This window comes from Eretmochelys imbricata, chromosome 3, assembly GCF_965152235.1.
Source record: "Eretmochelys imbricata isolate rEreImb1 chromosome 3, rEreImb1.hap1, whole genome shotgun sequence".
Lineage (NCBI taxonomy): Eukaryota > Metazoa > Chordata > Testudines > Cheloniidae > Eretmochelys > Eretmochelys imbricata.
Genome location: NC_135574.1, coordinates 129776238 through 129882913, shown reverse-complemented (window position 1 = coordinate 129882913; position 106676 = coordinate 129776238). Strand labels below are relative to the sequence as shown.

The window sequence follows — 106676 nt, the reverse complement described above, 5'->3', positions numbered from 1 at the left end:
GAATATAAGGAAATGTTAAGACAGTATTGGTCAGCCCACCAGTAACCAAGTTGTCAAGCTTTTTGTAGGCATCACAACAGAGAAGTGTTTTAAAGAGGGATTTGAAGGATATGGACGTCGCTTTGCAGACGTTTTATGGGGAGTTCCTCCTAGGCATGAGGGACAGTATAAGAGAAAGCACAAAGGTATCTTCCTAGCCAGCCAGCCCACCCTAGTATGTTTCCCCCTTCTGCCTAAATGATACAATCATAGGAAAACTTAAAATCTGGAAGGAAAGATGTCTTATGGCTATTATAAAGCCCGTCCTGAGATCTGTGTTCTATTCCTGACAACTGCAAAGCTGCTTTACCTCCATTTTTCCACCTGGCTAAAGACAATTACTTTTATCACAGAGATATTCTATTTATTATTGTTTGTAAAAAGTTTGAGATCCTTAGATAGAAGGTACAATAGAAATGGGTAGTACTTATTTATAGGAAGATGTCCAAGCAGGAGGGTGAACAAGATAAGACTCCAAGATCACAATTTGGCTGCAAATTACTGTAACAGTTCCCATCTCTCATTTCTCTTATGGGGAACACCACACTTATTTTAGGCTTTTAAACGTACTCCCTTTTGATCATAAGACTTTGAAGAGAATGATCATTAGCACTAGTTAGAGCCAGACAGTGGAGGAAGGCTGTGTGCAATTTTTCCCATAATACAAGCTTGGTCAATGGACCTAGGGTCTGCACTTTTAACTTCTGCTGCTGTTCCGTCACATGCTTCCCTCTCTTGAGCAAGTAATGCCAATCATCCCAAATGCTGTGACAATTTTGTGAGTTAGACAAATACTCCCTAGTAAATATACCATACACCAAATTTCCATGAGATATTTTTCCATTATTCTAGACTTCCTGGGGGATTCTAGAGTTTAGGGTGCTAAAGTTCAGTACTCTAAAGTCACATTTATTGGTCCCAAAAATTGTTTTATAGAAATAAGCTCCCTCAAGTGAACTCTGCTCTTTCAATATCCAACTCAGAAATGTTCCTGTTGCACATACGCAGGGGTGGGTAGAGAGCATGGCTTTAAGGAAAACTTCCTGTACCCCAACCCCTGCTCATAACTGTCTGCTTTTCTGACCTTTGGGCAAGGTCTGTCCATTTCTGCAGCATAGCAGGAGGAAAAACAAAAATAATTGGGGAAGGGAGGTGAAAGGAATAATCAGTATACTTCCTGCTGAACCACTGTTACTAGTGTAACTCTTGGCTGGGCGAAGTCACAGAACTTTCCAGTCAGACATGACTGACTATTCTTGCAGCCCTGGGTCTGCTTGCATACGAGGTCTTCAAGCACTGTCTGGACCTAGTCACCCAACAGATATTAAACATGTTGTCTGGTGAGTGCATGTACACCAATAATGTACCAAGATTCAAACAGCTTTAAAATCTAATCCTAACTTAAATAAGCTCTTCTCTCCAAAGGACCACTCTTGCTGCACTTGCAGCTCCATTATCATTAAATGGGAGTTACAAATGCACAATGGAAAAAAATATTCTAACAGCACTTGCATTACACAGGGGGGTAGCTAATGTGGAACCAAGTATGATTTGTTTCAGTGATGTATGGGAGGAGTAAGAGATAAGTGGAAGGAGATGGATGTTTTCACTACCCTTCTCATGTAGCTTTGGTGTGCACTATGAACTATAATGTTCAAAGCAAACAGGGGCTCCAACCACATCCATTTTTTGAGGTTACATTGAAGTCTCTCTCCCCCCAAAGAAATGGGCAAGAGATGCTTTTCATACAAGTGAAAGTTTAGGTCTCCAGTTATCAAGTGATGTCCTTTTTTAAGGTGGCTTGAGCCAATGATCCTAGTTAACAACTGAAATGGGGTTGTAAATCCACAAAAATTTTAGTGTAGTCTCTATATCAGTGGTTATCAATCTTTCCAGACTACTGTATCCATTCAGAAATCTGATTTGTCTTGTGTACCCCAAGTTTCACCTCACTTAAACACTACTTGCTTATAAAATCAGACATAAAAATACAAGTAAGTGTCACAGCACACTATTACTGAAAAATTGCTTACTTTCTTATTTTTACCATATAATTATAAAATAAATCAATTGGAATATAAATTACATACATTTATGTATTTACATTTCAGTGTGATACTTGAGGCTGTTTTTCACTTGTGAGCATTGTCTGAAGCCCAAGCCCCACCGCCCAGAGCTGAAGCATGTAACATAGCTTCATAGGGCCCCTTGTGGTGTGGGGTCCTGGGCAATTGCCATGCTTGCCACCCCTAATGCTGGCCCTGTACTTGCGACCCCCCTAAACCCATGCTGTGACCCCCCCAAGGTTGAGAAACACTGATCTAGATGAGTTGAATACCCCCCTGGAAGACGTCTGGTACCCCCAGGAGTACACATACCCCTGATTGAGAACCTCTACTCTAGATCTGCTGAGGGACCCCCATAAACTAAGTTTTGATTTCTCTCGTTTTCTGTTCTTTGCTATAGTGACTTTTTTAGAAAACTAAACCTTTTGTACACTATCTTTAGGATTTCAAATTAGGAACCCTCCTGTTCAGGTAACTTCAAACTTTGTTGAAAGATTTTGTCACAGCCCCAGATCTAACTTACTGATTTGAAACCAGTGTGACTGGATTTTAGGGACAGGGGAACACTGAGCTTAGAATGGAAACTGAAATGCAACTTTAAATATGGATTCAGAGTAACAGCCGTGTTAGTCTGTATTCGCAAAAAGAAATGGAGTACTTGTGGCACCTTAGAGACTAACCAATTTATTTGAGCATGAGCTTTCGTGAGCTACAGCTCACTTCTCACTTCTACAGCTCACGAAAGCTCATGCTCAAATAAATTGGTTAGTCTCTAAGGTGCCACAAGTACTCCATTTCTTTTTAAATATGGAGTGATGGCAGTCACTCTGTAATATAGTCTACAGGTGACAGCACAGTATTGTTTTTTAATACTTAACTCCTCTTCAGGGGTGCAATGTTTAAACTCTCCTTCCTATCCTAACTCCACTGCACCACAAATTACATTCTCAGAGGCCCCTCCTTTCAGTCACATAGACATGGGCATTCTTGGTTCTTTGCCACTTTCTTTAGGGGGACATTATTTATTCCTCATGTACATCCTCAAAAATTCAAAAAGCCACCTCTTGTGGCAGTAGGGTGTTAGAGAGGGGAAGCTGGGTGTATCCTGAGTAGCTAGAGTTCATCAGGGAGCTGCAACACCCACTGCCTGGAGGAGGAAGGGTTACGTAAAGACGTGTATCTATTTTCTTCTGGGCAGTGTCTGCTAATCAGGGTGTTAGGGATTGCCTGCCCCCTGCTGCTAAATGATCTCTCTGCACCTGTCACATTCAAGCTCCAAATGGTTGCAGGTATATCATTTTTACATCCCTTGCAAAGAAGTTGCTCCCTCAGATATTTCTCACACTTGCTCTGATTAGGGGACAGCCTTGCAGTGGCCCACGTAACCCTGAGCTCTGGAAAAGTCAGAGTACATAAAACAAAGGACATAGTTAACGGAGACTAGCAGAGGGAATACTGTGCTCACAAAGTGCTTGTGACAACAAAGAGTGAATTTTGTAGAGTGATATTGTAAAAAAAGACTTCTGAAAGTCATGATCCTAGAAACAGAAGTGGGGTTTTTTTGTTTACTGTTTTTGAGGTGCAGGAGAACATTAAAGACCAAAAAACTAGTCAGATTAAGTAATTGAGAAAATGGACACATTGAGGGAAAAAAACATCTAACCCACCGTAGTCTACTGGAGATTTTGTGGCTGAAACGACCTACTTCACAAAAGCTGCCAAGATCACTCAGGAGACAGAATCTGCATAGGCTACATCGGTCCCCATGATTCTGAAGATAAGCCACAATTTACTGGGACTCCCTGCAAATGGTGGTGGTCACTTTTGTTGCTGCCTGAAAGAAAATCCACCTCTTTCAATAGAATACAGTTTGTAGTGTCACCCTCACTGCCTGAGTTGAGCCAGGACAGCCTGATGGGCTACCAACTAGCTCTGAGTTTCCCCAGGATGCTGTCCCTCCCTACCACCATCTGACAAACCAGCCTCAGTACCATTCCAGGTGGCTCTCCCAGTACATTCACAATCTATTGGTGCCCTCCCCATCAAGAAACCCAACAGCAGCATGCCAGCCTCGCTTGCAAGTAACAACGCCCACCAGTATAAGTCTGTCATTTGCTCACCAGAAAAGGCCCATTTTAAGCATATCATTTGTTTATTTTTATTTCCAAAGTTTGTTTTCCTGAAACCAATTTCTTTACAAGTGTTCCTGACATTATTTGTCAAACAGGTATTTGAAACACTTCTTCAGAGGACAACATTATGTAACGTGTGTATTTATGCATTATACACATAAGTATGGTTCATAAAGTTTTCACAGTTAAATTTTTTGTTTTGAAGAACCTGAAGACATATAACTGAAAGACGGAGCAGATATGGGATTTTCAAAGTGCATTAAGGAAAACATTCTTTAAGAACAAAATCCATATCTGCAGCAGGTTCGAAATAGTTCCCATTCAATTATATCACCCTTAGGTTTGGTCACTGAAATAAATTTTCTATTTGGAAAGCAGTGGCATGGAAACATTCATCATATATTTTCAATCAAACAAAGATTTTCCTGTTTGTTTAGAGCCCCTAAGGTAAAGAAAATGGTTCAAGCATTACATTTATCAAAAATTGTATCAAAAGTAACAAAGGACCCAGTTTATTCATAATTTTTCCTTTTCAAAAATAATTTACAAAACAAGAGGTCTTGGCCCTTTATTTGTATAAATTACACAGCAACTATAGTTCTTTTAAGACAACGAGAAGAATCTGCATTTAGCACCTCAATCATTGTTCTTAATGTTGGAAAACTCTCTGATACTGACGGAAGACTCTTGTAAGAAGGAGAAATACTGAAAAAGAGAACAAAATTAAACGGCAATAGAGTTTAAAAATTTACTTCAAGGACAAAGTTTCAGTCTGTACTGATTTAGGGCCCAATCTTGGTCAGGAGTTTGCTGCTCAGATCTTTTGCTCACCATGACTCACACCTCAGCAAGTAGCCTCAGCATGGAGAATGAGCTAATCACAACATAAAGGAGCCTTCTGGGATTGCAATAATTAGGATGAACTATGATTTACTTCTCTAACAACCATTATTCATTTTGTAAAATAACCACTCCAAACTGATATACCATTGCATTACTCTTCATAGTGAAGGTGGTGTCAACACTTGTTTTAATACTTTAATAATACATTAATGAAATGTGTGAGAGATTAAAAATTGCAAAATGAACATTTACAGTTTGCACATGAGTATTAATTTTAATACCATAATATGTATACAAGACGATAAAGTCAAAGTTTGTGTGGTTTCAATTAAAAAAATACAACAAAATATGGTCTGCTTCAATGTTGCATCAATGCGGTATATTTAATGTATTCCTTTCCTTTATATAGTGTTGTTTATATAAGGAAACTGAAATTGTTTGACTTACAAGTACATTTATTATCTGAAAGTGCAATCAGTCTCAGATTCAAATTAATGTACCTGAATGTTTATGCTTTCCTTCATTTAAATAGAATATAGTTCTTGTGAAAGTTAGCAGGTTGACAAGTGCTATATGGTATTTAGCTGGTGGCAATTTTTTAAAAAAATCTGTATTAAGTTACAGTTTAAACAATTTAACAATTCTCATATCCTGCTGATAACCAACGGTGAAATTCACCGCAGTACAGAGGGTCTATGCAAGGCTATATGTACCACATTAACCTTTAGCATAGGCATTAAGTGGATTTTCATGGGTACATATGGCCTTGTGCATGCCCTGTGCACTAGAATGAATTTTATCATGACAGGCTGTAGTACAATAAACTGGCTCAGAGGAAGCATGATCATCTTAACATTTTCCACGGTATGTATCTGATGAAGTGAGCTGTAGCTCACGAAAGCTCATGCTCAAATAAATTGGTTAGTCTCTAAGGTGCCACAAGTACTCCTTTTCTTTTAACATTTATGGTTTACTAAGGACTATCACAGGTCATATTTGTTTTACATACACGTATACATTTTGTTTAAGTCTGCATATAAGAATTTTGAATTTTTTTTCTTTGACAAGACATTTACCTTTGGAGATTCATCCAGCTTCTGGCTATTTTGCTAAAGGCCTCAGAACCAGGTGCTGTCATGGCTTCAAAATCAACCAACTGAAACAAAACAGATCATCAACAAATAATTACAAAGGAGTAAGAAAGTATAGCATTTTGAAAAGTGCTAACTTATTGTTAGTACATCCATGAGAATGACCAGTGCCTTTCCTAATCTATTAAAAAAGACTAAACCCATGGAATTAGAGACGTACCTGTGTTGTCACCAACGTTCTCATCCTTTTGCAGTGGAATCTAGCATATCTTCTGATGTCTTAATCAGAATTAATGGACACAAGTGATTAAATGCCATAACATTATGAAATCAAGGGTGGTTTTAAAACAATAGATTGCATTCCCCATTAATAAATAAAAATTGGAAGGCTGGATGTTTGTTCTGTAGTATTAGTGGATGGCCTACTGAAGAAATTCAGTAATGCCAGAAATCTGGGATAATATTGGGCTTTTCTAGCATTTTGTATCAATCTAATTCTTCCCATTATGTATTTCTGAACGCCAGTTTAGCATTAGTAAGAACTATGATTTAAGGGTGGGTTTTTTCGTAATTTTGACATGTATACTACTAAACATAGCCAAGACATCTGGGCAACATCAGTAAAAGCCAGTCAAAGTGCAACACCCTATTTCAGTGGTGGGCAACCTGCGGGCCGCACACAGCCCATCAGGGTAATCTGCTGGTGGGCAGTGAGACAGTTTGTTTACATTGACTGTCGGCAGGCACGGCCGCCTGCAGCTCCCAGTGGCCACAGTTCACCGTTCCCGGCCAATGGGAGCTGCAGGAAGTGGCAGCCAGCATGTCCCTGTGGCCCACGCAGCTTCCCGAAACTCCCATTGGCCGGGAACGGCAAACCGCAGCCACTGGAAGCTGCGGGCGGCTGTGCCTGTGGACTTATATGTAAACAAGTGTCTTGCAGCCGGCCAGCGGATTACCCTGATGGGCTGCGTGAGGCCCACGGGCCGCAGGTTGTCCACCATGGCCCTATTTCATCTCATAAAGGTCAATCAAAAAACTATTCAGAAAAATACATTTGGCACTCTGCCCTGCCAAATTCATGCTCCGGCGGATTGCTGGAAAGAACAGGTTAGTAATTGGCCCTCCACTGACAAAAACTTGCTCCTGGACATGGAAAATTCAAAGTGCAGTTCACTTTGAAGTGACTAGAATTGGCAGTGAGATTCTATTAGAATTCTTTGAGGGTGTCAAGCATGTGGACAAGGGTAATCCAGCTGATACAGTATACTTGGATTTTCAGAAAGCCTTTGACAAGGTCCCTCACCAAAGGCTCTTTAGCAAACTAAGGAGTCAGGGATAAGAGGGAAGGTCCTCTCATGGATAAGTAAAAGATAGGAAACAAAGGGTAGAAATGAATGGTCAGTTTGCACAGTGGAGAGAGGTAAATAGCAAGGTCCCCCAAGACTCTGTACTGGGACCTATGCTGTTCAATATGTTCATAAATGATCTGGAAAAGGAGATGATCAGTGAGGTGGCAAAATCTAAAGACAATACAAAGTGACTCAAGACAGTTAAGTCCAAAGCTGATTGCGAAAGTTACAAAGGGATCACAGTAAACTGGATGACTGGGTGACAAAATGGCAGATGAAATTCAGCGTTGGTAAGTGTAAAGAAATGCACACTTGAAAACCTAATCCCAACTATACATACAAAATGACGGGGTCTAAATTAGCTGTTACTACTCCAGAAAGAGATCTTGGAGTCATTGTGGATAATTTTCTGAAAACATCTGCTCAATGTGAGGCAGCAATCAAAAAAAGCTAACAAAGTTATGAACCATTAGGAAAGCGATAGATAACAGAAAATATCAAAATGCCAATATATAAACCCATGGTATGCCCACACCTTGAATACTGTGTGCAATTCTGGTCACCCATCTGAAAAGGGATATATTAGAATTGGAAAAGGTACAGAGAAGGGATATGGAACAGTTTCTATATGAGGAGAGATTAATAAGACTGGGACCTTTTAGCTTGGAAAAGAGACGGCTAAGAGGGGATATGGCAGGTCTATAAAAACATGAATGGTGTGGAGAAAGTGTTATTTACCCCTTCACATAAACACAATACTTAGGGGTCACCCAGTGAAATTAATAGGCAGTAGGTTTAAAACAACATAAGGAAGTACTTCTTCACACAACGCAAAATCAACCTGTGGAACTTGTTGCCATGGCACATTATGGCCACAAGTATAATTGGGGGTTCAAAAGATGGTCAAGGATGCAACCCCTTGCTCCAGGTGTCCCTAAACTGTGAACTGCCAAAAGCTGGGACTGGATGAAAAGATATGGATTGCTCAAAATTGCCCTGTTCTGTTCACTCCCTCTGAAGCATCTGGCACAGGCCACCATAAGAAGACAGGATACTGGGCTAGATGGAACACTGGTCTGACACAGCATGGCCATTCTTATTTGTTCTCTACTTATTGTCTTAATTTTCAATATTGAATTAGCTCAATTTTTTCTTGCTATCAGCCTTCTAAACTCATCAATAGTGAAGAGAGAAGCTAGGTTCTGTACTTCCTTTTTCATGCTTCATCGCCAGTAAAGGGTATTGCAAGCCAAACTCTTATCGGTTACACCTGCATAATATTTTCTTCAATGTTTTTTTTAACTCATTGGAGCTTGGTCAACAATTCTGTTGGTGAGCCATAAGGAGGAACAGAAACCAGCTCATTCTCCCTTAGCTGAATTGGTTCTGCAGTGCTAACAGTAAAAAAAGAGGTTACACAACTTGTGCAGTAACTGCAGTTTGTTCAAGATGTGTCCCCGTATGGTGCTCAATTTCCATTGCGCATGCACCTCTCGAGTCCTTGATTAGAGATTTGTACACTAGCAGTGCCCCTTCAGCCTGCACACATGCCCTATGCCTCCTCATGCTGGACACCGAGGCAACGTAGGGAGAAGTGGACAAACCACCCTCAGTTCCTTCTCCACACAAATGTGTCTACAGAGAACAATCCAAAGCAGAGGTGAAGGAAGCGCTGGTAGCGGAGCATCTATAGAGATATACATCTCAAAAAACTACAGTTATGGCACAAGGTGAGTAACCTCTTCCTCTCCTTCGAGTAGTGTCTCAGAGTGCTCCACTTCAGGTGACTTCCAGAGGGATGAGTGAGCTTTGGAACTGAGCTCAGAACTGAAGATAGTACTGCAGCAGCCAGAGCTGCATTGGATTTGATGACATGGATTAAAGAGTAGAGCTTCCAAAATGTATGTACTGAAACCCACGCAGCAGCCCTACACATCTCAGACACTGGTATGTTCTTAAGCAAAGCAGTGGATGTTGCTTGTGACCTGGTAGAATGTGCTGTCATCCTTTGAAGAGGATGAAAGCCTGCAGTCTCATAACATGTGATATATCCAGATATCCATCCTGATAGTCTCTGAGCAGAAATCATGGATCCCTTGGATCTATTTGTGAAGGAGATGAACAGCCTGGGTAACCTTCAAAATTGCTTTATCCTATCCAAGTAGAAGGCCACAGCCATTCTAAGACCCAGGGTATTAAAAGAGGCCCCTGCAGAGAGTTGTGTGGCTCTGGGAAAAAACACTGGTAAAATGAACAGATTGGCAAAGAAGGAACCTCCAAGAGAACCTTAGATAAGAATTTAGGATGTATATGTAAAGAAACCTTATCCTTGAAGAATACTGTAAAGGGAGGATCTGCCATCAAGGCACCAATCTCCCCAACTCTACAGGCCATGGCTACTAAACATGATGGCTACTAAAAAGGCCATCTTCATAGATAAATGGAACAGAGAACAGGCTGCCATAGGTTCGAATGGATGTTTCATAAGGTACAACAGAATCTCAGAGTTCTGAACACCAGAGTTTCGAACTGACCAGTCAACCACACACCTCATTTGGAACCAGAAGTATGCAATCAGGCAACAGCAGAGACCTCCCACCTCCCCCAAAAAGCAAGTACAGTACTGTGTTAAACGTAAACTACTAAAAAAAGGGAAAGTTTAAAAAAAAAGATTTGACAAGGTAAGGAAACTGTTTCTGTGCTCGTTTCATTTAAATGAAGATGGTTAAAAGCAGCATTTTTCTTCTGCATAGTAAAGTTTCAAAGCTGTATTAAGTAAATGTTCAGTTGTAAATTTTGGAAAGAACAACCATAATGTTTTGTTCGGAGTTACAAACATTTCAGAGTTACGAACAACCCCCATTCCTGAGGTTTTCGTAACTCTGAGGTTCTACTGTAATTGAGTACCAGATTGAGGGCCTAGGCACTGCTAGTGGAAAAATCTCAGATCAAAGCCTCGAGAGGTGCATGTGCACCTGGAGTGTGGCCCCTTAGAGATACTCCTCAAAGAAACAGCTTATTTTTGTCAGTAAAGTCAGCAGCTATGACTAACTACACAAAAGGAACATATCTGATGAGAGAGGTGGTATCATTTTTACATAGTCACTTTTCAGACCAGAACTTCACGTTAAACTCCAGAACCAACAGCAAAGGTAATTCAGCAGTTCATACATAACTCCTGTGGCAGAAGATGGGATGAGATGTTCTTTCATATAAATGTGTTTCAGACCATTTAGAACTCTGTAAATTGCAACCACATTGAACTTCATCTGCAAGCAAAGAGAAAACACTACTATTGCGTGCCCATAAGAGCCCACTGCACTCCAGAGATAAAATTTGCATTCTGCTCAAGCTGAATCTTCAGAGACTTCTTCAAGGGGAACCACAAGTAGGAGGTCACCACTGGGATCTGGCCTCAAAGTTATTAAGGCATGGATTACTGTGGGAAGGTCCATATCAGAGGGGAACAGCTGCAGCCTCAGGGCTAACCATAGATGCTGAAACATACTTTATATCAGAGTTGTCATCTGAGAATCCACAAAAACACAAAAAGCAATGAATCCTAAAAAAACACTATAAAATTGTAAGCCACCATGGTAAAGCATGGACAAACACCTGATACACACACCGAGTCCTTGCTTATTCCTTCAGCTGCTTCTCCATACTTAGAAGTATCACTTCTGTTATCTAGGTTGAGCCAGTGTATTTTTATGTAGAACTTGCCTTTCCTTTTGGTATTTTTCCTGCTACTTCTTTCCCACTTGCCATCAGTGCTCCCATGATCACCGAATAAGCTATCACGCTAAAAAATAAAGAGCAACAAGTCTCTTTCCGTAATATTTTTCAGTTGGAATTATTTTACATTACACAAATTCAACTTCTTACTTGGTAGTTAAAAATTAAAAAAAGCACTTCAAGGTATTTTTTTTTAATTAGAGATAAAAACGGACATCTGACACCTTAGTAAAAATCAGGGATTCAGGTACTGAGGAGCTGTAGTTCTATAGCCTTATTGATGGACTGGTTACTGACTGATTAATTAGTTAATATTGATTAACCACAGACCACAGTGGTCAATAAAGGTTTGGCCTCCTGAGGGCTACAGCATCAGGAATGTTATCAGTATCATTAGAATAAGAGACCCTAGAAACACATGAGAAACTGCAGTTTATCACAAGTCCCTTTATTAACAAATCCACTAAGCAGATAAACAATCCCACATTTACTAAAATAGAATAGCAGATGGACAGATAATGCACAAAATCAGTCACTAACCTGGATCCTCTTGAGAGTGGCATTAAGTTATAGAAGTAATAAACTAAAGACAGGATTAGGTTGCACACAGCATCTGCCTCCTAGGTAAAAAAAATGCAAGCAGGGGCTCAAAAAATACTTTAGTGTACAGATATGAGATGAAGAAACATATAAGAATGTTAGTGTACTTTGTAATACCCTCCATTAAGTAATTATACAATATACTCAACAATACGGTGGGTTGTTTTTTTGTTTTTGTTTTTTAAGAAAAATATTTCATAAGTTTCAATAAAATTGAACCATCCCTATTGTGAACATTGGAAGATCAAGTAACTCAAAAAGGTCAAGCTAAGGAACTAGCTTGAACAACAAACTAGCATTGTATTTCATCCAGCATTAAGGCATTATGCTATGTTAAAGATCCTGATAAATCTAAAGCACAGCGAGCTTCTCAGGTAGAATGCAATCAACTTGAAAACAATTCTATTGTTTTATCATGTATTTATGTCAATTCTCATTTTACAACTAGCTGTCAAGAACCAGTCTATGAACAACATTAAATAGTGCTCATCATGGTAATAATATGCCGTGGTTGCAAGCCAGGATAAAAAAAAATAATGGCATTTTTATTATGGAACATTTCATGCTGTGTGTTTGGAATTAAACTATTACTTAGCAAAGCAGAGCAACTTAATAGGTTTCCATTGTTTAAGGGTAATCTTTCACTTAATTTCTTCTTACTAGTAGCATTTCAATAAGAGGTGAATTTTATTACTTATTTAGGAACTGTGCCAAACAATCTGAATGCACAGTAAACTGGAATGTATTTTGACAAAAATAAAAAATGATAGTATAGATATTAAAAATTAATTATATAGAGGATTCATGGACCACACAGCATGTTATCATCCAGTCTGACTTCCAGCATAATACAGGCCACAGAACTTCCCTAATTAATTCCTGTTTGAACCAGAGAATATTTTAGAAAAAAAACATCCAATCTTGATTTTAAAATCGCCAGTGATGGAAAATCCATCACAACCCTTGGTAAGATTCCAATGGTTAATTACCCTCACTGTTAAAAATTTGCCCCTTAAATCAGGTCAAAATTCATGCTAGCTTCAATCAAATTAATTGCTTCCATAAAAACCTTACCCCAAGTTCTGCAGATAGAATTAGTACTTTTCCTTTGGCTGTTAGATCCTTATATAGTGCATCTATTTCTGCATGATACAATTGCGTTCTTTCTTCCGTTGTCTGAGTTTCCACTGAAAATAATATGTTCCCAACTCTAATACAAAAGATTATTTGAATAAATGTCAAGACGCTAATCAAATACTTAAAAGAGGTGCAAAAATGCAAGATAGTTAAGGCTAATATTTCTTCCTTCTGCCAAAACCTTCTCCCATATCACCCCTACTTAAAGCAAGAAAACAAATCTGCTGCCCACTCAAATGAGAAGCACTGAGGTTGAAATAGAAACATCAGAGAATATATTTTAATATTCTTACTGACAAAGTGGTAGGTGCTATCTGCAATTTTTAATTGCAAATAACTGCTAATATTTTGATGGACGGAAGTCTAGAGGCTTTGGGGATTTTTTTAGACAGAGCATTAAAGTTTTATTTTTACATTTACACCCTTCCTGCACCAATGTTTGCAGACAGGGTGGAAACCAGCCTCTTCCATTAACCACCGTTATTTGCTGCTCCTTCCATTTGCTCTGTGGTATTGAGATAGACTAGCCTGCCCTCCCTGCTAAGGGCTCTTTTTAAGGTTTCTCTTGGGTGCACGCATTTCCTCATACCAGTTGGTTTCCACTTAACAGCTTCATGGCGGAGCGTGTGTGCTGGCACCACAAGTGGATGCCCCAAATATGTCTAACGCTTTCTGGTTCTGGTAGCAATGAGCTGCTGGTTGGTGATTTCTCAGGTCTCTTCGTTGGTGACTAAGTCTTTCCAACCAATTCCCAGAGTCTTTTGTTGGCATTTATTTTAAAATGTGTCTAGTTTTCTGTTTGATATTTTAGTAGATCTCCAGCTCTCACAGCTGTATGATAGCAATGAGATTAGGTTTGAATTGAAAATTCTTAGTTTTGTTTAGGTGCCGTATATCTTTGATTTCCATATGCTGTTGAGTTTAGTAAATGCAATGGATGCCTTTCCTATCCCTGATCTCACTTCCTTCTTGAGGTCTCTGTTGGCTCATATGGTGCAGCACAGGTATATGAACTGTTCTACTCTCAATATTTTTGCCTTCAAATGGGATGTTACTGCTTAATGTCTGAGTTTCAAGGATGTTTGTTTTACCATAACTAAATTTGAGCCCTACTCAGCCTACTATTTTTGCCAAGTTGTCTGTCTTTGTAACTTTTCAGAGGTGTTACTCAGAAAAAAAAAAACTTATCCACACAATATGAAAACAAGAAATTTAAAATGATCTGGAGAAAGGGGTAAACAGTGAGGCGGCAAAATTTGCAGATCATACAAAACTACTCAAGATAGTTAAGTCCCAGGCAGACTGCGAAGAGCTACAAAAGGATCTCTCAAAACTGGGTGACTGGGCAAAAAAATGGCAGATGAAATTCAATGTTGATAAAAGCAAAGTAATGCACATTGGAAAACATAATCCCAACTGTACATATAGAATGATGGGGTCTAAATTAGCTGTTACCACTCAAGAAAGAGATCTTGGAGTCATTGTGGATAGTTCTCTGAAAACATCCACTCAATGTGCACCAGCAGTCAAAAAAGTGAACAGAATGTTTGAAATCATTAAGAAAGGTACAGATAATAAGACAGAAAATATCATATTACCTCTATATACACCCATGGTACGCCCACAGCTTGAATACTGTGTGCAGATGTAGTCGTCCCATCTCAAAAAAGATATATTGGACTTCGAAAAGGTTCAGAAAAGGGCAACAAAAATGATTACGGGTATGGAACGACTGCCTTACGAGGAGAGATTAATAAGACTGGGACTTTTCAGCTTGGAAAAGAGACAACTAAGGGGGGAATATAATAGAGGTCTATAAAATCATAACTGATGTGGAGAAGGTAAATAAGGAAGTATTATTCACTCCTTCTCCCAACATAAGAACTAGGGGCCACCAAATGAAATTAATAGGCAGCAGGTTTAAAACAAACAAAGGAAGTATTTTTTTACACAACTCACAGTCAACCTGTGGAACTTCTTGCCAGAGGATGTTGTGAAGGCCAAGATTATAACAGGGTTCAAAAAAGAACTAGATAAATTCATGGAAGATAGCCACCGATGGACCTATTAGCCAGGATGGGCAGGGATGGTGTTCCTAGCCTCTGTTTGCCAGAAGCTGGGAATGGATCACTTGATTACCTATTCTGTTCATTCCCTCTGGGGCACCAGGCATTAGCCACTGTTGGAAGACAGGATACTGGACTAGATGGACCTTTGGTCTGACCCAGTATGGCCGTGCTTATGTTCTCTCACGGTACCTTCTATTTCAGTCTGTTTTATATGTTTAGAATCCACAGAATGTTTGTTTTGTTAACTTTGAAACTCCAGAAATGGAATTGTTTCCTAATTAGTGCTAATTACTACAAATTTGGTCTTTATGTGGAACTATTCAGATTCTTACCAAATTTTACACTTGTAATTTAATTTTCATAGTTGTGACAGTTTCACAGAGATAAATACTTTCCTAATATAATGAAACTATCTTGTGCATCATCCCATTATGAATGTGCAGAAGGTCTAGAGATTAAAATTCAAAAGGGAAAAATCCACTGGGGTTCAGTAAAATGTCTACCTTCCACACTAAAGATGCCTGCAGTAGGTTGTAGAACACTTTAAATGATAGTGTAGAATTTAGATTCCCTAAGTAATCTGAATGGAAAGAACGTCTAAGAAAATTATCAATTCCCATTATCTAAGAAAATTATCAATTCCCATTATCAATTGTTGTAGTCAGACCACAAAGATCTTTTGAACATGGGCTTAGGAGTGCTGGCTTCTTGCTTCTCAAAGGGGGTATTTACTATCTCAACCAGTAATGGACCCAATGCCTCCTCACTACAATTTACCAACTAGGAATTACATGAGTCTAACTAGTAGGGTATTGCCTGAAGCGCCACAAAACACTCAAAAATCTCAGTAAAATAAGAAGGCCAAAAACCCCTGTTCTGTCCATCCCTACTTTTAGAATGGATCCACTATGATGGTGATTTCCAATCCATTCTGATTCAGAGCATTCAGATCTGTTTTTATGGTCTATGAAGTAGACTGAAAAGTCCTCAAAGCAGAAAACATTTTACTCTATACATGTGGAGATGGCTTGGTGAATCAAAACTGTCAGCCATACAGGTCTGCTGATCAGAATTTTGTGGATACCATTATGAAGGATAAAACTTTTCAAAGTGCATTCAACAGCATGAGTTGAATAATAGGGTCACTGTCGGCTGAGATGCTGCACACTTGAGAACCACTTCCAGACTCAGTGAGACTAAGTCATTTACACAAAGGGCCCAATCACACAAGTACAAAATGCCACTAGAACAAGAAATTAATTGCTATTGATAATTCATACTTCAACATTTCTTCATTGCCATTTCCTTAAAGATCAGAATATTAAAAATATGAATTTTTAAAGCAAACGTACTTGTCTCCTGTTATTGTAATTGTGAATCCGTCATATTCCTTCCCTTGATCTTTGAGGCTAGGGACTTTTGTGTTTACAGTAAACCCATCTCTTGTTTTACTGTTAAACTGCTTTCAGAAAAAAGGAAATATATTAGAATAAATATAGTCGGATAAGCTTTCTAGCCACTGTTCTGTAACACTGATTTCTAGAGGACAGTTTTAACAAGAGATAGCTAGTGCAGCTATGGTCTTCTAAATAAAAAATTTAAATAAAAAAGACTAAGCTAGAACTATACAGACAAATGTTTTTCCCAAGCCCCAGTATGATACTCATCATTTGGCATATTAATGTGAAAACAGTAATATAAGTTGTAGAGTCTGTATTTTACGTTTATACTTTGTAATTAAATGAATTACTCTAAATTGCATTCCAGAACATAGCTCACAATTTTTTACTGTTAGTCAATCTCATTCAACATCCTTTGCATAGTTTTCTCCTCACCAGAAGGAAAAACAAAACAAAACGCTTTTTCAAATTTTGCAAAGCCAAAAAATAGCGATTTAAATTTAAAATTGAAGCCAAAAGCCATAACTAATGTGACAATTATAAACCACAATAACTTTATTCAAATAAAGCTAAGAGTCAAGTTCTATTCAAAGTTACCCACCTATTTGAACAACCAGACCACTTAAATACTAACTGGCTCTCTCAATTTATCCATGCAGCATTAAAGACAATTGCTCTATTTCCATTGTTGAGTGAATGGCTTTTGCAACCATGTCTTTTAAAATACAATAGTATGATCAATGGAATTATGTTTTGGCCAAGGATTTCATTATTTAAAAAAATTAAAAGCTTTTATTGAGAAATAGCATTCCAATGTGATATGTACAATTGAGAAGGGTACACATGCAATCCAAATCAGATCAAAATCATTGTTTTTTTTGAAGACCAGGAATATTTGCTGCCAATTCTTAGGAAGAGATCTTTATTTCTAGCTAAATCATTCACAGTTCCTTAAATAGTTATATATTTTTGTCATCTCTGTACTAATCTGTGTTTTCAAATCAGCTGATAACATTTCCCTTTGTCAAGTACCTCCGCAAAAAGTGGCATCCATTTTGCTTTAGAGGGCCTTACATTATGATTTCCAATATCATAATGTGTTGTACAGGACAATCAAATATCTTTCAATTTTTCCTTCCCAGCCTTTTGTTTAGTTTTACTGGAATCCACTCCAAAAAAAGGTGAGCACCGGGTTGGAGACTGAGAGCTGACAGGGCTGTAAAGGTATGGTCTTAAACTGCCCTAACCCTCAGACAATCCTTAATATATGCTTTAAGAAAGTAACTTGGAGGTGACATTTGCGCCACTTATCAGAGAACCACACAGAAAACCTAGGTAGCAGTGTTTAAGCTTCTGTGAAGACATCTATACCTGATCAGTTTGAATTACCCTGCTTTGATTGGTGTGAATGTTCCTTTCCGAACTATTCAAGTCTGAATATTTTATTTATATTCTGTTCATTTTAGAGATTTTTTTTTAAATCAAGCCCTTCTTGCCATATTCCCAAAGATTTAAATACTCAACTAACATTAGATTTATTTGAAAAATCTTAGAACTAAACCCTGAGCTGGAAGGACCTAAGGGTTAGTAGGGATGAAAGAGTAACTCAGTCTCCATGCCACATAATCCAAAGCCTTTTTATGGAGGCTACCAACAGGGTGCTAATAATTGGAAGGGGCGAGCTGGGTTTGGTGATTCTGGCACTTTTCCACTAGATCAGAGTAGATCACCAGTTCATTCCACGTTGGTCATCAGCCATTAACAGGCAACTACTTTTGCTCATTGCTGCTCTGGGCCACATTCAAATCAGTGGCCCTGAACTGAAAAAAAAAATGTTCCATACTCCATAAACTCCAATTCCATAATCTCTTTTCTTCAGTTTGTTCAATTATGTTTTACACAGTTAAGCTGAACCAGTCATTCAGGTTCTAAATAAAAATCCTCATCACTAGGAAGCCTGGCTTCAAGGAACCAGTACACACAGAATTTTTTCCTCCCTTTTACAGGCATATTTTTCTTTTACTAATTAAAAATAATTATTGGATTAAGTCTTCTCAGGTACACATCACATGCATCTAAGGGAAGGATCAAGCCTTAGATGAGCAGATTTGCAGTTATTTTGATTAGTATGTTAATTCTTTAGAATACAGCCAAAGTTCCTACAGTTGTTCATTTTAAATTAGACATACAACTGTCCATTTAAATTGTTACCCACGAGCTGAAGGTTGTTGCAAAACTTACCTTCATTATGGGGAGAAGGTCTTCTACTTTATGTACATTTTCCAGTGCTTCTCTAACTTCTAGCAAACCTTTAGGATTATTAGCACTATAATAAAACATATGCAACAATTTTAACATACAGAAACACAACGGTCAAACAAACCTAGCATTTTTCAGAACATCCATCTAGTGTTACTGTAACCAACCATTTATGATGGTCAATGGAGTGAACTACTACATTATATTCTATTGCATTTCCCTTGGCAAATTTCCCCGCTCTTCCCATTTGGTCAGGGGGTGAAAATTAAACAATACAATAAGACATTTTTTACTTAATGATTTTCTTTCTATGACTGAATTAGGGTTGCCAACCCTCCCAGTTTTGCCAGGAGTCTCCCGGAATCGGGCTCTATCTCCCGGAGGCTACTGAAGCCAATCCGGGAGATTTTAGCTCGCTTAAAGTCTAGCGGCGAGCAGGGCTAAGGCAGGCTCCCTGCCTGCTTGCCCTGGCTCTGTGTCACTCCGGGAAGCAACCAGCAAGTCCCTGTGGCCCAGGGGAGTGTGTGTGAGGGGGTAGGGAGTCTCCACGCTGCCCCTGCCTGCAAGCACCTCCCCCGCAGTTCCCATTGGCCAGGAACTGCAGCCAATGGAAGCTGCAGGGGCGGTGCTTGCAGGCAGGGCAGTGCACAGAGCCTCCTATCCCCCTCGTGCTGGCTGCTTCCACAAGCGGCACAGGGTGGGGCCAGGGCAGGCAGGGAGCCTGCTTTAGCCCTGCTGTGCTGCCACCCAGAAGCCACCTGAGGTAAGCGCTGCCCAGCCAGAGCCATCACCCCTCAGCCCCTTCTACACCCCAACCCCAGCCCGGAGCCCCTCCTACACCCAAACTCCCTCCCAGAGCCCACACCCCAAACCCTGAGCCCCATCCCAGAGCCAGTACCCCAAACCCCCTATCACACCCCAATCTCCTGCCCCAGCCTGGAGCACCCTCCTGCACCCAAACTCCCTCCCACACCCCAAATCCCCTGCCCTAGCCCTGAGCCCCTCCTGCACCCAAATTCCCTCCCAGAGCTTGTATCCCACACCACCTTCTGTACCCCAACCCCCTGCTCCAGACTCAGCCCAGAGCCCCCTCCCACACTCCACACCCCTCGGCCCCAGCCCAGAACCTGCACCCCCTCCCACAACCCAACCTCCTGCCCCAGCCTGGTGAGTGAGGGTGTGGGAGAGTGAGCAACCAAGGGAGGGCTGATGGAGTGAGTGGGGCAGGGCCTCAGGGAAGGGGCCGTGCCAGGCCAGGGTGTTTGGGTTTGTGTGATTAGACAGTTGGCAACCCTAAACTGAATTCACCACAGATTAGACATTCAGATTGCACCTCTTCTGTAAACATTCAGACTGGCCTTCAGACTTCACCACACCCCTTCTTACCATTTCCCCAGATTCATACTTTCAAAGCTGCGAGGAAATGCTAAATTCTGATTAGGAAATTAAACACATACATGATGATAAAGACTTATTCAACAATATTAACCATTTACCTGGATCCACAAAAGACCCACAGACACCCAAAAAAGCTGGTTAGGTAGGGCAAACTGGAAACAGAGGTCACTCACAGAAAGGAAATCAAGTAATAAGATGGCAAATCTTCCATTCTGGAGCCCGATCTCTCACGCACTCAGACATTTGGGACAAACAAGCTGAAAAGAAGAGAACTACACCTCCAGGTTGCATACTAGGTGTCATGATCAAGCTTCAAAACATAGCGAATGCCGATATCATGACAGATCCAACAGTCCAGCCCCTTAGTTTTGACCTTTCACATCATCTCTGAGTAAAGCCTAATTGCTTCTGATGCAGAGTGACCAGATGTGCTATTAATGATCATCAGTGGGGCCTTTTTGATTCCGCATTTTGCCACTGTGGCCAGTTAGACAATGTTGGTCATATACTTGCAGGCTGCACGCATTGGCAAAGACTTTATGGTTCCCTCATGGACTTAAAGGCCCTTCCTTCAGCTACTGAATGGTTAAGACACAGACTACACATGCTTGACTTGATCGTCTATGTAGATGCAATCACAATACACACACACACACAGTATCCCATGTACTCTCAGTATCTAAGCTGTGAGGCTCAAGTACCCTTGACTGGGATAGAGGGGCACACCCTTTTGCGAGTGGAGGAGAAGCCACCTTTTGAAGGAACTTGGAAGATTCTTCAGCAGCTCATAAAGCCTTGCTTACAGGTGCATGCTTCACTAAAGTCACAATATTTCAGTGGGGGTGGGGGAGGCAGGGGTAGTTTTAAATTGTTGGATGCTAAATCTCTTTTAAAAGTTATTAAAAATATTTAGTTTAAAGAACAAGAAGTGCTAGGCCAGCTCTAATTGTTTCTCACTAGTTTAGCAAAGTCATTAGATTCCATGGTGGAACATAAAGCATTTTACCATTTACACAGCAATGGCATTAGGAGCTTTGCATTTAGCTAACATATTTGCAAGTCTGCGTTTCACAAAGGTGTTTATCATTCCCATATTTAAAAAATAAAAGAACATTTAAAACATTTCCAAATACACATTTTCCTCTAAATTTTTAAGAGCACAAGCAGATTTCTTTGCCAGAGAGTGGGGTTGGTAGAGCCCACTTTACCTAGATTTTTTATTCTGATAACACAAACCTACACTCCTTTCACAATCAGGTTTCTTCCAAAAAGTGTTTACATGGTTTGTGTCTGCTTGAGGTTTGCTTGTCTTTGGGAGATAGAAGCAGAAACCTTCTGGAATACCTTTGACTAGTTTTAACATTTTGTAATATAATTAGCCAAATGTGAATTGTTTTATTTCCAAGCATCCTGGCTCTAACATTCTTGTAGCTATATCAATATTCAGAAAACGTGCAAACAAGCTTTTAATGGCTTTTAAAATAAGTTATAATACTTATTAATATAATTTTGTATCACCATTGAGGTCTCTTCTCCCACAAGTATAATACTCTGAAAGCCCTGACTCCCCTTTCTATAAGATCTTTGGGAATGACATCTTCATATTTTATGTTGTGTTTTTCCAAGATGCCACTGCTCCAATCCTGTGGATTGTGAACAGAGAATCCTTTAGTTATAGGATTGTAGAATTTCAGGGCCTGACAACTAAGTCTCTTCCATTTGTTGGGCCTTCTTACTTCTTCCTATAGATCTCTTCAAAAGATGAATCAAGGAGGATAGCAAATTCTATCTGAATTTGGGATTGGAGATACATGTCCTTGGCTTTAGTTTACTCATCCTCTCTCTGGCTAGATCTCAATGGTAGTCACCCCCTTCCTCTCTATGGTTTCATATATTTTAAGGCCAGAAGGGAGCATTATGGTCATCTAGTCTGATCTCCTGCATCACACAAGCCATCAAGTTTCACCCAGTGATTCCTTTAGGAAAACCAATAATTTGGATGAAGATGGAGCATACATTACAAAATCATCCAATTTTGATTTAAAAATTTCAAGTGACGGAGAATCCAGCTCATGATTTGGTAAGCTAACTTCACTGCTTCACACACATCTAGGGGACAAATAGAACCTCTCTCCTGCACCTTTGACTCCTGTCTATTATCCAAAGCCAAGAATTCCCCTTCTTCAGAAGGGAAGCTAGAGTTTGTGGAAAGAGATTAGGATCTGGAGCACTGTTCCTATATTTGGGCTTCTTTAGCATTGGTAAGATTGGTCATCCCTACAACCTCCCCTTGCTTGGTGTTCCCTTTTTGGTTTTAGCCTGTTGTGGAGATCCTGAGCTCCAGTGCTTCCTCATCTTCAGACATAATGGGAGAGGCAGTGCAAAGAAACATCCTAAAGGAAGTCCAGGTCTCACTCTTGGGATGAAGTCAGAAACAATGCTATATTCTTTGTCAGGCAAAACACCAGCGGATACTTCTTTGGCAATACCTCCATGAGGACCCTTGAATCCTGTTCAGTTCTTGAGACACAGTGAATTGGACCATCTTCATTGATCAAGTATTCGACAGAGGGAATTTTGGTCTGATCCCTGAAACTCCCTGATCTAATTAACTTGTAAAGTAAAAAAGCTCCCAGTCCCCTCATAAATATGGTTTATACTGTCAGCCTTTTCCTCCTCACTCCAGAGGCCATGGACTGTTTGGGTCTCCAGGCTTGTGCCTGCTACAAGGACTAAAGGATCTGGAAGGCAGATGGGTAGGTCTTTCTGGATGTTGTGGGCTGATCATCACTGTAAGGAGTTGAACATCTGTCAGAACCCATACCTGATCTTTCATGTCTTCTGAGCAATGGTCCCATACCTTTAGTACGAAGGCTTAAGAACATAAGAACAGCCATACTGGGTCAGACCAATGGTCCATCTTAGCCCAATATCCTGTCTTGTGACGGTGGCCAATGCCAGATGCTTCAGAGTGAATGAACAGAACAGGCAATCATCGAGTGATCCATTCCCTGTCATCCACTCCCAGCTTCTGGCAAACAGAGGCTAGGGACACTCGTTCCTATGGCGTTCCATCCCTAACCATCTTGGCTATGAATTTATCTAGTTCTTTTTTGAACCTTGTTATAGTTTTGGCCTTCACAACATCCCCTGGCAATGAGTTTCACAGATTGACCGTGCGTTGTGTGAAAAAATACTTCCTTTTGTTTTAAACCTGCTGACTGTTCATTTCATTTGGTGACCCCCTAGTTCTTGTGGTATAAGGAGTAAATAACACTTCCTTACATACTTTCTCCACACTTGTCATGATTTTGTAGATCTCGATCATATCCACCTAGTTATCTCTTTTCCAAGCTGAAAAGTCCCAGTCTTACTAATCTCTCCTCATATGAAAACTGTTCCATTCCCCTAATAATTTTTGTTTCCCTTCTCTGTACCTTTTCCAATTCTAATACATACTTGTTGACATGGGGTGACCAGAACTGCACATAGTATTCAAGATGTGAGTGTACCATGGATTTATATAGAGGCATTATGATATTTTCTATCTTATTATCTAGCCCTTTCATAATGGTTCCTAACACTGTTAGCTTTTTCAACTGCTGCTGCACATTGAGCAGATGTTTTTAAGAGAATTATCCACAGTGATTCCAAGTTCTCTTTCTTGAGTGGTAGCAGCTAATTTAGAAACCATCATTTTGTATCTATAGTTGGGATTATGTTTTCCAATGTGCATTACTTTCATAATATCAACATCGAATTTCATCTGCCACTTTGTTGCCCAGTCATCCAATTTTGTGAGATCCCTCTGTAAATCCAAAGCTGACTGTGAAGAGTTAACTATCTTGAGTAATTTTGTATTGTCTGCAAACTTTGCCACCTCTCTATTTAGCCCTTTTTCCAGATCATTTATGAATATGTTGAATAGGACTGGTCCCAGTTCATTTTGCCCCATAGGAGCTGTGGCTGCCCTGATGGGCAAGGGATCCCAACTGCCTATCCAACTCGCAGCACTGGGACCTAACAGATTACGGACGGAGGTTGGGCACTCCTTACTGTCTGCCAAGCCAGGGAAGGATACTTCACAAATAGAGCATCACTTGGATTTGACCCAGTGCTTTCTTGGCTGCTCTGCCATGCCTGCAAGGGGAAAAGGAGCCAGCAGGGAGATGCTGCAACAGAGGCTCAGGGAGGGTTAAACCTCCCAAGGGATAACCAACCCAGGAGGAGGAGGAGGAATGCAAAGGAGGAAACACTGCTCAACACTGCCCAAAAAAACTGAGCAGAAAAGTTAAAATAGAAGGAGTTAGGGCAGGAGCAAAAGAAACTGCCACACTCTGTCTGCAGAGGCAGAGAATCTGGCAGCAAGCTGGAACACAGGGGGAGTGGCCAGACTGCATGGCACCAAAATCACTGATCTGTTTTTGTGAGGTGAAAGGTGAGAAGAGCAGCCCAGACGTCCAGAACTGTGGGAGACACTGGGTTGCAAGAGTTAACTCCCTGCTGCCCCCCACCCACCAAAATCAGCATTTAAATCTCAGATTGCAATGGGTGAAGTGGGAATGCTAAATCCACTGCTCTGTCTGTGCTGCTGATGGGAGAATCTGGCACAAAGAAAAAGAGCATGGTCAAGCCCCAGAGCCCAGTGGACATGTCGAAACTATTTCTAATATTGCAGCCCAAATGCCTTAGACTTTTGGGGGGGGGGGAGTCATGGTCATGGTCAGGAAACAATAACTAGGCTTTGCAAAAAAAGCTTTCTGCTCTCAGACATCATATGGGAGTATAAATTGTATTCCCCTAGCGCCCAGTAAACAAGAGCATGCAGGACCACTCTGAGCAATACGTTTTAATAAAGCACAGAAGTTTATCTATTCCTAAATAGGAGAATAATTTAATTTTCCAAAAGTAAATCTGCTGTTTATGGAAGATGCAAATCAACACCCCCTAGCTACTGAAATATACTGTTTGCACACAGGGTATGTACAACATCGGCAGCAATATCACAAACTTTCCACACCGTGCTTTGCCACTTGATCTAGAGGAACTAGGGATGTAAATACCATTTAAAAAGTTAACCGTTTAAACTAAATATATTTTAATTGTTTAAACTGTTAACTGATTGATCTGTTGGGGCCGACCTGGCTGGTGGGGGGCAGGGTTGGGGAGCTGGGGTTGGCGGGCTGGCCGGGCAGCGCAGCAGGGCCCACTCCGGACAATGTGGGGCTGCTGGGCCAGCCGGTGTGGGGCTGTTGGGGCTGACCAGCAGGCCAGCCTGAGGTTAACAGTTAAGGTGGTTAACCGGTATGATTAATGCTAACCGGTTAACCAGTGAACATCTTACATTCCTATGTAGATATGTCCGCATATCTATTCAAGGGACACCATCATAGGACCTAATCACATCAGTCACAGTATCAGAGGCTCGTTCACCTGCTCATCTACCAATGTGATATATGCCATCATGTGCCAGCAATGCCCCTCTGCCATGTACATTGGCCATACCAGACAGTCTCTAAGCAAAAGAATAAATGGACACAAATCAGACGTCAAGAATTATAACATCCAAAAACCAGTCGGAAAACACTTCAACCTCCCTGGGCACTCAATTACAGACCTAAAAGTCGCAATTCTTCAACAAAATTAGAGACATTAGAAGGTTGTAATTCACTTGTGAGGAAGTCAGAAAATATCCTCTATAGTCCAACAGCAATATTAAGTATCTTCCTTTTGTCCTTAATCACCTCCCATCAAACTTTCTCCAGACTTCACTATTCCAGAGAAAAGCCTTTAGGGTGGCTTTTTAAACTACAGATCACACTCACTTATAAGGGCTGAAAACACTCTGATCCCCAGCCTTCATAATACCTGTCAAAGATAACAATTTCCTACATATTACCCTCCACAGATGATCCATACAAAGCCATGCCCACGTCTCCCACCCTGCTATAGGCTGCACACATCAATCACCAATATTGTTCAGAAAAATTAATTATTTCACATTCCCGTAATCTGGAGTATGGATCAACAACATTTTCCATGACCACTTTGAACACCCTCCCTTGTAAGACAGGGCTAAGATCCACCCATGCCTGATATAGGCCAGAAGGATGGGTACAGGTACTCTTAAAAATTAATTACTTGAATTACTATTATCATTCATATGTAAAAGAGAAGATTACTTTGCTTTCTTTCATATGGCATTTCTTCTCCCATTGGTAAGAGGACACAGTTATGGATGTACTGGAACTTTATGAAAATATTTCCCCAGACTTTCTGTATGGTCTATGAATATAATACAATTTTGAATTGATATTGAAGGTGGAAGGAAAAAATATTAAATAAACCATTTACCCATGATAAACAAGGATCCTGTCTTTGATAAAATGAAGTATTTTTTCAAAATATTCCAGGTACCTCATGTTAATGACTTGTCCCCTGTAGAGAGAAGATAAACAAAAATGTCTTTTAAAATGTCTACTAGGATAGTCCACTTCATAACTAACACGTATGCTGTTCATAAAAGCATGATATGTGGTTTCCATACAGTAGTGTATGGAAGAGTAGTGGAAGCTTAATCAGAGGTTTGTCTGAATAAATAAGTAAGCCATGTATTTTCAATAGGGGCTTGTAGAATCTTCAAGGTCTCACTGCTCTTGCTGCTTTTCAACAAGCTACTTTTCATGTGTGCTCTCGCACTACCACCAGTGTTCTTGTGTACAGTTAAAAAAAAAAAAAAAATCAGTACCACAATTACCAATTTGGATTTGCAAATATTTTTTGTATACTAGAAAGCTGTATGTGTTTATCTGTGAAGAAAAATGCAGGGACTGATAATCCTAACCGTAACTGGTTTACTTTGAGCACTGGTATGTGATTGTGATGTCTGTTCTAAACAACTTAAGTATCCTCTTCTCATGGATGTGTTTGTATTAACTGTCCCTAAATCCCACACATAAAATTGTAATTATTTTTGTTTTAAATCAAAGTTTTCTGGGATGATTCACTGAATCCAGATTCAGAGTAGGGGAATATCTTAAGGACACTGCAAAATATCAAGTATGCACATTTTTTTTTTAAAGGGGTGGGGGAGAATGAGTGGAGTGCAATAACTTTAAAACAAATTTCCATCTAGAAAGACACCAGATGTTTCCAACTCCAGGACATTTTCAAGAAGATTTTCAGTTCTAGATATTATCTAAATACTGCACTCTACTGCTCTTCCAGGAAATTAAATATTTAATCAGCAGTCCACAAGCAAACAAACAGCTGACTTGGCGCCTTCTTCCTTGAACATTAGGTATGAGCCTGTGAACTCTCAAAAGAGTCCTGTCAGAATTGTAGCCATACATAATGCCTTGAACGGGAACATTACGTACCATTATTGCATTTGTAGGAATCCTTCATGTTCTCCAGTCTACAAAATAAGATTTTATATAGCAAACGTTACAGCTACATATACCAGGAGGCTAAAATCACTGTCAATCATAGGAGATATGTTTATAGCCAGTCTCTAGCCTCTTTCTATAATTATTCAGGGCTTGATTATAGCACCTTAACTCATGTTTGTGCTGCACTCCTTACTACTCACACAGTCCTACTGATTTTCATTTACCTCAGTGGGAATAAACACTGATCAGAATTAGAATACTCAAGTGTGTATGTTAGAAAAGAAAGGGAAAGAGAATGGATGATAAACAATTACTGATAAGATTTGCCCTTGTTGTACGTCCCATCTTATTTCATTCTACACAAAAGCTTTCTGTACAACAGGCAGAAGTATGAAGGAGTAAAAATAAGAAAACAGCATTTAACTGAATGATAGCTTGGAGAACTCAGATACCAAAGCCAGCCTAAAAGGATGCTGGATCTAGCCAGTGAGAAGTGGTAATGAATAAGAAAAGACATCAGGTAGTGGCTCAAGAGTTATTTGTTGTTCCTCAACTCCCTCTACTTGATAGGCGCTGCCACCTCTTCAGAATGCCCAAGAACAGATAGTAGTAGTGGGTGTCTCAACATATACTTGGAGGAATACTGACAGCTTTCATCACTGAGAACAGATCTCAAATCCTTGTTTTGCCCATAAAAACAAAAGTTTAGACTTTCAAAAAGGCAAAGAAAGATTTGATAACTTATAACCAGACGGAGATGAGCCTAAGGCACTCTTATACGGTCTCAAAAGAGCAGAAATGGCAGCTTAAGAATGCTAAGCCCTAGACCCGTACAGAACCCTAAGAAAATCAAGTGAAAAGACTTTGTAAACCCTTGTGAGGCGTTCCCAAAGGACCACCCAACAGAAATGTTCCATATTCAAGTGACTAAAAGACTACGGTGGAAAGTTTTCTGGGACTCTCCAGCGGTTAAGCCTCTACAAGGAAAAAATCGAATACAGAAACCATAATTTATCATCCTCCAAGATGCCAGACTGAGGTAGTAAGAACTGTTGAATGGAATTGGACCCTGCATAAAGGAGTCCCAGACAAAGAAGGTATTGTTAGTATGGACCTAACAAAAGGACTATTATGTACAGAAACAATGGTGACAGTATGGGCCAAAGGGATCCTATAAGACTAGGCTGAGCACCGTCTGACCTGATCTTTCATAACTATGCAAGGAAATCAGGTGAGTGAAGGTAACAAGTTTCCAAACCTTTTTCCCCACTCCCAGGAGAACACGTACTTTATCCTGCAAGTCGAAGTGTGGGAAAAAGAAAGAGGTTATTTTGGTTCACCTCCAGCCTCCCAGCAGTCTACTATGGGCTCTACTGCAAGCAATCAAACTTACTGCTCTTGGTACTCCTTGAAACAACCTACACAACTTTTTGGTTCATCTAACTACTATATATAGAAATCAAATTGGGCTAGTTCGTGCAGCTCTGAAAATCAGTACTACTTTTTTGAGGCTGCTATCTTGTGCTCAAGAATCCAAGTTTGATAAAGATTAAGCCCCTAGTCTTTATAGTTGTGAAAATAACCTTCAAAATATAAACTGAACATAAACCAATGCCTAAATCTACCTGAAACAACAGCCCAGGGGTATGAAATGATCCCATTAATCTCAACAAGGTTTTCATCTGAAGCCTAGTTATGATATATGAATTAGCAGTATTGCAAAACTATTTCATGGCTGATTAAAGCACACAAGAAAGGATTATCCTATTTGTGCAGATTTGTGCAACAGATCAGCAGTACTGCATAATCTATTGCAAGTGATATCTCATTTTGATGGTCATGAGTGGATGGAAGGCAGAGCTTGGGAGAGTACTACTACCTACTCCTCTCTCCATCTGCCTCATTCAATCCCAGATTAAATGGTTATTCTCAGAAAGGAATTCAATAATGTGCAAAGGAGAAAGTGGGCTCTTGGACTCAGAAAGGATGCAGTCAAAACTTGTGATGGGGAAACAGGAAGGTTCATTAGTCTGGGAAGATTTAGGCCCTTGCAAACTGTAATCCAGGTAGGGATATTAATCAATCTTTCTGTCAAGAAAGCACTATCAGTATTATTCAAGCCATGGTACAAACCCCGGGAGCACAGGTCAGGCCAAAAGGAAAGGTCAGAAATTGATTCAGTCTGGTCCTGCACCTTATGAAGATACAGTAACCCATTTCACTAGACATCTCACAGGAACTCACTAGACTTGTTGGAACATCAAACTATAGGATTGCTGGTGTTATCTGATGACAGGCATAAAAAATATTTAGACTACTGAGAGACAAACAGGGTTACTGAACTGGAGGTCAGAGACAGAGAAATCCCTTTGCAAAGTAGGCACTCTTTCCTCACTATTAATAACCCTAGCAAGAGTAGTGCATTCCTTAGAGTTCTTTTTTTTAATGCTGACGACACAAGCCAAAGCTGGAGGTTCAAGCTCTGCTTCTCCCTCTATCTCCCATATTGGGGGGAAAAAAACAGGTAATGAGTTATGGCCTGAGGTAGGGGTTGCCCTCCACACCTTAAGAATGAAGAGTGTTTCGATTCTGTTGCACTTTTAATGGGAGAGAGAGGAGGATAAAGCAAAAGTTAAGAGAAGACTGGGGCCCAGGAAGCAGAATTTAATTTGAGAGGAAGAATACAGAAGTCTGAGCAGAACAGTGTCCCTGAAGAGCTGGGAACAGCTAATGTATCTGGCCCTACAAGGCAATTGTTGAGCTACAATCTGTGGAATGGGAAATGGTAGGAGTTGCAGTGAGGGAGTGAGAGAGAGAGAACGAATACTATCATCCTGTGTACTGCGGGCTTTAAACATCAGTGATTCTTTCTGTAAAATATTTTTAGAAAGATCTTTTTCTAATTTTTTCCTTTTTGAGTAACACTGAAAAACAGGGTTAGAAATAAAAGTAGCAGGACTAAACAAGGATCCTGCTTCCCATAAAGGAAGATGGGAGCATAGCCACATATTTGCGGGTGTACACACACTCTCCATCCATGATTGACAGTGATTTTGCCACATGTCTCTCTCCTTTCTCCATTGCTTCGTGGTAGGTGGAGCTGTAATGCTTGCTATACAGAAACTTTTATGGTATGAAGAAGAAGGAACGTACAACAATGATTTGAATTTTTCAAGTTCAAACCTTTTTCTGAAACTACAGTTACCTTTCAGCTTCTTAGGTATTTTGACACCTGTGTCTTTAACCTTTCCATGCTGAAACATTTCCTCGAAATACTACTAATGGATGATGGTTACAAAGTAGGAAACACAGATTGCCTAGTACTGTGCAATTACAGCTGAAAGTATTGCCTTCTGGGAGTAGCATTTGTGGAAAATACATCAACCACAATGGGTTTAATCTTAGGTATATGAAGTAGGTATTTTAATTTGGGAATTAAAAACTAGAATGAAAAGTTATCTTTTGGGACCTAGTTATCTCTCCCCAAAATAAAGATAACATAAAACATTAGATTCAGAAAAAAGAAGGGGGTGAAAAAAAATCACAAGAGATGATCGCTTGTTTTTAATGAGTGGAAAAACAAACAAAAGCTCTACTAGAATTAAAAACAAAATGTTATAAATTAACATAGTATGCACACACTGAACACGGTCAGCTATAACAGTTCATGAGCAGCCTACATATTTTAGCACAATTCCTAATGCAAACAAGTTTTGGCAAAAACGTCATACCTGATTAGATTGATGTGGTTATTAAAGCCTCTACTAAGACTTCGAGCTGGCATTTGGTCTAACCAAAGCACGGGCTGGTCTGGATCAGCTATCCTACAAAGAAATACCCTCGTTAAAATTGGTGCCGCTAAAGAAGTCTTACTACAGGTATATTTTAAAAAATCGAGAAAATATCAGTTGTGAAAATTTCTAAAGTTCCATCTTAAACATAACTGCCAACCTGTGGCTCTGAAAAGCTGGTTCATGCATCAGTGGCTTTAGGCAAAGCTTGAATTCAGAGATCATAAAACAAGATGCTGAATTTTTTTTTACTGAAAAGTGTATCAGCCTCTGTAACAGGAAGAAAGCAGTTAATAAAATTCTCACTAATGCAGCTAGGCAGTTTGAAATAGTTAACTCTATGCTAGCAGAGTATATCGCTGCAACGTATCCTACAATCTTTCACAGCTCTTTTTTAACTACCTAATACAAAAGGGAAAACAAGAGTATTTTCAGGAAAAAATGAACCCACAGAAACTTTTAAACACATGCCGTAACCTAGCAACTTGTATCCTCCTCTGGTATCTAAGAACCATTTCCCATAAGAAAAAGAGGGCAGTAACGTCACTTCCCTATCTTTTCTCACATAGGGCTGCTAAAATGGGGGCACTAGCTCAAGAGCGAAGTCCTCCATTTATCCAAAGAACAGGTGGAGCACAGGTGATGGGAGGAAAAGCTTCCTCAATATTGCCTGACAGATATGCTTCAGATATTATTTGGGGTAGATTTACCTGTAAGAACAGTAACAGATTACTGTTACTGATTAGCTTGTTATACCTAATAATTGTGCACACTGCCAGTTTAGGATAAAAACTTTTCATATTATTGTTACCACATCCCCCCTCTTCCACTTGTTTCACCCATGTTATATCTTGTCTTTTAGACTAACTTCTCTTGGACAGGTACTGTCTTTTTATTTTATGTCTGTACAGAGTCTACCACAATGGGGTCCTGACTTGGTTAAGGCCTCTAGGCAATACTATAGTATAAACCATTAGTCTAAATTGTTACAAACATACACTAACTGGTTCTTCAGGATGTATTGTCCACATGACTTCCAGCTTTTGGTGCGCATGCACATAAGACTAGATTGTTCTGGCCAGCAATATCGATTGGGGTCATGTCAGTGCCCTAGATGTCCTCACACTTCCCTCCCCATTGTCTCTCAGTTCTTTTGCCAGAGTCTGTAGTAGTCCTTGATGAGTATCCTCACTGCTGTGGAAAACTAAAATGCAGGACTCTGTACTGGTAGTGATGGACTCACTGATAGATGGTCCAATGTTTAGGGCTGTAGCCTAGGAATAACTCCCTGCTCTGCCAGATTTCCTGTGTGATCTTGGACAAGTCAATTAGTCTCTCTGTACCTCGGTTCCTCGTCTGTAAAACTGAGATTATAGCACTTCCCTACCTCCTGTGGGTGTTGTGAGGATAAATACATTAAATACTGACATGTTCAGATACTACAGCGATGAGGGGGCCACAATGGTCATTTAGTTAGATGTTTCTACCAGGAATCTCAGGTATATCTAGCTGGCTGGATGAACGGATGTATGGAAACGCATTTTGCATGTCAAGAGCTGCAAACCAACGTTGAGGATCTAACAAGAAAATTATGGAGGCCAAAGTGAACATCCTGAACTTGAACCAGCAAATGAAATTGTTGGGATGTTGAAAATCCAGGATGGGTCGCCAACTACTGGTTCTTTGGAATGAAAAAGAAACGGGAATAAAAATGTCTGCCCCTAAATTCTAAGGGCACTTCCTCCACTGCTTCCAGTTGTAGGACCAACTGGTCCAAGATGATTCTAGCCCAACCTACCTGGAAATAAAAGAGGCAGTTGCCATGTTGATGTGAAAAGGGCAGGGAGGGGGTCTAAAGCACAAAATATCCTCTGGTGGTTCTACCATGCTTTTGAAATTGCCTGGTGGAAGCCTCAGATTGAGGGGCAGCAGAAGACTAGACAGAGGGCCATCTCCAGTGGAATCTCTCTCTTCCTCTGTAGCTCTGAAGTCCTCTGTGGCCGATGATAATATTGGACAGAGAAGTGCTGTCTGAATAAGGGTTGCTGACTTGTTTAACTTCTTTTTGGGGTGGAAAAAAGAGGCCCAGAGAGTAGAGTTACCTATCTTTAAAGGAGTGGAGGTCTTTAAAGGAGTGGAGGGCCAAAGTTTGTTGCCCTCAAATGGTAATTCCTTGCTTGTTGTTTGGAACTCTCTAGGAACCCTCAAGTAGTGAAGCTATGACAACCTTTCTCATTGCTGTTGCATTAGCCATAGTATGCACTGCGGTGTGAACAACACTTGGAGGGGTTCCAGGAGGGATGTTCCCTATGACTCCCAGGCCTCTTTCTGCTACTTCTCACTGTGCTATCCAGGGAGTTGAGAGCAGATGGGTGGGAGATGAGTCCCTACAATGCTCAGAGGTGGAGTAGTAGTAGTAGTAATATACTTCCTCCAAGGGAAGGGGCCACTCTACTAGGAGTGCCCTGCCTCTGAAGGAGAGGCCAGTACCAGGAATACCTCCTTAGCCTGATATTCTGGTAACTCTGAAGCTGGTGATTTAAATCTCTTAAAGAAAGGTGACTCCAGCACCAAATCCATTTGGCACCATGTATGCTTTAGTACTAAAAGATAGCTGGTAGCAAGGTAGTAGATACTGCTGGACACTGTTTCAAGGCAACCAGGACTGAGGTAGAAGGTACTACTAGGCTTTTAGTACTGATGCACTTGGTGCCAAGACTCTGCGTACCAAGGTGCTCAGTGGTAAGGTTTCAGAGTAACAGCCGTGTTAATCTGTATTCGCAAAAAGAAAAGGAGTACAGAGAAGTGGAGTCCACATATTTAGTACGTACCACTTCTGTTCTCTTAGTGGTCAGTACCGGGGAAGCAGAAGGGGCCTTAACAGGCTTCTGGCTCTTAGATGGAGCCCAACACAAATGAGAAGTCTCAACTTACTAGGCACCAGAGATGGTGACCTGTGCTTTGCTCATCCCTAAAACCATGCTCTCTCCTGCCCATCAGAGGACGTCAATGCTGGAATAATGGCAGACAAATGGGGCCTTTCAGTAGATGTGGCCTGAAAACTCGGACTGAAATCTTGGCTCATCAGGGCACTAATGGAGCAAGACTTACCAGATGTCTGAGGCTGGGCAGTAGCTTTCCTCTCTGAGTCAGAGGAGGCTTGTATTAATTTCCCAAGGAGGAACAGCTTCCAGCAGGCTGCTCTAGCTCTAAGTGCATACACAGAAGGAGCAACATACAGATCATCACCCAGGGATGGGTTCCTCTTCTAGGCAGAGTAGGCACTGAGAATACTCATCATTCATAGACATCAAAGCATCACACAAGAGATAAGCAATGAATTCTGGTGATTTAGCTTCTGCTGTGTTGCTAGCAACCCTGCATTGGGTGTTGGTGTGTCTAGTCTATGTGGACTACCTAACAAAGCAATTTCTTTTTATCAACATGCATTTTACCAACTATAATCCCAATTCACACTAGCAATGCACAGAGCAAAGAGTAGGAGTACTTGTGGCACCTGAGAGACTAACCAATTTATTTGAGCATAAGCTTTCGTGAGCTACAGCCCACTTCATCGGATGCATACTGTGGAAACTGCAGAAGACATTATATACACAGAGACCATGAAACAATACCTCCTCCCACCCCACTCTCCTGCTGGTAATAGCTTATCTAAAGTGATCACTCTCCTTACAATGTGTATGATAATCAAGTTGGGCCATTTCCAGCACAAATCCAGGTTTTCTCACCCCCTCCCCTTCCAAAAATCACACACACAAACTCACTCTCCTGCTGGTAATAGCTTATCCAAAGTGACCACTCTCCCTACAATGTGCATGATAATCAAGGTGGCCATTTCCAGCACAAATCCAGGTCTTCTCACACCCCACCCCCATACACACACACAAACTCACTCTCCTGCTGGTAATAGCTCATCCAAACTGACCACTCTCCTTACAATGTGTATGATAATCAAGGTGGGCCATTTCCAGCATAAATCCAAGTTTAACCAGAACGTCTGGGGGGGGGGGGGGGGGTAGGAAAAAACAAGGGGAAATAGGCTACCTTGCATAATGATTTAGCCACTCCCAGTCTCTATTTAAGCCTAAATTAATAGTATCCAATTTGCAAATGAATTCCAATTCAGCAGTTTCTCGCTGGAGTCTGGATTTGAAGTTTTTTTGTTGTAAGATAGCGACCTTCATGTCTGTAATTGCGTGACCAGAGAGATTGAAGTGTTCTCCGACTGGTTTATGAATGTTATAATTCTTGACATCTGATATGTGTCCATTTATTCTTTTACGTAGAGACTGTCCAGTTTGACCAATGTACATGGCAGAGGGGCATTGCTGGCACATGATGGCATATATCACATTGGTGGATGTGCAGGTGAACGAGCCTCTGATAGTGTGGCTGATGTTATTAGGCCCTGTGATGGTGTCCCCTGAATAGATATGTGGGCACAGTTGGCAACGGGCTTTGTTGCAAGGATAGGTTCCTGGGTTAGTGGTTCTGTTGTGTGGTATGTGGTTGTTGGTGAGTATTTGCTTCAGGTTGGGGGGCTGTCTGTAGGCAAGGACTGGCCTGTCTCCCAAGATTTGTGAGAGTGTTGGGTCATCCTTCAGGATAGGTTGTAGATCCTTAATAATGCGTTGGAGGGGTTTTAGTTGGGAGCTGAAGGTGACGGCTAGTGGCGTTCTGTTATTTTCTTTGTTAGGCCTGTCCTGTAGTAGGTGACTTCTGGGAACTCAACTGGCTCTATCAATCTGTTTCTTCACTGCCGCAGGTGGGTATTGTAGTTGTAAGAATGCTTGATAGAGATCTTGTAGGTGTTTGTCTCTGTCTGAGGGGTTGGAGCAAATGCGGTTGTATCGCAGAGCTTGGCTGTAGACGATGGATCGTGTGGTGTGGTCAGGGTGAAAGCTGGAGGCATGTAGGTAGGAATAGCGGTCAGTAGGTTTCCAGTATAGGGTGGTGTTTATGTGACCATCACTCATTAGCACCGTAGTGTCCAGGAAGTGGATCTCTTGTGTGGACTGGACCAGGCTGAGGTTGATGGTGGGATGGAAATGGTTGAAATCATGGTGGAATTCCTCAAGGGCTTCTTTTCCATGGGTCCAGATGATGAAGATGTAATCAATATAGCGCAAGTAGAGTAGGGGCGTTAGGGGACGAGAGCTGAGGAAGCGTTGTTCTAAATCAGCCATAAAAATGTTGGCATACTGTGGGGCCATGCAGGTACCCATAGCAGTGCCACTGATCTGAAGGTATACATTGTCCCCAAATGTAAAATAGTTATGGGTAAGGACAAAGTCACAAAGTTCAGCCACCAGGTTAGCCGTGACATTATCGGGGATAGTGTTCTTGACGGCTTGTAGTCCATCTTTGTGTGGAATGTTGGTGTAGAGGGCTTCTACATCCATAGTGGCCAGGATGGTGTTATCAGGAAGATCACCGATGGATTGTAGTTTCCTCAAGAAGTCAGTGGTGTCTCGAAGGTAGCTGGGAGTGCTGGTAGCGTAGAGCCTGAGGAGGGAGTCTACATAGCCAGACAATCCTGCTGTCAGGGTGCCAATGCCTGAGATGATGGGGTGCCCAGGATTTCCAGGTTTATGGATCTTGGGTAGTCGATAGAATATCCCAGGTCGGGGTTCCAGGGGTGTGTCTGTGCGGATTTGATTTTGTGCTTTTTCAGGAAGTTTCTTGAGCAAATGCTGTAGTTGCTTTTGGTAACTCTCAGTGGGATCATAGGGTAATGGCTTGTAGAATATGGTGTTGGAGAGCTGCCGAGCGGCCTCTTGTTCATATTCCGACCTATTCATGATGACAACAGCACCTCCTTTGTCAGCCTTTTTGATTATGATGTCAGAGTTGTTTCTGAGGCTGTGGATAGCATTGTGTTCTGCACGACTGAGGTTATGGGGCAAGTGATGCTGCTTTTCCACAATTTCAGCCCGTGCACGTCAGCGGAAGCACTCTATGTAGAAGTCCAGTCTGCTGTTTCGACCTTCAGGAGGAGTCCACCTAGAATCCTTCTTTTTGTAATGTTCGTAGGGAGGCCTCTGTGGATTAGTATGTTGTTCAGAGGTATTTTGGAAATATTCCTTGAGTCAGAGACATCGAAAATAGGATTCTAGGTCACCACAGAACTGTATCATGTTCGTGGGGGTGGAGGGGCAGAAGGAGAGGCCCCGAGATAGGGCAGCTGCTTCTGCTGGGCTGAGAGTATAGTTGGATAGGTTAACAATATTGCTAGGTGGGTTGAGGGAACCATTGCTGTGGCCCCTTGTAGCATGTAGTAGTTTAGAAAGTTTAGTGTCCTTTTTCTTTTGTAGAGAAGCAAAGTGTGCATTGTAAATGGCTTGTCTAGTTTTAGTAAATTCCAGCCACGAGGAAGTGTGTGTGGAAGGTTGGTTTTTTATGAGAGTATCCATTTTTGAGAGCTCATTCTTAATCTTTCCCTGTTTGCTGTAGAGGATGTTGATCAGGTGATTCCGCAGTTTCTTTGAGAGCGTGTGGCACAATCTGTCAGCATAGTCTGTGTGGTATATAGATTGTAATGGATTTTTTACCTTCAGTCCTTTTGGTACGATGTCCATCTGTTTGCACTTGGAAAGGAAGATGATGTCTGTCTGTACAAGTTTTTTCATGCAGTTGATAGATTTCCACTCCATACGGCTAAATGCAGTGCCTTGCATAATGACAGGTTTCAGAGTAACAGCCGTGTTAGTCTGTATTGGCCAACTGTGCCCACATATCTATTCAGGGGACACCATCACAGGGCCTAATAACATCAGCCACACTATCAGAGGCTCGTTCACCTGCACATCCACCAATGTGATATATGCCATCATGTGCCGGCAATGCCCTTCTGCCATGTACATTGGTCAAACTGGACAGTCTCTACGTAAAAGAATAAATGGACACATATCAGATGTCAAGAATTATAACATTCATAAACCAGTCGGAGAACACTTCAATCTCTCTGGTCACGCAATTACAGACATGAAGGTCACTATCTTACAACAAAAAAAACTTCAAATCCAGACTCCAGCGAGAAACTGCTGAATTGGAATTCATTTGCAAATTGGATACTATTAATTTAGGCTTAAATAGAGACTGGGAGTGGCTAAGTCATTATGCAAGGTAGCCTTTTTCCCCTTGTTTTTTCCTACCCCCCCCAGACGTTCTGGTTAAACTTGGATTTATGCTGGAAATGGCCCACCTTGATTATCATACACATTGTAAGGAGAGTGGTCAGTTTGGATGAGCTATTACCTGCAGGAGAGAGAGTTTGTGTGTGTGGTTTTTGGAAGGGGGGTGGGGTGAGAAAACCTGGATTTGTGCTGGAAATGGCCCAACTTGATTATCATACACATTGTAAGGAGAGTGATCACTTTGGATGGACTATTACCAGCAGGAGAGTGGGGTGGGAGGAGGTATTGTTTCATGGTCTCTGTGTATATAATGTCTTCTGCAGTTTCCACAGTATGCATCCAATGAAGTGAGCTGTAAAGCTCACGAAAGCTTATGCTCAAATAAATTGGTTAGTCTCTAAGGTGCCACAAGTACTCCTTTTCTTTTTGCGAATACAGACTAACACGGCTGTTACTCTGAAACCAAAGCAAAGAGTGGACGTTACAAGGGTTTCATTTCGCTGCCACAGGCTGTAAAAAGGAACTGAGGGACAGTTGGGCCCTCTGCCCTCAGGTGGGGTGGGGGTGGGCAGCTTAAAGCCATCTACAGCACAGGCATGGCCCCAATGGACACTAAGAACTAAAATAATCCAATCTCACACACATGTGCCAAGAGTGACATCCATGTGGCCAATCACTCAAAGAAGAATGAAATAGTTGATTCTCATTTATATCTCTGCTGTGACTGTCACTAAGGGTGCTAATTACTGTGCCTTGTGCATTTCTCAGAAACTTTTGGTCATCAGTTGGATTGCATTTGAAACAGTAATCTAGAACAAAGTTCTTCAAACTGAATTGCAACTCCCAGGAAGGGGCAGTATGTTGGAGAAAGTGGTGAAAAAAATGTAAGATTTTTGTAAATAACTCAGTAAATGTAGTGTATACATTTTTTTAAAAAAATTTTTACAACAAAAATAGTTTTACTATTCAAGTTATTTTTACCTTATTGAGAACAAGTAAAATTGAAAGCAGAGGCTAGAAAGATGGTTAGATCCAGGCTCCCATTTAAAAACAATGAGTGCCATCACAAGCTATCAACTTGTTTCTATTCTTCCTTACAAAGTTCAGACAAAAAGCCCAAAATTTCTTTATAAAAAGGAACTTTAAAGCATGCGCTGCATACCAAATCTTTTTGATTCCTACAATTAACTCAGTAGCATTTATACTATTTAATGAACTTCCCTGTCCAAATGGATTAACTGATGGGGAAAAAAAATACAATGCAAGTGTCCTCTGCATGTGAAAAAAGTCTAAACTACTTTACAATAACCAACCTCTGTTCTGCTAGATGGATTTGTATCCCACTACCCTCTGTCCCCTTTAAAATACTTATTTATTTTAGCTCTTCAAATTCATCTTGTGAAAAAGTGCAGTGCCTCTAATCTCTGCCAAGTGCAGACCAAGGAGACCTCAACCTGCAAGAGTATTCCTCCTTTGGATGAAGAGTTGTTAAACATCCCTTTATGAAAATCTTTGCAAACACTGCACAGTGGACCAGCCCATAAGTGAGGATGCAGTTAAAGCAGTAGGGACTAAGATTCTGAAGAGATCTGCCTTCACATCTAGTACAAAGCCTGCAGTTGTTCCAGTCGGTCTTAAATTCCACTAACAGGAATTTGCATCAATATCACAAGGTAAGGCTTAGTAGTTCTCTTCTCTTAAGCATTACCTTCGCCATTTCACAGCAATGTCAAACATATCTCTCCACTGCATCAATCTGGTTTTCCCATTCATTCGAACTTTTGAGTTTGCCCATGTCCGCTGTACAGCTTGCATTACTTCCAACGCAGCCAGCCCCATTGCTGAACAACAAAGAATATATAGAACCAGTTAGTCCAATCAGAGACTCTCCATTTTCCAGGAGGGAACTGAAGCAGCCAAGTTAAGGGACCTGTTCAAGGGAACAGAAGCAGTTAATGTTAATGCTGGTATAAAGATCCAGTAGTTCGTGGTTTCCAGTCCAGAGCTAGACCATGATGCCTCTGAAAATATGTACATGTTAAGATACAAAGTGTGGGTATTTGTAAATTTTACATCTACACATTTTTGGTTAATACATTTCAGGTGAATGGAAATGTAAAGAAAAAAGTTTTACAACTGCATATCACTTTAAGGGTATGTTTTTACTTAAACTGCTACAGCTTTATCACTGTAGGTAACGCACCTCCCATATAAGTTGTAGCTACGGAAGAATTCTTCATCGACCTAGTGCTGTCTACACCAGGAGTTAGTTGGCAAAGCTACATCCTTCAGGGATGTGGATTTTGCACACCCCTGAGAGACGTCGCTATGCCGATGTAAGTACCCGGTGTAGAACAACCTTAAGTTTATTAGCTCATAGTGCTATCAAAGCAAGCCTTGACATTTTTCATTTCCATTCCCAGATGCAGAGTCCCCCCGCATACCTCTGTGCATCCTCTTATTTGGAAGGAATCCTGGCGTCTCATATTGCATCAGTGAACCCAGACGATCAGCCACACATACAAGTTCTTGCACTTCAGGTTTATAGCTTTCAAAATTCTGAAATAGCACATCCCTTGAAGAAAAAATGTCACAAAGTAAATATCAACCACCATGTGCCATGATGGCTCCTGAAAACAGCTTAAAAACAATCTGTATTTGTGGTGGTCAGTAACACAAGCCCAGAAAACAATTAAAAGCAGTACCAAAAAACACACGTGCTGTAGATACACTCACAAAACAATCGAGGTGAAATTCTGACCCCAATGAAGTCAATAGAAAAACTCATTCATCTCAACAGGAACAATATTTCACCATCAGATTCAATTATTAGAATAAGTGATTTCCAACAAATATCTAATAAATTGCAAGGCTCTATAGTGAGTCATCTCCTCAGTGTATATTAATCCTGAATTTCATAGGGATCAGAGCTATGGCATGGAAGAAAACATGAGGAGTAACACAGACTAGTGGTCGGATTCTGTAATTCCTTCTCTAAAACTCCCTCTGAAGTCAGTAAATGTTTTGCATGCATAAGAAATGTAGGTTTGAGCATATACCTACAAAATGACAAGTTTCTAAACCATGTTGTGTCAAATGACCATAAAACTGAAGGCTAGTTTTCAGAGAAAGAAAATCTCATATGGGGAAAAGGTCTACTTCCCTGATCGTTAAACTTTTAAATCCTATTCTGACAAAGCCTTTGCTTCTGTGACTGATTACTACCACTCTAGAGGTGGAATGTAACATAAATTATGCTAAGACACAATTTCATTAAGTCAGAGTTACAATTAATATATTTAATGTCTGAGAAACTATACCCTTTTTAAAAAAAAAAAAAAAAAAAACTTAAATACTCAACAGTAAGGAAACTCCAAGTTGAGGTTTCTACACTAAGGATGGATGTCCAGATGGAAGTCTATCCTGAGTTTCTCTAAAACTAAAGTGATCTATAATCTAATTACTAATCCAGGTTCCAAGACAAAATAAAGAACAAAACAGTTAACATGGCTGTGTAACCTGAATTATCTTTACTGAATTACTTGGAACTAGAGAAGATCATTTTGACCAAGTTCTGATTCTGCCTCTTTTTTAGTGAGCTAAATCAAGCATTTGCAGCCACTCTGAACTTAAAAAGTGCCAAACATTTTCTGTGGGCTCCAGGCATTTTCTGTGGGCTTCAGACAGGCTAAGTTAACCATGTGTGATAAATTAACCCTCAGGTGCCCCTTTTTGAAAAAAATCCTACCAGGAATACTCTAAATGGTCTGTCTAAAAATCACTCACTTTATATGTGGCTGCAATCCTGGCTGTTCTTCATAGTCTTCTATTAAAAAGGGAAGGTTTTTGGCCCAATGGTCCTTAAAGTTTCCAGGAAGATCTGTATCTACGTTATATTCAGTAAGAGGGGTATCAAGATGTGCATGCAAATATCGAGAATATTCTGCAGAGGTAAAGAAAAACAATACAAATAAGTGTCATTTTTGTTCTTGGCCAACAGTTATTTACCCCCAAATAAGAATTTAAAACAGGATTATATATTTGTTAAGAGATTTAAGATAAATACTTTACTAAATTAATCAATATTAAACTTGATCCTAGCTAAATTGTTAAAAGTCTAGGCCAGTTAAGTGGTATCATAGTTACTTTCACTACTTAACCAAGACCCAAGTTTGATTTCTGGTCCTGGGTTTTAGCTCTGAACAAACAAGCACCAAGACACTTGTGAAGACAGCTCACTCAACACAGCACTCAGGTGAATAAATACATCTTATTTAACAATAGTTTTCCATGAATGACTAACACTTAGGCAATTTTAATCCTGTGTCAAAGGATTCCCCCCAGCCCTGCGTAACCGTAACTTACCTCGGAGGTATTTCACTTTTAGGTACTCTGGGCTAGCCTTCTGGCCTGGTAGTGGATCATTTAACATAACTTTAGTCTGAGCTTTTATGCCTTCATAAAATTGCCCCATTGCAACATGACTGAGACCTTTCATATACTGGCATACTTCGTTGTATGGCTCTAGCTGAAGACATCTCTAGAAGATTAAAGAAATAAGTCAATAAATACAAAAATTAACCTGGATATCTTGGAACAGTCTAATATACATTACTAAGCTCTTTATTCGAAAGGTCGACACCAGGGAATGGTCTTTTACTTTCAAAAGTTGTCAGCAACTGTTTTCCCAATGACTTTTCTTCAACTGATGTTAAAAACACTTTAATTAATTGCTAGCTAAGGTGGAGAAAAATATTTTCAGCACCATTACACAAAATGTAACAGTGCTCGTGAAACTTGATCTTGATCACACTTTCGGTAACCAAGTGATTTTGTTGAAGCTGCACTTGCAGCTAAACAGTTTTCAGCACCAGATGAGTGAGGCTACAAGGAACCCACTGTTGATCAGCATTGTCGTAACACGTCATTTCCTAGTGCAAACAGACCCTAAAAATAGGAGACATTTTTCTTAAGATGCAACTTTATACAATGTATCCACCATCAGTTCTTCTTTTCCACCAAGCAACATAGTCTGAAATTCACACTGCACTACTATTGACCTTACAGTCAATTCTGCACTACATCATGATAGTTTTAGCATAATGCTAGACAACTGCATACTTTAGAATTTGGTACACCAAAACAAAATTCTCTGATTATATGGATATATTAAACACCCATGGGTTATCTGCATCTCTTCATACAGCACTTGCTATTTAAACTTAAGCTGTTTTTTAAATACAACAAGATCTACAAACTGAGTTACAAAACAGGGACACATGGTAATTTACATAAAGATATACAATGTTCTAAATAAACAAGAAGGAAAGTGTGCCTGTTAAGATAGGGAAGTAGGGATTCTTAGACTTGGCTCTGTTCCTTGCTCTGCCAATGACTCACTGTGTGACTTTGGGCAAGTCATTTAACATCTGTGCCTTAGTTTCTGGATCTGCAAAATTAGAATATAATTTATCTACCTCATGGGCAGGCACCTGTTTTTACAATTTCAGATGGATCACTCTGCGCAAGTGTTAGCTGTTACTGTTCATGATGGAGAAAACTAAAAAGATTCAGATAAGCATCCAAAAGTTCAGATGCTTATCTGACCCTTGAGATTACAGAACTGGCTACTTGTCTTATGAGAACAACCCTCCAACCCCTTATGGAATTTCAAAACTTTGGGTACCACTTCTGACCAAAATATTAGTGAATAAGACCAATATGAGTATTTCAGAACCTTATAAAATACCATTTAAGAGTCTAGTATTAACAATTGGTAAATCTGGGGGAAAATGTCTCACTTCCCTCCCATGCCAGAACTGGTTCATCATTCACTAATTGTAAGACTACAAATCATACTTACAAAACAGAGATTGTATACAGAATTGTATTTTACTTGCAATACAAATTTTCATTCATATTCAGAATGTGGAAGATAATATTATTGTGTTTCATTTTAACTGTAATTTGATAAGCATTAGGTCTAATTAAAAAATATCAATCCTTAATTTAGTATGGATCTTTAAGGTCTACCTGTACTTACCTTAAAATTCTTCAGTGCCTCGTCTAGGCTACCATGATGGTAAAGCATCATTCCCCTGAGCTGTAACGTCTGAACATGATTTTGATTTAGCAACAAAGCCTTCTGGAAACTCTCTGTGGCAGCATCAAAGTTACCAAGTTCCCTAGGTAATTCCATAAAGTCATAAGTGAGGAACATAAAAAGCAGTGGTGAACATACAAACTTACCTTTTTACCAAATAATTTTAATGCAGTCCAAATGAAGATATTAAGAAAATATATGATATAGCTAGGGCTGTTTTTTTTTTTAAATCACATTAGGGACAATTTCTTTGACTAAGGTAAGAGTTCTGCAACTTATTGAGCAGTGACAACCAAACTATTGTTAACAATTCTTCACTTAAAGAATCTACTCTTGGATATAGAATCCCACTAGACCAGGGGTCTCAAACACGATTATTTTCTGCACCCCCGCCCCCCCAGCATTTACCTAGAGCAGCTCCGGCCCGGTGCGCACCAGGGGCAGGGCAGGCTCCCTGCCTGCCTGCCCTGCCCCCACACCGCTCCGGGAAGCAGCCGGGACCTGGGGGGGGGGGTGCACAAGGGTCTGTGTGTTGCCCTGGCCGCTCCTCCAGGTACCTTCCCCAAAACTCCCATTGGCCGGGAATGGGGAACCGTGGCCAATGGGAGCTTTGGGGGAGGTACCTGGAGGAGCGGCCAGGGCAACACACAGGCCCCTGTGCCCCCCAGGTCCTGGCTGCTTCCCGAAGCGGCGTGGGGGCAGGGCGGGCAGGCAGACAGGCAGGCAGGGAGCCTGCCCTGCCCCCGATGCGCGCCACGCCAGACCCACCCCCCGAAACCCTCCTGCAGCTGAACCCCCTGCCGCACCCCACACCACTCCTGCACCCCAACTCCCTGCCCTGAGCTCCCCTGCCGCAGCCCTCGGGGACAGGGAGGGGGTGGAGTTGGGGTGGGGATTTCAGGGAAGGGATGGGAAGAGGTGGGGCAGGGATGGGGCCTCACAGAAGGGATGGAGTAGGGGCGGGGCAGCAGGGGGCAGGGGGTCAGTGGTGCAGCCCTTAGGCCAATGTACTAGTCCTCATGTGGCCCTCGTGGTCGTCTGAGTTTGAGACCACTGCACTAGACCCTGGATTCACACAATTTTGGGGGCATTAACCACTGACTGACTATGAAACTTCATGCATTTCCTGAACAGTACTTCCTCAGAAAAAACAAGAATGAAAGCCTCCTACAATGAGCACCCTTGAATAAGATACAACTGAAGCAGTCCAGCTGATATCCCTCCCCCTCAAAATAAGCAATTTATAAGGACTGATTCAGAAGTGTTGGTAAATTTTATGTCTTTCAGAAGCTGCCAATTGAAAAAACGTGCCAATTTTCAGTTAGTGGCCAAACTGATCATTATGTTTAGAATTATTTAATTTCAGAAGTAGATACAGCCAATAGAACATGATATAGTTTTAAAAATAAAATTAATATCCTTTTGATAAAACTGGCATGTAAAACCAAAGATTCTGAATTACGTTTACAGTATCCAATTTTAATATATTAAATGAGTTCCAATCAACCACGCACATTTAAGATAGCAGCACTAAAAATAAAGAATCAAAGCACATGCAATTACCAAGCAGAAGAACTAGTTTATGTTTTTTAAGCTGGTTCATTAACTGATTAATGTTCATATTCAAAAGCCTTTTCAAAAGCAGATGATCTGAAAAAAGATATGGTCTATTTCAACCACAAGTTATTGAACTTGATGCAGGAATTACTGGGTGATATTTTAAGATTTGTGTTATGTAGGCAGTCAGATTAGATCATCACAATGAACCCCTTCTGTCCTTAAAAATATTCTATACATTTATGATCTAATCTTTAGCTTAAAAGGTGATCTGCAAATACTGTTTGAAAAATGTTGGCAAATAAAGCTTTGTTTTCCAAGTGACTTGAGAGACACATTTGGCGTGTTTTTAAAATTTGCTAAATTTTAAATTAGCAGACCTGAATAAGAAATGAAACAACACTGCCGCATACCCATGACTGCCAGCTCCCGTCACTTACATATCCCAACATCCATTTTGCTAACAGTTGCCAAACCCCCCATTGACGGAGCCTGCCTATATTAGAAAAGAAAGCAATATTTGTGCTTAAAAACCTCCTCAAGAATAAAGAGGTTACTTTTCAAAAAGTTAATATTGTGTATCTTAATGGATTCAGATTTACACATACACTACTGGGGAAAATAAAACAGGACTTGCCTTACAGGCAGGCTCCAGCACTCAGGCATGGTGGGTATGATGTTACCAGGAAAGTGCATGATTAGATGTGCACCAAGGCACTGGTGATTGCATTGGGTCTGTGCTTGGCAAGAAAGACAAAAGTATGAACTTAATGTGCTGAAATACCACCCTACCTTGTCCATTTTGAGACATCCACGACATAACCTTAATAGGCTATTTTTTTAAAATATGCTATTATAAGGTTGCTTGTGCGATTGTTAATTCTACCCCCTTGCGCATACAGTCTTGAATTACATGATAATCATACTTTTTTCCCTGCAGCATCTCTGCCTTATTTATTCAGTGGACAGGATGAATGGCGCTCAGGGAATGAAGCAAGAGTGCACAATGAAGGAGGCTTTTTTCTGTACGATCCTTGCCACATTTGTTGCAGAAGTTGGAAGATGTGTAATGAATGAGGCAGGGACGGTAGGAAGAGAAAGAAGCATCTCATGGTGAAGACAGCTGAAGGGCATCCTGGAGAACAGGATTCTATCCCTACTCTGCCACAGAATTCCAACGTGACTCTGAAGAAATCACATACACCAAGCTTTTCACAGGTGGGTCACTAATTGTGTGTTCCTCATTTTCTGGGTTCCCAACTTGAGGCCCTGGGGTCTGATTTGTACCTGTGCTAAGCATTAATAAATGTAAATTAAGTCAATGGGACCTGTGTTATGAACATTTAAAAGGGCTATGAAATGTTAAATATTCCAGTGTCACCAACTCTTGCAATTTCTTCACACGTAACACAATTCTGGCTGGGGGTTGAACCAGCCTCACAATGATGCAAGAAGCTCCATCCCTCTCCTGAATTTCAACCCTGCCTAGTGCAAGGGCCCCCACATCCTCTTATTGGCTACCTACCTCCTGGGAAACAGCTATAGGAGAACGCAGATCTCTCTCTGCTCCGCTCACACGAGCGGAGAGAAGGGAGAGGGAGCAGTCTACACCTTTCTCACAGGAGGGCACACACAGACCAGCAGTGCAAGGGCTCTGCTTCCTCCTCCCTGTGGTGAAAGATGGATCAATCTTCCCTCTGCTCCTCCTCCTTCCCCTCTCTATCCCTACAACACAAGGACTGGGAAGGGAGAGAGCCCCAGGACCTGCTCCCACTCCAGGCAGAGAAGAATCATGAACCTGCAGGAGCAGTAGATGTAGGAGATGGGAGAAGACAGAACTGATGCGAGGGCTGAGAGGGTTGGATAATGAATTGCTGCGCTGGGAGGGATGGGGGGTGGACAGATGGAGGGACAGTTAAATTAGAATTTTGGGATTAGGGAGATCGTGCAGAGCTTCCAGCATCAGGGACACAGTAAAAGCTCCTGCAGTGGTGGCCAAAATCACCTTTCTCAAATCAGAGAAAGCTGGCAATGCTAACTGTCACACCCACACATTGGGCAGTGAGTTCAAAAATGACAGATCAAAATCACAACATAATCTTTTAAAAAAAAATCTCATGCTTTTGGGGGGTTTGACTCATGATTTTTGGGGTTGGCAACTGTGAATTCTCTGAAAAAGTCAGGCCCTAGGATCCTTAAACTGGGCACCCAAACATACGAGACATTTGACAATTTTTGCTTCCATTCTCCATGTATAGAACAGGAATAAAAATCCCCACTTCTTCCTTCAAAGGGATGTTGTGAAGATCAATGAATTCACATCTGTGAAGCATCCATACTACAGTGATGAGTGTCACAGAAAACCCTTGAAGAATTAATAATTGCATACTCAGTGCAAGGTTTAGATGCTGTGGTAAATAAGGCATAGGCAAATAACAGACTGAATTATAAGGATAGAAACTTGTGAATAGGTACACAGTCAACAAGCACAGTCCATCCTGTGCACAATATGAGGCAGGGGTCCTGTAGAAAAAAATAGTAGGTGATCATGTTATTCAAGACTATATTATAATACATATTGCCAGGGGGCCAAATTTAGATTACAGGAAACAATTTATATTGCAGCAGCACCAATCACATAATGTAGGTGTTTTCCAAACATAATAGTCCAAAATATGAAAGAAAAAACTGACGAAGTACAGAGGGCTGTGGGGAAGAGAAGGAATACAGTATACAGGCATAGTAGTCAGGGTGATGACTGGTTTATGTATTATTCATTTTTTAAAATATATAACCTATCCACAACTGCTTTTCTTCCTAGTTATTATCTGTAGATCACCTTTTTAAAGACACACATTCAAAGCCTTAATAAACAAAGTCAAGTTCTCTTCTTGTCATTTCAATATCATTATTAAAAGCAAAACTAAAGAGTGACCCATTACCTAACTCCTGAATAAGAGTGCAATTTAAATACATTAGGTTTTTCAAAAAGAATTTATTTTGCCGATACTTAAAGCAAAAAACAACAGGTTGGTTTTTAAAAATAATTACTTAATAATTACCAGTTTTAGTGTAAGTATTTAGATTGCAAATACTTAAGGGCAGAGAACCTGTGTTTATATTAATTAATATAGCATCTATCACACTTGTGGCACTATATAATTAAGTCAAAACCTAAACATGCAAAAACCACTCATTGCTGTCTAAATATTATTATTTCAGAAACTATCTAGCAAGTTCTTATTATGAGAGTAAAATAGTAAACTGTGGTTCATAATGTTTACCCCCCTTTCATACAATATCACTTGAGGATATGTTTCAACTATGGTACTGATAGAAGCCAAAGATCAGGTAAATGAGGGCCTAAGGCATATGTGTACATGGCAATTGGAAGTGTGATTGCAGCTTGGGTAGATATACTCGTGTCAGCTTTAATCTAGCTAGCAAGGGCTAAAATAGCAGTGAAGACATGGAAGCATGGACTATGCAAGCCCTCCTGGGTACATGCTTGCATTGCTAGCTCATTCAGGGGCCCCAGCACCACATCTTCACTGCTATTTTTAGCTGTGCTCGCTAGATTAAAGCTAGCAGGGGTATACCTACCCAAGCTGCAATCAAATCTCTGACTGCAGTGTAGATATACCTTAAGAGACCTGTTTACTTTGGATTTATATTAAAACCTCTTTGCCTTTGTATTATTTATATTGAGCTCAACCCTGAAGTCCATGCTACTGATAACTATCAACAATAACACATCAAAATATAGAGAAACAAATCGATGATTAAAGACTATTGTGTTATTTTTATTGATATGTAGTGTTGAAAGTGTGCTAGAGGCTTTAAGCCTGTGCTATTAAAAAGCTATTTCTGAACGTGCTTACCTATAGGCCTGTCCCAGACTCTTATATGCATCTATGAAATCAGCTTTCTGCTTCAGGGCTTCTTTGAATGATTCAATAGCTTCCTACATAAAACAAAAGTAGACATCATAATTAGCTGTCATTAATTATCCCTGTCTAAAGTTAAATTCTATAACTTTGAATTTAAAATACAGTAATTTAATAATTACTAACGATTTTGTGCTGTTATATAAGACCTGTGGAAAGTTTGACCAAGGCATTATACATTACAAAATCCAAAAATGTACAAGTAAAATATTATAGTAGTTTGTGCTACAAATCACAAAACTAAAAAAGCTATAATCCTTTTTATTGCTATACTAAGCTATGAAGTAAGTGACTCTCCCAGTACCACATGGAGCAAGGGACAGAACTCTTCATTCAGTCCAATGCCTTAACTACAAAGCCATCCTTCCTTTCTCCAGACCCCCCCTCCCCACATCATTTACAACACCCCTTTTAACTTTTACAGGCAGACTCACTTCACAGCCCTGCCCCTCTTATTGTTCTGATGTATTCTGCCCTACGTTCAAGTGGTTACAGATTCCTGCTCAAAGCCCTTCAAGTGGTTACAGATTCTGGCTCAAAGCCCTACAGAGGGAATTAATGCCTAGTCTACACTTAAACCAGTCTGCCAGGATAGATATACCAGTATATCGCACTCATGGAGATGCAACTTATACTGGCAAAAGAGTTCTACCGCTGGTATAGCTTAAACTAATTGCCCAAATGAAATAAGCTACATTGGCAAAATAATCTTTTTTGCTGATCTACAGTAGGGTTTTTGCTGGCAGAGCCATGTCAGTTGGAGTTCAAATTACTTTATATGGTCCAGACTTCATTAACCTAAACCTCAGACTCACAGCTCGTTAACTAGGACTCAAATTAATTCTCTTGATACTTCTTAGTTTAATGCTTTACTAAATGACAAACAGCACAGGCAGGACTTTAGTCAGTAGAAGAACTTAAGGCCCACTAAGCCCTGAGGCAAGGGTGGGATTTAAACAAATGAATATAGGTGTTCTGAATTAGAGAACAGGTAAACGACAGAACCAGCAAATTACAGTATTTTAATTCTAGTTTGAGTGTGTTAAGAATTCAGTTACTGCACTAATTACAATCATGCATCCACTCCAGGATCTATCTCATCAAGTCTCAAATTAATCAGGGTGAGTTTAAAATCACAATTTGGATAGAAGTGCACCAATGGTAACCCAGTGTGCCGGTGATTCAGTAGGTAGCACATTTCTCTCACGTCAGCACTACACTGGGGATCTAGTTCACTACCAAGGGCCCCCGTGCTACTTTAAGATAAGATTTACAATAGACAGCCTGATCACTTAAGGTCCTTAACCTTCTCTTTCCTGATTTTTGATTGAAAGTTCAGGAATGGAAAAAGTATAGGGGAAAACAAGCAGCAGCCGGGAGATGGACTGGGAAGGGAGGAACCCTGAGAAAAAAGCACCAGCAGCTCCCCCCCACTCCAGTAAGTTAGGAACAGATCCAGTATTGTTAACCTCAAACACTCAAAAATCTGAGACAGACTTCCAAAATCATGTGATTTTTAGAAAATCCATTTTGTGTGAAGGGGAGTTATTTGCCTTCTGTTTCGAGTCTTTGGAGGCACATGGCTTTTCCCTTCCATAATGTATGCGTGAGAGTTTCAAGTTTGACATACATGAAATGCACATGTAAAAATCCGCACTGGCTACCTGGAGAGGATCCCTCCTTACCCTCTCCTAATCCATGAGGTAAGGAAGCTACCACTGTTTTCCTCTCCAGCCCCCTTCCTTGCCAATATTCCTAGGCATTCTTTTTCATTTGATAGAAAGAAATTTTGGACTTAACTAGACACATTTTCAGTGTCAGCCCCTGGGTGTCAAGCACTTTTGAAAATCTGTCCCTATTTGACATCATATATTCCATCATTCACATGCGTTCCAGTGAGAGTATCTGATATCTACATGTCACTATGATGCATCAGATATATTTTCAGTGAACCAAGAAGTGCCACTGGATTTAACAGAGCCTAAAAAGGTTTGGTATGATGATTTATCTCAGGCATGAGAAAAAACAAGGACACCTACAGAATTTCTACAATAGCTAGAATATTTTATAGAAGTAACTTTAATATTAAAGGCATTGTTCTGTAAGTGGATATTTAAAAACAAATTTACCTTCAGAAGTCCTCTATGGAAAAAGGTTAAGCCTTTGTATAGAATAGCTACAGGCTGGTTTTTGTTCAGTTCCAAGGAGCGCTGAAAGTCTTCATGAGCTGTTGCATAGTCCTGTTGGACAAAAACAGCTTTCAGAGGACACAGAAATTGCTAGATCTAGCTGATAAAGAGGAATACAGACAAACCCTCTTATGGTTACATGTATGCATTTTACTCCAACGGAGTGATCTGGAGTTCTAGGTTTATACTAAGATGCTGACTCAATCTCAACAGCACTGACATAAAATGCCTCTTCTTTAGAAGGAACAAGGAAAGCAAATATCCTTAAGAAGGAAAATAGAAGGCATTCAGCTCCAGCATCATATAAAGCAGCAGAGATAGCCAAATGTCAGTCAGAATGGCAAACTAAAGGGAATGTACAGCACAATTTATTTCCATCTTTCCTCTCATAGCAACTGTTGCAAGAAAAAAATTGGATTAATTGAATGGAGAAATGGGTTGAAAATAGGCTGAGTGAAGTCAACTGAATAAATTGATTTCACATCATCCCCTTGGGATATCAGCTATTCAATGTGCATACCATTTCTGAGGTAACAATATCTAAACTAACCTGAAGCCATGTCCTTAAAAATGCCAAAATAATAATAATATAGTAAAAGCTGTTTCATTCAGCATGCTGGGGGAAGGGGGTGGGGGGAGAGGGAGTGCTGGTAAGTGAAAAATGCTGCTTAACTAAGAGGGAGGGGGCTCAGGGCAGAGGTTTGGGGTGAGGGGGTGCAGGATGCCAGATCCAGGATGCTGGATCCAGGGCGCACTCATCTCAGGCGGCTCCCCGCAAGCAACAACCTATCCCGGCTGTTCCTAGGCAGAGGCGCAGGAGGCGACTCTGCACACTGCCCCGACTCCACCCCGAGCGCTAGCTCCGCAGCTTCCATTGGCTGGGAACCGCAGTCAATGGGAGCTGCGGGGGCGGTGCCTGTGGGCAGAAGCAGCGTGCAGAGCTGCTCGTCATGCCTCTGCCTAGGAGCAGCCACGACTTGTGGGGAACCACCCAAGATGAGTGCCCCCTGGATCTGTCACCCCGCACCACCTCCTGCACCCCAGCCTCCTGCCCCCACCCAAACTGCCTCCCAGAGCCCATGCCCCCTCCTGCACCCAAATTCCCTCCCAGAGCCCGTGCGCCACACCTCCTCCCATGCCCCAACCCCCAGCTGGCCCTGCACCAACTGCACTATAACCGGAATTTCAATAAAGATCAGAAATGCTAGTTTATAGAGCTTTCTGGCTGGAGAAGTGCTGGATAAAACAGCTTTTACTGTAATAATTATTTTCATAGCAAGAAGATAGGATTTCAGCATTTTGCAAGGATAAGAGATTGTTTTATATTGGTGGTCTGGGGGGTGTGTACACACACACAGAGCAGTAGTTCTGTATATTTTTCCTTTTTAAAAATGAGTATCCGACCATAATCCCCGTTGGCAATTATGGTATTCACTACCAAAGCAAGTTTCTCTGCGCACCCCCACAGACCCCAGAAGGCACAAAAGTAGTTATGAGATTATAGATTGTCTGCATTAATTTTTATACAATGTATCTCCACTTTGCTCCTCTCCACTAACTTATTCATGAAAACAAAATACTTTAAGGCCTCCTCGGATCACAATTCTCTAAAAAGGCAAGCAAACTGCTGGTCAATCACAACTATTTGAAGATCAGTTTTCAATGGGGAGGGGAGAAATCCTTATTCTTTCATGAAAGTAGCATCTAATGGCAAAAACTAACCTCAGATATGAAGTAAAGAGTACCTCTGTGCCTGTAAAGTCGTGCCGATGGCTGCAGCTGAATAGCTTTGGTGAGATCAGCCAGTGCCTCACTAATTCGGCCCAGGGGGGACAATATCTATAAATCCAAAGTAAGCAATTAACCTAGAAAGAGTACACTGAGTTGTCCTAGTGCATGCTGAGCAATCTTAGAACTGTTTTATCTTGCAACATGCTTTCGCTTTCATGCCTGTACAATTAATCTTGTTCTCAAGTATACATGTAGTTTAATTTGTGTATTTACTAGAGCTAGTCAGAAAACAGAATTTTCATCCCACTGAAAATTCTGACATTTTGACATTTGGTTTTCTCCTGATTCAGGACAAAGTCAAAATCTCAAAATATTTCAAAGAACAAAATATTTGGAAATATACTTTCGTTTTGATAACGTCAGTACAATATCCTACAACGTCAGAACAAAATGAGTTGAAATAGTCTATTCTAATTTTAATTCACTTTAAAACTTCTGTCAAAATAGTTGAAGTTGACACAATCAACTTTTTGATTTCAAACAAAATGGTATTTTCCAACAGAAAAAACTGTTCCATCGAAATTTTTTTGACCAGCTCTAGAATATACACCCCTAGATACAAATTAAGAGAGTATTGCAGAACCACCATACCTAAAATAGCATGAAAAACTGTGAATCAGAACTTTTTATTAGAAAAAGTCATATACACATTATGTCGTATTTTGACAGCTGTTCATTTTCTTGATATTTGGACTGCAAAAAGAACTGAAAGTTTCTTACTCATCATTTCCTTTCTGCTAGTAGTGTCTCCCACAAACTTGGATGTCTGGGCAGCTCCCCTTCCTTCTGCAGCTCACTGATGCAAATCAAAGTCTTGGAGCTATGAGCTCTGGGTCATTCCCCCTTTGATTCCACTTACTATCAGATGAGTTATTCCAAAGCCATAAAAGCTTGTATAAGCAGTATTAGTAAAAACAGTCCCAGTCGTAACTAGACCAACTATGTACAGTGAACCATAAAACGTTCACATGGTAAAAATCCCATGCCAGCATCTGATTTTTTGTCTTATAAAAACCATTTGGGGTGGGTAGAATTGTGGGAGCCTCTACCTGCAGAAAGGAAACCGTCGGTAAGAAATTTTCGGTTCTGCAGTCCAGCATTTCCCACAAGTCTGGATGTCTGGGAAGTAGCAAGAGGTGAAGAGATGTAGGGAGGGTTGTAGAAAAGGTCAGAAAGAAGAGAGGGGAGGAAAAAAGGTATCCCTCCCCATTTAAAAGATTTATATCTGGGCTACTGCCTCCAGCACCTTCCTGCCAAATGGAGCTTCTGCAGATGACAGGAAGGCCACCTTATAGTGCTTGATAAAGGTAGCAGCCGTTGACCAGGTGGCTGCCTTGCCAATTGCTTGTGTGGGTGCATTTGCTCTTTCTGCCTATGAGTTAGCCAGGGATAGCTGAGAGCATGCCCTGAACCCTTCTAGGATCAGACTCTGGTGCCTTGTATGCCTCCATAATGCACAGACTAATCCATAATGCACAGACTAGCAATGGAGGCTTGGAAGCTCTGGGTCCTTTGCATTTTGGATGGAAAGACATGAATAGGGCACCCAACCTTCTCAAGGATTCTGTATGTTTGAAGTAGATTTTCAGGCTCTTCTGACATCAAAGGTGCACTCCCTCTTCTCGGTAGGATATTGTGACCTCAGATAGAATGAGGGAAGAACCTCTTCTTGGGAAGCATGGAATAAACTATTCCAGAGTTCTGAGCACCACTGTGTCCTCGTGGAACAAGCAGTAAGGCTCCTGCATAGATAAGGCCACCAGCTCAGACACTCATGTGGCAAACATTATGGCTATCAGAAAGCAGGTTATGATAGACAAATGGAATGCTACAATCCATCGGTGATCTTCCTGATAACACCATCTTGGCCACTATGGATGTAGAAGCCCTCTACACCAACATTCCACACAAAGATGGACTACAAGCCGTCAAGAACACTATCCCCGATAATGTCACGGCTAACCTGGTGGCTGAACTTTGTGACTTTGTCCTTACCCATAACTAATTTTACATTTGGGGACAATGTATACCTTCAGATCAGCGGCACTGCTATGAGTACCCGCATGGCCCCACAGTATGCCAACATTTTTATGGCTGATTTAGAACACTTCCTCAGCTCTCGTCCCCTAACGCCCCTACTCTATTTGCGCTATATTGATGACATCTTCATCATCTGGACCCATGGAAAAGAAGCCCCTGAGGAATTCCACCATGATTTCAACCATTTCCATCCCACCATCAACCTCAGCCTGGTCCAGTCCACACAAGAGATCCACTTCCTGGACACTACAGTGCTAATAAACAATGGTCACATAAACACCACCCTATACCGGAAACCTACTGACCGCTATTCCTACCTACATGCCTCCAGCTTTCACCCTGACCACACCACACGATCCATCGTCTACAGCCAAGCTCTGCGATACAACCGCATTTGCTCCAACCCCTCAGACAGAGACAGACACCTACAAGATCTCTGTCAAGCATTCTTACAACTACAATACCCACCTGCGGCAGTGAAGAAACAGATTGATAGAGTCAGAAGAGTTCCCAGAAGTCACCTACTACAGGACAGGCCGAACAAAGAAAATAACAGAACGCCACTAGCCATCACCTTCAGCTCCCAACTAAAACCCCTCCAACGCATTATTAAGGATCTACAACCTATCCTGAAGGATGACCCAACACTCTCACAAATCTTGGGAGACAGGCCAGTCCTTGCCTACAGACAGCCCCCCAACCTGAAGCAAATACTCACCAACAACCACATACCACACAACAGAACCACTAACCCAGGAACCTATCCTTGCAACAAAGCCTGTTGCCAACTGTGCCCACATATCTATTCAGGGGACACCATCACAGGGCCTAATAACATCAGCCACACTATCAGAGGCTCGTTCACCTGCACATCCACCAATGTGATATATGTCATCATGTGCCAGCAATGCCCCTCTGCCATGTACATTGGTCAAACTGGACAGTCTCTACGTAAAAGAATAAATGGACACATATCAGATGTCAAGAATTATAACATTCATAAACCAGTCGGAGAACACTTCAATCTCTCTGGTCACGCAATTACAGACATGGAGGTCGCTATCTTACAACAAAAAAACTTCAAATTCCAGACTCCAGCGAGAAACTGCTGAATTGGAATTCATTTGCAAATTGGTTACTATTAATTTAGGCTTAAATAGAGACTGGGAGTGGCTAAGTCATTATGCAAGGTAGCCTATTTCCCCTTGTTTTTTTCTCCCCCCCCCCCCCCCGACGTTCTGGTTAAACTTGGATTTATGCTGGAAATGGCCCACCTTGATTATCATACACATTGTAAGGAAAGTGGTCAGTTTGGATGAGCTATTGCCAGCAGGAGAGTGAGTTTGGGGGGGGGGGGGGGGGGTGAGAAAACCTGGATTTGTGCTGGAAATGGCCCACCTTGATTATCACGCACATTGTAGGGAGAGTGGTCACTTTGGATGAGCTATTACCAGCAGGAGAGTGAGTTTGTGTGTGTATGGGGGTGGGGGGGTGAGAAAACCTGGATTTGTGCTGGAAATGGCCCACCTTGATTATCATGCACATTTTAAAGAGAGTGGTCACTTTGGATGGCCTATTACCAGCAGGAGAGTGAGTTGGGGGGGGGGGCGCGGAGGGTGGGGAAACCTGGATTTGTGCTGGAAATGGCCCAACTTGATGATCACTTTAGATAAGCTATTACCAGCAGGAGAGTGGGGTGGGAGGACGTATTGTTTCATGGTCTCTGTGTATATATAATGTCTTCTGCAGTTTCCATGTATGCAGTATGCATCCGATGTAGTGAGCTGTAGCTCACGAAAGCTCATGCTCAAATAAATTGGTTAGTCTCTAAGGTGCCACAAGTACTCCTTTTCTTTTTGCGAATACAGACTAACACGGCCGTTACTCTGAAACCTGAAATGGAATGGTGATGCTGGTGTTAGTAGTTCAAAGAGATGACTTGTCAGGGCTCTCAGCACAAGCAACGGGTTCTTGGAAAAAGCAGCCTGACCACTGACTTGGCTAATCAGATTACTTTAAGAAATCTGCCTACCTGTGGGTTCTCTACCAGGCCACAGGCTCTGTGCTACAAGCAAACTTTTAAATAGTCCCTTGGAGAAACCCCTTCTGTGTGGCAGACCCCTAAGGGATCCCACTCCTTCTTAGGAGTGGGTCATGCAGCCTCAATTCCTGAGACTGAACCTCTGAGCTCCAGCACTCCTGTTTGACACCATGAACTCTGCCCATGGAGTCTAACTGAAAGACTCCTGGTCATAGACTTTTACACTCTTCAGGGATCAAAGCACCTCATCAAGCATTTGCGGCAGGCTGTCTTTTCAAAACAGAGTAGGGTTTATTAGTCAACTGGAACACAGCACTGGGAAGTCCTTAGGTTAGCACACAGAAATAAAGGCTAAGACACAGTCCCCATTCAGGCCAAGCCAGCATTCCAGCGCCAAGCACACGTGGGGTCCATGCTGGCTCTTTATTTCGGTCTCTGTCAGTCCAAACTGAGTGCTCTGTCTCACCCGCAAGGGTAAGCCTTATTTCAGCTACCTGACACCTTTCGGTTCTTTATCCTCAGGCAGAGACGTGCTGAATTCACATGCCCACCTGCTGGAGTTTCTTGATGTTGGGTGTCAATTGTTCAGTTATTAGGAATTCTGTTGTCCTTCCAGATTTGTCACTGACAGAGGCTGGTTTCAGCCAGGCCTTTAATGACCCATTCCTTCCACCCCAGACAACTAGGTGACCCAACTACTTCATATCACTTGCTCTGCTCCAAGAGCAGCATTAGCCCTTTTATGCCCATTGGATAGCAATGCAAAGTAATGCAAAGCAATGCAACGGAAACTGAGGCATGTCCAGGCTTCATAAAAATATTACAGAAAATTCCCACTTTGTCGCACCAGCAAACCCGTGGATCCTGAAAACATCACACTACTAAGGACAAACACCTGACATGCATCGTGGATAGTTATCTGAAGACATCCACGCAGTGTGCAGCAGCAGTCAAAAAAGCAAACGGGATGTTAAGAATAATTAAAAAAGGGATAGAGAATAAGACGGAGAATATTTTATTGCCCTTATATAAATCCATGGTACGCCCACATATTGAACATTGCGTCCAGATGTGGTCCCCTCATCTCAAAAAAGATATACTGGCATTAGAAAAGGTCCAGAAAAGGGCAACTAAAAGGATTAGGGATTTGGAACGGGTCCCATATGAGGAGAGATTAAAGAGGCTAGGACTTTTCAGCTTGGAAAAGAGGAGACTAAAGGACGGATATGATCAAGGTACATAAAATCATGAGTGGTGTGGAGAAAGTGAAAAAGGAAAAGTTATTTACTTGTTCCCATAATATAAGAACGAGGGACCACCAAATGAAACTAATGGGTAGCAGGTTTAAAACAAATAAAAGGAAGTTCTTCTTCACTCAGCTCACAGTCAACCTGTGGAACTCCTTGCCTGAGGAGCTTGTGAAGGCTAGGACTATAACAGGGTTTAAAAGAGAACTGGACAAATTCATGGAGGTTAAGTCCATTAATGGCTATTAGCCAGGATGGGGAAGGATTGGTGTCCCTGGCCTCTGTTTGCAGAGGGTGGAGATGGATGGCAGGAGAGAGATCACTTGATCATCACCTGTTAGGTTCACTCCCTCTGGGGCGCCTGGCATTGGCCACTGTCGGCAGACAGGATACTGGGCTGGATGGACCTTTGGTATGACCCAGTATGCCCATTCTTATGTTCTTACGCTATAATGTTCAGTTGGAGACCTTTGTCGAAGCCTTCTTGGAGAAAGTTCAAAATGGCCAAAATTCCTGAGATATGCCTCATGTTCCTGGCACTAGCCACAGAACCTGGCCCAGACAGAGGACTATGCTTTTAGTGTGGATATTTTTCTAGATGTAAGTAGTGTATTGATGACTTTGGGAGGACAGACCCAGCAATACTAGCACTTCCCTTTCAATAGCCAGGCTCTTAAATGCAGCCAGTTCAGGTTCAGATGATGAAGAGGACCTTGCAAGAGAATGTCCTGTCTCTTTGGAAGTGGTGGTGAAGGTCCAATTTTCAGCTCTATCAGGTCTGAAAACCAGGGTCTCCTCGGCTAATGTGGGATTATCAGTATTACTGGCACCTGCTCTCACTTTGTATTTGGAGCAATTTCCCTAGTAATGGGAAAGGTGGAAATGCACAGAGAAGACTCTCCAGTCATCTGTGCATAGGGCATCTCTCCACATGGCTCTGGGATCCACCACCCCAGTGAAGTATTTTGGTTTTCTTCACATTCATATGATTCTCTAATGAGGTCAGCTGAAGGAAGGCTGGCCGATTAACTCAAAGACCTCGTGATTCAGGCACCATTCAAAGTCGAGCCAGTCCACCTTTGATTCAGGTCTCCCTTTTACATGAATCACTCTCAGGGATAGGAGAAGTGCTCCACCCACCGCATAATTTCCATTCTTTTACGTGTAGCACTGGACTCCTTGCTTCCCCTGGGTTGTTCACATACATGATAATGAATTAGGGTGTGGTTCCCCACTATACTGGATTGGAACCATCACAGTGCCAGCTTGATTGCTATTAGTACTAAGTGGTTTACACTATGAGCCATTTCCTCCAGGCTTCAGATGCCTTGAGCTGTTTGCATCCCCAGGTGTGCTCCCCAGTCCTCCAGGCTGGGATTAGGTTGTGAGAACCAGAGAATTTGGAAGACATATGGGCATATCTTCATGGACATTGCCCTGGGCTGACCACCATTTTAAGATGATAAGCACCTGCATCAGGACTTTTGATGATACTTAATGTGTTTTGGGGAGTGGTCCCACACATTTAAGATGGAGCCTTGAAGGCACCTGATGTGTGATTGCACCCATGGAGTGACCCCTGTGCACAACAGTAGGAGGCCTAAAGTAGAAGGCACAGTGCTACAGTAGGCCTCCTGTGGCTCCAGAATAATGGAAGAAGGTCCTGAATCTTCTGGAACCTTTCTAGAGATAGATACCTTGATAGCAAAGATTTGCCCATGTCCACTCCTAAGTAAGGTATTTTTGGTGGATGGAGTCAAGAGGCTTTTCTTGACATTGGTAACAAAGAAGCGTAGCTACAGGAGATTAAATGTCAAAGACTTGGCTGTGTGTGTTAATGACAGAGATGGAGCTCTGATCAAGATGTCATCCAGGATTCCAGGAAGGGATGTCATTGGATACCCTGTGACCTGAGTCTGGCTGATTACAAAGAAATTGATGGCAAAGACCCTGAGGGCTGAGGACAGGCCAAATGGGAACATCCTGTACTGATAATGGTTCCTGCCATAAGCAAACCTTAAAAATCTGATAGAAATATGGAAGCATGTATCCGCCAGGTCCACTGAAGTCAGAAAATTCCCCAAGACAGGGATGACACTATAGATGCCAGGGTCTCCATCCAAAACTTTGTTTTCTTCATCCACTTGTTGAGCTTTTTGAGGACAAGAATGGCTTAGATTCCCGTCATGTGCTTCTGAGGGAATACTCTCAATTGCTCCCATATTTAAAAGACAAGACATCTCATTCTGGATCAGATTACACTTTATAGGGTTGTGGGAGTTGGGGGAATGGATGAATAATGGATGGGGGAGCCCATTGCTTGAGGGAAAATCCTGGACTCACTATCTCCCTGACCCACCTGTCTGTTGGCAATGCAATCCACTCCTCCAGGAAACAGAAATTCTGCCTACCCTCTAGCTTCAGCTCTGGGCAGAGGCTTACGTGGTCTTTGTCATAAAGAGGCTTTGGAAAGGGTGGTGTTCCTTCTGGGCTTTCCCCCGAAGCCTGGTCCCACAGCTCTCCTTTGAAGAACCTGCTCTGCCTTCACTGGTGTATCTGAGAGGATGAAGGCCAAAAGGATCCTCTCTGTCTGAAGGCCGGTCTGTACTTTCTCTGAAGGCAGTAAGTCGCACCAGAAAAGCCCAACTAGATTTTTCCACATTGGGTCCGCCACTACCCTGTGTAGCTTTTCCCTGAAAAGAATGGAGTCTTTAAACTTGGCAGAGCACAGAACATGCTTTGAGTGGGTATCCATCTTCCAGGGATGGAGCCGTAGGTGGTTGCTGGTTACTGAACTGGAATCCATGGCTCTGGCTGAGAACCTCATTGCACGCCTTGAGGCCTCACCTATGAATGCTGTTGACAGGGAAACTATTTAAAATAGAGCCAAGTCAGGGTGATCTCTACCCTTTATGGCCCTGAGATCTTCCAGCCAGGAGAGAGATGCCCTTGCAAAGCAGACAGCTGCTGGGGATGCCCTAAAGGTGGCTGAGGATCCTCAAAAGTCTTTGAGTGGCCTCCATCTTACTATCTGTGGAGCCCTTAGGGTAGAATTCCCCTTCTGAGGGGATAACCGTATCTCTTGCTCAGGACCTTACAGTGGTGTCAACCTTCACTATCTCTGCAATAGGAGCTTTTGATTCCTGAATCTTATAAAACCTGAGGTCATCTTTGTCAGTGTGCTTGCCCATATTGGGCTTGTCCCATTCATCCCGAATCACTTCTTCAAAAGATTGTTCGGGAATCGAAACCTCACAAGAGGATTTTGAGGGTAGAAATGTAGTGTCTACTCATGTTGAATATGAACAGTGGAGACAACCTTTCAACGCCTGGCCTCAAATTTCTCAGGGGGAAAAAAAATATTTGCTGAGTTTTAACCTACTCCTGCTCGGATTCAGAATCTGACAATTCACTGTCCTCAGTGGAAAAGGGAGCGGTCTCTAGGGGCCCATTGGGCTTATCCCCTAAATTGGCTGGCTGGGTCTTCCTCTCCCTGTTCTGCTCAGAGATTCCTCATCCATTTTTTCCAAGTTGGAGAGGCAACTGCTCTGGTGAGTAGGGGATACCACACGCCTTTCCAAGTCATAGCCCCAAGACCTAACTGAATTACGGACAGAAGACTGGGTACAGCCTGGGCACAACTCACCATCTGCCAAGCCCAGGAAGGCTGTCTCACAAATGGAGAACCGTTTAGATTTTGTTTGGTGCTTTTCAGGCTGCTCTGTCATGCCTGAGAGGTGCAGAGGAGGCAGCAGAAAGACACTGCAGCAGAGGAGCAGGGTGGGTTAAGTCGCAGACTGTAAACCAAACCAGGGAGAAGGAAAGGGAGAACATTGCTCGCCATCACCCAAAGTGCCAAAAAGCTCACTGAAGAAAATAGGCAGGAGAGACAGAACTACTGTCCACATGTTGTGGTGGAGGCAGAGAATCTGGCAGCAAGTGGGAGAACGGGAGAGCGGCCAGAGCACAAGGCACCAGGACTTTGTTTCACCTTCGATAACTGCAGAGAGGAGGGGAGCAGCCCAGACATCCAGAATTGTGGGAGATGCTGGGCTGCAGAAATTGTGCACATTTTTGTAATTGACTACATAGAACATTATCTTCAGTTAAAAGTTACGGAATTCTTGATTAATCACATTTATGTTTCTGAGCACAAAAGTGCTATATTAACACACAATTTGAATGTTGGATGGTTTAACTGGCAGCCTTAATGCAATATGATTGAACTTAGGAATTTTTTGTAGTACAATCACCATAACTGAAGAGGGTTTTTATGCACTATTTTGATTCATTACAATGAGTTACAAAGAAAAGTATGATTCTGTGTTATTCAATATATACAAAGCTAAACACTTGTTTATGTCAATTACCTGCCAATCTATTTGGCTTTAGTCACTAAACATTCTGTACAAGTTTTCACAAATACCATGAAATATGTACTTTTCTTGTAGCAAATACGTATACTTTAAAAGCATTTAAACAGGGAGATATATTTAGTGGAGAAAGCAAGAGTTTTAACCATTAAAAAGGTGAATGAAGCCAGAAGAAATACTTTTAAATATTTGAAAGAGTTGCAATTGAAAAGTCTGAGAAAGAAAAATCTCACCTCTGCTCGCTGTTCAAATACTTCAGGGCGATCTGGTTCCAGACTAATTACTCTGCTCAGCTCATATAGGGCAAGCTCAGCATTGTTTATGTCCTTAAAAAGATAAATTAAACTATATAAGCAGTCAGTGCATGGTTTCTTATTATACTAAGTGATCTTAGAGTTACACTAATAATTTTTAAGGACAAAGGTCAAAAAACAATCAATAAACAGTAACCTCCAGACATCAAAGTACTTCACTGTCATTTCTAATAGGAACAAGATGCTTTATAGTGCAAGTATTAACTGAACAAGCTGTTTGTATACCAAAACTTAATAACTAAAAGGGACTCCTTTTATCCATATGCATCATCTGCAATATTTTGCAAACAGACTCCTCAGTGTTTCATGTTCACCTACTGGGGTTGCACTGCAAATATTCCTTATACAATAAGCATTATGTTTTAGTGCTCAAAATCTCTCCACCAAGAATCGTGGTACTATGAAGTGTATTTTGTCAACTAATATAAAGTCATCGTCACTCTCCCTTATAATCAAAAAATATGAGGCTCTACAACAGAGGTGGGCAAACTACAGCCTGCGGGCCACATCCGGCCCGCGGGACCCTTCTACCCAGCCCCTGAGCTCCTGGCCTGGGAGGCTAGCCCCCGGCCCTTCCCCTGCTGTTCCCCCTTTCCCGCAACCTCAGCTCACTGCGCCACTGACGCAATGCTCTGGGCGGCGAGGTCTTGCTGGGCAGCACAGCTGCAAAGCCACGGCCTGACCCGGTGCTCTGTGCTGCGCTATGGCGTGGCTGGCTCCAGCCAGGCGGCACAGCTGCCTATCCTGGTGCTCTGAGCAGCATGGCTTTAGCGCCACCAGTCACCGGTGCTTCAGGGGCAAGGAGCAGTTGGGGTTGGGGGTGTGGATAGGGGTCGGGGCGGTCAGAGGGCAGCGAACAGGGGGGTGTCATAAATATAAAGGGAAGGGTAACCACTTTTCTGTATACAGTGCTGTAAAAATCCCTCCTGGCCAGAGGCAAAGTCCTTTTACCTGTAAAGGGTTAAGAAGCTCAGGTAACCTGGCTGGCACCTAACCCAAAATGACCAATGAGGGGACAAGATACTTTCAAATCCAGAGGGGTGGAAAGGCTTTTGTCTGTCTGTGTGATACCTTTGCTGGGAACAGATCAAGGATGCAAGCCCTCCAACTCCTGTAAAGTTAGTAAGTAATCTAGCTAGAAAATGCGCTAGGTTTTCTTTGTTTTGGCTTGTGAAATTTGCTGTGCTGGAGGAAATGTGTATTCCAGTTTTTGTGTCTTTTTGTAACTTAAGGTTTTGCCTAGAGGGATTCTCTATGTTTTGAATTTGGCGGCCTGTAAGATTATCTTCCATTCTGATCTTACAGAGGTGTTCTCTTATCTTTTTTTGTTCTTCTAATAAAGTTCTGTTTAAGAATCTGATTGGGTTTTTTGGATCTTAAAAATCCAAGGCTGGTTTGTGCTCATCTTGTTTATTCTCAAACCTCCCCAGGAAAGGGGGTGTAAGGACTTGGGGGGATATTTTGCGGAAATAGGAACTCCAAGTGGTCCTTTCCCTGTTCTTTGCCTAAATCACTTGGTGGTGACGGCATACTGTTCAAGGACAAGGCAAAATTTGTACCTTGGGAAAGTTTTAACCTAAGGTGGTAAAAATAAACTTAGGGGATCTTTCATGCGGGTCCCCACATCTGTATCCTAGAATTCAAAGTGGGGAGGGAACCCTGACGGGGAGGTTGAATGGGGGCAGGGGTTCCAGGGGGGCAATCAGGAAGAGGGGATTGTATGGGGTGGCGGGGGGGCAGTCAGGGAGAAGCGGTGGTTGGATGGGACAAGGGTCCCAGAGGGGCAGTCAGGAATGAGAGGAGGGGTTGGATGAGGCAACTTGGGGTAGTCAGGGGACAGGGAGGGGTGGATGGGGTGGGGGGGCTGTCAGGGAGCAAGAAGCAGGGGAGGTCAGATAGGGGCCAGGCCACATCTGGCTGTTTGGGGAGGCACAGCCTCCCCTAACTGGCCCTCCATACAATTTCAGAAACCCGATGTGGCCCTCAGGCCAAAATGTTTTCCCGCCTCGATCTACAATGTGTACCATAAAACATTTTAGTCTGATTCAGTGTACACTAACTGTTTTTTCTTGCTGAGTAAAGCAGTCCCAGCAGAGACAGCTACAGCTAAATAAATGTGATCGGAGTTCCTTCCCTTCTGTGACATCACAAGCTCCTCCTGACACTACTTCCCATGAATGGAGGAAAGCTTTATCCGGAAGAACAAATTAGCAATTAATTAGCTGCATCGGCCAGAAAGGCCAGTGCTGTGTTTCATAGTTTCAAGGACTTTCAAAAATCAAGTTAACTCAAAGACATCTGTATCTCCAATAACCTAGCTGAACCATGACAAAACTAGCTGCAGAGTCTACACAGATAATATTATATCTGGTTCATAAGGCCTCCTCTTTTTATCCCAAATCTCTGAAGAAAATATTTCCTTAGGCCTTGTCTATATTAAACTTTTCCCTAAAGTTTACCACCATTATCACTACTGATTCACCTGCAACAACGATTGGAACCGTGCGGAGCACTAGTGCTTTAAACCAGCGTCATCTAGACCTTTTGATGATCTCGGTTAGAAAATATGGTGGCATTCCCAATACTTCCCCTACCTATCTAAAGGTTTTGCAGTACTGCCACGTATTATCCTAGTACTGGTGTAACTACACATTAAATAGATTGGCAAAGTCCACATTAGACTTTATAGCTTCTTTGGTTCTTCTGTTGTTTTGGGCCAGAGAAACTCCACTTGAGATAAGAGTTTTGTTTTTGTTGGTTGGTTCATTTGTTTGTTTGGGTTTTGGGGAAGGGAAGGAATTTTAAGTAACCTCGAGCTTTTGCCTGAACCTTTTGCCCATCTTTAGAATCAAGTCAGGAAAAAAAACTTCAAAATATTTCTCACAGAAGCCATCTTTTGTGGAGTGGACCTTTTTTTTTTTTTTAAATCAGCTGTGCAGAGAACCAGAGAACTCTTTGCTGAGATAGAAATGAATATGAAGATCACAGAAAGTGAGTACCTGTCAACATTCTCTAGCACACAGTGGTTCTGCATAATGGGATTTTCCACTGAGTCATCCAATTAATCTGGACTGGAGGAAGTCAGAATTCTAAAAGCCAACTGCAGCTTCCTGACAGGATCTGGATGCTTAATTATACTATATAAAACAAAAGGCTATTTTTTTAAAATCCATTTTTCCTTACTAATTTTTTTTTAAATCATTAATATCCAACTCTTCAAACACTGGATCATTGTGTTGGTCTTTACTTATTGATCTTTATATTACAAACGGCTTTGAAAATGGTTCAATTAGGTGCTATTGTGTTAAACAAAAGTACAGTTCAGATACTTATTAGTTAAACAAAAATTATTCATGTTAGTGCCACTGAAGATTTGAATCCAAGAATGGGGTATGTATTTAGGGATGACCCCCCTCCCCACGAGGAGGGGTAGCAACAAACACTACAGAGTATGAATAAGACAATTCAAAGAGTACAAAATAGAAGCTGCTTGAAACAGCCCAAACAGTAATGCCATCATGAGCATCTCACTGTATGTTTGCTAAACAAAGTAGCTGGTCCCCCTCTACCACTTCCTATCAGTCTTTAGGGATCTTCATGAGATTACACACACACACACACACACACACCCCAAGATTTTGATGTCTGACAGGTATGGTCCCCAGTCATATAGCATCTTCAGATAAGAGGAAGAGGATGTTTCAGAGAAAACATTAATAGCATGACAATACACACTGAAAGCCTTTGGGACTGTACATATGTTTAATAAATTCTAGTTGATATAGTTCCTGTAATCTCTTACAGTTTGTAGGAAAGTATGTCTGACAATCATTTAAATTATTAAATACTCACATGAAGTCCTTTTTTCCCATATGCTATCCCTCGTCCATAAATAGCACTAACCAGCTCTGGATCTTCCTATTCAGAGCAAAACACACGTAAAACCATCTTTAAAAAAAATTAAAGTGAATCGAAGGTATCTTTCTTCAGCTGCTTACTTTTACTTAATGCTCAGTGTTTAATATTAACAGGCCTCAGTCATGGTCTCCAGGTAAAGACACAAGAGAGATTATTATAACCCATCATCATCACAAGCTCATAACTTGCAATTTATGAGCTAAAAATGTCCATGTTTCATCTCTGCCTACAGGGGAATTACTTGGAAAATGAGCAAAATCTCTTCACCAAATCTAAGTAGAGTGAGTGAAGAGAAACCCCTTTTCCCGTGGTAAAAATAATTCTAACCACAAAGGTTTTTTTTAAATGAAAACTATAGCAAAAATGCCGGATATTAAAATGTGGCATGGGCAGTCATCAGCAAATCTACACATAAGTAACTTTTGTGCTAATTTTTTCCTATTTCAGAGGTTCCCACACCGTAGGGGGTATAGGGCTGTGGCCAGCCAAGTGCCCAACCCAAGGCAAGGCAACAGAGACGAGAGCGTGCACGGAGTCCCCAGTGGTTGCAGGGGCCGGGAAGAAGCACAGCCCCACCCTGGCAACAGCCTGGTGGTCTTCCCCTTCTCCCCTCCCTGATCGCTGGGGACTCCCTGCTTGCTCTCCCAGCTGCTGCCCTGGATACCTGGTCAGTTGCAGCGTTCAATATTTTAGATCTTCTAGAGCCTGCAGGAGCAAGAGGCTCTGGGCAGGAGGAGGGAGGCAAGGAGCCCTGGGCTGATCCATGCCATGGGTTCCTCCAAGGATGGAGCCAGCCAGGTCCTGCTACTGCCCTGGGTGGGAGCTGCCCCCTTCCTAAGGTGGCCCAGTCCACACCTAAAAATTAAGTTGATCTAGCTACATCACTGAGGGATGTGAAAAATTTTGAACCCCGAGCACCACAGCTAGGTCAACCTAACTCCCAGTCGACAAAAGAACTTCAGCTACCATCTCTCAGAGAGGTGCATTACCTACATGGATGAAAGAAACCCTTCTGTTGATGTGGAAACTGTCTACACTACAGAGGCATAGCTGCAGTGCAAACATACCCCCAGTGTACAAATAAACACATATGCCATTAGAAAAAGTTAAAAAAACATAGAAGGATGCTATTACATTACAAAGCAGAACTTTTTAAATGGCATTTTATAGCCTACCACTGATGTATTTTATATCTGTATTGGCTTAAAAAGCAGGCCTATGCTTCAGTCAATTAGACCGTCTTGTCCATAAGGATACATATTTATAAATCAAGTTTGACTAAGCTATGGTACCCTTTTTAAAAAATTGTCAGCCTGCCATGAAACAATCTGAATGATAAAATAATATGGATTCCACGCCATCCAATCAGAAAAGAAATTTATACTAGAGAATAAATAAAATTTTGCTTAAATATTACAGCAGCCAAGTTCTTAACTGACAACCCAGTATTAACCTGGGATGGAGTCTGGTTTATAACAACGTGGAGCTCCCATAATGTCAGTGCCACATATGAGGTTATTCTGCCAGTAAGTTACTGGCAATATGTAGTAAAAAAAATCTCAATCTAATACGGTACGAAGTCCTAATCAAGTGAACTTTTAGGAGACTGAACTGTGCAAAATGAGGTATGGTTTTTGTTCTTTTGAAGCTATTCCTTCTAAAACAGTTAAATAAATTGGCTTATATTTTAGTAGTTTATTAGGAGACTGGGATCATGAGATTTTTTTAAAAACCACATTTATCCATTGTATTCATTTTCACATCTGATAGCAGAATCTCTCCAATTTAAGTCCTGGGATTTATTAAGAGTTAAATATTTTATCTGCTTTGTCAGCCTCAAATGCTATAATGGTTCTAAGCTAGAATTTTATAACAATCTGTATTTTATACAAATCTATTTCCTCAATGATTGATTTCAAGGTTCATCATCTTTACATTTAAAATTACAAAAATAGAACAAGCGAACAGTTACCTGTAGCATTGTTGAAAAATGTCTTATTGCTTCATCATATAGGCCGCTGCCAATCAACACGTAGGCAATTGCTGGCAAAGCAAGATTACAAACACATTAAAATAAAAACAACATAGATAATGTGTCAGTTTTTCAAATATTCTAAAATTTGGTCACATTTAACAAAATGTAAACTAAGGATATATCTACACTACCCTCCCGGATCGGGTCCAGCTGGGGTCAATTTATCATGTCTAGTCTAGACGTGATAAATTGACCCCCGAGCGCTCTCCCATCAACTCCTGTACTCCACCACCGCAAGAGGTGCAGGCGGAGTCGACGGGGGAGCAGCAGCAGTCGACTCACCGCGGTGAAGAGACCACAGTAAGTCGATCTAAGTACGTCGACTTCAGCTATGTTATTCACGTAGCTGAAGTTGTGTAACTTAGATTGATCCTCCCACCCCAGTGTATACCAGGGCTAAGTATCTTACTATAAATCACTTAGCACAAGGAGATTCCCATCCCAAATATAGCCACTTGATGCTATCATAGTTATAGGCAGGGCTAGTAGCCTAGGAACCAGAGGGACATGCTGGTTACTTCTGGGAGCTGCACAAAGCCAGGGCAGATAGGCAGCCTGCCTTAGCCCCGCTGCACTGCCACTGGACTTTTAGCAGCCTATTAATATCTCCCAGATTGCTTTCAATACCCACCGGGAGATCGATGCAGATTCGGGTAGAGTCCCAGCCAATCCAGAAGGGTTGGCAACCCTAGGTTGGGGGCAGAGAAGAGGAACTAGGACTAACTGAGCAAGGATAGCTGGAGCGTAAGAGAGAGGGGAGGCTGGTACTGACTGAGCAAGGAGGATGGGAGCTGGTGAGGGAAATGGGGGGAGGGGGGAATACAGATCAGATGAGGAGCCAGAAGAGACTGGGACTGTCTGGACAAAAACTGGAACTAGGAACCAGCACCAGGGGAATTGGAGATGAGCTGACAACAAACTGGGGTGCAGAAGGAGAACTGGGACTGGTTAGGGCAGGAGTACTCAACAGGCAGAATGGGGACCAAATCAGAACAGCCAGATGCTTTTGAACAGACTGTAAAAAAAATTTATTTTTTTTTTTTTTACATATTATAATCTATTTTTGTATTACTTTCTCTAGCGTCTGGACCTTTTCTATACCATCACAAAAAATGATTGATGGCCTGTGGGCTAGGGAAAGAGTCTGGGATAAGGAACCAGGAGACTAGGATTGAAGTAACCCTAATTTTGTCATTTCCTAACTTCAGAGTGCTTGACTTTGAAACCTTAATGTTCCAGCAAGCGAGTGAGTAATATAAATAACAGGATGGTATTGTGGTTAAAGCACAGTACAGGGAGTCAGTAGACCTGGTTTCTATTCCATCTCCATCACAGGTTTATTATGTATAACAGGGAAGTCACGTAGGGATTATTTTTGAAAGGTTCTGAGTGCCTGCTGCTCCATAAATGTAGGTGTGGGTGCTCAGGACACCTGAAAATCAGGCACCCAGCCTTCCTACTTCAGTTTCCTTATGTGTAAAATGTTCTCCATGTCATAAAAGACAGTAAGGCTAAATATATTAGTGATCGTAGAACAGTTTGAAATCCTCAGATGGTAGACGTTATTACAATGGATTAGTTTAATTTTTGCATATTATTCAGTGTCCATGTGGTCAGTGCAGAATAAGACACAAAGACAGATCCTGTGCTAAGGAGCTTGGAGTCTAGAAGATAGACAAGACAGGTCAACACTGGGAGAGACAGATGATGATAGGTTAGAATGTAGAGGTCTTTTGTTGTGGCTTTTCCTAATCCTGTCTTCTGCACTTATATAATGTTGGGGCATTTGGACAATGTTATTTTTCTTTTTGAAAAGCAATATCTGCCCTCCACAGCTTACTGTCTGGTATAAAGAGTAGTCCACAGTATTTCAACTGAAAATACTTAACTTAAAAAATACTTCACGTGAGAGGCTACTGTGTTTTTTTCACTTGTTTACTCAGCAGTGGTACATGTTTTTTGTAGAAGATTGCCAAACTTCTTAGAACGGTTTAGATAACTTACCTTTTACAGTTATACTGGAGAAAAGTCTCAACCTATGGCAGTATTTACGTTGTAAGTGTCAGGGATGAAAATTTTACACATTTATGATAGAACGCTTTTAGTAGGTCTTCTAAATAGGTCTGGCAGTAAGCTCTTAAACTTTATTGAAGAGCCAAAATCTGCTCTTGGATACACAGATGCAACTTCTAGTGAAGATAATGGGAACTGCATGTGCCCATCGAATTGCAGAATTTGGCTGTAGCAGCCTAAGATACAAGTTTGTTTGTTCAGAACATCTTATAACTGCAGATATTAAGACAGCTAAAGTTATCAAACTTTTTTTTTTTTGTTAGTTTACCTTGACAACTGTATTGCTAAGAGGAGTTACCAAGGCTTTATTTTTCAAGCATCAGAAGAGTTATTAGTAGAAACTCAACATGTTACGTTTATTTTAGGATGCAGTACTTGGTGAAGAGGTGTCAAAATATTTGTTTTTGGTGACAGCCCAGCTAAGTTTGTCAGAGGAGTTATCAGAAAAAGACAGTAGGAATTCAGGCTACATCTCACTTTCTAAATAACTCTTTAGTAAGCAAGATGAAAGCAATAGTTTTGTTAAGGTTATCTACATTCATCACAAAACTCGTTTTTCTAACATGTTCATCTAGCACCATGACAGAAATACTTAGAATATGTAGTATATTTTTCAGTGAGTTTAGTGTTTGTGAAAAGATGCTGGATATATAACCCTAGGGAACAATGATCCATTTATCCACAGAACAGGTAGAGATTGAGTACAGATTTTCACATGCCAATATTTCCCAACCCTGATTTGGAGGGATCATTTCTAGGGACAAGAGAGCCATTCTTCAGCCTATTCAATCCTTGGCATCTCAGCTGAGATTGCCAACAAAGGTGCTAATTAACAGCAATTGCAATGTTTTTCCGTCATGTGAACCTGTCTTTTGCAAAGCAAACGCATTCTGATGGCATTGTTGCAAACCATTGCTGATGTAAAGGAAAGAAAAAATACACATCCAGGTGGACAGTGCTGTCATTGTGGGGAGACAGTTCTTAATTTTGTCCTGGACATTGGTTTAGGAGAGGGCCTAGCCCAACCTGCACCACTATTAACATGTCTGCACTGGGCAGAGTGAAGTGTTTGTTTATACTATGTAAGGATATGTCTTTGTATACATACAAAAAACTTCACTATGCATACACCTCTTAAGAATCAGTCAGGAGGTGAGGCTGCACACAGTATTGATGCAGTATGAGGAGTGAAAGAGAGCCAATGGCAGCTAGAGAGGCTCCTTGCATTTTCTTCATTTGTCTTTCTTCTCTGCCAAATTCTTAAATCTACTTCATTAGCCATCAGTCATATGATACCACAATCATTCCCAAGGTAATAAACTATTGTAACATAAGGGCAGACTGATAACTGAATACACTAGTTTTATGGAAAAGAGAAGGATTGGGGCAAGGAGCAAAACAGTGAAAAGACACTGCCTACAATGTTGTAGGCGATATGAGCAGGCCACACTTTGAGGAGTCCCCACACAATTCACATTTCTTCCCCTAAGGTTTACTAGAGCAGGAGAAGCACAAATAGAAGGACCTAAGCTCAGAAAAATGCCAGACAACTAGGAAACTCCTAAGAACATGCTCCAGAAAAGATGTATCTGAAAGAGGAGTAGGGCAGGTAGGGTGACAGGCCCTGGAGCCAAACATAGGAACGGGGTTCCTTTGATGTTGCTACCTGGGCTCCCATGTGGCAAATGCTGAACCACTGGAGGGGGCTGAAGATTTACTGCTAGAATAAGGGAGTCTCCAACCTTCCTCAAAATTCTTCCAAGAACTTTCCCCCTACCAGACAGAGACCAAGCTGAAGCAAGAGAGAGAAAATGGCAAACAATTTTAAAAAATAAATAAATAATAAAAAACCCCTCAGCAGCACAGGGTTCCCTCAGAGACCTGTTTAGAAGACACCTGCCTCTCAGCACAGAAGCAGAAGACCGTAGAGCAACGTCACAGCAGTTCACCAGGTGTACTTCTAGTGTGCCAACAAGTGCACAGAGAAAGAAATCCACAAGAACCTTCCACCCCCCTTTCAGACTTGGAAAAGGTAGGAAAAACAGCAGTTCCAAGCTCAATGGAGCAGCAATTTCACCTGACAGAAAGCTTCTCTCAAATATCCAGAAAATCTTCAGTTATCAGCAATGACAGGAAAGAGAGTAGGAAGAGTTCATGAGTGTTTAACAGGGTTTGGGAAAATATTTTCTTCACATTTGCATGACCAAATGAATGGTGAAATGTCCCACTGTGCAGAGTAGAAAGAAGTACTATGGGGAAAAAAAGGTAAATGATGTTCTTTCCACATAATTAAAAACAAAAGGCTGAAATTTTATTGCTCAAGGAGTGATAAAAGTGATCCTAAAGCATCCATCAGAATTACCAACTATAATTTTACAGTATCAAAACTTTGTGCCTGTGAGCGGCATCCAGAATCACCCCAATAAACATTATATAATTATCTTACCCAAATCTTCATTTGTGTTGTCATTATCAGTGGCAAATGGGAATCGTTTTTGTTCCGCAAGTGACTTTGCTTGGCTCTGTAAAACATTATGGTTTTAACGTTTAGCTGACAATAGCAAAAAAAAAATCCTACAAAATCAGAATTTAGCATTGGACAATTTAAGGCTTAAATCCTTAAAAGAACATCTGACATCAAAGTAACTACTAGTATTAAAGCACAATGCATGATATAACAAAACTGAAGAAAGGCACTAACATTTATTCCTAACCTTTCGTGAGGGGATAAACTGCTTTTCAGATGTCACTGCTATCCTCTGATACTACAGCCAACTTAACATACCAGATGAAAGAATATACACCTAGGACAACCAAAAAATATAAAACAATGTTCTTACTGTAGTATACATCCCATTTTAACTTGAATTATGGAAATGTCCCTAAGCAATGTATTACATAGTGGGAGGGAAGTTTTACCCTTTGTCCAGTGAGAAGAGTGAAGGACTATAAAACAAATACATAAGAAAATAGACCCAATAATAAAAGACAGAAGTTTCATTAAATTTTTTTTTTTAAATCTGGCATTGTTAATCTCTTCACTACTGCATGCCTTTACAATTAAAGCATATATACTGGAATTATAGAGAAAGTAGGGACCACAAAAGCAGAATTGCCTGGAAAAATCTCTTTCCAGAAAATGTATCTGCAGAACATGATAACATGAAAATGAAGTGTACATGGAGACATCCAAACAATTATAAACACCTTTGATTCATACAGAGAACTCCCACTGACTCCTTGAGTCTTGCCTAGAGCTCCCATTGCAGTTTAGGGTCACAAAGATGCTTTTCTCAAACCATGATGCAAACATACCTCTTATGGATCAAGTTTAAATGAAGGATGTGGTGTCTGGGCTAGTAATCTTTACTAATTTAATTCAAGTACATTTTTAAGTGGTTGAGTTCCTTTTTTGTCAAAGCTGTAGAGAAGAAAGAGGGCTCCAAATGATCTAAAGATTCTGTACCAGATCCTTGCTGGACTAAACTGGCATAACTGAGTTCAATCAGCTAAGTCAATTTACATCAGCTGTGGATCTGGTCCCATGTTTTTTCCCCCAAATGTAGATCATAGAAGTTATTATACAGCTTCATTAATATGTCAGCTACCTCATTATTTAGGAGTTGTACATATTATATCCCTCGCACACCATTCAGAGCAACATATGTCTAGTCAACGGGTCATGTCTGGCCACCTTGAAAACAGAAATGGTAAATGACAGAACACTGCTGACTGAACTGTTCCAACATAGACCCAGAGTTGGATCTCGCTGCAGATATATCAGAATCCTTTATTTTGAGATGGATTACGTCCATTGTCATGTAATAATTGGTTACATTTTCAAAAAGAACTAGACAATTGCTATCAAATGAACAAAAGAGATGGATCTCCAAAGTTACCAACTCTATTTTCGATCTTTAAATGTCTATTATAAAAGTCTTGGTCTCTCTGCCGACAAAAACTGTATACACCAAGGAGTCCCAACTCTTCCCAGCATCAAGATATGCTCACATTATGCCAGTTGCCAGAACTTCAAGGATAAATCTGCCAAGTTTTGCCACAACGTAAGTATACAGTGCAGTAAACACCACACAAAACAACCAAAGGCATTAGAGTGGATTATAGGAGCAAAATTGTAGACAGAAGTAGCTGTAGCTGAACAACCAATCAAAAAGACTTTGTACTACTGTCTCCAATTTTTCTTGTTGAAGTCAATGAAGCTAAACCTTTGGCTGAGAGAAATTTAAGGCATATTAATTCTAAAGGAATCAAATAAACGTGGGCAACATTTTTAGTACCAAAAGCAAATCCCACTGTACAGTGGGAACGCAATCCTGAAGCTCTTGATCAGTTCGACTCTTTTGGTCTGTCCTGCATGTTTGTACAGCACCTAGCACAATGGAGTCTGATCCTGACTGGGGCCTTTGGACATTACCACAAGATTAATGTTTTACTTATTTGTAATCACATTTACATTAATAAATTTTAAAACTTACAATTAAAAAAAAAATCTGATGAATTTAACCAAAGTTGGGTGAAAGATTTTTGCTACTGAAGTCAATGCTACCCATATTTAGATTACTGCTCATCTAAATTATTCTAAGGGAAGTATCACAGACTGCATGCATTCAAGAATTTAAATATAACAGCTTGTCAAGGTTCCTTCCCCACTCTGAACTCTAGGGTACAGATGTGGGGACCTGCATGAAAGACCCCCTAAGCTTATTCTTACCAGCTTAGGTTAAACGCTGACACCACCAAAGTGTCTAACAATAACAACAGGGGAAGTGCCCACTTGGAAACGTCTTCCCCTCCAAAATTCCCCCAAGCACTACACCCCCTTTCCTGGGGAAGGCTTGATAAAAATCCTCACCAATTTACATAGGTGAACACAGACCCAAACCCTTGAATCTTAAGAACAATGAAAAGCAATCAGGTTCTTAAAAGAAGAATTTTAATTGAAGAAAAAGTAAAAGAATCACCTCTGTAAAATCAGGATGGTAAATACCTTACAGGGTAATCAGATTCAAAACATAGAGAATCCCTCTAGGCAAAACCATAAGTTACAAAAAGATACAAAAACAGGAGTATACATTCCATTCAGCACAACTTATTTTATCAGCCATTTAAACAAAACAGAATCTAACGCATATATAACTAGATTGCTTATTGACTTTTTACAGAAGTTCTGACCTGCATTCCTGCTCTGGTCCCGGCAAAAGCATCACACAGACAGAGAGAACCCTGTGTTTCCCCCCGCCCTCCAGTTTTGAAAGTATCTTGTCTCCTCATTTGTCATTTTGGTCAGGTGCCAGCGAGGTTATCTTAGCTTCTTAACCCTTTACAGGTGAAAGGGTTTTTCCTCTGGCCAGGAGGGATTTAAAGGTTCCCTTTATATTTATGACACAGCTCATTTGAGAAAGACTTTCCAAAAGTGAGTTATGTCAAGAAGCAAGCGAAAGACAGGTCTGGTCTTCCTTATTCCTCTCTCACTTCAGTTTTCTTCTTTTGCTTTAGATGTCCCTCCCTCACCCATGTCTTCAACTTCATTCCTGTTTTTCTCCTCCCCACCAAAAGGTTCAGCCTTGTTCTTATAGATTCATAGATACTAAGGTCAGAAGGGACCATTATGATCATCTAGTCCGACCTCCTGCACAACGCAGGCCACAGTATCTCACCCACCCACTCCTGCGAAAAACCTCACCTATGTCTGAGCTATTGAAGTCCTCAAATAGTGGTTTAGAGACTTCAAGGAGCAGAGAATCCTCCAGCAAGTGACCCGTGCCCCATGCTACAGAGGAAGGTGAAAAACCTCCAGGGCCTCTTCCAAATCTGCCCTGGAGGAAAATTCCTTCCCGACCCTAAATATGGCGATCAGCTAAACCCTGAGCATATGGGCAAGATTCACCAGCCAGATAGTACAGAAAATTCTTTCCTGGATAACTCAGATCCCACCCCACCTAACATCCCATCACAGGCCATTGTCCCCTTCAAGACAAGCACAAAATTGTTACATTAAAAAGTTTCACTCTATAGTGCATCTCAGTAATGGGCACTAATGGATAAGGCTGCAATTCTGTCATGCAGGTCGTGGAAGTCACAGATTCTATGACATTCCGCAACCTCTGTGACTTTCGCAGCTGCAATGGCCAGTGCGGCTGATCTCGGGGCAAGCCACACCAGGTGCTGCTGGAGCAGCCCTGGGCCCAGCAGCACCGGGTGCTGCTCAGGCGGTCCTGGGACAGCTGGTCCCAGGGAGTGCCCGAGTAGCGGTCCTGGGGGCAGCCCCAGGGAGCCCCCGAGCAGCGGTACCGCCAACAGCACCGACCACTGCTCAGACAGCTCAGGGCAGCTGGCCCTAGGGAGCACCTGAGCAGCGGTCCCAGGGGCAGCCTTGAGGAGGGTCCGAGCAGCAGTTCTGGGGGCTGTCCCAGGGCCAGCTGCCTCAGCCACTGCTTGGGTGGCTGGCCCTGAGGAGGGTCTGAGCAGCAGTCCCGGGGGCTGTCCCAGGGCCAGCTGCATCAGCCGCTGCTCAGGCAGCTAACCCTGAGGAGGGTCTGAGCAGCTGTCCCGGGGGCACTCTCGGGGCAAGCTGCACCTGTCGCTGCTCGCATGGCTAGCCTGGGGGAAGCACCGGAGCAGCTGTCCCGGGGCGGCCCTGGGGAGCATCTGAGCAGTGGTCCTCAGGACATTGGAGCAGGGGTGGCTGAGGCCCCACAGCGGCAGTGTCCTGAGGCTCCCAGAGCAGCAGTGCTCGGGGCTCCAGGACCTACTAAGTTTTAATAAGGGATATTTATATAGTAAAAGTCATGGATAGGTCACGGGCCATGAATGTTTGTTTACTGCCTGTAAATTGTCCATGACTTTTACTAAAAATACCTGTGACTAAATCTTAGCCTTACTAATGGAATGATCACACCCTAGAACAAACATTGCCTAAACTGCACAAGAAAGCCACTGCCCAATACATGCTAAAGCTATACTACTGGCTGGAAGAAAAACCTTTTACAGAAACTGTTAGCATTATTCAAATGCCAATACATACCTGTTATCTTTGATTAAAAAAAAAAAAAAAATCTTCGGGAGAAAGCAAATCAATAGTGACTGATATTTAATTGGGATTTTATCGACAGGAATATCAGTTTCTTTATTACTATGCAATAAATCCTAATTATAATTTCCCTATCCACTGACAATGGCATTTCTTATTAAAAACGCCATAATTCTCATATAGTCTCCGTATTATTGTTTCAGTTTCTGGAATCTGATGCCTCAAATATGATGGGAGGGGCATGGTTTCTTTGTTATACAAGATTGGAATGAACAACAGGATAAAGTGTAATAATATTTCAGTTGTTGTCTCAACTAGGAAATTAGAGCTACACTAAACACCCTGATACAGTTAGAAATCCAAACTCCTGGTAATCATTTTTGGATTTCACTACTACTATGTTTAAGGTACATTTACAAAAGAATACTTTGCAGGGCTAAGTGTCAAAGGTAATTAAAAGGTATTAGTGAATGAACTAAAAGGTTTTGTTCATAGAAAATCCATCATACAAGATCTTGTAGTTCACATCTGTAGATTAATCTTATAAAATCTGTTATTAAAATTAAGATATGAATAATCATGACCTGCTTCCTCCCTACTGCACATCTTTATAATGCACCTTTCACCATATGTCTAGGAACCAAACATACATCTGACATGAAATGTTGTTGGAACTAGCATTCTGCTCAAGATTTCAAGTGGAAAATAAATTTCAATCAAAAGGACCTTGCACGACTGTTGATAATAGGGGCAAATCACAGGAGCTGGTGATGACACCAACGAGCTGGGATACAGAGTTTGTATCAGTGAAGTCAGAAAAAAATTCCCAGCTGTGATAATAGAATGGTGTTTCCGTTTTAATTTTCCTGGGCAGTTTAAATTAACAGGGTCCAGGATTAGAGAGATTGGTTGTAGAATAAGTATGAAATTAAAGAATTAGCGTTATCTTAAGTTTGGTTTTCCCTAGGTATAGCCTGTTTGTACATAAAGTATTCATAAGCATGTGATTAGTATATTACAATATTAGGTATAATTGCTTATTTTTAGGCTGTAAGACATGTTGAGAGCAATTGTATAAAATAGCATTTGGCCTTTGGACTTAAAGGAATTTATGGTTAAATTAGTACTTGGTGGTCTCTCAAATTAATAATCTCAAATATTATTGACTAGTTCCATCATTAGCTTGTTTTTATTTGCTTGGGATATGGGAAAATAAGGTGCTTTATCCAATATCCATCCAGTTCCCTGGAAAGTGAAACTGTTAGAACAGCACTGATTTCTTTAATATTTTTTGTTCTAGATTTCAGAAAGTTTATGGTCTTGAACTACAGGGAAACGTATAGACGTGTAAGTATATTTCATTAGTATGGAGTGAACACCCTGGGATTACTAGTGTGATGAGTTGGGTCACAGAAATGCCCTTGGGACTGCCACCTGATGTGCTGAGACTACCTCTGAGCCCATTTTCCCTGGCAGCTTGGGACTTCAGTAACCTGTCTTGTTGAGCCTAGCTTGCTACAAACACAGATCTAGGTCTGAACCACGTCCCCCATAAGTTGCAGACTTAACTGAAAACAGCTTAAGAAGTGCTCCTGTCTCTACCACCCAGACACCCAGTTCCCAATGGGATCCAAACCCCAAATAAATCCATTTTATTCTGTATAAAGCTTATACAGGGTAAACTCATAAATTGTTTGCCCTCTATAGATAGAGAGATATGCACAGCTGTTTGCTCCCCCAGGTATTAGTCACTAACCCCGGGTTCAATAATAAGCAAAAAGTGATTGAAGTATAAAAGGTAGGATTTAAGTGGTTCCAAGTAATAACAGTCAGAACAAAGTAAATTACCAAGCAAAATAAAACAAAAACATGCAAGTCTAAGCTTAATACAGTAGGAAACTAAATGCAGGTAAATCTCACCCTCAGAGATGTTCCAATAAGCTTCTTTCACAGACTAGACTCCTTCCTAGTCTGGGTCCAGCAATCACTCACACCCTGTAGTTACTGTCCTTTGTTCCAGTTTCTTTCAGGCATCTCTTTGGGGTGGAGAGGCTATCTTTTGAGCCAGCTGAAGATAAAATGGAGGGGTTTCCAGGGTCTTTTATATTTTCTCTCTTATGGGCAGAAACCCCTTTGTTCTCCTGTTCAGAATCACAGCAACAAGATGGAGTCTGTAGCCACCTGGACAAGCCACATGTCTGAATGATTCAGCGTTTTGCAGGCCGACACCATTGTTTACATGTTAGTTTGAACGTTCCCAGGAAAGCTCAGATGTGGATTGGCGTCTCCCAAAGTCCATTGTCAGTTAAGTATTTCTTGATTGGGCACTTCCTGAGAATAGTCCTTTCTCAAGAAGTTGACCAAATGCTTCACTGAGACTACTTAGAATCAAACAAATACATAGCCAATATTCATAACTTCAAATACAAAAATGATACACACATACAGACAGTATAATCATAAAAGCAAACTACAACCTTTCCATAGACACCCCACTTAGCCTCCTCTGTATAAGAAATGGCGCAACCATAGGACCCTGGTTGCAACAATGATCTATACGGTCAGAGTTTATGTTAATAATGTCACAACTAGGTCAATCAGGAGATTTGGTAGACATGGCCAAATAAATAACTGCTGTGGTGACAGAACAAAGAATTAAGTCTGAGAACTGCAATGGCTGATTTGCACTACATAGGAGAGTTAGGGTTTTTTTGTTTTTAAATTACCCCAAAAGTGATTGCCTCCAACTGGGATAGTTTTCTCACAGTGCATGTTTACACAGGCTATGACCAATTATTTTTTAAAACAGTTTCCCCTGCGAACACACACACGACTCTCTTTCTCACTGACATACTACAGAAATAAGAGATTATACAAAGTCGTGGCCATTATACAGCACTGAGATCATATATCCTCTAAACTACTCTGATCTTTAATAAAATAAGTTGGGTAGCCAGCATTATTGTTATAAAACACTATGATTTTTTTTTTATCTTGAAACTGTCCCTTCAGAATTCTCTATGCAATGATAATCTGCCTTTATTAGTGTATACATCTATAGTACATGATGACACTTGCGATGTAACAAAATGTGATGTACAGTGACTGAACTGAATCGGAGACAGGTAATGGGATACAAAACTTCTTCCTTTTACAACACCAGTTCATAGTGGCCATTCTGTAGTAACTTAAATTAGTTACTGATAGAGTCCTGGCACCTTTGGCAGTCTCAGAAGTAGAAGATTCACTATGAAGAATGTGCACTAATCTATCACTTCCAGAGGCAGCATTTCTTGAAAGGAGTTGAGACATACTAACAGAGTGCAAATAAGCAGAGTGCACGGGCCTGGTGATGGCATTAGTTCCAAGGGTAGAAGTCCTAAGCATCCAAAGTTGTCAATCTTTCATGAGCACTCTTCTTGTGTAATGTATTGATCCAAGAGCAGGTGGCCATAGAAGAAAACAATTTGTACAAATTCCCTCTACAAAGCCAAACTGAACTAATTTGTAGTGTAGGATAAATATGAAATTAAAGAATTTTAAATTAGCTTAAGTTTGGTTAAGAAAATATACGTGTTGTAAAAACAGGCCCTGACTAGCAAGTAGAATGAAGGCCTTGAAAATAATGAGTTATAAGGCCAGAAGGAATGAAGTAGGGAGGATGTCTCGTTCAAAGAATACCTAATATGATACAGGGAAGTTTCTAAAAAGGAGGACTCTGACCAACAGGTGTGACTTCACATGGTATTAAATAAGACAAAAGGAATCTGTCTTAAAAGGAGCCAACATAAACCTTCCCACCCCACATACCAGTGTTATCTTAAAAGTAAAGCCTATGTGGACCCAGCTGCAATGGAAAATCTGTTGGTCAGCAAGGAGGAGGAGAGGAAAGGCCTTGGGAATAAAATCTTATTTGGATTAAGACTGGAATGAAGGGTGAATTGTCTCAAATTGTTTTTTAGATGAAGTCAATAATTGGCAATGACATCATTTGTTTGTTAAAGGGTATAAAAAGAGTTGTGTGTGATGGGTTGGAACCCTTGGGAAACCACCTGATATGCTAAGATACCACTGAGTCTACCTGTTCTGCCAGTATAGGTCCCCTTAAACCTGTCTTGCTGAGCCAGGCTCTTAAAACCTCCTCTAACATACACAGGCAGGGCTACACCTACCTGCAGATCAGCCCTGCACTCAGATGTCCACCTTCCTTGGAGTGCAGACCAAAGGTCTATTATGAAATTCGCCCCTTCCCTCAATGTGGAGATAAGTGTGCACACTTCTTCCCCACCCCCCCACCCCGCCCCAGTTAGAAATTACAGAAACTAGGTTTAATAATAAACAAAATACATTTTATTAACTATAAAAGGCAGATTTTAAGTGGTAAAAGGGGAAAACAAACAGAACAAAGCAGATTACTGAGCAAATGAAATCAAACACGCAAATTAAGCTAGTTTCACTAAAGAAATTGGTTACAGATAGTATTTCTCACCCTAGCTATTGTTGCAGGCAGCTTGCAAAGTTTCTGTGGTTCAGAGTTCCAGTTATATTCCTTTTCAGACTGGACCTCTGTCTCAGTCTGGACTCCCCCCCTTGCCTTCCCTTTTGCAGTCTTTCTTCTTGGGCAGACAGGCCAGGGAGAGGAGGAGTCCTGTTTGCCTTCCTCCTCACCCTTAAATAGGATTTACATAAGGCGAGAATCCTTTGTTTCCTAAACTTGACCCCCCTTCCCTTACACTGGAAAGTTACAAGAAGTCCCAGGTAATGTTTAGTACCAGGTGACAAGACCACCTGACCCTATAGTACAGTAGCACTATGGAGTGTCCACAGGAAGGCCAAGCTTTTCACAGCTCATTGTCCTCGCTGATGGGCCATCCGCCCTGACTGGCTTTTCTATTGTTGTACCTGAAGTGTTAGCAGTGGGCATCATCCAAAGTAGCATAGTAGAAATACAGATACATAGTCAATATTCCTAACTTCAGATACAGAAATGATACAGGTTTACTGAATGTGATTATCTAATTTGTATATCATAACCTTTCTAATGATATCTCACGAGCCATCTGGCATAGAGTACAGCTCAGTTATGTCATATTCATATCATAAGCATATTTTCATAAAGAATATGGAATGACACGTCACATTATGAATCTGAGGTTTCTTTGTCAGACCCTACCTGATCATGTTGGAGCACACCACAATGAGATGGTTTTCCCTTGGTCAAGCCTATTTAGTAAGTATACTGATCACATGCTTATGAATACTTCGTTATTGTAAAAGAAAAGGAGTACTTGTGGCACCTTAGAGACTAACCAATTTATTTGAGCATAAGCTTCTGTGAGCTACCGATGAAGTGAACTGTAGCTCACGAAAGCTTATGCTCAAATAAATTGGTTTGTCTCTAAGGTGCCACAAGTACTCCTTTTCTTTTGCGAATACAGACTAACACGGCTACTACTCTGAAATTTGTTATTGTACTGGTTAAACTGACTGCTTATTTTTAAGCTGTTAGGCACGTTTAGAGCAATGCTATAAAATACCATTTGGCCTTTGGACTTAAAAAAAGGAGGTTTTGGTAAAATGAGTGTCTTATGGTCTCCCATAATATTAATAATTTCTAATATTATTAATAATTCCAACATCTAGCAAATAAATGCACAAACCCATTTCTCTCACATCTACAACCAATTGGCATTCTTATTGTACATAATAAAATAGTATACACCATACCAGAATTTTTTCAGTATTGAGAGAAAGCAGAGATTCACAGGATGAAGACCCTCTTAGTTCACAGTCTGACTCATGGAAATGCAAAAGTGGTGAATCTGCAAAAACAAATATTTGAATTATCTCTGGATAGTCTACTTGAACTGTTATACTTAAGCAGGGTATAAATGTACAAGATCATGCAAATGCCATGTTTCCTAATGCCAACCCCACCTTTTAAAAATTCCTCTACAGGGCAATCCCATAAAGTAGGACTGTTGATATGTTCCATACATCATGTTTGGTCCAGAGGTGATGACAAGAAGTGCAATAGCTGACATGAACCTTATTATACAGTTAGTTTCACTACTATTTCTGCCTATGGAGCTGATCAAAATTTGTGTGCAAGAGTAGTAGCACAGAAAAGCTATATGGGAAGAAAACCAGGAGGAGATGAGGGAGAGAAGGGGAAAAAAAACATAAGGAGGAAGAAGTGTGAAAGTGATTGGGAAAAACAGTGTATGTCAGTTTGAGACTATTTGGTCCCTCATTCCTTGAGCCAGCACATTTAGGTCCTAGGGAGAACCACTGGATGGGTCTACGTCCAGCCTTCAGATAGAGGAAAGGTGGCTGGCATGCTGGCCAGCAAAGAGTGGGGTGAAGACTGGAAAGGGATAGATGAGAAAGATTAAGGAGACAAAAGTAGAAAGAATGGTAAAAATAAGGGATGGGACACAAACACATGAAAAAGCAGTAGTTAACATGTTACAGTGAAAGGCACTATAGAAAGTCTAACATGAATAGAAATCCAAAAATGGGATACACCCAGAAAGAGTATGTAAATGGGGTGGGGAAGTGGGGGAGAGCAAAGGGAAGAAAAAAATAATACATTGCTTAATTGAAGAAATCAAAATAGAATCTCAGGCATTACAGAGTTTAATGACTACAGATACAAGAAACTCTGAAATAAAAAATCTTCTTCACCAGTGTCATAAATATAAAGGGAAGGGTAAACACCTTTAAAATCCCTCCTGGCCAGAGGAAAAACCCGTTCACGTGTAAAGGGTTAAGAAGCTAGGATAACCTCGCTGGCACCTGACCAAAATGACCAATGAGGAGACAAGATACTTTCAAAAGCTGGAGGGAGGGAGAAACAAAGTCTCTCTCTGTCTGTCTCTGTGATGCTTTTTCCGGGAACAGAACAGGAATGGAGTCTTAGAATTTAGTAAGTAATCTAGCTAGATATGCGTTAGATTCTGTTTCTTTAAATGGCTGAGAAAATAAGCTGTGCTGAATGGAATGTAGATTCCTGTTTTTGTGTCTTTTTGTAACTTATGGTTTTGCCTAGAGGGATTCTCTATGTTTTGAATCTAATTACCCTGTAAGGTATTTACCATCCTGATTTTACAGAGGTGATTCTTTTACTTTTTCTATTAAAATTCTTCTTTTAAGAACCCGATTGCTTTTTCATTGTTCTTAAGATCCAAGGGTTTGGGTCTGTGTTCACCTATGCAAATTGGTGAGGATTTTTATCAAGCCTTTCCCAGGAAAGGGGGTGTAGGGTTTGGGAGGATTTTAGGGGGAAAGACGTTTCCAAGCGGGCTCTTTCCCGGTTATATATCTGTTATACGCTTGGTGGTGGCAGCAATAAAGTCCAAGGGAAAAAGGAAAATAGTTTGTACCTTGGGGAAGTTTTAACCTAAGTTGGTAAAAATAAGCTTAGGAGGTTTTCATGCAGGTCCCCACATCTGTATCCTAGAGTTCAGAGTGGGGAAGGAAACTTGACAACCAGTTTGAAATATTGAAGAAGGCAAAAGACTTCTACCACATGTGCAAGAAGCAAAATTAATCCTTTGCTTATCTACTGCAAATAGCAATGATTTAAAAAACATTTAACAGTGGAAATGCAAAAAACTCTATACGAGCCTTCTTGATTCAATTGTTAAGCTGTTGCTCCTCCACTTTACTATTGTAGGAAACATCTTACTTGTGTGTCCGTATTATAAAACGGAAACAAAAATGGTATAACCAGATAATTCTCTGCTCTTTGCACTTACTGACACTGAATTAAAAAAAAAAAAAAAAAGATCGACAGAACAAAAAGCAACACAATCTATTTATAAAATACAAGTTGGAACAGCAACTAAAAATTAGTCACTGCAAGTAGAAAATGAAGTTATAGTTCTAAATGAACCACAAAAGGGATGATTCTCATAACAAGAATTATATTAAAAAAGAAAAGGAATACTTGTGGCACCTTAGAGACTAACCAATTTATTTGAGCATAAGCTTTCGTGAGCTACAGCTCACTTCATTGGATGCATACTGTGGAAAGTATAAAAGATCTTTTTATACACACAAAGCATGAAAAAATGGGTGTTTACCACTACAAAAATGGGTGTTTACCACGTCTCTCCGCCCACCCCACTCTCCTGCTGGTAATAGCAGAACCACTAACCACAACAGAACCACTAACCCAGGAACCTATCCTTGCAACAAAGCCTGTTGCCAACTGTGCCCACATATCTATTCAGGGGACACCATCACAGGGCCTAATAACATCAGCCACACTATCAGAGGCTCGTTCACCTGCACATCCACCAATGTGATATATGTCATCATGTGCCAGCAATGCCCCTCTGCCATGTACATTGGTCAAACTGGACAGTCTCTACGTAAAAGAATAAATGGACACAAATCAGATGTCAAGAATTATAACATTCATAAACCAGTCGGAGAACACTTCAATCTCTCTGGTCACACGATTAGACATGAAAGTTGCAATATTGCAACAAAAAAACTTCAAAACCAGACTCCAGCGAGAGACTGTTGAATTGGAATTCATTTGCAAATTGGATACAATTAACTTAGGCTTGAATAGAGACTGGGAGTGGCTAAGTCATTATGCAAGGTAACCTATTTCCCCTTGTTTTTTCCTAACCCCTCCCTCCCCCTCCTTAGAAGTTCTTGTTAAACCCTGGATTTGTGCTGGAAATGGCCCACCTTGATTATCATACACATTGTAAGGAGAGTGATCACTTTAGATAAGCTATTACCAGCAGGAGAGTGGGGTGGGGGGAGAGAAAACCTTTTGTAGTGGTAAACACCCATTTTTTCATGCTTTGTGTGTATAAAAAGATCTTCTGTCCTTTCCACAGTATGCATCCGATGAAGTGAGCTGTAGCTCACGAAAGCTTATGCTCAAATAAATTGGTTAGTCTCTAAGGTGCCACAAGTACTCCTTTTCTTTTTGCGAATACAGACTAACATGGCTGTTACTCTGAAACCAGGAATTATACTGTTTGAGGAGTCCAAGATTCACAGATTTTAAGACCAGAAGGGACTACAGCGATCACCTAGTGTGACCTTCTCCCTAATGCATGCTATAAGGTTTCATCTGGTAATTCCTGCAACATGCCCAATCTGCATAAAGAATCAAGGTGGAGGGGTGGGGTGCCGTGCCATTACATCAGAAGTATTTATTATGCCAGCGAGCTACAATTCAACTACTTGTCATTTAGTGATTAAGTTATTTGCGTAAGGATACAACAGTAGTTCTCAAACCTTTGTACTGGTGACCCCTTTCACATAGCAAGCCTCTGAGTGAGGCCCCCTTTATAAATTAAAAATACTTTTTTATATATTTAACACCATTATAAATGCTGGATGCAAAGCGGGGTTCGGGGTGGAGGCTGAAAGCTCGTGACCACACCATATAATAACCTTGTGACCCCCAGTTTGAGAACCCCTAGGATACAAGGGGAAAAAATAGAATGGACTATCTGTTACAAACCACAGGATAGAGAGGACATTTAAAAAAAAATCCTGGACCAATTTACAAGATTCTCAAAACTCTAACATTACTGTACTCACAGAGGAATTTCACTACCCATACATCTATAGGTTAATAAATACAGTCAAACTTGCATCAAATTGTTTCCTTGGTTACTAAGAAGACAACTTTACGAACCATGAAGTAGAGAATCCAACCAGAGGAGAAGCCATCCTGGATCTACAATATAGACAGGAACTGACTGAGAGCATGACAGCAGTAGGGAAGTTTGAGACAACCAGATCCTCTCAGCCAAAAGGGCAGTTTTTTCAATTATTGATTCATTTAACCACAACTGAAAGATTTCTAAACAGCTGAGAATGGATTGATGTGCCACTGGTTTTAAAACTAGCATGGATATTGTTTCATAGTTAAATCAATAAGGAGTCGCTGTATGATGAATGCAGTCATAAGGAAGAAAAACTTTCAACTTAATGTTAATGTACCTGATATTATTAGTTCAACTAATCATGAACTACCATTTTACATGTTTTATTTTGCACAGCATCTTTCATACAAGCTGTATCCCAATCAGTACATCGAAATTTTTGTCTTCCAAACATCTCTCCATTGGAGAATTCTAACTCAGCCTGTCATATAAGTACCTATTTCATTATAAACATAAGAAACAGCAAGCTACTGATAAGCGACCTTATATTTATTAGGATGCAACCTGTAAACATACAAAAGTACCGACCTGCCTCGCCTGCAGGCTACATAGAACAAACAAACAGTGCTAAGAATTTTGTGTTTTATACTCTTCGAAGCAGGGACCAATTTTGTACTGTGTTTTTACAGCACCTAGCAAAATGGGGATGTGGTCCCTGACTAAGGGTCCTAGATGCTACAGTAATACAAACATCTAATCGTTTCCATTTGCTATAAGGTGGATGCTTTACATAAACAATTTAAAGGGCAGCAGTCTTAAGAGCATATCCAAATATATATATTTACACATACGGACAAAAATATTTATTTCACAAGTCTTTGCTAAACTTGTTTTAAACTTCTCTAAACAACCTTAACAGGATATACCAGTACACACATCACAAAACAACAACACTGGAAACTATGGAAGTCACAAGCTAGAGTTACATAAATAAATCTGGCAGTTTCTCTATTACATTGGATTTTGTTTTTTCTATTTTTCATATTGCTATATTCATTTGGTTTTGTTTACATGTATTGCCTGTAAGTGATGTGCATTATATCTAAGTCAGAAAGGATGAACAAATAGACGCTTATGATCAAATGTTATATTGAATGTCCTACAAAAACTTAAGTGTATGCAGAACTTTAGTCCCACTGATGGCTTCTCATGGGAGTAATGTTATGCACATGCTTAAACCTTTGCAAAATTAGGGTCTAAATTAAGCAGATTCTTTATTAACAAACAAAACAAACAGAACCAGTGAAACAATTATTAACTTTACCAGCAAGACAACTTTTTTTTTAAACTGAATCCTATTCAACACACTAAAGAATAAGGAGCTGGCAAGTCTCCATACCACCAAATACACAATTCAGGCTTGCACAGGCTCTGTATTTGCACACTGCAAACCTGCCAGCTTTCTTTTCATTCATTTTGGATTAGAACCAACAACATCAGGCAAGAGGACTCGCACTTTGTCGGCCTTCTGAAAACTGAAAACTTTTTTCTTCGTGTAAGCTTATTGCAACAGACAAAGTCATGATTTGGTATCATCATTGATTATTTTTAATGTACGATACAACTCTAAAGTGTTCGCTGGGAATACAGTTTATAAAAAGATGCTGTAACAATAAGTTACGTTGCACATTTAAATCTTGATTATCTGAAGCTCAGTTATCCAAGAAAACAGGGCTGTATCAACAGCATTTCTTAAAATTAAAGGGCCAGAGCCTACAAATTTCTTCATGCTCATGGAGTTATGCCCAAACAAAGCAGCTGAGAGGATCTGAGCCAAAGTTCTAAAATTGATCAGTGTCCCTATGACAAGAGAAGAACCTGTGCTTTGTTTTTCCTGTTTTACTTTCAGTCACCTCCAGGGTCATCCCAGCCCCACAAAGCACAGAAAAGAAGTGAATTTCACTAGAAATGCCTTTATCACTCACAACCCTTCCTTGTGCAACATACAGTCAAAGAAGAGGAGGAGTCCACATCATCCCACTGCCTTCAGGTGACAGGTACCTAACACAAGTATTTACCGTTCACCTCTCACCTCATACGCTTGCCAGGCTCATGGCACGGCGGACACAGGGGTATGGCAGGGAGGCCAGCGCTGGCCAAGCAAAACAGGGCAAACCCACCACTCGTAAGCTAGGTGACTACAGGGGTAAGTAAGCCCCTTCCAGGGCTGGAAGAAAGGACCCCGGGGGCAGAGAGCAGCAAAGAATGACTGACAGCCACCGCCTCACAAGAGGCGTGGACAAGGAAGGACACGCTGGGCGTGCACTCACACTTGAGCACATGCCGCGCGCCTCCCCCCGCCACGGCCAACAACACGCCACGCGCCTCCCACGCGCACTCACTCCGGGTGACATGTCACCCTCACACAGAGGGGTCCTGGGACAAGGGGGAACCCCTCCCAGGAAGGATAGCTCAGTGGTTTGAGCATTGGCCTGCTAAACCCAGGGTTGTGAGTTCAATCCTTGAGGGGGCCATTTGGGGATCTGGGGCAAAAATGTCTTGGATGAGTTAATTGGGGATTGGTCCTGCTTTGAGCAAGGGGTTGGACAAGATGACCTCCTAAGGTCCCGTCCAACCCTGAGAGTCTGTGAAATCCTTGCCGCCTGCCTAGGGCGCCCCCTCCGCGGGTCCTTGCCCGGCGGCTCCCCCAGCAGGCAGCGGGGCAGGACATGGCGCTGCCGGACCCGACTTACCGCACTCGGCCGAGTATTGTTCGCCCCAGTCCGGCGCCTGGGGGCAGCCCCCAGCCTGGCCCTGCCGCTGCTGCCGGTGCCGCTCCTGCTTGAGCAACGACAGGGCCGGGTACTGCTCGCTCAGGTCCAGCGCCGCCCGCGCCGCCCCCAGCAGCACGAGCAGCCCCAGCGCAACGGTGCCCCAGCAACAGCGGCGGCAGGTCCCGCTGGCAGATGCCATCGTCTCAGCGCGCGTGCGCCTCCCGCACTTGCATGTCCAAGGTGGTGCCTTGCTGCCGCGCCCCCCGCAGCGACAGGTGGGGTGGGGTGGGGGGGGAAGGGAAACTGCGGCCTCGCTCCCTTATGGGACTTGTAGTTTCCGGCCGTTGCGCCCCTTGAGCGAGCACAGTCTGAAAACTACAGCTCCCATGACGCCCTGCGCGGCGCCTTTCCTCCCCATTAGCCTGACCTGGGAAGCGAAGCAATTGGAAGTGGACGGGGACGGTTCGTCCTGCAACGGCCCCTCGCTAGCGATGGGGGAGCCCGGCGGCTACAAGTGCGTCGAGTGCAGCCAGGAGGCTCCTGAGCTCTACAGGGACTATCAGCGCGGGGTGCTGCGCATCGCCATCTGCGTGAGTGGGCCGGGCCGGGGGGCGGGCCGTGGGGTGGGGAGGGCTGGGGTGAGGGTGGGGGTCGCCCGGGCTCGGGCCCTGTCTCGGTTCGGGGGCTAGGCGTCCGGCCCCCTGAGCGCTCTCCCGGGCGGGTATTTTAGCGACCGGCCCCTTTGCTTTCTGCATTGTACGTACAAACACGCACCCTTTCGCCGCGTCCGCAGCACGGGCAGCCTTCCAGCTCCCCGGGGCAGCCCCTGTGGGAGCGGCGCTGTGGCCGGGATCCCCCCGGCTGAGTAACCCGGCACCGGCGCTCTGTCCCTTGTCCTCCTCTCCTCCCCCTGCCCCCTTACTAAATACAGGTTGCTCCAGGAGGTCGTGCAGTGTGGTTATTCTTGGTCCCACATCTCTTTAATCTCTCATTCCCACAAACCCACCAAATCCCCTCAGTCTAAATTGTGTTTTGTTTTCTATCTAGTTCCTCCTCCTCCTCCTGCAATCCCCTCCAGCCCCCAATAGGCAGGCCCTGTGTTTGGAGTGGATCTTTCTTCTTCCCCTCAGCTTGGTGGCCAGTCAGTTTTAGTAACAGGTGTTTTCGAGGAGCAGATTCTAATAGATTGGGTCCTAAGTGCTGGCTGGCTGTGCCTAGTTCAGGGTATTCTCATGCCACCAGACCTCACAGTCTCATACTAAAGTCAGGACTATCTTGCGAAGTGGGCCCATCCCTCACGTCTGGGTTTCATGTGTTTCAAAACCTAGACCTGAAGGTTACTCAGTAGTGCCTTGAATGAGATTGGGAGGCAGCCTGCCTCAGTACCAGGGTTAGAATGGTGGTCACTTTTATGTGCATTTGAGAACTGTTATAATTACTTCTTTATATCCCAGTCTTTAATGTCTGCATTAGAGGCCGTACATACCAAGCAAGTACCTATTTGAGGAGTATTTCTTTTTTTACTATTATAAATATTTAACCTTTTTTCTTGGCAATTTGCCTCCAAAACTCCTCACTTTTTCCAGTGCATTTCATTGGCATTAAAATGCTTACTCAAATGTTCCCAAATGTTCTTACTGACTTCATAGTTAAAGTTGAAATATCCTTTCTGTTTTAAGGACTGTTTTAGACCTTTCCTTATTTATAGCTTTCAGCTTTTGGTAGTACTTACCTGTGTTCTTGTTGCCAATGGTTTGTTTATGGGTATTTCTAGTAGCGGGTGAAAAATAGGGTCACTTACAGAATTGTATGAAAGACTTTGATTTTGATTTTTGGTTTTGAAATGGAAGTACCTGGAAGTGTGCCTCAGTTACCCCTTGTTTTCCATCTATGTTTATGTTATATCCCAGTACAGCCCCTGAACTTGTCTATTCCTTGCAAATCAGAAAAAATTGCTGGTGGCACATTCTGTAGAAAAATGTTTATGCTAAAAAATTACCCTTGTTGGAATTTCATTGTTATTACTGGGTATATAGCTCATATATTTTTGCATGATATTTGGGCTCTTGGCAACTTGAGGAGAAATAAAGCAATGTAACTTGCCACCTGCCAACCCCTAAATTTGTAACTAAACTCCAAATGATGAGCACACAACACAAAATAGTTGAGCAGGGAATTTGGACAAAATGTACAATAACTTTAAGTGTTCTGTCACTTCAGTTTTATGCTTGGCAATTTCTGATATTAATAGTAAACAGCATATACAGTAAACACCTGTTTTGTGAAGGTCTTCGATTAGTTCTGGGTTTTAAAAAGTAGTGGTTAACATAAGCTGAGAGAGAGTGTCTTTCTTGACCTAGAAGAGGCTGAACGCTAGGCAGAGATAAATTATTTATTATGATGGAGAAAGTTGACATTCCCATCCTCTTCTTCTCCCACTAGAGCAATCAATTAATGATCAAACAGCTGCAAGCATGCTCAGAATCTCTCCAGACTCATTAGAAATGTGCACAGTTCAGTAGATCTCTCAGAGCAAAGACAAGGCATTATAATTGAGATTTCTGCAGATCTTAAAAATGCACATTGACATTTCCCTTCCCTCCCTTGGTTTTAGTGTTTCCTAAAGATGGTCAGACTGTGGATTTGCCTGATCTTACATTGCAGAAGTTGAAACCTGCACCCAGAAGTATCCTTATTCATTGTAAATCAGTTTGATGGATTGGTGATTGCTGTATCCAGATGCAAAAAGTTCAATCAAGTGCCCGGTGGCGCCTCTGTGCATCAGGACCCAGAATACAAGGTGTTAGATAATCTCTGCAAAGCAGGGCAAGGTCTCTGCAATATGCCTTTTTCACTGATCCTGAGAATCATGCAAAAGATGGCATGGAGAAAGCCGCAGTGATTCTGTTTATGCTAGAAGAGTCTATTTCTCTGTTGCCTGATTAACATAGAGTTGGACCAGCCAATGTGTCTACCTCACAGAGGAGGTCAGCTGTTGCCAAAACTTATCCTCCATCCCACACCAAATAGGTTCAAAATGGATACTTGGATGAGGTAAATATCACATTTACAGAGCCTGGAAAGTAGTCAACAAATAGAACTTGTTCTACAGACTGAAGCAAAGTCAATGGTTTAATTACCACATTAACCAAATGCAACATAGCTTTGAATTCCTCCAACAAGGGTTTAATGTTGGTGTATGAGATTGTCCAAGCAAAAGATCAAGTGTCTGTGTTGTAAGGTCTCAGCATGTTCAAAAAGAGGAAGTTTTATCAAACCCGGACATGCTTCCTTAAGGCAACTACCCTATTTCTAGCCCCAAAAGGCTATACAGCACAACCTTGGAATTTCATTCTGGTCCTAAAAGAATTGACTTGAATCCCTATGGCAGGTGTCATTATACTTTCTATCTATTAAAGCAGGTTTTATAATAATTATCTCTAATCAAAGGAGCTTTTGAAGTTGGGAGCCTTCTTGGATGAGACCCACTATTGTATTGTTGTTCGGAGAGGTAGTCCTCACAACTGTCATAACATTTAGTCACAAAGTAAATTCAAGAAATAGTCTTCCTTCCATCAAGCATCATAGTTCACACCGTAAGAGCACAGTTAAGGACAAAGAAGTCGTGTCTCCACTAATGAGATCTACTGGCCATGTGACCATCCATAGATAAATGCACTAAATTCTACTGAAAAATGGCAATTGATAACGAATATGTAGAAGTCTTCTCTATACCTCATTGCCCCCAGTAAAGATAGAGGATATATGATTTCCTTTATCTTGGGTGTCCATAGTTAAAGGGTGATCCTGCTTCCCATCCTGGAGACATACTGCAAAGAAAGTAAAGGGAAGTTGTTAAGGTTTGACAATGCCCAAAAATTGAGAGAAAATTTCTGTTTTTGTAAACATACCTCTTTGGAAGGAAGGAAGGAAAGAGAAGGTAGGGAAACTCCTAGCCACATTTAAAAGGAGGGCTTCAGTGGGGTAAAAATCACAATCCTAGGTGGCACCGCATAAGCAATTCAAGGCACTTTTATGTAATTCAACCAGTCTCTCCCTCACACTTTAAAATAAAACAGCTGGATTAATTGAGCAATACACACACAATCTGCAGTTAGTTTTTATGCAGTTAAAATTTAATTGAAAAGCCATTTTTTTAAGCAGCAAGGAGGAGAGAAAAAGCAGGAATGAGGGCTAAGTATTCATTTGGTGGAGCTGGGGCAAAGAAGCTGTCAGGAATCCAAAAGCAACACTGAAAAGAAAAGAAAAGAAAAGGAGGACTTGTGGCACCTTAGAGACTAACGAATTTATCTGAGCAAAAGCTTTCATGAGCTACAGTTCACTTCACTGAATGCATCCGATAAAGTGAGCCATACCTCACGAAAGCTTATGCTCAGATACATTTGTTAGTCTCTAAGGTGCCACAAGTCCTCCTCTTCTTTTTGCGGATACAGACTACACGGCTGCTACTCTGAAAACTGAAAATAAAATAGGTTGTGTTATCATTCTTATTTACGTAATTCAGCAGATTTATGTGGTAGTAGAAGTGTTTTCCTACAATTAGTCTGAGGGAGTTCATGCAAATTGGGCCTCTAGCAGGATAAAGGCAGAGGATTTAACTTCAATACAATCTAAGACTCAAATAGTCTAATTTAATATAAGCAATTCCCTTTTTATAATGCATCTTATCTGTGCAAGATGGCTGAGGAAGGGTGATTAATTTACATACTTCAGCAGTTATTGCAGACTATTTAATTTGTCAAAACACCCAGCCATGGTTTTGTGATGTGACAAGTTTTTGTTCCTGCTAATCCTCTTTCTGTTGTGTTCTATGTATAGCATGTGTTGGTGGTGACAGACTAGAACTCCTCATCATGATGCTACATTGGCTGTTTCATATGTTTTGTGTGTGTATATCGTTTCCAGAAGCTGCAAAGTAGAAAACCCACAGTTGTCATCAAAATTGCTATTTATTGGTGCATGTTCACAGCAGCCTCCTCACAGGAATCCCTGTTGGGATTTCTGGGTCTCCAGTCTGGGTAGGGTGGGATGGGATGGTATTTCTAAACTGCGTGCAAATCATTCACTAACACCATGCTGCCTGTATCCTTGACCCAGGCATTTGCTTAGTTGACCTTCTTCAGTGTAGAGTCTTTCTGCGTGTCCCCTTACTTTGGCTCTGTCATCCTTTTCTTCTTTGTTGGCTCCAAATAGAGAAGTCTCTCCTAGATTTCCACTTATGCATCCATGTTCTAAAGTTTTGTGCTTTTAATGCGAACCTGGGGGCACCTGGCATGTCTCTCCATCAAGCACCTACACTAATCCCTTGTGCTCAGAGGTGAGTTCATTTTGCTTCTGACTGTCCAGAGTTTCTGTGAACACCACTCCAAACAGTTCTTTATAAGTTTCTTGTGCTACACCAGCCTGAAGCCTGTGTAAATTAATGCCTTTTCAAAATGTTCTTTCATGATTCGTCTTTAGAAGAAAAAAAAAATGAAATGAGACATTGCATTTAATTAGAACTGTAATCTGTTCCATGGTAGATTTCACACTCTATTAAATGGTCGTTACATTCGTCAATTAATTGTATCCTTTCTTCCATCTCTCTGACTTTTTAATTTCAAGCCTATCAAACTGCTGGTTAATTGAGTCAGTTTTTGAATCCAATACCTCTAACTCTGTCCTACTACATAATCCCATATAACATTCTCTTCTCTGATCCAAAATGCGGTTCCCTTAGAACCTGGCCAAAATATACTGGCTGGGGGGGGGACCATACCTCTAACACAAAGTCTTGTGATTCGTTGCTCCTGATGGTGGCTTCACTACTGATGGGGACAGGTTTCTGGTACATTTCATTAACTGTTTTTGGATTCTTAAACTCTCCAGCAATAACAGGATTAAAAATGGAGGTTCCTGGCCAATGGGAGCTGTGGAGGCAGGGCAGGGGTGGAGGCAGCACACAGAGCTGCCTGCCACGCCTCCGCCTAGGGGCCACAGGGACTGGTCGCTGCTTGTGGGGAACTGCCTGAGGTGAGCACCTCCTGGATTCGGCGCCCCGCACCCCCAGCTGCACCCAAAAGCCTCTCAGAGCCTGTGCTCCACACCCCAACCCTCAGCCCTGCACCCCTCCTCCCCCACACACCCACTCTGAACCCCTCGTGGCTGTTCCTCTGCCTAGGAGCAGCATGGACAGGTTGCTGCTTCCGGGAAGCCACATAGGGAGCCTACCGGCCCCCTGCCAACCAGACTATAAATCAGACTTTCTATGAAGATTATAAATGCTAGTTTATAGAGCTTTCCAGCTGGGACAGGGCCGAATAACACAACGCTTACTATATTGTGAAAGGGCTGCACAGCAAAGAAAAGGTTCTTTTCCCCAGCATTGTCTCTTAGTTCAGAGTAGAAAGCTATCTTTATTTACATTACAGAAATTATTGCAATGTAAGGTTAGGTTTTTTTAAAAATCGGCCATGCTCAAATAACAAGCCTTAGCAAGCTGCTGGTGCATTCCTTAGATGTTTGAAAGCACTTAGTTGTCTCTGCCTGAGATGGCACACAATACCATGTAGTGCACCCAGGTGTAACTTATTGTTATGTATATAAATCAAAACTTTATTTTAGAACATATAAAAATAGCTGATATCTTTTATTTGGTTGGGATGGGAAACCAACTGAAAGCTTGAACGCCAGGATAAAAAAATGGAGGTAACTTTTTTGCCTGAATTAAAATCCATTGAAAATAGGGGCTTCATCACAGAAATCCTGACATAACTTTAAGAAATACTTGGATGCCACTGTAGTGTTGCTGTGCTAAACAAGTAAGAACAGCAGATTTTTAAATAAACTCATCTAGTTTGCTTGTTTTTACAACTTGTAACTTTGTTAATTTCAGAAATCCTGCCAGAAACCTGTGGACAAGTACATTGAGTATGATCCTGTTATCATCTTGATTAATGCCATCTTATGCAAAACACAGGCTTACAGGCATATTCTTTTCAATACACAGATAAATGTAAGTTGCTGGATTTTTTTCCCCTCTTTGGCTTTGTACAAGATGTATGAGACTAATGACAAGTAAATAAGAATCACAGTGAAAACAAGATTTAGTAGCTGCCCTAAGATGTTGTTTGTTTTTTTTTCTCCTGCCCCTCCACAAGTCCAAGAAAGTTTAACTACTATTTTGTTCTCTGCCCAAGTTAAGGGTCTAATGCTATAAACAAAGCAAGTGGAATACCAAACTTTGTAGCTGCTGCTAGGAGAGCTACAGTCCAGGTAGAGTTAGCAAACACAGCTATCGTATTAAAGATATTGCTTACAAGAGTTAAAAACTTATTTTTGTCAGAAGAGTGATCACACGTGATTTGGAATGCACACGAGGAGCAGAGCTGTTGAACAAGAAGGGGCCATATTTCAGTAGTCAGTTTTCTGACCAGAGCCATTGGAAGAGGTCCACTTCTGCTGTAAATTGCTAATTACAATCTCTACTGGAAATGTCTCTTTAAATTCAGCAGTAGTATAAGGTACAGTACTAACATATTACTATACTAGAAAAGACTAGTATTACCCTCTTACAGGCTTCCTCTGCTGTAGTAAAATAAGTTACAAAGATGATGATGGCTTGCATGTTAAGAATCACTGATGCATAAGTACCCAGGGTGAAATGCCCTGGAAAGAGCTAAAGCTGTCATGCAAAATGACTGGACCCAGAGAGCTGTTGAGAAGTTTAAAACACTTTGTGTGGGTTAAAGCACTTTTGTGTGTCTGGCAGTTGAAATTCTGAAGATCCTATGTGCAGGTCTACACAGTACAACAATGCATACAGGAACGGTGTGAATTGTAAAGTGCACCAAAGTGTTGCATGCTAGCTGGCCAGTGTAAACCCTGCTGGCGCGCCTAAAAGTTCCCGCTAAAACTTTTAATGCACACCAGCAGGGTTTACATAGGCCAGTTAATGCACAACACTTTGTGTGCACTTTAGAATTCACACCCTTTTTAGTACACATTATCGCATCATGTAGAGAAGCCCTTTGTGCTGCAGAGCAGCTGCACAAAAGGAAAGTTAGTCACTCAGGGTCCAGGTCACTCAGGAAAGTTAGTCACTCTTTCTAGGCTATGTGATCTTGGTGAGCATTGTGGATTAGTGGTTTCCCAGGTGAGAAGTGCAGGAGCTGAAGGGTGAAAAGGAGCATGGAGTTTGGCAAAATACCTGCTTCTGGGAACAGGATAGAGATGTCTTACCTGAGGCTTCTGGAAGGGCTTATCTACATTCAGAAATTGCACCAATGTAACTGAAATTGGTTTAGTTAAACTGGTGTAACTCTTGTGTGGACTCTTATATGACTTAAACCTGGCTTGTAGCAGTTTTGCTTGCACCTGTAAAACTATACAACTGGTTTTTAACTGATATAAGAGAATCCACACAAAAGTTGCACCAGTTTATCACACTTTTAGTTATGCTGGCACAGCTTTGTGTGCAGATCAGGCCTAAGAGGGATTTGTCTATGAATATCTCCGCCCAAGGAAGCAGGACTTGTAAACCAACTGACCACGCTAAGAAAATATCTGACTCTTATCTCTCTGATTTCGGCTCTGAATGGGAAACAGACTTGCAAGACCTCAAATTCCGATACTGCTCAGCAAAGAGTCCATGCAGCATGGGGAGATAGCAGGGCATCCCACTGAGCTCTTCTCCCCACGGGGCTGCTTTGCCTTTCCTGCCACTGGAGTCCCAGTGCTGCTTCCTGCTTTGCAGATCATCCACCAAGGTTTGGGGTGGGTGTGGAAGCAGAGGCAATGCATGGGACTCCAGCAGCAGGAAAGGTGAAGCAGCCCCATGAAGGGGGGAGGAGAAGGAGCTCAGCCAGCCGCCCTGCTGCTTCCTGCTCCCTGTGCTGCAGGGACACAGAGAGCCACTGCTGGGGCGGGAGGGTGTGCTCTCCTTGTTTCTGGGCATCCTGAAAAATCGGGGGGAGGGGGATGTGACCCCCCCCCCCAAACCTTTCATCTGTTCGTCCCTCCTCCCTGCACTAACCACAACTATACGTCACCTCTGCGTGTGGGCTGAGCTGGGGGTGGGGCTGGAGCCATGCAGAGCTATGCTTTATGCTCCCAGTGGTCCCCAGAGCCCACTGCCCCACCTGGCCTCGTGCTCTCTGCCCCAGAGCCCACTCCCCGGTCTCATGTCCTCCCCACCCCATCCTTCGGTGCCAGTCCCTGGAGCCCTTTCTGGCTTCTTTCCCTCCCCAGTCCACCTCCAGTTACCTTCTTCTGCCACATCCCGGACTCCCTCTATCTTTCCCCAGGGCTGCTATCTGAAGTCTCCTTGGTCCCTCCCACAACCCAGAGCCTCCTTCCTGCCCCTCTGCTATCCCAGTCTCCAAAGGGGCTTCACACCACTAGCTGGACCATAGTCCAATAGCTTCACATCCCACATCCTGGCTCTGAGCTCAAAAGTACACATTCACACCCTGTTTTGCTGCCCAGATCCCAGCCCATACCCATTCCTCCATCTCTGCCACTTGGCTCAATTGGGGGCATGGAGAAACGGGAGGATGGGGGGCAAGCAGCAATGCCAGGTGGCTCAGACCAGCCCCATGCATCCTGTTTTCAGATTAGGGAAATACGGTCCCCTAACTTTGTTGGCTGGCAATGGGGGGGGGGGAGAGTAGGGAGGGAGCTGGCTGGAGGTCTGGACCTTGACTATACTTTGACCAAGAAATTTGGAACTTGACAAAAAATGGAATACCCCTGAACTAGACTGATAGTCACCTCCCTAGTTGAGTTTTCTTATTGCTAGTGGTGGAAGCTCACTTTATTTATAAACCAGGCACATTAGATATGGATACACATTTGTTTTGGACACATGCCCTGGTCTGTGTTTTTTTTTGTTTTTGTTTTTTTTTAAGTCACATTTTTCAGGTGATACTTTAAGCTCTGTTTGAGACACCGAATTATGCTTGTATTGAGCCCCCTTTTTCCCCTCCACATCCAAACACACTCACGTACCACAACTTTATGCTTTCTTCTGCCCAGAGCTGCTCATATGACTTGCCACGCCCAACCTCTCCAATCGGGCTAATATGTTAAAGCAGCTAATTGTTATTAAAACGTGTGCTAATCTAGTAGAACTGAACCAAAGTCATTTGTTTCTATTCCTGGGCAAAAGTAATAAAGCTACCTCAGCTGTGTGCCTAGAGATGCTAAGAGATGACCTTGAATTAAAAAGATTTGATACTGATGCTGTCAACATTCTTTCATATCAGATTCATGGGAAGCTTTGCATATTTTGTTTGCTTTGTGAAGCTTATCTCAGGTGGCTGCAGCTACAGGATTCAAGCCAAAACACAGACCCTGATGACTTAATCAGATATGCTAAAGAATGGGATTTTTATAGAATGTTTGGAATTGCTTCTTTAGGTGAGAACTATGATTATTTCATATCACTTTCAAATGATCTTTTATATTAAATCTTAAAGATCAATACATTGAAGAATTTGCTAGCACTAAATGCATGCCATATTCCACCCTAGAGGTGGCTGAGTGATCTGTGATAGATTTATATATAGACAGTCTAAAACATTTCTGTGGTCCTTCAGGGAAAAATAGCACTACATAAGTTACTTCATTTATTCATATACTGTTTCCTGTATTCCTTTAATGCCACTGTACATGGCAATCACCTGATTACAGTGCAGTCTGGTGTGATCAGCATTAAATATCCATACCGGAAGATGACAGTATTTCAGAATATTAAGTCTGAATAGGCATCTATTTACATGGTGGTGTTTATAAGGGGTAATGGACAGCTATGCCTTATTCCAAAGACTGAACTTCTAGGATATTAGCAGCATGCTGCATTTTATGTAAGATTTAATTGATTCAAATATCAGTTAATAAACAGGTTCTGCCACGTGCTGTGTCTTATTTTAGGTTGCCCACCATAACATTTTAATGCCAGTTGCCTTTCCTCATGTTGAAGACAGATCAGTCCCAAATATATTACTTCTACTAATAGGGTGCATTAAACAGGTTATATTAGTTCAAGTTTCTCATTTGTCCTATTCTAAAAATATGGATTCTCCATTGCTAGTTTATTTTACATGCCATTGAAAAAGGAAAGAAAACTAAAACCACTTCTTGTGACTGGCCAAATGTTATTTTTATTCTTTTGCTGGAGAGGCAACTAGCAACTGGAAACATAAATTCCTTACATATTGATTCCCTGCAAAGCTTATTCCTAGAGTTGGAGTGATATTGACAATGATGATTATGAAAATAAACAGTAACCAGGAAAAAAAATTTGACTTCTGAACCTTAAACAAATTTTTAAAAACATTTGCCAAATTGAATAATGACAAACCTGGTAGCTAGGGAAGAGATGTTGTTTCCAAGCTTCTAAAAGTGTATTTGAAACAACAGAAGGGAAAAAATAAAAATTTAACTTTTTTTTTTAAGTATATTTAAATCCTTGTGGTACTGCTGTGTAATTCAGACACATCTAATAGAACCATAAGGATTTTCTCAACTTTGAAGTTTAATACCTTCAATCTAGGGGTGTAGCTATGCTACCAAAAACTAAATTGTAATTCATCACCTGTGCACATCCTCAGCAAAAAGTGCTACTGTAGATGAGGACTGATGTTCATATTGCTGTATCTAACCTTGCTCCGAGCAGGTTTTTATTAAAGGGTGGTAAAACTGCCTCTGAGCTCGGTCTTCGCTAGCACTTTCTCCAATGCTACCATTGCTGGAGCGGCACTGATGGTGAATTAACTGATGGTGTACTAGTGTAGGGAAGGCCTAGTAATTCAGTAACACCTTGAGCCTTTGTGTTCTTCCCTGAGCCAAAAGATTCTTTATTGCTAAGCTTTCAGGGAATATAAGTAATGATGACATTGGCTTACAGGGTAAAGACTAGCTGAAAAGACAGGCTGTATTTAGGAAGGAAAAATAGAAATAGAGGAAAGTTTGCACGTTAATTTTCCTGTGATGTGTGCAGTCATATAGATAAAAGTGACTGAATCCTTTTGATGGAGATTGGGCTGGTTTGGGTTACTGGTAAATGAGTCATGCTTGGTTAGGCTAATGAAGATGTATGGTGGGTGTGGAGGCAATGAGAGGATGTTTTGTTCATGACTGATTATAAAATTTTATTTAAATAGTCAAAAGCTCAATTGTATTTGGCACTTGTCATTTTCACAAAGATTAATCAAGAAAGGTTTTGATTTGGTGTGTCATGCTGTTTTTTCTCCCATTTTCCACTCAGAACAAATGGCATTTTTGGTTGGCATCTTTACTGCCCTTTGGCTAGCAAGACCTGAGAGCCTGAAAACAAAGTCAGACTTCATCTTTCTTCTGAAAGCCCTGTTGTTGTCTAGCTATGGAAAACTTCTACTGATTCCTGCTGTTATTTGGGAACATGACTATACGCCTTTGTGCCTCAAACTCATAAAAGTATTTGTCCTGACATCAAACTCTCAAGCAATTAGAGGTACTTTTCTGCTTCTGTTTTATTAGTATAATATCTGTTAAATGTAAGAGATACTGTTACAAGTTACCACTACACATTGTTCTACTTTGGTTTTTTAAATCACTGAAAATATATCTGTTTAATTTCTGAAGTATTGTTGAAATAGGGGTGGCTTGTTTGGTGTGGGGTTTTTTTGTTTTTTTTTTGTTTTTTAGCCTAAAATTTTGACACTGGACCTTTCATAAAAAGTGAATGAAGCAGAAAATGTGTGTAGAAAACTTTAAACTTATCTCAGAATAATTATCTCTGTAGATGCAAATCAGTTACAAATTGAGGCACGCAGTGTGAGTCACTCAGACATAGAAAGAAAGTAGAATTCATGATTTGTGTAACATTGTAACATATTTAGTTTGATTTTCATCATTTTTACTGAAGTTGAAAATTGTATGTTAGCTTTTAAGGAGACATTTTCTTCCCAGCTGTGCATAGAATCTTAAAAGAATCTTTTCTGTGTGACCTGTTTAAATGTACATATTGATATAAAGCTTCACACAAACTTTCCATCAACTTCAATTATTGGACATACTGAGCATTTTGTTTTGTTTTCTTCTGCAGTTACCGTGAATTTAAGCCAAAAGCTCACTTTGCTGGCCATCTTGAGTGGATTCATTTTGGAAAATGGTGTAGTCTACTTCTTCCAGAGAATGGGATGGAATGTTTGAAAAGCAGCCCAGTGTCCATTTTCTAAATCTTGGATTACATTAAAAATCTAAAGAAAAACCAACATGGTACATTCTCAAAGATAATCCTCCTGCAGCAAGCCTCAAATCGGCCTCAAATAGTTTATATGAACAAAAACTTTCCATGATGATTGACTGGAAACAGTTATATGATTTAAAATGAGAAACGCCTGTAGTCTGGCTACAATGTGTTATACCAGAAAACTTCAGTCTGAACTTGCTTACGTTCCCACCAAAAATATGAGTGTGCTGCTACCCTCACAGCTTTCATAGATCCAGCTGTAACAGGAAAATGGATGCTAAAAATTTCAGTACTACCACCAATTGCTACTTCGGATGTTCTTTCAGAAGGAGCTGGATGAGAGATACTCCTTTTCCCTTCTAAGGAAAAACTGCAAAAATTGAAACGGGAAAACAAAACCAGTACTTTCTAAAAGAGTCATGAACAGATAAAGAACTAAGTACGGCCAGAATCGACTGTTCTGTTATACAGTACAATTACAATGGACAGACTAAGCTTCACTCTTGGATGTTTTCGAAACGAGCACAACAATAAAGGAGCTATTTTAATCTACAAAATTTAATATTTGTGACTGTTTTAAAGGACTGTTGAAAACCCTAAATGTGTCTTTCTTTCTTGAAAATTGTTTAGAAAGGCTTCCTATTGTTTCATTTAAAATCGGTTTAGGTTTAATTTAAAATTCCACCTTCGCTATTTGATGGGGTTAAAAGGGGACATCAACAACAACCCAACCTGTGTGGTAAAATTGATTTGAAGTGGTCTAACACACATAATATAGGTAAGATCCTAACTTGCTGTAAATAGGCCAGCTGAAATCTGGCCTATGCCTTTAAGAAAAAATACTTTTACAATGCTTCAGAAACTACTCCTGGGAGGATTCTGTGCCAAAAAAATTAAAAAATCTGAAAATTTTATTTGTCAAAATAATACACCTGTAGCAACAACAGTTTCAATTGTTTTGGTAAGTTGTTTAAACTACACTACAGAAAAAATTCACTAACTAGTCAGCATTTCCTAAACGTATGAAAGTTAAGTTACAAACACTTGGTAACGAATACCCTGCATTCCAGCTATAATCCTGGATTTTCAATTAAATTACATTACAGAACACTAAGGAGCCAAAAAAAAGATAGAATGTCATTTTAAATTGCTCAGACTTTCACACATGAAAGTCCTACAGTTTTGCTAATCATTGTCCTAGACCTGGTTCTGGTTGTCCTTATGTTTTATTGGCTGTTTGGTAAATGTTTTATTTGCCCTTTGTCGTTTTGTTTTGTAGGGGAAGTAAAATAAATCCTGAACTGTAATCTAACCCCATTGTGCCACTTTCACACAGGAAAAAAGAGAAAAAGCACATAGATTTTCCTAGCTGATTCCCTTACTGTCATTTTATAGGGCTTTACATCACTCTGGCAAGGTAGGGGCCTTAAAACTTTTACATGTGTTATGCTCCTGGGGGAATTGACTGAGGCAGGCTGCTACATTTCTGTCTCGGAATGAGATCACTTAACCATCAACAGCAACATTAAAAAAAGTGGGTTTTGTTGTGTTTTTTTGTTTTTTTTTTACAAAAACTATTTTCTTTAATTTAAAAAACAACAAGTTTCAGTAACATAGTACTAATACTTAATTGTGTGTGTTTTTAATTTATAGACCTGTTACTAGGCATGCAGGCTGCTACATTTCTACCTCGGGCCCAGAGCCTTCCTCGTACATAATAAAAAGGCATACCCCACTTCTTGCTCGGCAAGCCCTAGTAGCAAGCGAGAGGGACAGTCTCTCTCACTTGTTGGCCAGCCCCACCCCCTGACAGTGATCAACATCTTGCCCCCCCCCCCCCCCCAAGCATGCACACCCAGCCCCCTTCCCCACACAGTGATTTGTATCT

The 106676-nt window shown here is 41.3% G+C and overlaps 2 protein-coding genes across 13 annotated transcripts; one reads left to right on the top strand and one right to left on the bottom strand.

Moving 5' to 3' along the window:
* Positions 1-4236: 4236 nt before the first annotated feature.
* Positions 4237-91815, bottom strand: TTC13 (tetratricopeptide repeat domain 13). 11 transcript variants are annotated; one of them, XM_077813377.1, is made up of 23 exons: positions 91534-91811; positions 84864-84958; positions 74532-74607; positions 69950-70020; positions 67912-67977; positions 63979-64071; positions 53976-54092; positions 52194-52304; positions 49999-50081; positions 44501-44642; positions 42823-42997; positions 42244-42400; positions 40902-41032; positions 40166-40298; positions 31241-31333; positions 26473-26556; positions 18703-18787; positions 16414-16523; positions 12930-13065; positions 11796-11875; positions 11244-11322; positions 6157-6236; positions 4237-4942 (listed from the first exon to the last, which is right to left on the bottom strand). In XM_077813377.1, exons 1-23 carry the CDS (start codon positions 91751-91753, stop codon positions 4819-4821), a joined length of 2541 nt encoding a protein of 846 aa, XP_077669503.1. In that variant the 5' UTR covers positions 91754-91811; the 3' UTR covers positions 4237-4818. The 11 variants fall into 11 exon arrangements, 5 of the variants coding, with proteins under 5 accessions (XP_077669503.1, XP_077669505.1, XP_077669507.1 ...); XM_077813379.1 differs by having other exon boundaries at positions 16414-16520; positions 91534-91810; XR_013345675.1 differs by lacking the exon at positions 11244-11322 and having other exon boundaries at positions 91534-91815.
* A 161-nt stretch (positions 91816-91976) lies between these two features.
* Positions 91977-105389, top strand: ARV1 (ARV1 fatty acid homeostasis modulator). Of its 2 annotated transcripts, XM_077813375.1 has the most exons (5): positions 91977-92144; positions 98450-98569; positions 101820-101973; positions 103823-104047; positions 104642-105389. In XM_077813375.1, the coding sequence occupies exons 1-5, from the start codon at positions 92046-92048 to the stop codon at positions 104746-104748; spliced, it is 705 nt and encodes a 234-aa protein (XP_077669501.1). In that variant the 5' UTR covers positions 91977-92045; the 3' UTR covers positions 104749-105389. The 2 variants fall into 2 exon arrangements, with proteins under 2 accessions (XP_077669501.1, XP_077669502.1); XM_077813376.1 differs by lacking the exon at positions 98450-98569.
* Positions 105390-106676: the final 1287 nt, after the last annotated feature.

Bases quoted from the DNA above. Each gene is read 5' to 3' on its own strand.
- TTC13 (XM_077813377.1), bottom strand. From the start codon at position 91,753: ATGGCATCTGCCAGCGGGACCTGCCGCCGCTGTTGCTGGGGCACCGTT. The intron at 74,608-84,863 runs GTATGGTGTATA...AATGTTTTACAG, and splicing joins TCAATACTGAAAAAATTCTG to AGCCAAGCAAAGTCACTTGC. The intron at 13,066-16,413 runs GTACGTTTGCTT...CTTTTGTATTAG, and splicing joins ATTACAATAACAGGAGACAA to AGTTGGGAACATATTATTTT.
- ARV1 (XM_077813375.1), top strand. From the start codon at position 92,046: ATGGGGGAGCCCGGCGGCTACAAGTGCGTCGAGTGCAGCCAGGAGGCT. The intron at 92,145-98,449 runs GTGAGTGGGCCG...TGTTAATTTCAG, and splicing joins TGCTGCGCATCGCCATCTGC to AAATCCTGCCAGAAACCTGT. The intron at 101,974-103,822 runs GTGAGAACTATG...TTTTCCACTCAG, and splicing joins GTTTGGAATTGCTTCTTTAG to AACAAATGGCATTTTTGGTT.